This window comes from Gekko japonicus, unplaced genomic scaffold (genome assembly GCF_001447785.1).
Source record: "Gekko japonicus isolate JY-2015 unplaced genomic scaffold, Gekko_japonicus_V1.1 scaffold113, whole genome shotgun sequence".
In the NCBI taxonomy this organism is placed as follows: domain Eukaryota; kingdom Metazoa; phylum Chordata; class Lepidosauria; order Squamata; family Gekkonidae; genus Gekko; species Gekko japonicus.
Window position 1 is genome coordinate 653,319 of NW_015160211.1, and position 113,218 is coordinate 766,536.

Sequence of the window (113,218 nt, forward strand, 5' to 3'; positions counted from 1 at the left end):
GACACACTTCCGGTGATGTCAGGGGGTGTGGCATATGCTAATGAGTTATGCTAATGAGTCCCCCTAGCTCTTTTTCTACGAAATGACCCCTGCAAACATGTTATCTTTTTCTAGGTAGACATGGGGAAGGAAACATAGGCACTCCTGGCAGATCACCCACATTCTTCACAGCTCACTAGCAGTGTTCCCTCTAAGCTGAGTTAGTGTGAGCTAGCTCACAGTTTCTTAGCCTCCGGCTCACACATTTTAGTCTCAGCTCAGGAAGGATGGCTCCAGAGCAAACTAATTTATGCAGCAGCCAAATCGCTGGCTCACAACTTTAATGCCAGTAGCTCACAAAGTAGAATTTTAGCTCACCAGACTCTGCAGCTTAGAGGGAACATTGCTCACTAGTCAGAGGCAGCACCTGCAGAAGGCCCAAGACCTTTCCTGCACAAGATTTCGGGACTCAGGGTGGGGTGGAGGGCGTAGGCACAAGGGGAACGCAAACATGTTGTTGTTGTTCAGTCGCATGGACCAGATCACGCCAGGCCTTCCGGTCTTCCGCCGTCCTCTGAAGTTTGCTCAACTTCATGTTCGTTGCATCTATGACACTGTCTAACCATCTCATCCTTTGCCGTCCCCGTCTTGATACATACATACATACAGCTGCACAATTATAGCAAGCATTCCTGTCAGCCACCCAGTAGTTCTGGGGAAGAGGAGTCAGGGAGAGAATAAAACTAATACCGTGGTAGCAGCTGCTTCTGAAACCTTATCTCAATCTGCATAGTCAGTCAGGTCTCTAACGGCCAGTCAGAAGCCCTGCTAGGCAGGAGCCCCACCTACCTCCATCCAGTTTATAAAGACACTTGGCAGACACCAAGAAAGATGTTGGTGAGCACCATGGTGACCATGGCTGTGGAGCCCTGTAGTCAGAGGCTTACGATGTCTGTCTAGTACCTCTGGATGTTACCAAAAAAAAAAAAGTGGAGGGACAGGTTTTGGTGCCAGACTCTCTAGTCCTTTCAAACATTGCCCCTTCTACATATACTTAAGGAGCGCAAAGTTAACCAAATGGAGCTATTAAAAAATATCACTACAACCATGGGAATAGTATTGATTCAACTTAGGTTTGCCAACCTCCAGGTGGGGGCTGGAGATCTCCTGGGATTGCAGCTGATCTCCAGACTGTGTAAATTGCTTGTTTGATTATTACTTATTTATTTAAAACATTTGTTCCACTTCTCCAGGAGAAAATGGCTGCTTTCGAAGGTGGACTGTGTGCCACTATACCATACTGAAGTCCCTCCTGTCCCTAAACAATACTTTCCCACACTCTACCCTCAACTCTCCAGGTATTTCTAAACCCTGGATTGGCAACCCTAATTCAACTGCTGCCATAGTCACGATCTATAACCATCCTTCACCACAGGGGCTAGGCAGGGCCGGATTTAGACTTGCTGAGGCCCTAAGCTATACAAAACCCAGGGGCCCCCTACTGGTCTCAGAAAAATTTAAAATATATACGCCTTTTAAATATTTGAAATAATTTTTTATATTGTGTTTTTATTTGAGGCCCCAGCAGATTGCGAGGCCCTAAGCTGTAGCTTATTTAGCTTATGCGTAAATCCAGCACTGGGGCTAGGCGAAAGTCTTGCTCTCCAAGTTGTTGTGAATGTTATTCCAGTCGTTCTCAAACGTCTTCCCCTCCACACACAACCTACAAAACCACAAGCTGCCACCCACTCCAACACCCGGGCAGGCAATTTCCTACTATTCAATAGGATAGATAGATGTAACCAAATGAATGTGCCTTCATAGTAGCGGTAGGGGGAGGAAAGAAGCCGATTTGCATCCCAGGAGCTACTCTCCCTTCAGCATGCATTTGCAAACCGGGAAGTGCATGGAATGTGCTGGCTAGCTATTGCTAAATCCTCCCTCTCTCACGCGTCCACCCGGAATTCAGCTGGGCGGCTACCAAGGCAGCAGTGGTGAGGTCATGTGATCTTCGCTAGTCTCACCCATTCGGCGGTCTCCCGGACAGAAAGTTATCGGGATCTTTCCCACCGACTTGACTGGGGTGTCTGTCTTGGAATCTACGTTTTGAAGTCAGCCGCAGGTAGGTCAGGGAGAAGAAAGGCGACACGTCGTGGGAGAAGACAGCAAGTAGGCACTAAGATCTCCTCTCCGCCGTAGAAAGGGGCTGAATGAGACCCGCTGTTTTACTGGAGAGTAGCGCGGAAGCCTGAAGCACCCAAGTGCCCGTGAAGGGTGGGAGGAGAACTCGCTAACATGCATTCTCCGTGCGGCGCCTGTTTTGGCTATTAGATCTGTGTCTGAACCCTTTTTTACATAACAATGATGCTGCGGCGAAGAAAGCTGGAACTAACCCATCTCTCAGTCGCGTCACTGTTTTTGTCCAAACGTCTGAAGGAAATAATGACGTTTAATTCTTATTGGCCTTCTTTTTTAAATTGTTCGGAAACGGCGCACGGAACTTAGTCTCCTGTCTAGAGAAATCATGGCTTTAAAGCTGGTCGGTTTTCACTCGAAGTAAGCTGTTAACAGATTCCTTTCTCGGTTACTGGATGCAACTTGCGTGCGGGCTGGTCACCCAAGAGCCTTGCCGCTAGTCCTGCGAGGGCCAAGAGGATTTTGATAGTAGTGTTTCTCAGACAGCAACCCCTGAAGACGCACGGCTTTGGAAGGGAAGCTTCAAGGCATGTTGTTCTTGAAAGGGGGCAAAATCCCAGGAAGTGGATGGATGCAAATTCTTGGGCATGCCACAAGCTTGAGCAATTTCACCAACTGTGTCTTTCCCCTGTGGTCTGTTGACAAGTGTGGCCCAATGTAGTCAATAATAGTTGACATGTATTTGTTTTGGAATTTTGTGGGCCAGATGGTTTACTTTGTAAGGTTCCACATTAGAAGAATGTGCTGGCAGACAAAGGCTCTAACACATATAATAATGGTGCTCTATCTTAAGTAATTTTATCCCTCTGATACTGAAGGTTCAACTTCTGGAAACTATCTATGTAACATTATGCAACCATGATGACATGCACGCTAGACTGGTTTGGGGGGGCGGCTCATAGCATGTTTCTACCATTGTATTCATCCAGGGTGCTTGTGAGGACTTGTGGCTAATGTTGCATATAGCTATTTGAAAGATTTCTAATGACTAATATGTCTTTTCTTGACAGGTACCGGGTTATGTTCATTTTCTACCTATTGTTGCTTCAGCTGCTGCAAACATTACTTGCATTTCCACATTACCAAAGAAAACTAAAGGTATCAAAGTATGCAATGAAAGAAGGTAATTTTCACTTAAAAAAAAAGAAACTGTACTTTGTAAAACTGACTAGATCAGCTAATACTGAAATTGTGTTCCCATTATGAAGCACAAGGTTAGCCACACAATGCAAAATAATGATTTGTATATCAAAGCTTTAACTTTCCTTCATTATATAGAGAAACAAGTGTGGTGAAGACTTGTCCAGGTCCTATATCATAAGACAGGTCAAGAAATAATTCATTTATGTGCACAAGAGATCCCAAGAATGTATGATGATAGCCATCACAGTATGAGCTAAAACACATAGTTCTGGATTTAAACAGCATGTTCAGTCAGTTTCCCTATACTAAACATGTATGGCAGAAGACTGCAGGTCACAATAGATCTAGGATGGCTTCACACAACCATCAGTGTTGGCATACTATGTAAATTTATCATTTCGCTGTTGTATTATTTAAGCATCATCTGAAATTATCCATAATTCATCCACATGCCAGTCCCCATTAGAGGTGTGTATTATATGCAGCCCTCTAAGCTTTAGCTAAATATGCAATCTCTGCTTAATTGGCACCATCAGATTCATAGAGAGGTTATGCAGGGTTGTTTTTTTTTTACCAGGGAAATGTCTCCATCAGACTTCCTTGAAAGATTAACAGGGAAATGATATCTTGTTGAGGTGTGTGCCTACTAAAATCACTACATTATCTTGCTATAAGGTTGATCTCCGCTTCAAACTGCCTTCAGTTTAACCACGATGTGCTCCAAGCGACACCCAGTTCTGTTTCTCCTTAACAGAACGCAGTGAACTCCTTGATATCGAGAAAAAAAGTGTTTGGTGGTGGCAATGAAATGGATGATGGCCAATAAACTGAAGCTCAGTCCAAATGAGACATGGACCCTCAAATGATTAGAGCACCGCCTGTTCTAGATTATTTAGTGTTCTTTCTAGCAGGTTTGTAGCTTGTGGGTATTTTAAGTCCATGCTTTCAGAAGAAGGCATAAGTCTCCCCTTTTAGCATCTTTGATTAGAGTGGCAGCTATAGGCTGTAATTCTAAGGACACTTTATTGCTAGTAAATCCCATTGGGTAACAAGCTACTTTATTTTATTTATTTATTTATTTTATTACATTTATACCCCGCCCTCCCCGCGAACAGGCTACTTCTGAGCAGACATCATTCAGATTGCTCCCATAACCTTTCCCTAAAAATGAGATTTTCCCACAGTTGTTTGTATTATTGTTGCCCATTGCAAAGATCAAAGTGCTGAGCCTTACCTTTAAAGCTTTAAACAGCATGGGACAAGGGTACCTGAAGGATTACCTACTCCCATACTGCTCTGCTTGTCAGCTTAGTTCCCAAGCCTTGCTCTGAGTACTCCTACCTTATGAAGCAAGGCAGATGATATTCAGAGACAGGGCTATTCCAGGGGTTCTTGTTATGGACTGCCTTCTACAGGGGTTCACCTGGTACCTAATCTGTTATTGTTCAGGTGGTAGATGAAGACATTTTTGTTTGGTGAGGCCTTTTAATATGCTGTTATTAGATGACCTTTAGAGGTGTTTTTGATATCTGGACAGTTTTACAGATCTTACTTTATATTTTACTGATGGAACTGTTTTATTTGGGATACTGTTTTATTGTGGCTTTACTGTACTCTTATCTGACTGCTTTTATGGATATATAATTTGCTGCTTGTCTGCTTCACAGCTATTATCTCACGATTATAAGATCAATACCATTCTTTTACTAGTATATTATTATTTTGTTTTTAATGTTGATTTTTTATTGTTCTGTTGTAATCTGACTCAGGCATCCTCAGGAGCAACAGGGTATAAATACCCTCCAATATGATTTAAAGTAAGGATAGTCATTACCATTGGTTTTCCAGATCACACAGTTTCTTGCTAATATGTACAAAAGTTTGGGGTCAGTCATAGTGCTGGTTATGTTTTTATTTTTCTTGGCCAACCAGCCACACTTTTCTATCTAGAAATTCAGGTTACTATTACTAAGGTTAACTATCACATATTGCTGCCCTGTCATATATCTTAAGATTTTAGAAAAATTCTCAGTTCACTTGAAGTTCTGAACCTTAGAGTTGAGCTAAAAAATCAAAATAAAGAACATTTCCTACTAATCTTGTCACTGTGGATGACACAGTCCACATTAGATTCCATTTTTCTTAAGCAGTCCCGCTGGCTCTTCAGTGACTTTACAAATTGATGGGGACACACAGTTCCTTTCTTACAGATAGGATGATAAGAACAAATAGGCTAAGCTGTGTGGAGAGGCGACTAATATCAAACATGCAAATAGTTTCAGAGGGTAATCATGTTGGTATGCAGTACAACAGTTAGATTTGAGTCCAGTAGCACCTTAGAGACCAAAAAGAGTTCAAACACACACACACCCTCCAGTCCAGTAATTTTTAGATAGTGAATCTGATCTGGCTCTTCGGCATGCAGAAATCAGTCAGAACTTCAGATTTTTGTTCCTGACACCTGCTCTTCTCGTTACCAATAATCTTTTTTCCTCCTTGGGGATATTTCCTTCTTTGTGATATGTAAAAAGAAAGTAAAATGTCTAATGTGATTCTTCTCTTGTTGTTGTTTAAAGGTAACTGCCCCTTAATGTTATATGAAGAGTAATAAAAGCAGCAAATGTGTGACTTTCTTGTAACTAACGAATAGCTTTCTGAAATGTCCCAGAATAAGAAGAAAAATTCCTAAGGGATGTACAGCGCAATTCCTGGGAGTAATCCCCACTGAATAGACCTAAACAGAATTCTGAGAAGATCTCTTTCGGACTGAAGTTATCACAGTAGTATCAGATTTGCAATGGGTGCATACTGCTATGACCCCTGACCAACTACAGGCTTTCCTACTGAACAGCATAGCTTCATGGCCATATTAACCCCCCCCACACACCTTTCTGATATTGCCGAAGCGTGATTTTTTTTAGACTTAAGAAAGTGCCATATTCATACAAGAAGAATATGCATTTCAAGCCTTCAGAACTGCACCAGAGCCTGGTGTCCCGTCATTATTTAGAACTGCTCAACTGTACCTTTCAAAAGTAGCTTATGTGTTTAATTTGAAAAAATAAATAAAAGCTCTGTCAGAAATGAACCATAATAAGACAATTTTAGGCAAAATGGAAGGCAGCTTGGGAGAGAGAGCTAATTAAATTAAATTAAAGGCGGCTTGTGCCTGTGGTGCTCCCCCCTCCCTGTTTGGTGTAGTGGTTAAGAGTACCAGACTCTAATCTGGAGAACCGGGTTTGATTCCCCACTCCTCCACACGCAGCCAGCTGGGTGACCTTAGGTCAGTCACAGTTCTCTCAGACCTGTTCTCTCAAGAGAAGTTCTCTTAGAACACTCTCAGCCCCATCTACCTCACAGAGTGTCTGTTGTGGAGAGAGGAAGAGAAGGCGTTTGTAAGCCACTCTGAGACTCCAAGCGAAGGGCAGGGTATAAATCCAACTCTTCCTCTTCTCCCTGCCAAAGCGTCCCCATCTTCAGCATCACATCATGTATGAAGGTAGTTCATACACATTTAATGCTGTAGAGCCAGTTTGGTGTAGTGGTTAAGTGCGCGGACTCTAATCTGGGAGAACCGGGTTTGATTCCCCACTCCTCCACTTGCATCTCTGCTGATGTGACCTTGGGTCAGTCACAAGCTCTGGCACAGCTGTCCTTGAAAAAGAGCAGTTTGTGTCAGAGTTCTCTCAGCCCCACCCACCTCACAGGGTGTCTGTTGTGGGGAGGGGAAGGGAGAGGAGTTTGTAAGCCGCTCTGAGACTCCAAGTGAAGGGCGGGGTATAAATCCAATCTCTTCTCTTCTTCTTCTTCTTCTTAGAATGCTGAGGGGTCTTTCACTTAGGCAATTATTCCGGAGTGAATGCATTGAGATATTTTGAAATGCCAAAACTATGTTTCTGATTTAGATTTTTAAGCTTGCTAGTTGTTCTAAGGCTGTGGTCACACGCGCCAGTTGAAGCGGAGGGGAAGCAAGGCTATCTCCTCCGGGGGAATTTGACACACAGTTGCAAGATCACACCTCCCTTTGTAGCTGTGGGCTCAGCCCGTCACTGTGTGATCAGATGCAACTGCGGGTGAGTCAGGTTTTTTTGCCGTTCGTTTCCCGTGCGCATAAATGAGAAATTGCACCTCTGCACTGAGGGCCCCCTATGGAGTATGCAATGATGCGCGTACTGCAAAAAGGGGAGGAAAAACTGACACCAAGCTGGGATGGAGTGATCAGACCATCCCGACAGCATGAGAGGGTTGCTTGCACGGTCAGACAGAGGAAAGTCTGTCCATGGCCCATCAGAACCCGACTTTTCCTGGTGTCTTTTAATTCCGTTTCTGCGGCGGTGCAGCACGGGTTGCCGACGACGGCAGGATGCTTCCCAGATGTTGCTGTCTGATCGCACCCTTTAGATCCGCCAGGCATTCGCACCTGTGTCAGATCTAAAGGCGCGTGTGATCGCAGCCTAAGTACAACAATTCAGTGGTAAGCTGTGAACGATGCGTTACAGCCTTTGAAAAAGACCCGTACTTTTAAAGTGATGAAACCAGAAAGGGTAGCTTTTTAATTTTACTACCAGTTATGAACAGACCCGTATCTATGGCGCTCATGTAGCCATGTCCCCTCTCTGCTTTCCTGTTTTCATTTTAAAAATTCAGCCTCTAGCACCTTTCCTTGCTGACATAAAAGGAAAAACGTGCAATAGGTTTTCTGCTAGATTGCCTGGAAAGCACTGGGAGTGAGGAAGCTGTGAGAGGACTCTGGAAGTGAGTCAATTAACCAGTTTACTGACTTTCTTCTCATCTGATTATAGCCTGTTCTTCTTGGGACCTGTGAGAGCATTGGACCCAGCACTGGAATGTATTTTGGGACCCTCCTGTCAATTACACCTCACAATAGCCTCCCTCCTTCAGAAATTAGAGCTTCATTGGCTCTAAATTCAATTGCTGCCAGTTTAGGGAATGGCTCCAGCAAGCTCATTCCAGGATTCAGAAGTGGGGATGAAGCACAACAAGACTGAACCAAAGATGATCTTTTAGGATGAGACTCAAGATTTTTAAAAAATTGTGATGAAGCAGGGCATGAGTCAAGTGACCAGGAATTCAGGGCAAGTAGACGACTTGCAGAAAGGTTCATAAAATACACAAGGTGAAGCAGAAGTGCATGAGAAACCTGTTGCCTATTTGCAATCTTTGTGGTGGGGCTGCAGTGTTGTTAACCCTAACCCTAAGTCTAGGACAACAAACATAGTCCCAGTTGTCACCAGGAGACTCGCAAGACAGAGGTTGCCATTTTGGAGAATGTGAGTGCCAGTCCCATTAGATATAGATTGCTGCAGAGATTCTTTGAAAAAATCCTAATGGAATAGGAGACCTCATTGAAATACCAGAGGCGGGAGGTTGGGGCAAGCTTAATTTAGCCACCTCTCTGAATAACTTCCAGGCCCCAAGTAGGGGTCAGTCACCAGAGGTCGCCATGATTTCCATGTGCACACACACACTTACACACATACGCACACATGAAAATACAAAAAAAATCCCATATACCCCAAAACCAAAAAAGAAGAATCCTAATGGAGTTCTGATTTAAGTATTTTTTACTATTTTTTTCCAGTATTCGCCTCAGCAGAGCAAGCCAATTCATTCATTGGACGGCATCTTCTAAACAATATACTTGAGCTTGAAATATTTAACACAGATAACCTTGAAAGAGAATGCCATGAAGAACTCTGTAATTACGAGGAAGCAAGAGAAATTTTTGATGACCCAGAAAAAATGGTAATTACTTTACTTTGGTGGCCTGTATAGGAGACATTTCAAAGGTCAATGTGGAAGACCATTTTAAATGTTCAATAACTAGTTCACAACCCATTCTGCTTAGGAGTCAACCACTGATGTTGTCGTTTGATTCGTTCTGGTTTAGTGCAGTTGGTTCTTAGTGGAACAAGAATTACTGCTCATAGAGATCAAGGGATCTGGAACATGCGCTGGGACAAGGAATTCCCTTAAAGCTCTTCCATATCTATGTGATTCACTTTAACATTTATTGGATGAATGTCCAAGTACTGCAGTTGCTTACTGGGTACAGGTAGATCTTGTGGTGGTTCACTAAGAGGACTATAGCTCATTACCATTCAGTACCACTAAAGAGGGAAGGTGTTTGGTGCCTTCACTGGAGGGCATCAGGATGCAGTGACAGAACAACTGAGATATTGCTACAGCACAGCTAGTAAGGGGATAGAAGAAGCCACTGCCAGCAAGCAATATCCCTGTTTGACTACCCCTTTTCATTCCATTTGTATAATTCACAAGGACAGCAGGTGATCTCTTATCTGTACAATGTGTTCTGCTACTGGCGAAGAACCAGAAATTTCACTTAGGGGTGCGCTGTGACCAGAAGATCTATGTGTTTGGGCCTGAGGGGGCCTGTGAGCATTGTGGGCACACTTCCCTTCCTTGTGGTGTCTGGTTAGGGCTTGCTTGTACAGGCGGATGTTTGTTGAGGTAGATGTTGGTTCATGAGGTAGGTGTTTTGTTATGAGGTAGATGGACTGTTTCTCCCTGTATGTCCCTGTGTACAAGCTATGGTCTGCAACTTACCAAGTTCTGGTTGTTCCCTCATTAAAGGTGGCTTGCCTGACACTGGCAAAGGCCTGTGCTTTCTCTGCAATTGCTCTGACTTTATAGAATGGGCTCCCCAAGGAAGTCAAGAGTGCTATATGAAACTTTCAGGAGGCACTGCAAGGCTGTTTTATTCACCAGCTTTTTTAATGGAGTATAAGTTGCAGGCATTTTATTACGTTTTATTAGGTTGGAGGGAGAATTTGGAGTTCTATTGTTTGATGTTTTAATTATGTATTGTAAGCCACCTTGACTTATGGGTAAAGGTGGATATAATTTTTTTTTAATAAGTAAATAAACATACATACAAACTACATCAAATGCTGAGCCTGGGGAGCTCACTGTTACATGACATTAAGGCTTTGGTCTGAAACACATGCATATGGAAGAGTGCGCTATCAAGACTAGTGTAGCATAAGGCTGATTCATGACTCAGCATATCCGAGCCCCATAAAAGTCAGCCTTTGCCAGCAGTAGCTCGTGTTCTACTGTTCTGGGAATGGGAGGCCAATTATTTCCAGCATGCGTGCTTTTTAAAAAAATCTGATTTTTAAAGCCCATATTCTGGTAAGAACATGGAAAATGTTAACTTTTACACTAATACAAGCAATATCTCCAGAAGTCACAATACAAGCAAATACTACTGTGGTTAAGGAATCCTTTCCTACTGTCTTGCATCAGGTGTTGGGTCTTCTCACCCAAATTATTACTACTTGTGGAAATAGCTTCATTAATATTATCATTAAGGCAAATCTTTAACATTCTGAACCAATTCCATCCAGAGTTTATCAGGAGCAGCTCTCAGGGAGAGACACATTCTTAACAGAAATTTTTCTTAACCTTAGAAGTATGTATTTTCCTTCCATGTTCCTGTAGATTTACTCTCAAGCATATTGTTTTATTTTTCTAGAAGACTTTTTGGAGTGAATATGTCTCTAGAAATTCTGGCAAAAAGCCAGGTAAGACGAAAACACTCATGTCTTGGTCAGCTTTGCTTTTTATGTCACAAATACGAATGTAGCTTATTTTCAATAGTTTAATCAGAATTTACTTGTCTTTGCATACTTATTGTCATGTTTTCCTAAAGTACTATGCAGTCCTATTGGACAATGAAACCTCACTTTTACCTTTGAACCAAAGCAATTTTTGCAATGGTCTTGGAGTTGCCAGATGTTGTATGATACTTGTGTATAGTGCAATATGCTGCTTGTCTCAGTGGAGGAGGGTACCTAGAGTGTGGACTGTATGGCATTATACCCTGTTAAATCCCTCCCCTCTCCAAACTCCACCCTCCCCAGGTTGCACCCCCAAATCTCTAGGAATTTGCCAATCCAGAGCTGGCAACCCAACTCATAGACAATGCCAGTGCAGTGCTTCAATTCATACTGGGAAAAGAAGTGTGAAACATTGTATAAAGCATTTATTTTCCCTTTGGGTCAAAACATCCCGAGTACAGGAAAGAGTACCTTGGGTGGATGCTCTTTTTTTGTATTCTAGAAAGTGTGGTTTGTTTCACTCACATATTTTGTTTTACCTGGAAGCAGCCACTCTGTGAACATGTTGGCCTGCTGCACTCCGCTCATCCAGGTTTTATGCTGCAACTTGTGGCAGGCACCAAGTCTGGTTGCAGGAATGGACTGGGAAATCAAAATATGCCCTAGAGCAAACAAAGCTTGCTGGTGCAAGAATCAGCAACTGGCAGCATTCACACATATCATTATTGCCACTGAAGGATGCAAACCAAACAGCCCCTGCAGAGCTACTGGGGCTTGGAGCTGCTTGCTCCTGGCTGCCAGTGGCTTGCCATGGCGGCAGTCCGCTGTGAACTTTCCTAGTAAGTTAAATAGCCAGCTTGCCCTGGCTTTGAGTCGGTGTGTTGTATAATGATAGGCCAAAAGTTTTTCTCCAGTAGATCTTGGGCTTCCATGAGACAGGTGTTGTGGGTCATCAAGATACTCCCGGTATAGCAGGAGACTCCCCTCCAGCGACACCCCAACTCCACTTGGTAGGCAGATAAACAAAAAATGCCATTGTATTGGTTGATGGCATGACACAATTTCTGGGGCAAACCCAGAAGGAAAGTCACACAGCTCTAGGACTCAGTGAAAATTATATGGTAAAATCATAGTTTCTGCTGATTGCTAGAGTGATGTGATGTCACTTCTGAGTTTGCCCCCCCCCCATTTTTTGCCCCCCAAGGACGACAGCACCCCTGATGTCCTTGCCCCTCCAGTCTCCTGCTGAGTGCCAGCCACCCTCTATATGGGTGATGCTCAGTGTGGAACAATTATTACAAAATAACTTGTATTTATGTAAAGTTGCATTTGTAATTTTTTTCAGAATAAACCAGGAACAGTTTTAGGACGTTTGAAAAACTAACACATCAGTGTTTTGAGATAGTAGCAGATGAAGGATGTAAAATTAAGATCTAGAATCAGAGCAGGCTTCTGATATACTTTATTCTTTTGACCTGTTTAGATGGCAAAGAAGCACAGGAGATTGATGTTATACTGCTTCTGACTGGTCTAATTGCAATTGGAGTGCTATTGGTTATAACTGGCTTACTAATTTATTATCTCTGCAAAAGAAAATGCCCACGAAGACAACCACGACGGTAAGGCACTGAATGGTGGAACTATTTAATATGGTTAGAGTTGGCATTAAATCTCTGCATCCTAAATACATTTCTGGATTAGGCCTGTATAGATGCAAGCAAACATGTAACAAATGCAGTAAACTAAATCCAAAACATATCATGAGTGCAATTTCCCCAAAGAATTCATAGACTTATAGACTGAACAGCTGACAGTTATTGTTTGGTATTGATGTGCATTTTAGTAGTTCTTGCTTTTTTGGTAACAGCTTCAAGAAAGTTCTGTTGCTTTATTTCTACAAAAAATAAATAAATAGTGGGATCCTCTTGGGACCTTCGTACAGTTTGGCCACCCTGTCTAATACTGTAGTTAAATTTGTACACAAAGATATACAAAATGATTGAAAACAGAGGAAAATTCCAATGTAAATATCAATATTAGAACTCTTCAAAAGCAACCACTGATGTTTGTTGATACCACAGTGGTAAAATCAGAGGTGGGTGGGGAATAACAGAACGATCTCCTGATGGGGATTTCAAAGTTTAAAGTGAAGACTCTTTATGGGAGTGAAAACTTCACATGAAAGCACCCTTCTACTGACGTACGTGTTTTGATCTTCAGATAACTAATGCAATATGTGCTGATAATTAAACCAGTTCTTGTGAGAACTGACAGGAAACTATCTTTGTCAGTGACAGATATCCTGATTGAGCAACAAGAGATCAACGCATGGAAGCAACCTTCTATGTGTGTAATTTATGTAAATCCAGATGAGTGCCCGCTTGAGATACATCTTTTCAAGCACATGGAAAAGTCCATCCAAGGCCCCCCAGTGTTAAGCATTACCAGAACTGGGGTGGGATTGTAATGTTGATGTTCCTATTGTCCCTTAAACAAGTTGCTGATTTCATGGCTACTTTCCAATTACACAATTTTAAATTTGCTTCTGTGACAACAAAGCTTTTTATATTTTCTTAAGCATTTGCTGTTTAGTATACCTGATAAGTTAGAGAAGCATGAAATACTTTCTATGTTTAAAGCAATTTAACAGAACATCATTCTAGGGTTATTTCACATTTAGGAAAAATGGGGGTTGTTTCACTGTGATGAACTTTGTGTGAAGTGACTCAAGGAAACCACAGGAAGCAGTTAAAACTATGTTATATAGTACCCATATAGCTTCTTTAAACTAATTCTGGACAACTTCTACAGCTCTCTTCTGTGGTACCACTACAGGAGCCTCTAATGACCATATCTGCACTGTAGCATGGGGTTAGAACCAGATAATCTTGGCACTCTTCCTACAGAGAAATATCCATTTAACAGCAACCATACTTCCTTCCGGAACTGACACCAAATGCAATTATTATAGATCACTTTAGCATGGGAAGGCATCAGTGCCAGGGTCATGGGGACTTGTAAGATTATTCCACAGATATCACTGTACAGTCCTAGCTTTTATAGGCTGCGGTCACACGGAACAGTAGCCACGCTAGAGAGACGGAAGATAGGCAGATTTTCCGGGCGCGATCTCACCACCACATCTGGGAAGCGTAGAGCTACCGTGGCTCAACCGAGGCTTCCCTCCGAAGATGCGCGGCAAAAAACTAGTACCTCGGAGGTACTAGTTTCCGGAAACCGCGGGGCAAGGGCGGGCGTCTGATCGCGTTTCCGGTGGCATCCGGCGCCCACCCATGTCCCCTCGCAAACAGGTCATTTCCCCCCCCCAAGACTCCATGGATGCGCACAAGCACCCAACGGAGCATGTGCACACTTCAGTTTAAAAAAGTAAAAAAGAAAAACAACCCCGTTTGCCGCACCGCCCCACTTCTTTGCCTGTGGTGTGATCGGCACCTCCTCCCTGGCCACCGCCAATATTGCGCGGTGTTAGCCCACTGAAGACAGAACACGGGTGCAAGGTGATCCAATAAAGACTGGAGTCTTTCAGGCTTATGTACAAGTAATTTACAGTTTATTATACAAAGCCTCCACCAAATCTTTACACTGAGTGACGTAATGCTCCGCTGACGATCACATTCCAAGAAGGAATGAACAGTACAGTACATCACTGAATATATACAACCATTGACCAATCAGGGCCAATGCTGAGTCACTCTTACACAGTGTTAATTAGCTCTGGCTAGAGCCAGCCAGAACTGGTCAGAGCCAGCTCTTATGTCACTTAGAGCTGTCAGCTCCTGTCAGTTAGATGCCTGTGATCTACAGCATGACTTAACATTAACATGGAATACTGACAGACGGGACCTCAACCGGACGTCTGATCTCGCAGTTGCGCGTATGTTTGCCACGCTTCCCCCCCCCCCCCCCCTTTCCAGCCCGTGTGTCCGGGGCCATAGTTAATTTTCTTGAGAGGCTATATGCTTTTTCTATCCTGTCTTGGTGCACATGTCTCAGTAAGCTTTAGGCAATCCCAGAACAAGTGATAGGTGTCACAAGGCCAACCCAACCTTATTTTCTGTCCTGCTGGACTAAAAGGCCCTGGGTGGCTCAAAGAAAGAAACCTTAGCCTGCTGTACTTATAGCCCAACACCACCACTATGAAATGCTATATAATTCTTGTTTTATGCTGCCATTCTTCAAAGTTCTTTTTTGTTTTTAAAGACACACAGGTTGTCGGCTGCATAATTCTTCCATCTTTAGGCGACATGAAGAATTTTCCTTAAATCCTCTCTCCCCATGCCCTGAACACACAGGACTGCCAAGCTATGAACAAGCAGTGGCACAAAGGGGAGATTATGATGCTCCACCTCCACCCTATCCAGGACTTTCAGGAAGATTTAAAGCATTCAAGAAGTCTCTCTCACTTCCTGGCCCTTGATTAATAAATATGACTTCTCAAAAGGATGAGACTGAATCTTGACTAAAAGAAATGTGCAGCTGAAATGCTGCAATATTGTGGTTGCTTCAGGATGGCCTTTCACAATGTGAAAAGGATGTGGCTCTTCAGCACACCTGAGAGGAAGTGAAGTGTGTCAGGTGAACAAGGAAGCCATCCTTCTGTAATGCTCTGGTGCCCTATTGTGAAATAATCCTTTTTCATACTTCTTCCCTAAGAACTGTTGTGAACTTGGCTTCTGTGCCTTTTGAGCCAATTGATATGCCATTTTTCTTGTATGTTACGAACTGAAAAGTTTAATGGTGATTTTTAAAAACCGTGTGTATTTTTTTAACTGTTAATCAGAATGAATGATAACAATGTAAATGTAACAAGGCAGTGTTATTTCTAAATACTTCTAGTAATATTTTAGATGAACTGGTAGTCTGTTAATATTTCATGGGTGATAGTGAACAAAGTTGGAACTCACGTACCTAACTTAAAAGGCCTCACTACCAAAGGGATATGACTGAAATTCTCTTCTCACTTTTCCTCCTTGCTTTATGCCCTCATCTTCAGGATGTGGCCTGTTTATTGCCTATCACATCTGTGATAAGAACTTAACATGACTGCTGTGCAAACTTGGAAAATTTGTTAATGAAATTTGTACATGAAGATAATTTATAGAGAATTGCTGCAATTTTAAAACACTTTATGTTTGTGGCAAATGTTATCACTAAATTAAAACTACAAGCTTTCCAGGCTTGCTGTCTCCTTCACACACAAAAAATGCGCACACAATGTCTACAAATGCCTGGTATAGAGATGTACTTAGGATGATTTTGCTTTTGCGGAGACAATTATAAAATGGAGCAGAAGAGTGCTTTTTGGGTCCCCACTGGAGAGTGTGAAGAAATTCCCTCCATCCCGATTTCAATTATTGTTAACTGCTTTGTCCATGCACAAGAACAGCACAGCTGCAGACTCGTAGCTGACAGAAGGGAGGTGGCTAGAGAGAGGAGCCCTCAGACTCCCAGCACAGAACACTCCAGCTCTCAAGAACCACCTATACTGTTAAGTCTGTGTGTTTTCACCTTTTCTTTGTTCCCTTACTCAGCCCAAAAACTTGAACAGATCATGTGTATTATTTTATTATTTTAACTTCCTTGTATTTTGAACTTTGTCTGATGTCTGGAAACTCACCATGCCTATTCAGTCTTGCTATCTGAAGTCTGGAGAGAAGCTTGTCATCCCTGGAACATGATACATGCACTTGCCTGTAAAAGCATAGGGGGACAGAGAGATTGGATTTATACCCCACCCTTCACTACCCGAATGAGTTTTAGAGTGGCTTACAATCTCCTTTCCCTTCCCCTCCCCACAACAGACACCTTGTGAGATAGGTGGGGCTGAGAGAGCTCTTTCAAGGACTGCTCGTGAGAGAACAGCTCTGAAAGAACTTGTGACTGACCCAAGGTCACACCAGCAGCTGCATGTGGAGAAGTGGGGAGTCAAACCCGGTTCTTCCAGATTAGAGTTCATGCTCCTAAATGGCAACACAGGTACAGAGTGTAAAACATATGACTCCATCTGGCAGAAGATACTCTCAGACTTATTGGTGGCAGTTGATGGTTGCCCAGCTTGTAATGTTCCTAGTTTCCACCTACCTTTTTCCTGTTTACCAGCCTAGCCAGGAGATGGTTTTGTATGTGTGGACAAAACTGCAAGATACACGGGTGAGGCTCTATGAACACAGACTGAGTTCTTAAAAGAGAAAGATCTTTATTCATTTTGACACAGCTTTAGAGCACATGTACATGGGGAAAAGGTGTATCGAAGCACTAAGGACTGCTGCAGAATTAAGAAAGGAAATAAAAATACTTGAAGCTATTCTAAGCTCTAGAGACACAAATGTTACCTTGGCATCCCCTCCATGGGATGAACACAAGCTCACAGGAACTTATGAAACAGAGGCAGACATCCCTCTATTCCCTCCCTTGTTCCTGGTCTGGCTTGAGCACTGCTAACCGGGTGTCCAGATCTCTTAAACACTTCCTGCCCTAGTTGGATGGGTTTCCCTTCACCCAAACCTGAGTTTGGAAACTGATGCTCCTCGTGGGTCACTCAGTACTCTTTTCCTGCAATCAGATCGGAGGACGTCTTCCTCCATTATTGCCTCACTCAGGTCATCCAAATAGCCATCCTTCCCATTTGCCCAACTGCCATGAAGGGGCATCTCCACTCAGCTGGCAATTACGTGGGTTATTATTCCCTTCCTTGGGAAAGAGTGTTCTTCCCTGAGGTTTGGGTCCCGTGGATGTAATTCAAAAGCATCTTACACTCACCTGTCACAACACTACCCACCTGAATATATTTGTGTATATATTTTACAGAACCCACAATTATCTATTTTACACTGGTGAATAAATTACTACATGATGTGATGCAGGACTAGCCCCGGACAGCAGAACTGAAAAGTTAGCATGGAAACTATTCCACAAAGCCGGTCACCAGGCCATGACTGTACTGGGAGCACAGTGACTCAGGTGTCTTATGTGTTAACTTTCTAATGCAGAGCAGGGGTCGTTTCGTAGAAAAAGAGCTAGGGGAACTCATTAGTATAACTCATTAGCATATGCCACACCCCTTGACATCACCGGAAGTGTGTCATAAGGCCACACACCCTGACATCACCGGAAGTGTGTCATAAGGCCACACACCCCGCCCCCAAAGGTCCCGGCCGCCGGTGCCGGCCTTGCAGCTCCACTGCCGAGCCCCATGAGGGGCCGGCGGTGGACCTGCAAGGCCGGCGGGAGTGCAAGGAAGTCCCGCGAAGGCCCTCCCTGGCCCCAGGCAGGCAGGGGTGGGGAGAGGCAGGGAGGAAGCAACTTACCCTCCCTCTTCTCCTGCCTCCTCCTGGCTGAATGAGGGCCGGAAGCGGGGCGGCCGGAAGCAGGGGGCGGGGCTTCGTCATGTGCCCCCCGCCCCCTGTACCTCACCCGGGGGAACTGCGATCCCCCGCGATCCCCCCCGAAATGACCTCTGATGCAGAGCATCATCTTTCCGCAAGAGTCACGGTGCAATGAAAAGTTACCATATGAGGTATTTTAGTCATGGTGTGGTGAGGAACCATATGGAACACTTTCCACATCACCTGTGTCTACCCTTCAACTTTCTTCCTATTAAATAAATACAACAGCAATGCTTGGGTTTTAAGGCATATTGCTCAGGATTGTAACCACTGCAGTTATGCATAACTGCATTGGTTAACACCCTAAACTACATACCGTAATTCACTATTTCATATGTTACCTAGGCCAACAGTGGCAAGCGTTTACCATTGTATTCTTGTAAATTTGCATAAGGTGCACCTGTAGAAATCCATTCTTCTACTCAGTGTTAAAAGAAAACATGAGCCTGGCTGAGTCCCAAGAATCTACTGATTCAGTCAGCACCCCTCTATTTCCTCCCTCACCAAAAATAATTTTCTTACTCAGGCAAATATGATCTATAGCATTCACACAGTATTTTTCTTATAAAAATTAAAAATTAGGCCAGAGACTGAGTAGATTCTTGAGCCCAATCAAGACTACTACCTCCAGCTCCATAACCTTTTAAGGGAACAATTTTACAGGCAGATATTGAGCTGCAGGTTTTTGTTAGTTTCATCTTTTGTCATCAAGTCTCAACCAACTTACGGTGACCCCTGGTGGGTTTTGAAGGCAAGAGACATTCAGAGGTGGTTCACCATTGCCTGACTCCGTGTAGCAATCCTGGGGACTTCCTTGGTGGTCTCCCATCCAGGGCTTTTTTTGTAGAAAAAGCCCAGCAGGAACTCATTAGCATATTAGGCCATACCCCTGACAGCACAGCTCGTTAGCATATTAGGCCACAACCCCATGCCTTCCCTTGGCTTGCCCGGGCAAGTCGGCCCTTGGAGAGAAGGGGAGGCCGTTTAAACTGCCTTCCCTTGGCTTGCCTGGGCGCCCCGCAGCTGCATCCCCGATCCTTCCAGGCCCCCCCCCCCCCGGCCCCCCCGCCTCTGCACCGGGGGGGGTCACCGCTCTCCAGGCCTTCCCTCTGTAGCCACGCACACAGAGGTTTTGGCCGTAGTGGGCATGGCCAACTCTGAAGCTAGCCGGAACTCCGTTCCTGATTCCTGCCCAAAAATAGCCCTGCCCAAATACTAACCGGGGCTGACCCTGCTAGCTTCCAGGATCCAATAAGATTGGGATATCCAGGTCAGGGCTGTGGTAGCAGCTTTTTTTAAAAAAAGCAACTCAGCCTTAAAATAGAGCAAGCCCCAGAACCTATTATCTGATCATTCTGCACTACCTCCCTACACCTTTGAGAATAAAACTGAGTAGAGCGCTCAAGGGCAAGTATTTATTTTTATGACTTATAAAAATGCTTTCTCCCCAATGGGGACCCGAAGCAGCATCATATACTTTTCTCCATTTTCTCTTCACCATAATCCTGTAAGGTAGCTTAGGCTGAGAGAGTGTAACTGACCCAAGATCACCCTGCAAGCTTCCACAGAGGAGTGGGGATCTGAACCATGGTCTCCCAGACCCTACTCCAGAGGTCTCCAACCTTTTGAGTCTGTGGGCCCCTCTGGATTTCCGACATCGTGTGGTACACACAACGACAAAATGGCTGCCATAGGAGGCAGAGCCATGCTCACACACACAGGAAATCCAAGTGTGGGGAAGAAGGGAGATAATTTAAAAGTATTTTAAATTTAAATAAAAGCTATGCCCACCCCCGCGCAGGTTTGGAATCCAATCCAAAGCAAACTCGTAAACTAAAACCAAAAGCAGTGTACTAGTACATTTTAAATACACACACACACATGTGGGGACCCTGCAAGAGCAGCTATCTCATTCTCCCCAACTTTTGCTTCCTCTCCTCTCCCCCTACTCCTCTGTCCCTCTATCTTTCTCCCTCCAACCACCTGTTCTCTTACTCCTCCATCCCTGTCACTTCCTCTCTTTCTGCCCCCCACCCCATCACTCTCCCACACTCACACCCATTCAACCCACAGCAACATTAGCAGCAATGCCTCTCCAGGAATCACAATGGATCTCCAAACTACAGAGATCAGCTTCCCTTAGGGTTCCCAGCTCCAGGTTAGGAAATTCCTGGAGATTTGGGGGTGAAGCCTTGGGAGGGAAGCAACTTCAGCAGGGTATAATGGCATAGGCATACAATGGCGTAGTTCCACCCTCCAAAGCAGCCACCTTCTTCAGGGGAGCTGATCTCTGTCATCTGGAGAGCAGCTGTAATTCTGGGTGATTGCCAGCCATTAATTGGAGGTTGGCAGCGCTATTTTCCCTTGAAGAGATGGCTGCTTTAGATGATGGAATCTTTGCCATTATACCTGTCTGAGGTCCTATCCTCCTCAAATCCCACCCCCTCCAGGCTCCACCCCTCAAATCTCTAGGAATTTCCCAACCTCCAATCTACCCTTACCTGCCCCAATTCAGCTTTCCACCACCTGCCTCCCTGCACACTCTACCTAGGAAAACTATGGTCTTTCTCCACAGTGGGGACCAAAGCAGCTTATATTATTCTCCTCTCCGCCTTTTTATCCGCACAACAACCCTGCGAGGAAGGTTAAGCTGAAAGTATGTGACTGGTCCAAAATCACCCAGTGAACTTCCACAGCAAGATGGGGACCTGAACCTTGGTCTTGCAGATGTAGCACTAGCTGCTACATCACACTGCCTTTCATAGGCTGGCTACTGTTGAACAGTAGTAAGCAGCTAGGACTACTTGAGTCATGCAAGTTGGGTAGTATTAAATCACCCAGATGTTGCTGCCAGGCCTAGGGTGTCCAACCTCAAGGTAGAATCTGGATATCCCCCCCCAATTACAACTGAACTCCAGACATCTGTCCCCCTGGAGGAAATGGCTGCTTTGGAGGGTGGAGCCTGTGTCATTATACAATGCTGAGGCCCCTCCCCTCCCCAAACCCTGCACTCCTCAGACTTCATCACAAAATCTCCATAAATTTCCTAGCCTGAAGCTGGCAACCTTAGGCCTGGTCCCAATGAATCCTCCCTCAAAGGCCAAAATAGGCCCAAAAAGGGCCTTGTCCCCATCCCCACCCCCTGCCTTTTTACTCATAGAAACTGAAGCCTGGAATACTGTGGTTACCATTGAGAGAATCCATTGCTTAAAGCCATAGGTGCTCTTTTTATTATTTTCAGATTTTTTTAAACCACCCAATCACATTTTTGTTGTTGTTGCAAACCTGGAGCCCTTTTCAGGTTTGTAGAAAGACATGTCTTCCTTGTTCACAACTCCAGTCACTGGATTTATGTATCCAAAGACATGACTGATTTCACTATAAGAATATAGGATACTATTAATTGTGGCTTTTGAATGAATAATCAGTCTCTTTTACTTTCTGTGTCGCCGAACAGGAGGAGAAAGACAGGCTATCACTATTGGCAGACAAGAGAGACTGTTGGTCTCTGATTGGCTGTAGCTACCATCACTGGTTTCAACAATCTTTCCTATGTAAGAGCCATGCAGAAAAGGAGGCAACAGCCTCTGATGAAAAGATTGATTTGTTCCCCACCAATGAAAACCAAAATAGTGCAATACACACACTTACCAGAAAACAAAACAAAATGATATTTAGATCCTTTGCATTGAATTTTTAAGCTTATCACTGACCATACCAGCTGCCTGAGACAGTAACTGAACAAGAACAAAAGCAGAGCCTTGGCTCCACCCTAACAGGAGGAAGGAAGGAGAAGGAAAGCTTTGCCTTGAAGCTTTGCTAACCTAAACTCAAGAAGATACTAGGCTTAAACGGGTAAAAGGGTTATCAATCAGTGTGGAGTGTTTAGATTTTGTTTCCTGCCAGATGGGAGGAGTGCCTTTACACGTGGAAGTTCACTGATTTGATAAAGCTAAGCTTAAAAAAAAAGTGATGAAAGAGCTAAAATTCTCTGCCCGGCACCTGAAACCTGACTGATCCCAAGCACTTAGCCAGCCTACAAACCAGCTGCTTCTGCCACAAAGCCTAGCAATTGCACACCTAATCACAATTTTGCTCCCAAGGGCAATCACTGTCATGTGCAAATAGCAGCCAGCAGCAATGTCCCCAAGGATGTTAAGCAAACTGTTCCTCATCTTCTTCATCCCTTGCATCTGCATGGTGCAAATTTAATAGTGCTTTGGTTTGTGTTCCAAATACCACAAAGGTAGATGGGAAAATCGGTTGTGCCTGCAAATCAGTGGTTCAAATCCCCTGCTTGTCTATTCCAAGAAAGGGCACCATCCCCTTTTCCAGGAATATACAAGCATGGGAGCAATTACATTTTACCCATACCACACAAACCCTTCAAGCAGAATCTCAGTTCTTGGAGATCAATACAGTGCTTCCATTTACACAGTGAGATAATATAAACTCGCCAGATTAGGCAGCAAGTGCCTGCAAGCAAGGGGCTGAATCCCACTGGTGGACCCCATCAGAAAAACAGAGTCTTTTGCTAAACAAAAACCAAAACAAAACCCAGGGACATAGAAGTAGTTTTTTAAAAAATCATTTCTGATCACAGGAATCATCCAGGTTCACACCCCTATGAGAAGCTGCATGTGAAAAATTATTTTCAGGACAAGGGTTCAAGCCTCACTGTATGGGCATGCTGATGGGAAACAACCTTTTTTCAGGCAGAGGGATAGTCACTGGAAAACTTAGCAAAAAACTCATACTGGGGCTTTGGCTTGAGGTCTAGGAACTAGGACATGACACAAATCTTTCCTTCACCCAGCCAGTGACCAAAATGAGATGAGCCCAGTTACAGAACCAGTACTGAGGGCTTACCAGAGTGGAAGTATTATTGGTTAAGCACACAAAAAGCTACAGGCTTAGTCCCTCCCTATTTTGGCCAGCTACATCTACCCCCTGCTCATTTGCTTGACTGGTTACAGCTGCTGCTCATCATCCCAGCAGATCACATATCCATCTCCTCCCCTTCAACCAGGTCAGCTGCATTATTTATCTCACTGGCAGTCAGTGTTCCCTCTAAGCTGAGTTAGTGTGAGCTAACTCACAGTTTTTTAGCCTCTGGCTCACACATTTTTGTCTTTGCTCAGGGATGATGGCTCCAGAGCAAACTAATTTATGCAGCAGCCAAATTGCTCGCTCACAACTTTAATGCCAGTAGCTCACAAAGTAGAATTTTTGCTCACAAGGCTCCACAGCTTAGAGGGAGCATTGCTGGCAGTCGCCACAGGGCTTTCAGAGCTGGTAGGAATCTTCCTTATTCTCTGGTAAGCTGGTCTTGAAGAGGCCAGAGCCTGAAGAAGCTGTAGGTGTAGCTAATATGTAAGTGGAAGAAAAACCCTAACTGCTAACTGATAGAGCACTGAGAGATTGTATGTTCTGCTAAACAGGCACAACTTTTATTCAACAGCAGCTGTGGAGGATGGGCTGCAAAAAATAAAAAGGAAGAGTGTTGCAATTTTTATGCTTAAGCCAGACTCCTGTGCGCTTGAAAGCTGCATAACAGAGCAGCAAGTGTTCCTATCAATACTGCCCCATGCTAGAAAACAGTATCTGTAAAGAATGTTTCAAAGGTCGAGAATGCCACAGTGGCAGAACTGGATGTATGCTGATCATTTCCGCTGGGGGTCCTGTCCACCTCCTCATCCCCTTCAAGTGCAATGCAGAATTAGGAGAGACAAGTGGGAACCTGCAAGGATTTGCAGGAGGCATCTCAATTCCCCCTCCCCCACTACTTCCTCTTCCTTTCCTGAAAGTCCCCATAGCCTTTCCCCTTTTCCAGCTTCCTCTTCTCCTTTCTAGGGTTGTCAACCTGGAGATCTCTTGGAATCACAATGGATCTCCAAACTACAGAGACGGACCGTGGCTCAGTAGAGCATCTGCTTGGCATGCAGAAGGTCCCAGGTTCAATCCTGGGTATCTCCAGTTAAAAGATCTGGCAGTAGGTGATGTGAAAGACCTCTGCCTAAGACCTTGGAGAGCTGCTGCCAGTCTGAGTAGACAATACTGACTATGATGGACCAAGAGTCTGACAGTCTCATGTGTTCATTAGATCAGTCCCCCTTCAGGTTGCCAGCTTCAAGTTGGGAAATTCGTGGAGATGGGGGGGGGGAGCCTTGGGAGGGTGAGGTTTGGCAAGGGAGCAGCCATTTTCTCCAGGGGAACAGATTTCTCTCATGTGGAAAGCAGTTGTAATTCTGGGTCGTCTCCAGCCCTCACCGGGAGGTTGGCAAGCCTAGTTCCCATCAAGAACATGGCTGCTTTGGAGGATAGTGTCCATGGCATTATAGCCCTATGAGGTCCCTCCTTTCCTCGAACCCCACCCTCCCCAGGCTTTACCCCATATACTCTAGGAATTTCCTAACCTGGAGTTGGCAACTGTTATCTTCTTGCCACCCAACAGCCAACTTGACTTTATCTGCACCTCTGTCTTAAGCTTCCTCCCTCCAGCAGCCAGTACCTAGAAAAACTAGGATGCAGTTGTGTGGTGCCAGCCACTGGGCCAAGCCCACTAACTTGATAAGTAACCCTCAAGGACTTATGGGGTGGCATTTCACTTTCCCCTGTATTCACCTCTCCACACTATTTCCCCTTTCCGTCCACCTGGCAACCCCCATATCATCTCCCCTTTACCTGCCTCCTTCACAGCCATTCATCAACCTCCTTCGCAGCCATTCATCAACCATTTATTTACCTCCCATCTTCAGCTATATTTATGATTTATTTCATTTATACCCCACCATTTTCCACAGTGGGGACCAAAGCAGCTAACATTATTCCCCTCTCCCCCTTTTTACCTGCACAACAACCCAGTGAGGTAGGTTAGGCTGAAAGTATGTGACTGGTCCAAAATCCCCCAGTGAGCTTCCACAGCAAGATAGGATTCGAACCTGGGTCTCAAAGACCCTACTCTGAAGCTCGAATTGCTACATCACACTGACTTTCATAAAGTGGCTGCTGTTGAAGAGTAGCATGCCAAAGACAATAGGGAACCCTTAGCGTACAAGTATAGCCACAAATAACACCCACCAAGGTAAGACCACCCACAATTCACAACTATATATGCTCAAAACTGTATATTGCATTCATTAAAATACAAAGAAGGGTTAATGGTCATAACCCAATAGAATGTATAGGCACTTATCCAACAGATTGCTCATAACAATTAAGCATTTATATTTACATTTTATTAATAAAAAATAAAAATAACAATCATGTCTTACAAAAAGAACGTGTTCAAAACCAACAGTAGGCTCCTCTGTAATTCCATAGACCTCCAAACAGAAATTAACTGCAGAAGAAGACGCCCACTGTGGAAAGAATAACAGCCGTATGTCTCTCCCAGGTATAAATCAGATGTTTCAATGATCTTCAACAGTGACTGGTAAAACGGAACTGTGAAGCAATCATAAATATACATAGAAAGACAGGATTGACTGTATAATGCATATCTCAATTCAAAACCACAGAAAAAATGTATCTCATCCCGCTCAATAGCTTCAATGGTATCCTAGGGTTCTCTACAAGGCGACCTGCCATGCAGCATTTAGCCATATACAAATCAATTGCAATACAGTTTCTTAAACTGGACCCATCCCATTTTTCACAAACATGCCTGAGTTTCAAATATACCACATATACTCATATTCTATTCAATTGTAATCATCCTCAAATAAAGGCAGCAAAATCAAGCGTCTGAGGGCAAGACCTTCCCCTGAAGTTGCCTCCTGGCACTGGGATTTAGAGGTTGGAGGAACCTGGGGCACTGTGCATAAAGTTTGCAGGAGGCAGCCACATGCACAAAATGAACTGAATTAGACAGATGTGCTGTGATTGGCTGTAAAGTTAGTAGGGATTCAATGCTTTGATGGAAATCTGTGGATATGGCAGGAGTGTATGTGGGAAGAGCAATTTTTGCCTCTCTTCACTGACTTTAAGGTCAGTATTGTTTACTCTATTAGCAGCAGCTCTCCAAGATCTTGGGCAGAGGTCTTTCACATCACCTAAAACCTGACTGTTTTAACTGGAGATGGCAGCAATTGAACCTGGGACCATCTACATGTAAAGCAGATGTTGCATCTCCAATACAAACCTTCCTAATTTACACAGGAGTAGTTAGTACTGACTTAGTAAGCAAATCCCTTAGATTGTGATCCTGGCGTGATCTGGTCCATGGGGTTGCGAAGAGTCGGACTCGACTGTGCAACTGAACAACAAAAAAGCTCTATTGAACAAAGGACTTCTAAGCAAACATATTTAGGATTTCACTAGAGTTACACGCATATAAGTAGGAGCTACTCCAATCTACAAATAAGAAAGAGTTCTAATCATACCCTAGTCTGGCCAAGTACAAAGGAGGATAGGACTGTACAGCACTCTTAGAGCTGGTGCAGATAATCCTTGTTGGGGTTACCTGCACAAAACTATTTGAATGTGATATTATATTTGTGTAGCCAAGCTGCTCATGAACAACTGCAGTTGCTCCTTCAATGGAAAAAAAGCTGGGCACATTCTACTTATGGTAGAAGCTACTGGAATATCCTGTGAGCAGATACTCTAACTATGCTGCTTATACATGTGAGTTCCCTACCTGCAATCTAAGTTAGTACAATCAAGGAAACTGTATCCCTCTATAAGAGTTTGGACCATTTCCTACTGATAGCCAGTGTGGTTTGGGCTTATACTAGGAAGAACATGGTTCAAATACATGCTTAGTAAGATACTTACTTTATGAGCCTCACCCAGTTACTAGCCTGCCTCATGATGGCGTAAATGTCTATCACCACGAACTCTTTAGAAGGGTAGGAATAAAATGTAATAAACCAGAAATTAAACCCGGATTTTCCTCTGCATGCATTCAACAGAGATTCGTTGATCAGTACACTTGTACAGCAAGCACCATGTCCACTCTTCCAAAAGCTGAGATATCAGTCACACCTAAAATAATATAACATACAGAACAGGATTGAGGAGGGGGAAAAAGCTGCTCATCTTCTACGTGAACATAAATGACATATTCATACGTTATATCTTAGCGAGTTCCCGTAAAACATTCCAACTGCATACACAAAGGTGGAAGGTGTGCACGGGAAGACTCCATGCCTACACGCCGCATCAAGAAAACGTTACGATTGGTAAATTCTCTTCGGACTGGAAAGACAAACTATGGGAACACCTGGTCATGGCAAAAATTGCTGATTCGCTCAGGTGTGCACAATCAGATACCCCACACCACTCCACATTTGTGTCAGCTTGGTTCCCTGTAGTCTCCTATTTACAGATTCTAGATATTCTCCCCCCTAACTCTCTGTATCTGAAGTGGTTAACCTTGTAGGTTTAGACCCCTTCCATTTAGATGACATTCTTGTAGACGGATGCACTGTATTATGATTAAATTTAAAATTAATAAAGATTATTTAAAAAAGAAAGAAAGAAAACGTTACGGAATCCCGCCCAAACATTTCACTCACAAAGTATTTTATAGTATGCATCATGAAAGTTGCAGAGGCAAAACACAAACGCGCAGGTTTAATTCCCATCCCCACCGATCCTTGAGTTCAGGCAATCTCTCTTTCCTGGAGACCGCAATTCTGGCGCGCGGTCTTCCCCAGCTGTGCCCTGTAGGTCAGGTTTTGGTTGCTCCTTCCGCCTCCTGCCCCCGATCGCCGCCAGCGGCAAGGGCAGCCGCTTCCCCACCCCAGAAGCCCATCAGCCCCAGTCAGCGGCGGAGAGGTGGGAGGGGCATCCTGGAAAGCAGTGGCTGCCCGACATGGGTCTCCGCCTGGGCTGCTTGCAGCCCCTGCCGCGGCCGCCTCCGTCGCTGCGCGCCGCAACTCCCCAGATTCCAAGCCGCTCTCCCGCCCCTCGCAGCGGAAATTGAGGGGAGGACCGGGGGGGGGGGTGTGTGGTGGCCGCTTGCCGTTGCCTTCCTCATGTGAGAGAAAAGGGGGAGTCGCTCCCACCCTGCTCGGTTTCGGCAACCGCCCCCCGCCTCCTTCTCCTCGCACGCCCAGGCCCGAAGCGGAGCCGCGGCGTGTCCCTTTCCTCCCCCGGCTCCGATGATGGATAGGAACTACCCGCTAGCTCCCGCTTTCCCTGACCCGCTGGCTTCGGTCGCAGCCGTCGCGTCTTCGCAGCCCGCCACCGCTTGGGCCTACGAGCGGGGCGCCAGCAGCATTAAGCCCAGGTAAGGAGGGCCCCACCGGCCAGGAAAGGCCGGGGATTGAGACGAGGCCTTCGTTCGCCCTCGTAGACGCGGGGCGTGTTCGGGGGTGCCTCCGCTTTCCTCTGGGTTGGGGCGGCTCCCCTTGTCCCTGCGGGAGGCGCAGAGGTGGCTCTCCGAAGGTGGGGGGACCACAGGAACGCGTGTCCCGGCATTGGGCCCGCCAGGAGGGGAGCACTTGGGCCCCAAGCGAGCCTTACTTCACTCTTGAGGTGTACGCTGCAGTTTGGGGTGAAGGTATGTACCGAAGGTTATAAAGGGGTGTGTGACAATTGCAAGGGGGGCAGGCGGTGGGGAGGCGAGGAAAGGGGACCGTGCTGGTCAGTGGGAGACGGCAAGAGTCGTATTCGGCGCTGGAATGCAATTGTAAGTCGCGCTTTCCACCGTCAGGGCATTTTCTTTCTTTACCCCTGCATAGAGATGAGGGTTTAGCATGGCAAGTGGTAACCGTATCTCCCCCCCTGCCCCTTCCCCACCCCATATCTACTTTGGGGGTGCCTTAGCCGCTAAGAATGTCGTCTTGAGTGGTGGAAGTTGCCTACTGTCTTCCCTTTTCCAAGGTGTGTGTTCACCAGGCAGGGTTCAAGAGTTCATGTTTACCTTTTGTGTGGCCTAGGGGAAGCCCGGTTTTCTGCATCGACTTTTCCGACGTCTTGCGGGGTGGGGGTGGGGAGTCCAGCCCCATAAGTATCAGGTAATGTGGGGAAACGTGTTAAAAGTGAGGCACCAGAAGGCGTGGCCAAATTTGCGAACGCACGATCTGATGCGGGCAAGGAGTGTAAAGAGAACAATACCCTGTGTTCCTCGGAGGTTGCGTGCATAAAATTGCTGAACGACAGCCGCTGCCTTTCGGGGATGAGCATTGGGAGCGCTTGGTGATCTCGTGGTGCAACCACCATGGAAGTGCTTTGAGCTCATGGACATCGTATTTTTTTCCATCGTTTAGATTTCATTATGCCATCCTGTTGTTTTACTATGGATAAAGATTTCTTAGCCTTTTGAGTATAAATACTTTTGTTCAACAACTTAAAAAACGCATTTCCTGCCGAAACTTGTCCAACGGTTCTCAGACCATGGGGGCTGGGAGAGTAAAATATAGTAAGTGAATAGGATGCTTCATATGTTCTGTGAGGCGTTGTTCAGATATACAAGACAAGCATTTCTTCTCCCCCAGAAGTGGTACACTGTAACCTGTCCTGGTATATATCAGATTTTTCTTGAAGTGTGCGTAGAGATGTCTTCTAAAAAAAATTTAGTAAAAAAGGTTCAGCTTCCTCCTAAAACAATTATGGCACTCCATGGATTTCTGTCAAAGTCTCACATTAAACCTGGAATCTTCTTGGGAGTTGGTACAAAATGTGAAGACACTAATGTAACTTAGATGCTAAGCCTGCCTGGTAGGCAATCTGTTTGGGGTTAGAAAAAAGCATTTTATTTTTAATTGAATTGTTCAGGCACTCTGATACAATGTTAGAGCAGTTCACTTTTCTGTTCCTAATCCAAGTGACAGCTGTGCACATTATGGTAAAAAGCAGCTTGTATCTGAGGTAGGGCAAAATGAGGAAAGAGGTGCTTGTTAACGCAGAGGAGGCTGCAGTTTATCCAGGATATACCAAAATGTCTGAAATGAGTAATGGCCTTAGGCAATTCAGTAGGCTTCTGAAAAGTGTGTATGGTGCTATAGCCAAATCTTATGCATTTTTAGTGTATATAAAACTGGGTTTAAGAGTCCCAGCACAAGGTCTGGTTATAATTTGATCCTTGTGCTGATATTTGAACCCAGTACCTAAGCTGGTACAGCAGCAACCATAGGCATTTATGTCTTCCTTTCAGGTTGGCAAATAAAGTGCTAAAAAGAGTTACTTGTGCAGTGCTTGCCATGGGTAGAAAAGAACTGATTCAGCCCTTAAAGAGCAGGGTATGTTGAGGAACCTCTTGGCCTCCAGTGGGGGGATTGTTTGCGGGTACCTTTTAGCAGCACGTATGTTTTGGGACACAGTTCACTTTGCTCTGGCTAGAAAGTAGACAAGATGTGGGGCAACCAGAGACTGTGTTGGCGTCTCAATTGAGGACTGCTCAGTGTTTTTATTGGTGCCTGGTCTGCTGAGCTCTGTGTCAAGTGAAAACCATTTTTATTTGCCCAAACATTCTGTTAGTTATTTTGTAACTTTTTGTCTTTATTTTCATGGTCAAGTTTTATCACCTGCCTTTATTATTTTGTCATTGAGGCTCTGTGTTTTAATCCTCAGGCCCCGGTCACACGTAAGGGTTTGGGCTGGGAGAGGGACGGATCGGGGGCGCAGCAAACAGGCGCGATCTCACCGCAACATCTGGGAAGTGGCGCGCACCCGTCCCCGATCCGGCCCTTCAGGCCGAAAACCCACTGCAAAAAAGAACCACCCCTAGAGGTGGACTTACCAGAAAGGCCGCAGCAAGCGCGGCCGTGGGATCGCCAGCGTGTTCTTCTGCCGGCGCATCTGAGGCTCCTGGCCGAACTGCGCATGCTCACACATGCGCAGAGTTCGGCAGCCTCCCTCTCTGTGTCATGGCTTTCTCCCCTATCTCCCCGGCATCTGATCGTGCCGGGGAGCAAGTGCGCGGCAGCTCATGGGATCTGTGTGATCCCGCCGCCGAGTGCCTATTTTGGTGCGGTTTTCAAAAGCTGCAACTTTGCCCGTGCATTCCCCCCCTCGTGTGGCATGAACCTTAGATAGTTTTATGGGCCTCTTAGTGCTGAATAGATCAAGTTTGGCAGCCGTGCATCTCTTCTCATGCTGTTTCATCCTGCTGCTTTATGAATTCATTTAGCAATCTTAAATTTCTGCTCTTGTTAACTGCTTGTAGTTGAGCATTTTGGGAGAGTGTGTTTAATCCATAGATTTAAATTAAAAAAAAAACCCAAACCAATCCATTTATGTATACCAAACAGTTTTTTGTGAAGGAATTTTATAGTGAAATCACTTTTGGCTTTGCAGAACAAAATTTTGGACTCTAGTAACCAAAGGCAGAACAAGGCTAAGATTTGTGGGAATTTGTGACACATCTTGAGTATGATGAAATCACTTGGACGCTCTTCTTCTTCATTTGTTTGTATGAACAGATCAGTAATAAAGAGCCAAGTGAATTCCCATCCCAAATACTTTCAAGGGGTTGCTAGGATGGTCTGCAACAGCTAGATTCTTAAGTATTTCTTCTCTGCTCTAGCTGATTACAATGTGCAATTGTACCTTTGCACCCCGAGTCCCTTCTTTGCAACATCCCTTCTACCTTCTGACTGGTTGTTTCTAACTAAGGGAGCTTGGAGTCGTGAAAACTTATAGCCTGAAAATCATTTTGGTCTCTAAGGTGCTACTGAACTCAGATCTAGCAGTTCATCACTAATACTGTTTCTGGACAAGCAAACACATCTGTTGCTGTTATAAATATAACATATTTATGTTTCTGGATGTAGAGCTTCTACATTTTGCTTCTTAGGGACTGTGAATAATTTTACAACCCATATATGGAGAAGAAGCTAAAAGTGTTGTCTGCTTGATAACACTTAGATGGGGAATCTATCTATATGAATGTTTCTTTTATGAAGACTGTCCTTGTCTCTGATCTCAGGATCAGAAATCTTTTCTACTGATACTGTCTGAAGTCAGTTTCTATTCAAACAGTACACTTCATTCAAACACTACTCTTCATTCAAACAGTACACTTCCTTTTGTTTAGTACAACATTTGTGTTTTTACTTTTTCTTACATATCACACAGCAGAAACATATGCGCAAAAGTAGCATGGGGTGCAGCAGTTTGCAGCTCTTACTTTCTAGGTAAAGGTAAAGGTTCCCTTGATCGAAAGCCAGTCGAATCCGACTCTAGGGTTGCGGTGCTCATCTCCGTTTCAAAGCCGAAGAGCCAGCGCTGTCCGAAGACATTTCCGTGGTCATGTGGCCGGCATGACTAAACAACAAGGCGCACGGAACGCTGTTACCTTCCCACCAAAGTGGTCCCTATTTATCTACTTGCAATTCCTTGCTTTCGAACTGCTAGGTTGGCAGGAGCTGGAACTAGAGACGGGAGCTCACTCCGTCTTGTGGCACCCGGGTCTCGAACTGCTGAACTACTGAGCTTCCACAGCCTGCAGTTCAGCGTCTTAACCACTTGAGCCACCGCAGCTCCTTTTACTTTCTAGTAATGGGTATAGTCATAATTTTCCTTGTAGAAAACCAAGGCATATATACGTTTATGTTTTATAAATGGCAAATAGTACAGTATTACATGCTGTTTTATAAATTATGTATTTTATGTTGTAAAAGCAGTAAAGTAAGTTTATGTTTTATAACATGGAATAGATTGCATCTGTTTTAATTTTCTCCTCCCTCCCACTGGTAAAGAAACCCTGTTGGGTTTTTTTTAATGACTTTTAGCGTTTTTCAGAATGTTACCATTCTGACAGTCACTGTCTTTCAGACGAATCTATCTAATAGGACTGTTGTAAGAATGCATTGGTATATCTCCTATGTGTGCTGCACTGAGTTATCGTAGAAGAAGTATCATAGGAATGTGGTACATGAATCATAAAATGAATCAACTTTCTACCTACCCATTGTAGCCGGTTAATATTCGCTATCTCAGAAGAAAATATTTCTCAACCTGAGGTTTCTTCCAAACTGTAGACCTAATCTGGAACTTCCCTGGGTGGGTGTGTGCCACACTGGGTGCGTTCAGACGGGGCCATTCTGCCGGCATAAACTGTACCGGTTGGAACCGGTGCAGTTTATGCCGGCAGAAACGCGATCACACTTACCTCCATCTTGTGGATCCCTTGGGAGAGGTTCAGCGTGTTGCTGGCGCTCCGGCAAAGAAGAGGCGACTGGTACCGTAATCATTCTAAGAACTGGGCAGAGGGTCGTGTTAGAGACTATTTGGCTATGTGGATGAGCACAGATATTAGAAGATTTACGGCTGGATTAGAGGACTATCGATAGACTGGGCTAGAGCGGAGAGGAGTGGATGAGCGCAGACTGGACTTGCATATAGTGGACTGACAGCTACAGACAGTAAAGTGAACTAATTTTGGATGCCGTGACGGAGGTTAGAGAAGGAAGATACGAACCTGAAGTGATCTGCTGGACTTAATTTTTGAAGACAGGAAGGTTGAACGTTCAGAAGAGTGCTCAACGCCCCCCCCCATTACATTTAAACTTTAAAGGTAAGGACTTACCTTTAAAGTTTAAATCCCAACCTGGCCTCCCTTAAGTCCCGGACTCCTCCGGGAAGGTAAACGGAAGCCTCAGGCTTCCGACGGAAATGGCTAGGCACCGGTGGAGAGCGATCAGACGCCGGGGTGCGCCGTTTACCACCGTTGCACTCAATATACCACCACTTGGGACCTAGTGGCAGAGTGCAACGGTGTAAAGGGCTTTACACCGGTTAGGGACAGGAAGCAGATGTGCCCCGTCTGAACGCACCCACTGTGTGTGCAAACTGTTCAAGTTTTGGTGGTAGTGGTAGGGTTCAGTTCTTTGCACTTGTGCTGGAGCAATGGGGCAATTTAATGGCCCCTTTGGCTTATGCTCTTACCGCTCCCAAAGCCTACCAGCAAATTGTACCTTGCTTACCTGTCTGCTGTTTTGATTGGCTAGCCACCTTCCCACACTAGACTAGTTGTTTTGATTGGCTGTTCTGCCCTCCCTTCCCTTTTTGAATTATGGACAATAGCTAAAGAATTCAGCATTGCTATGATGATAGCTTTGGAAGGTTATTGTTGAAGGTCTTCAAAGCACCCTTACACTGGTTTTCTTTTCATCAGTAAATAATTTTGCTGTGTTAATGCTCCATTCATTATTACTGTGCAGTGTTTTTGTTCACAGAAAGTATTGGGGGGAACCATACACTGTACCAGGCACCTTTTTGGCCAGCGGAAATTTGGACTGCTACTTTGGCTCGCCCACCTTCAAAGGGCTCATCAGGCTGCCGGCTCCCTCATCATCCCAGTTCACCTGTCCACACCATACACAAAATTTGACAGTGGTGCCCAGGCACCATGCTTAAGTGTGCTCTAGGAAAAGTACCATGAGGTAGCAATACAATGATTGCCTGCTTGTTTCTGGCCTGTTGTTCGACCATGATGGTTCATTTGCATGTGCAGTCTTATGGAATTTTAGCGAGGGGGGGGGAGAGAACTGGGAAATGGCACAGGCACTTCAGATTGCCAAAAAATTGAAGTCAAGCCATTTTCAGGGGGAAAGATGGGGGGGAGGTTTCAGAAACAGCGTCGGGAAGGCACAGAAAAACTGGGACAGCAAGGGATTGCTAATGAAGTTGTGTGGAAATGAAGAAGGCTGAGACCACAAATATGGGCAGTTTCAAACAATAAGGAACCATTCATACAGCCACCTTCCCCCATTTAGGATATACACATTATAGTATATTAACTGTGAACAAAACCAGTCACATTTAAACACATTAATAGTTGAAAATGTTACATATTTCTATGTTATAGAAAGGAATTAGTGTTGTTGTAAGGGATTAGCATTATTGTCCTACATACAAAAGTTCACACTATATATTTTGATTGAGTAAACCATGTGTTAAAAAGCATTTTGTAAATTACAAACAAGAGTATTTCATAGAAATGTTTTGCAGTACTCCCCTAAATTTCCATTTTTTTAATTAGAAAAAGGATAATATGATTTTTTTCTCCCCCCCCCCATCCCCTTTTCTTGGGCCCTTACTATTCTAGTGACTGTACTGACCTGAGGTAAGTAAGTGTCATGGCTGAGCAAAGTTTGCAAACTCAGGCCTTCTGTCCAAGTCTGATACTCTCTCCACTGCATTAGTTCTTCCTTTAAAAAAGGTTTTGGGTTTTCCCTGGAGAGCTGCATGAACTGAAAGTGGTGTGTGCCAGGAATAAACTGATTGGACATGAAGGTGAATATGCAAAAATGAAAGCTTTATGACCATGTTGTAAATGTGTGGTACACTGCCAGTTTTCTTCTTCTGTGCCAGTTTGCAGTGGTTTGCAAGTATATTTAATTTCAACTGGGCAGGTTTGCCTTTTTTAGAGCATTTGTTCAGACTGACGTTGTTCAGTGGATTTTGTAAACATTTTGTTTCTGAGCTTATAGAAAGCAGAAGACAATAGTATATCGTGAAATTAGTTCAGAGGTATCATTTTTTCTGTTGTACAATAGTTCACAATGATAGGCAGTCACCCAAAATTATCACTTTGGGCTGATGTTAATGCCAAGAACTAAGTGAAAATGGACATTTGCCTATTTCAGGGAGATCGCATGTTGTATATTTTTTTCAGGGAATCCATTATATTACCTCTGGATTCGCATACTAAAAATAGTCTTCAGAGTTTTCCTGTTAGCAGAGAAGCTCATAAATCCTTTTAGAGATCTAATGAATATTAAGAAACTTAATAAGTGTTTAATTACAGTAAGAACAGATATCGATACCATGTAGCATGAGTCGATAGTTAAGTGTTATTTTCAAGGTATGGGGTTACCCTGGTTAACTTGCAAGTCTGTGCTAATTTGGCAGAAGTTTAGGAATTCAAATAATTACCTATTTACTTTCATCTTTCCAACAGAAGATGATTGCACATTCTGAACCTTCCAGGCATGTATGTCTGTGATACCATATAATACATGTTTCTTTTGCTCTGTTATCAAAGCAAAAAGTAAAACTTCTCAGTTGATGCTGCTTTGTCATGGTGAAATTAGTCAGTTTCTTAGGATAGGCAATTGTAGAAAGATGGTATTAGTGGAAAATATGATTCAGGAAATATGAATTCAGAAATTTTTCCAGGGCCAATAGGTGTGATTTCATTCACCATTTTTATTTTGATTCATATTTAGTAAACAAAAAAATTAAAGTGCCCCATGTCCTCCTACCCAACAAACATTTGAACTGAAAATTTTGAGTAAAAAAATCAAGTGTTGTTTAAATGTTATATTCAAATGAATTTAGAACTCCATGTGGAAACTATTTTTATTGAAACAATGCTTGTAAAAATTTCAAGACAATATAGTGTATATTTCCTTCACACTGATTAAGAAAAGACACTGAAAACTGTTGACATCCGGATTAGGACACACAGAGAACTGTGCAAGATATGCTGTGAGTGTTTGTGTATGCATCCATTTCAACGAAGTTTAACTCTCTTCATAGGAGGTCACAGGAGTACCTCAGTTTCACTGTTGCTCTCCATGGCATTACTTGCACATTCCATATCAGATTGACGATTACAATATTACTTTCACTGTGTGAGAGTAAACATGTAAATAAGATTTTTAACTTTAGTTTGATCTGTTTTGCACAGTCAGATTGTGTTGTTTGGATTATTATGTGTTTTTGTGGCTTTATTTTTTCCTGCCTCCATTTACGATGTGTAAAACATACCTGTCACCTCACACAATAATTAGAATAATAGAATCATAGAGTTGGAAAGGACCTCCAGGGTCTTCTAGTCCAACCTCCTGCACAATGCAGGAAATTCACTAATACCTCCCCCCCACACTCCCAGTGACCCCTGTTCCATGTGCAGAAGATTAGAAAAACCCTCCAGTATCCCCGGCCAAACTGGCCTGGAGAAATGTTGCTTCCTGACGCCAAAGCGGTGATAGGCATTTCCCTGGGCGTGTAAGAAAGGGCCACAAGAACTAAGCTCTGATGCAACCCTTCCTGCCCTCCCTTAATGATCTGCCTAGGTTCACAGAACCAGCATTGCTGTCAGATTGCCATCTAGCCTCTGTTTAAAAACCTCCAAAGAAGGAGAGCCCACCACCTCCCGAGGAAGCCTGTTCCATTGAGGAACTGCTCTAACTGTCAGGAAATTCTTCCTAATGTTTAGCTGCAAACTCTTTTGATTTAATTCCAACCCATTGGTTCTGGTCCAATCTTCTAGGGCAATAGAAAACAACTCTGCACCATCCTCTATATGATAGTCCTTCGAATACTTGAAGATGGTTATCATATCACCTCTCAGTTGTCTCCTCTCCTGGCTAAACATACCCAATTCCTTCAGCCTTTCCTCATAGGACTTGGTCTTCAGACCCCTCACCATCTTCATTGCCCTCCTCTGGACATGTTCCAACTTGTCTATATCCTTCTTAAATTATTGTGCCCCAAACTGAACACAGTACTCTAGGTGAGGTCTAACCAGAGCAGAGTAAAGCGATACCATAATTTCACATGAGCTGAACACTAGACTTCTGTTGATACAGCCCAAAATTGCATTTGCCTTTTTAGCTACCGTATCACACTGCTGACACATATGTATGGTCTACTAAGACTCCTAGATACTTTTCACACATTCTGCTGCCAAGACAAGTCTTCCTCATCCTGTAATTATGCATTTGATTTTTACTACCTAAATGCAGAACAGATTCTTGAGGCACTCCAATTGTCACTCCTCTCCCAAGAGGATGAGGAACCATTTACAAGCACTCTTTGGGTGCTATTTGTCAACCAGTTGGAGATCCACCTTATAGGATCCAAACTTCTTTTTACCAACTTGTCATCAAGAATTTGAGCAAACTTCAGAGGACGGCGGAAGACAGGAAGGCCTGGCATGATCTGGTCCATGGGGTCGCGACTGAACAACAACATAAAGAATATTATGTGGAATCTTATCAAAAGACTTACCGAAATCAAGATAATGTTATGTGATAGATGGTGCATTCCTTCAGAGAGGAATATGTGTGAATAACATTCATAATGTGTTTCCATTGCTTTTGAAGGAAAGGTCTTTGAATAACAGTGGTCTGGAATCTAGTTTATTGCTCATAGATCTTTGCTGTGAAATCCCTAGGAAGTTCAGATTTCCTGCAAATTCCAGTAGTAATATTTTAACCTATAGTCTCCTATGGAAGTATGTGGAGGGAAAACATTACATCAAGTGTTAGACAAGCCACAAATATAAATTGCTATGTATGTATTGTTACCACCAGATCAAATCTAGAGTCTGAAGTAGATGGTATTGTTTTCTTTCTTTTAATTAAATTTTTATTTCAAATCTTACAAATTAGTTACAAGCTTTTTTACAACAAGAAGGAATAAATTTAACATTCTTTAATAATGGTCTACTATGTTGCCAACTCTGTTCTGCTTCTACCTCATTTGTATATAATAATCATTAATTGAGTCTGATAGAGATTGGTGCGCCTGAATAAATATTTCTGCCTCTCAAATTTACTCCAGTACCAATGCTTTATTTATAAATCTTATTTCTTATTATTTTCCCTATAACTATTTGAGTAATGTTTTGTTAGATCTCCTTATGCTTATATTCTGTACATATTTAGTTTAGTTTCCAAATTTATATTATAAGATAAAATGAAAGAAAATAGAAAGAAAAAATATATTACACCATTTTATTACTCTATCTTAGTATCTTTTTCTATCATTGTGTTCTTCTTCCTTAACTGGAGCTCTTCTAATCGGTGTTCCCTCCCACCGGGACTCCAGAACAGTTCCGAAGAAGACTCAAAATGTGGGTCTTGCCCATTGGGGAGGTGAGGGGGTGTCCCATTAGCCCTTCTTGTGTGCTCCTCTGCACTTTATATTCCAGGCTACTTTTCTTGGGGAAAAGATAAAGGGAAAAAGAATCTATGATTACAATCTCCTCCAGTGTAGTTCTTTACAGTCTTATGGTACCTTCCTCTTCTTCCGGTTACCGATTCTTAGCTTCTTAGCCCAAGTCCAATTCCAACACCGTCAGAAGCTCCTCACCAGATGTTAAATCATGAGCTGTGTATATGCGTTCTCAGTGTGTGGCCGATATATGGCCAAGCAGAAGCCAACGGTACCTATAGTTCCTCTCTGCGAGCTTTTGTACAATTGGGTGCATATTTTTCCTGGCATTTAATTTTTCAAAAGGAATATCTGGATACAGCTGAACCAAGGTGTCTTCGAGCTTCAGACCTCTATTCTTCCTAGCAGTTTCCAAAAGGTGCCGCTTAATCTTTGTATCCTTAAGTTCTGCCGCTATATCTGGTATCAATGCTGGTGAACCCGCCAGTTTGGTGTAGTGGTTAAGTGCATGGACTCTGATCTGGAAGAACTGGGTTTGATTCCCCGCTTCTCCACTTGCAGCTGCTGGATGACCTTGGGCAAGCTGTAGTTCTGTCAGAGGTGTTCTCTCAAGGACAGGTCTGGAAAGAGCTCTCTCAGCCCTGCCTACCTCACAGGGTGTCTGTTGGGGGGAGGGGAAGGGAAAAGAGTTTGTAAGCCATTCTGAGACTCCGAGTGAAGGTTGGGGTATAAATCCAATCTCCTCCTCCTCCTCCTCCTCTTCTTTCCTTCTAGCCACTTGTTTAACGTGGCAGTAAGGTCCTTGTTTAAATCGAAGTTCAGGGAAATTCCACAAAATTTTACTTTAGTTTCCCGTGATTTAATTTGTAACAGCATTAGCTTGCTTTTTGCCCATCCTTCAAAAGTTTTCAATTCAACTATTTCTTTAGACTTCTTTTGCGTATCAGTAACCGCTGTCTCTGCCTTTGCCTGTGCATCCAATAACTTTTTGTTAACTTCATCCAATTTATTCATAATAGGAGAGATGCTGTCTCTTATCTCTTCTTTTAAATCTTGTTTTAAGTCTGTAAGCATCTCCTGTAAATGCTTTTTAGTTAAGGAGTTTTCTCTTTTCCTTTTACTTGCCCGGGCTTCTTCTTCCTCCATTTCCAATGGGAAGGGGGAGAGTCTCGGTTAAAAGAGTCTTGGTTTTCTTGCGGTGCTTTAGGTATCTGTTTGGAGGGGTTCTTGCCTCCTTTTGGTCCCTTGGTTTTCCCCATAGTTTTGGTAGGGCTATAATATTTGAATTGTAGTCCTTTTTAAATTTTAATTCTTTTGTAGGAGGAGCTTGACGCGGAGGCAGTGTCGGATGTGACTGCGCAGCTCCACTGTCACTCCGCGCGCCCCCCCCCCAGATGGCATTGTTTTCTATCATATGTGTCATTACTGTAGTGAATATAACATGGCTGTGAGTGGGAGGGGGGACTAAGGGTAGTATTGCCACAATAGTATAGGAACATAAAAATAAAAGTTGTCAAAAGTTACTGAAAAATCAGTGGAAGAAAACTTTTAATATAGTTGACATTAAAAAAAAAAACAACTCTGAAAGTGCTGCAACAGTCACCAGACTGTCTTTTGCGTGCAAAATTGTTTTTCTTTCTGTGCTGCCACTGCTTTACTTGTTGCTAAATGTGTTCTCGTGTAGGAATACCAGCAGCAGAAGAAAGCAGAGGTCCACAAATTTCACAAGATTTCCATTTAGGAGCTCTTTGAATTTATCCATGCAATTATTGTCTTTTCTAAATTATTTTTAAGAGGAGGATTGGAAGGGTGAGGGAAACTGATGTAATACCCAAATCCCAAACCTCTTCTTAGCGCTCCTTAGAATGTTTGTGAAATCCTGGCAGCTTAGCCGAGGAGGAGGACTTACATTCAGATGTTTCCTTCTTTTCGTTTATTCGCTTCATTGACCAGAGGTCTTAAGCCAAACGTGCAAACAGACATTCAGATGTTTTAGGAAACAGTCTGCTCTATTAGTCTGTCAAGTATGCTGTATATTCGACTTATGGTGGGCAGTATTTCGTTTCTCCCACAGATGTTAATGACCTCCATTAACACTGTAGGACAATACTGAGGGACTGCAGTCTGAGTTCACAGTGAGGCAGGGCAAAGGCTTGCTTTTGTCTCAAATGCTGGCACTAAGATCAGGCTTTGCCCCCACCCTCAATGTTGTCCCCAAGTTTAGCTTATCACAGAAAAAGCACCAGCATCTTTTTTTTTTTAATCCCCTGAAGCAGGGTAGCTTTATTACTTTTTTGTTACACCTATACACTACAGAAAAGAAAAAAGGGAGGGAAAAGTTACCCCAGGAAAAAAGGACAGCAAATAAAAACCCACACTATAACTAAAACCCCAAGAGAGAGGGTTCTAAACAGTTAGTATTCTGTTAGTATTTAAAACAAAAAACTTTTCGTTTGAGTCAGTGTATTCGGAAATTAGTGAGTTCATATTAGTATTAATAGTCTCCTCTTCTTCTTCTACGTGCGCTCAGAGTTCCTTCATCATCATCGCTGTTTGCAGAATTTCTGATGTTTTAAAGAGTTACTTTGGTTTTCTCAGTCGTAAGTCATATGCTTCCTTGGCCTCAGCACCCGTTGCACCTGGGTCTCCGTCTCTCTCTTCTATGGTTTCTGCGCCTCCCCCTCCTTCTTGCTGTTCTTCTTCCTTCGATCAGAAAAACCGCTTCAACCATTCTTCAAAGCACCAGCATCTTGATAAATGGTTCTTTTGTACCAAATTTGTTGCTCGCTTCTTAAGATTCCTCCTGTATTCTCACCTTATGTCAAAGAATTTTCTAATTAAACCTGGTACTCCTTAGTTTTTGAGCTATCAATTCTTAGATGCAATATTTACATGGCGAATGCCTACTCACATTCATTATTCTGTGTTTGTCTGATATAGCTGTATTTCATTGATATGTGAGGTTTGGTACCAAAAAGTTGTGGGCTTTCTCAGGTGGCAATATGGGTTGCCTTCAGGTAGAATAGGATTGAATATTTGTAGAGGCACAATATCCAGTGCTAGTGGATCCCTGATACTGTAGTCGGAGCCTGTCACTCAAAGCAGAGTTTTCTTCCCTCAGTTTATTGAAAGGCAGATCTGTTTAACAATGGACTGTGAAGCGATTGCAGCTATATAAGATACATACCCTGTCTCCAGTATCAAACTGGGGCTCAGTCCAGATAGACATCACAAATAAACCCGAGCTTGGTCATGTATGTTGTGTAGAAATGTAAATACTTGTAAGGTGATGCACATTGAAAGAAAAAAACTCCAACTTCAAGTATAGGCCAATGGGGTCTGAACTGGCTGAGACTGAGAGGAGAAAAGATCTTGGGGTCGTAGTGGATAGCTCAACGAAAGTGTCAACCTGGTGTACTGCAGCAGTGAAAAAGGCAAACTCTATGTTATGGATTATTAGGAAAGGGATTGAGCATAAACTGGCTGATACTGTAATGTAATATTGTAAAAATCTATGGTGTGGCCTCATTTGGAATACTGTATACAGTTCTTGTCACCATAACTCCAAAAGGACATTACAGAGCTGGAAAAAGTGCAGAGGAGGGAAACCAAGATGATTAGGGGGTTGGAGCACCTTCCCTATGAGGAAAGGCTGAAGAGTCTGGGATTTTTCAGTTTAGAAAAGAGATGGCTTAGGGGAGGCCATGATAGTGGTTTATAAAATTATGCATGGGGTGGAGTAAGGTTGGCTCCGCATATTTCTCCACTGTCATCTTTTTAGGTCAGCGTTGTTTAGGGCCGGGATTACAGTCTAGTGAATATAAAGTATGAAGGCAGGCAAAACTGACTAAGCTATGCAATATCGGTAGGTGGGGAGTCATATTACCCAAAATAAACCTGGAACAATCCACAGAATGTATTTTGCCTTGGTATCAGTATCTGCAATTGCAGCATTTGTTTGGTATGCCTATTGTGTGAGGCCTCTTACACTTTTTGAAGGCTTACTGAGAGAGGGTCAGTCTTCCTTTGAAGGACTGATAATGCTCCTATATGACTTCTTGTTGCAGTTGGAGAAACCTAAGACCTTTTCTTATCAAGACCAATGGCAGATTGATTGCAGTTGCAATCTTGTGGAACAGCAAAGGCAAAAAGTATAGAATTCTTATGTTTACAAAAGTAAAGTGAGCAGTATATGCACCCAACTCAATCCACTGGAAAAGGAAATGGCAACCCACTCCAATATCTTTGCCAAGAAAACTCCATGGACAGTAACAAAAGGCTAAAAGATATGGCGCCGGAAGATGAGCCCCTCAGGTTGGAAGGTGTTGAATATGCTACTGGGGAAGAGCAGAGGGCAAGTACAAGTAACCCCAGAAAGAATGAAGCTGCTGGGCCAAAGCCAAAAGGACGTTCAGCTGTGGATGAATCTGACGGTGAAAGGAAAGTCCAATGCTGCAAAGAACAATACTGCATAGGAACCTGGAATGTAAGATCTATGAATCAAGGTAAGCTTGACGTGGTTAAAAATGAGATGGCAAGACTGAACATCGACATCATGGGAATCAGTGAATTAAAGTGGATGGGTATGGGCAAATTTAACTTAGAGGACCATTCTATCTACTACTGTGGCCAAGAATGGGAAGGACTAAAGATCTCTTCAAGAAAATTGGAGGAATCAAGGGAACGTTCTGTGCAAAGCTGGCCATGATAAAGGACAAAAATGATGGGGACCTGGGCTTCCGGTTTGATCTCTGTGAATGGTGGTCACTTCTTCGGAAGCTCCCGAAGGTGACTCGCCCACGCACGGTAAAGAGAGGGAATCCACCCAAGTGGAGACCCTGAGGAGCCTCAGGGAGAGGCTCCAATCCGGGGCGCACAGGGGTTGTGCCTCTTTACCGGCCGGATGGTCGGAAATTGAGGCTCACCCCATGCCCCAATGGCTCTTGCCGTGGCAGTGCCCCGCATGGGGACTAGCAGAGGCACCGGGTGTCACTGAGTGATGAAGCGAAGAAGTTAAAGCATGAAGAAAGTCATAAGCGGCTAACCGTGAGTTGGAGATTGAATTTAAAGTTAACGGCATATAAGCACTCCGTCCCCCGGGAAAGCGAAAGGGAGAAGGGAGGATTCCCCCCAAGCTGCGTAGCACGAACTTTTAAAAAGTAAACAAAAGCTGAAAATGGCGGTGCCGAAAAAGTTTCTGGAGAAGCAGACAAAGAAGGTAGGAGCTGCTTCCAGTCTTAGCCCCTCCCCTGCAGGGGCTGCTGCAAGCCAGCAGGAAAGTGAGATACTGCTCCCTCTGCTGGCTGAATTGCAGAAGATCAACCAGAAGCTGGATAGCATGGAAAGTGCTTATAATATTCAACAAAAAAAAAAATGACTGAGACAGCCAAGACGGTGGATGAAATTGCAAAGAAATGTATGGTATCAACGGAAGAAATACAGAAAGTCAAGAAGAAGGTCAGTAAAGTGGAGAAACACCAAGAGAAGCAAGACAAGAAAATATTGATGCTGCAAATGGAAAAATCAAACTTGACGCTCCACTTTCAAGGGCTGAAAGAATGTGAGAAGGAAGACCTCAGAGACATTTTGGCGAATGCTTTGGCATCACTGACTGGCAGTGAAGCGGAAAAAATAAAAGAAGAGATGGACTTGGCTTATAGAGCCTACTCCAACTATACAAAGAAAAATAATCTGCCAGCAGAAGTGGTCGTGAAATTTACCAAACAACGTCTCAGAGATCAAATCTTAAAAGCAACGTCATCATCGCCTCTGAAAATTGGAGACTAGACTATTCGGATTTTAAAGGATGTTCCATTTGAAATTAGAATGAAAAGGAAGGAATATAAAGGGTTGACCATGTTCTTGAGAAATCATCAAATTAATTACAAATGGTTGGCGCCAGAAGGACTTGTCTTTAAGTTTAAAGACAGAAGAGAGAAGATTGATTCCATCTTCAAGGCTCATGACTTTTTGAAGAAGCACGCCAGTGCAGAGGACGAGGCAAAACTTGCTAAATGGATGGCAGGAACAAGCGAGGATAGCAGCAGTTCAGAGGGAGAAGTGAAAGACGAGGAAGACAAAGGAGCAGCTGGAGGTCCAAAGTATTTCCTGAGAGACAAAAAAGGGAAGCACCCCAATGCTTGAAGATTGGTTCGGAAAGCGCACTAAAAGATAATACTAACTCCAAAGGGACACTACTAATACATTAACTGACTGATTTTGAAAGGTACAGAAGAAACGAAATCATCCAACTGATGAAGAAAACTTTGACTTTGACTTTATTTCTAACATCACTCAACACTTTTCTTAGTCCCACTATATACCTTCCCTATTTTTCTGTAATGTAAAAGCGAAAAAATTCTCTCCTTTTTAGGAGAGGGAATTTAAAAAAAATAAAAAATGATGGGGACCTAATAGAAGCAGAAGAGATTAGGGTGGCAAGAATACACAGAAGAACTGTACAAGAAGGATCTCAATGTCCTTTACGTGGAGGGAAGTCTCTGCATCTACGTCTCTGCACATGTGACAGCAGCACATGTGAAAGGGATCTGGGTGTTTTGGTTGATCACAAGCTAATCATGAGCCTGCAGTGCGATGTGGCTGTGAAGAAAGCTAATGCAATCCTGGGATGCATTAACAGAAGCATTGTGTCCAGATCACGGGAGGTGGTAGTTCCACTCTATTCTGTTATGGTCAGGCGTCACCTGGAGTACTGTGTCCAGTTTTGGGCACCACATTTCAGGAAGGATGTTGACAAGCTCGAGCGTGTCCAGAAGAGGGCAACCAGGATGGTGAGAGGGTTGGAATCCAAGTCTTATGAGGAAAGGCTAAAAGAGTTCGGTATATTTAGCCTGGGAAAGAGAAGGCTTAGAGGGGACATGATTGCAGTCTTCAAGTATTTGAAGGGCTGTCATGTAGAAGATGGAGCTGATCTATTCTCTCTTGCTCCAGATTGCAAGACTAGATCGAATGGGTGGAAATAACAAGGGAGTCGTTACCGGCTAAATATCAGGAGAAACTTCCTAACTGTAAGAGTGGTTGAGCAGTGGAACAGACTGCCTCGGAAGGTGGTGGATGCTCAGTCACTGGATGTTTTCAAGCGGAGGCTGGACGATCATCTTTCATGTATGTTGTAGGGCTATCTTTCGGCTATGCTCATGCAGAGTGCAGGGGGTTGGACTAGATGACCTGCAAGGTCCCTTCCAACTCTAACGTTCTATGATTCTGTGATTCCTCAACAACCACGACGGTGTGATTGCTGACCTCGAGCCAGACATCCTGGAGTGCAAAGTCAAATGGGCCTTAGAAAGCATTACTAACAATAAAGCTAGCGGAGATGACGGTATCTCTGCTGAGCTATTCAAAGTCCTAAAAGATGATGCTGTTAAAGTGTTGCACTCAATATACCAGCAAATTTGGAAAACGCAACAGTGGCCACAGTATTGGAAACGTCAGTTTATATTCCAATCCCAAAGAAGGGCAATGCCAAGGAATGTTCAAGCTATTGAACAATTGCACTCATTTCACACACTAACAAGGACATGCTCAAGATCCTACAAGCTAGACTTCAGCAGTACGTGGATAGAGAACTGCCAGAACTACAAGCTGGGTTTCGAAAAGGTAGAGGAACGAGAGATCAAATTGCTAACATTCACTGGATTATGGAGAAAGCAAGGGAGTACCAGAAGAATATCTATTCTTCTTCATTGACTACACTAAAGCCTTTGATTGTGTGGACCACAACAAACTGTGGCAAGTCGTTAAACGATGGGAGTACCAAACCACCACACATGTATCCTGAGAAACCTGTATAAAGGTAAAGAAGCGACAGTTAGAACCAGACATGGAACAACTTGATTGGTTTAGAATAGGAAAAGGAGTATGGCAAGGATGTATATTGCCACCTTGCATATTTAATTTATATGCAGGGTACATCGTGCGAAATACCGGCTTGGATGAATCACAAGCTGGAATTTGCCAGGAAAACATCAACAACCTTAGATATGCAGATTAAAATGTGGAATTTGCTGTCAGAAAATGTAGTGATGGCCACAAGAATAAACAACTTTAAAGGGGGATTAGACGGATTCATGAACAATAGGTTTATCGTGGCTACTAGCCATGGTGACTGAGGGGACTCCCCACATTCAGAGACATCAGGGGAAGGTCTCAGCCTCAGTGCTGTGTTCTGGCTCTCCAGAGGAACTGGTTGGCCACTATGTGAGACAGGATGCTGGACTAGATGGACCACTGGTCTGTTCCAGCAGGGCTGTTCTTATGTTCTTAAGCTTTGCGTGTTCCATCCTTGTTCCCTCTCCCTCCTCCCATTTTGCAGTATGTAAAACAGAACACAGTGAAGTCTACGGTTTAATTCCGGTTAGTTGTAATGTCTGTATTAAACCAAAGTCATTATGATTAATTGGAGTTAGATTAAATCTTGGCGTGAGAGGAGGAGGGAGGCAAGCCAAGCAATTAACCAGTTTAGTGCCTATCATGAACAAATGCCAGTTGAATTGAATTGAGCTTATGAGTGACATACAATGCAAGCTGGAAGTACTGTATTTCCTCTCTTGTGTGGACCCCTGTTCATGCTTACTTAGAAGTAAACCCTACTGAGTACATTGGGACTTCTTGTCTAATAAGTGTACTTGGGATTGAAATAAAAGGTTAAATAGAACTGAATTCATATTTAATTTGGCTATAAAAACGTTTATTCCCTGAAGTGCTTCTATCCTCCTGATCATGCTTGTTTGTTAGATGAGTGTATAGGTTCAGGTAACTGGTCTTGCAATTAAAAAAAAAAAGTATCCTCAAATTCATGCCACTCCCAGGCCAGCTGTTTTCTGTAATTTCCCTCTCTAAAAACCCAAATAATTAACATAACACCTTTTACTTATAAAAGTGAATAGCTTCCTTTGAAGAGGAAGCTAAGGAGCTATAGTCAGTAATTAAATTGGGGGCGCTTCAGCTGACTCTCTGGGCTGATGTTGACAGGATCCTGGGTGCTGTTAGGCCGGCCACATGCCTCTTGGACCTGTGTCCATCACGGCTAGTGAAGGCCAGGGGTGATGGAATATGAGGCCCCCTGGTGTACATTATCAACCTGTCCCTTAATTCTGGGGTCTGTCCGGGGGGATTGAAAGAAGCCATGGTAAATACTGCTCTTGCAAAAGCCATCTTTAGATTTGTCAGATATGGCCAATTACCACCCAGTTTTGAATTTATCATTTCTGGGCAAGGTAATTGAGAGAGTGGGGCCGAGCAGCGCCAGAGTTTTCTGGAGGACATATCTGCCCTAGGCCCATTCTAGTCCGGCTTCTGATCTGGCCTTGAGATGGAGATGGTGCTGGTTGCCCCCACAGATGATCTCTGCAGACAGCTGGAGTGAGGCGGGTCAGCGCTGCTGTTGCTGTTAGACATGACGGCAGCGTTCAACATGGTTGACCATTCTCTATTGGACCACTGCCTTGCTGATGTAGGAATCCATGGAGTAGCCTTGAAGTGGCTTACTTCATTCCTCCAGGGTTGGGGACAGGGTGGCACTGGGAGAGTGAATGGTGTCCCTCCACCCTTTGGTATGCAGAGTTCTCAAAGGGGCAATCCTCTCTCCTATGTTGTTCAACATCTATATGTGCCCTCGTGTCCAGCTGGTGTGGAGTTTCGGTCTGGGCTGTCACCAATACACCGATGACACCCAGCTGTATCTGTTGATGGACAGCTGGTTGGCTGCTGCCCCATCTAATTTGGCTGCAGAATTGGAGGCCGTGGTCAGATGGTTGAAGTGGAGCCGGCTGAGACTGAATCTATCAAAGACAGAGGTCCTGTGGCTGGGGGGGGAGGGTGACCAGAGGCTGGGGTGCTCGATGGCGCACCGCTAACATTGGTATTGACAGTCAAGAGCTTAGGCATGCTCCTGGATTGTCAAGTTCATTGATTCATGTCAAGAAGAAAAAATTGGTGGGCAGTAGGGACAGATGCGCTCAATTGTGACTGGCCAAAGGGTCTGTTATAGGCCTTCCCACTGATACAGTTACTCCACAAGGTGATACAAAAAGTGAGGGAACAAAAGGCAGAGGTAATCCTGATTGCCCTGTTTTGGCCAAGGAGGGCCTGGTTCCAGGACTTGAAGAGTCTCTCCATAAGAGAACCATGGCATCTGCACAACCAGGGGGATCTTTGAACACAGGGGACGACAGATCCCCCTCAACCGGGACTGCTCAGCTACTCACAGCCTGGAGGTTGAGTGGAAACTGTTAGCAGGAATGGGCTTCTCGGGTAGAGTTATAGACACTATGTTAGCTTCTAGAAAGGGGTCCACCAATAAGGTGTACAATGCAACTTGGCGGGTTTTCTGTTCATGGTGTACTGATCACAACCTGGACCCATTAAAAGCCCCTGTCAAAGACATCTTGCTTTTCCTACAGGATGGAATTGACAAAGGGCTTAGCTCAAGTACCTTGAAGAGACAAGTTTCGGCCATTTCGGCTGTCCGGGGGCTTAAGAAAGGGAAGTCATTATTACAGCACCCTCATGTTAAATGTTTTTAAGGGGGATGACAGTATTGAGACCACCACAGGTGCACTGTTTTCCAACATGGAATCTGAATACAGCTCTAAAGGCCCTGTGTAGACCTCCATTTGAACCCATGGCATCTTGCCCATTAAAAGAGCGAACCTTCAAAACATTATTTTTGGTGGGAGTGACATCAGCCAGATGGGTCTCAGAGCTGAGGGCATTATCAGTTCATAGGGAACTTTGCATTTTCCACAGTGATAGAGTGGTCCTTCTTACACATCCATCTTTCATTCTAAAAGTAAACTGTATGTTCCATGGGACGGAAGAGATCAATTTGCTTCCTTCTGTCCAAACCCTAAGCATGAGAAAGAGAGGGAATGGCATTGCTTAGACATACGGAGCTTTTACATTGATAGGACCAAACCATGGAGTAAGTCAGAGACACTGTTTGTGTCGTTCTAAAAATCGTCTCTGGGTGGGCAGGTTCCTACCTCTACCTTAAGCAAATGGATTAGAGGGTTATCATAGTGGCCTACAAAGCCATGGGTCTAGATTCTCCAGAGGGGATCACAGCACACTCCTTGAGGATGGTGGCTACCTCAGTGGTTTATTGTTCATTTCCATCACTGAAGATAATTTGCAAAGTGGCCATCTGGAAGTCTGTGCATTCCTTCACTAGATACTTGAAGATAGATAAGTTGGCCTCGGCTGAGGCAGCTTTTGGTCGCAGAGTTTTACAACATACCCTATAAGTAGAGAAGCCAAATACTTCCTCCCGTGGGGCACACTGCTTTTTTGTGTCCCAGGAGTAAAGGACTGTCCCATTCACCGAGCTAACAGAGAATGGAAGGTTATCTTCACTTACCATGAATCTTCCTTTTTCAGTGGATCAGGAGTGGGACAGTCCTACCCGCCCATCCGGGTACGGCTTCGTGTTTAACAGAGGAGTTAGTTCAGGTCTACAAAGGAGGAGGAGGAGGAAGGAAAGACTGAAACTGACAGAGAAAATGAACGATTATTTTCCTAGGTGGGTACAGACATGTATATGTGGATGCTTAAGATTGCACACACATAGAATTGAGGGGGTGGTGGGACTGGGAGACAGTTGCTAGTGGATTAGACTTCCCCGGGAGAGGGATGCAGTTGGATTGTTATGTTGTTTTGGAGAGTACTCATTCTGGTGGGTGGAAGTGTGTTTTTCCCTCTAATAGCTTCCATGGGGGGGGCACAGCTCAGAGACGACTGGAAGAGTCACAGGGGACAAGCCCCTCCCCTACCTGGATCAAAGCTTCAAGACTGACCCTGCTTGAGGAAGAGGAGCTTATCCCAGGAGCAAAGAACTGTCCCACTCCTGATCCACCAAGAAAGGAAGATTCATGGTAAATGAAGATAAACCTTCCATTCTCAGTGGTTGAGGATAGCAATGGCCTCTTATCATGGCCTTTATCATGGCCTTCTCCAAGCCCGGTCTACAATCTGCCCTATGGAGGGAGGGAGCAAAATCTTATGTATGCTATTGACTATCTGGAAGGTATGTGCTATTAATTATCTACTGTGCTTTGCGGGGAGGGCGGGGTATAAATCTGACAATAAATAAATAAATAATCTATTATTTATTGTATTTTAACCTGCTGTATGTTCTGTTATAGTGTACACTGCCCTGAGCCCTTCCAGGAGGGTGGTTTATGATGGAGGATTATTATTATTATCATTATTATTATTATTAACAACTTGTGCCCATTTATCCTTTGGCATAGGGCAGTGGTGGCGAACCTATGGCACGCGTGCCAGAGGTGGCACTCAGAGCCCTCTCAGTGGGCACGCGTGCCATCGCTCCAGCCAGGCCCAGACCATCATTAGTGTCGAATTCTTTGCCAAATAATTTTAAGTAAATGAAAGCATTTGGGATTGCTTTCCTTACTTTGTTTAGATCATCTTAAGTTAATGTATGAGTTGTTTTTTCTAAAGTAAAACCTCAGTATTCAGGTTAAATTGCCGTGTTGGCACTTTGTGATAAATAACTGGGTTTGGGTCGCAGTTTGGGCACTCTGTCTCTAAAAGGTTCGCCATCACTGGCATAGGGTTTTACCTATTTATCCTGTGTAGAGAACAGAAGGGCATTGTAGGCATTTAATGGCAGATACAATGTTAGAAGGTGAGCAAGTGAATGAGCCTGAGATAGTGTAGTTGATGTTTACTGTAAGCTTTGGTACCAGTGTTAGATGTTGTATTATTGTGGGTGAGAAGTTGTTTAAGATTGAGGGGCTGTCTGTGTGTAAGAAAAGGCAAACCCTCAGGCTTGTTCACTTGCTCATCTTGCCAACAATGCCCTTCCATTCTATACATATGGCAAACAAGTCAAACCCTATGCCAAAGGATAAATGAACACAAATCTGACATCAAGAATCACAAGACTGAGAAACTTGTAGGGGAACACTTCAGCCTCCCAGAACAGTCAATGGGTGACCTCAGAATACCTTGTTTTATTGCAAAGGAACTTCAGGAACAGACTGGAAAATGAAACTGCTGAATTACAAGTTATTACAACACTCAGAACAATAACACACACACACCCAGGATTTAACAGGAATATTGCTTTCTTATCTCACTACATATGCTAATCTCATTCACTACTGACACCTGTATTCTCACCAAGAAGGGCTATACGTTTTCTTTATTTCTTATTTGGAATAGTAATTGTAATGAGTAGTAGAATGTAATGTAATTTGGAATGATAGTTTGGAATGTATTTCTCTGTTCTGGTGACAGAGACATAACACTGCAGGACCAGTCACCCCACCTTGAAGAAGAAGAGGAAGAAGAGATTGTATTTATACCCTGTCCTTCACTACCTGAAGGAGTCTCAGAGTGGCTTACAATCTTCTTTCCCTTCCCCTTCCCACAACAGACACCCTGTGAGGTAGGTGGGGCTGAGAGAGCTCTTTCGTGAACTGCTTGTTAGAGAACAGCTCTGAAAGAACTTGTAACTGGCCCAAGGTCACAACAGCAGCTGCATGTGGAGGAGTGGGGAATCAAACCCGGTTCTCCCAGATTAGAGTCCACACTCCTTCATGCTTGAGAGGAGATGGATGGAGTGTAACAACAGGATCTCAGTTAATTATTCTCAACATTCCACAGTTGTTCAGTCGCACACATCACTCCAGGCCCTCCTGTCTTCCGTCATGCTCTGGAGTTCGCTTAATTCCATGTTCCTTGATTCCACAGTTAAGAAGGGTATATTAGCCCTGACCTGGATAGCCCAGGCAAGCCTGATCTCATCAGATCTCGGAAGCTAAGCAGGGCCGGTCCTGGCAAGTACTTGGAAGGGCTCCAGGGAATACCAGGGCTGAGATGTAGAGGCAGGCAATAGTAAGCCACCTGTCTGAAACGTCTAAGCCCCACTAGGGGTTGTCAGAAATCAACCATGACTTCCAGGCGTGCGCACACATACATAAATGAGGGATACATTTACACAGCAATCTCCAATTTTGATATATTTATTTGCTTCACTATGTCCCCCCCTCCCCCGGAATTAAATTCAAACAAATGGTGACCATATGAACGAAAGCTTATTATTACTGTTTGGTCCTTGCATCTGTTAGACATCTTCATAATGTTGGATGCTAATTGGTTGCTCTTCCTCTATCTATATATATGGACTGGTAACTTCTATTTCACTGTATCTGAAGAAGAGTGCACACAAAAGGTCATGCCTTGAATAAAACTTTGTTGGTCTTAAAGGTGCCACTGGACTCAAATTTTAAAGGATAATTAGTTATTTATTAAATTTCTACCCCGCCCTCCCGCCGAAGCGGCTCAGGGCGGCTTACAAGCAATTTAAAACCAACATACAATTTAAAACCAGCAAATACAAGATATAATAAATACAATGTATTAAAGTGCTAGTGCGACCCAACTGGTGCAGTCAGTTCTTATTGGAACGCTTGGCGGATAGACCAGAAGGTCAGACCAGGTCAGACCAGAACCAATGGGTTGAAATAAAATCAGGAGTTTTCGGCTAAACATTAGGAAGAACTTCCTGACAGAGCGGTTCCTCAGTGGAACAGGCTTCCTCCGGAACTGGTAGGTTCTCCTTTGGGGTTTTTAAAGCAGAAGCGAAATGGCCATCTGACAGTGATGTCTTATTCTATGACTCTATGAATTTAGGCAGATTGTGAGAGGGAGGGCAGGATGAGCCATCTCTTGGCTCTTCCGGCCCCTTTTTATATGTCTAGGGTAATGCCACTTTAGGGATCATGAAGGTTTTTTGCCTTCCTCTGGGCATAGAACATGGGTTACCAGGGGAGTGATGGGGTAGCTGTGAATTTCCTGCATAGTGCAGAGGGTTGGAGTAGAAGAACCATGGTGTCCCTTCCTACTGTATGTTTCTTGTCTTTCCAGTCTGCAGACTTATCCCCTAAAGGACAGGGGAGCCACCAGCTTCTGTATGAAAATGGGATGGCAGAAAACTGTGAGGAACCCTGGTTTGGGGGTGGGGGGTTAGAATATGCAGATCCAGAACTGTTGTTTGTTTTTGCTTTTTAAAAACTTGGTAGGTATTTAATGAATTTAAGACAAGTCAGTACTTGCTTACTCATATTAAAATGCTTAAAAATAATATTTGTTTTCATTCCAGACTCAGCAGTTTTAAGTTGTCGTTGTTTAAATTGAGGATCTAACCCAAAAAATCAGGCAAATAAAATTGTAATATAGTGGAGAATTTAAGTTCTTCCAAATATATCTGGTCTTTATATACATCAGTGCTCATTTTAAAAAAAAACCTGTGACAAAAGTAAGAAAAAATCTGTGAAAGCTATCTTAAAGTCATGTAGATGCAAAGTGTATTCTTGATATGTTCATAGTCTAATTGACATTGGAACGGGAGCTTGAGAACCTTTGGGTTTAGTTCCTGCTGTTGAAAGGACCTTGACAAGTCCTTTAGAAGATGTGTTTGTGTACTAAAATTCATAACCCTGCTGGATTACAAAAAATAATGGATCAATTTGTGGCATCCTCAGAGATCATTGATATGCAGTTTCCATGCCCTCAAGAGATGCATATCTTCCAAACTTAGTCTGTTGTCAGAGACTACTCATAGTGACGACAGACTAAGAAAGGAAGTTGAAACTCAATACAGTAAGGAAACAACAAATGATTGGCCATCTGTATAGCTTTAGCTAAGGAGTTTGTCTGAGCCAGGCAAAAAAAAGTAAGAGGTGAGAGACCACTCCTGAATCAAATCAAATAATGGGGAATGAGCACAGAATAATAGGTAAGCATGAACTGGGAGGAGGCTTTTAGCAGGAAAAAGCTCAGGTGCAAGATAGTGTAGTGAAGGAAGAGTAAAGAATATAGGGAATAAAGATACATTTAAGTGATTTGCTGTTTCTGAAGCAGATATTCTGTTGACATGAACAATTGCAACTGCCTCACAAAAATATTTTCATTTGGGAGGAAAAAGTTGAATTGAAAACTAATCGGTTTGGATAATGGATTCCATGGAGAATTTTTGTGATTGGAAGGCAGGGGGACAATTTTCAACAGTTTCTCCCCTCTCCTGGAGATTTCCAGTTCCCCTTTGATGCTGTTTCTGGGGACCCCATGAGCCAAGGGGGGCTTCTGGGCTGCAGCAGAAGGGCAAAAAGCAAGAACATCATGCTTTGTGGACTGAAAGCTTCTGTGGGATCCAGCCATTTGTAAATAAATAATATTGGATTGGATTCTGCTGACAGTAGAGCCTTCCACTAACACAGTAGACATGTTCCACTGGCAGAAGGCTTCCACCATTCCTGGAACAGAACCTTTTGATTACAACTGTTATTTTTGTGGATAAATGGCTATTGTTGTACTGCATGGGTTCTGCTGTTTGTTTGATCCTGCTTGGTGTCTGTTGGAAAGAAGCCTGTTACAGGCTTAGAATTAATGTATATCCCAAATCAAATGAGAAATTAAGGGAGGCGGATGATAGAGAATTACCAACACCTGAGCCACAAGTTTCATATGAGTAGACAGCATTTATTGCGTAATAAAATTTGATGCCCTGATAAAACCAATGTATAGCAGTTTCAAAATAAACGAATACACTTTTTTAGAAACAATACACGGTTGAGTGAAAATCCCTGCTACCAAAAACAGTAATAGGCTAGCACTGTAACAGCAGCAGAAGAAAGACTAGAATTCATAAGTAAGCTTTTTGAAGTGTGTGTCAGCAAGCGGGGGGGGGGGACACCAAAAGAAGCCACAGAGGTGGCTCCATGGGTGGGGAAGCAGTGACAGCTGCAATGGCTTCTGTTTTTCAGAGAAGCAGTGGCTCCTGCATCCGTCTTATAGTCCAAACATGAAGGTGGATGCAGGAGGCTGCCAGCTACATGCTTGCAGAGTAACTGGCTGTTAGGGAGAGACTACAGGGACTCGCTGGGAGCAGAGCCAGGAGCTCCAGTTGATAATATTACCATGTCCAAAAAAAAGTACAGGAGCAAAATGGCACACATGCTGTAGGATGTCTATCCCTGGGCTAGGAAAAAATACAGAGTTAGTTTATCAGTAAGCATTGGGGAAGATCTGGGCAGTTTTGTTCAGCCTTTTTGCAGATATATGGGATAAGCTGCCTTTCTTCAGTTTAGGAGATTTCAAATGGGGTCAGAGATAAGAAGTCTTTAGTAAATCTAGCTGCTAATACTACATCCACTCAAAAATTCCAGTTCTCCTCTACCTAATATCTACTAGGGATGTAAAAGACATTAAACAAGATGTGGGTGGTACTGATGGCACCCGCTTAAAGTTTGCCTTTTTCACTTTTTTGTGTAAGATAGCTTATGGAGCATTGTGGGGCCCATTCAGGGCTCTTTTTGTAGAAACCCCCCAGCAGGAACTCATTAGCATAATAGGCCACACCCAACACCAGAAACTCATTAGCATATTAGGCCACACCCCTGCCAGCACAGCTCATTAGCACATTAGGCCGCACCCCCATGTTACCAGAAGTGTGGTTATCTAGCCACACCCACCTTTTGCTTGTTATTCTGTTTACCTTGTTTGTTGTCAAAACCCAGGGCTTTTTTTGTAGCAGGAACTCCTTTGCATGTTAGGCCGCACACCCCTAATGAAGCCAATCCTAATGGATTTCTGCTGTTGGGTGTGGCCTATTATGCTAATGAGTTCCTGCTGGGCGTGGCCAGCTTGGGAGCCAGCCGGAACTCCGTTCCTGTGCGTTCCTGCCCAAAAATAGCCCTGTATAGAATCATAGAATGTAAGAGTTGGAAGGAACCTTGCAGGTCATCTAGTCCAACCCCCTGCACTCTGCAGGAGCATAGCTGAACGATAGCCCTACATAGCTACAACATACCCGAAAGATGGTTGTCCAGCCTCTGCTTGAAAACGTCCAGCGAAGGAGTATCCACCACCTCCCCAATTTAAATGTACGGTTTCAGTGGTGTAACCTGTAAAATGCCCTGACCTGGATGGCTGAGTCCGCCTGGGTTTGTATTTGGATGGGAAACCACCAAGGAAGTTCAGGGTTGCCATGCAGAGGCAGGCAGGGGCAAAACACTGCTGAACCCCTCTTCTCTTGAAAACCCTTTGTGGTCACTATTTTCATGACTTAGCTGTCCTATGTAGCAGCATACTTGTTGGCTTATAGATGCATACAGATAGACACAGTTATGTGGAGAGAGGGAGTTTATATTAATTGACTTAACTGAACTTGGGATGGTGTTGTACCTTGGGGTGAATTGTGCCAGTTATCACTGAAAGAGGGTTTTCAGGAGATGGATTGCTCGATTCTTGTTGGGGGGTTTTAAACTGAAGACATGCATTCTGTATCTTCACATGCCCACCAATGACTTGTGAGTTTTGAAGGTCAGTGGGTTGGATCATACCTGTTGCAACTTCATGGAGCTTCCTTGCTTTCTCCTTCTCCAGCTGCTCTATGTGATCCCTGAAAAGCCGATACTAAGGGTTGGGGACCTTTCTGGACAAGATGCCACATGGCATAGAGAGCCCTAAGGGGAGGGAATTGGTGAAATTGCGCTAGTGGAGTGCTTGTTCCATTACTCCTTTGACATAGTTTGTGCAGTGCTGCTTGGTTTCAGGAGCTGTACCTGAAGAAAATTAAATGGTACAGCGTGTTGCCTTTATTATCTTCTGATATTTGGGGTTCATCGAATTAGCAGAGTCCTGGTGGCTGTGGTTTTAGTGCATGTGCCACCATGAATTTCTTTTCTTTCTGACAGAGACCAGAATCTATACAGTAAAATGGTTCATATCAATGTTGTATGAAGCTTAGCTTAGATATTTTAAGATCAACTAGTATGAATGGCCATTGCACTTCTACACATTTGAGTTTTACATTAAAATGTCCCGATCTGCATTTCAAGCCCCCCCCCACCGCCGCCTATATGCATTCTGTTGCCTGAGAATCCATTTTATACATCTGATGAAGTGGACTTAACCCCCCCCCCAAAAAAAAAAGTTCATGGTTCAATAAATCTGTTAGTCTTGATGGATAGGATTCCTTTTCTGTTTGTTTGTTTTTTATTTGTTTTTGCTGCAGCAGTTAGCATAGTTAACCTCACTTGGATTTTAAATTTCTGTTTTCTTCTAACTCCAAAGGTCAAAGCAGGAGCAAAAGTTCTGGTATGGATCACTGTAGTCTGCAGAGCAGTAAATTGTTGCCAGACCTGTAGCGCCACTCTTTAAAATGTGTTAAGGAAACAAATCACTGCTTTTTGTAGTGTTAACGTTTCAAAGGCTGCTTTGTTTTGTAAACTAAATTATCCTGCTCAACCAGTTGTTCCATACAAAAGCAATCTTAAGTTAAAGTATTTGCCATTGTCACAGGTCAGTCATTGCTCAACAACCACACTTTTTAAACACTTTTGCTGTAACAGTTCTCATGTTCTTGACCCCCCCCCCCCCCGGTACATTTTACCACTTTTAATTTTCTTTTTAGTTTAAGCTATGGAGGAGGACATCCATCACATTCGGAAGCAGATCTTCACAGACAAATGTATACAACTTCTCAGCTTCCTGCATACGCTACCACACCCCACCCAACTGGTAAAAATACTCTGAAGTTTCCGTTTAAATTTCAGAATAAAGAATTTGTCAGTTAGATATAAATTCAGTAATATCGTGGAATAAAATTAATCTCTTGCCTTGAAAGAAGACTGTATGGTTCATTATGTTGATTGGTAATAACTTGCCCAGGATCAGCCAGCATGTGTCATAGCTGGCTGCATAGCAAATTAAATATTTTGTTGACTATTTTTAAATATCCAGGCATAGCTCCCTACTAATTCTTTTGTACTTTGTGGTGTTGGAGAGTGCATTCATATGTGATATGGTATAAATAAAAATAAAATGTTTGTCTTTGCCTTCCTGTAGGTCTTTCTGGAATTTTTGATAACACTATGCACAGTGGCAGTAGCAACACTAAAGAAACATCGGTAATGAATTTTCTCACGGCAATTGATTCCCAAAATGCTCCGGCTGTTTCTTCAGGAACTACTCTATTACCACAGTTCAGAGCTCCAACATGGCAGCCAGGTGACATTTTTTCTATCTTTGGAAGTCATGTCAGTCGCTTCCCCGTAAAAATATTGATGAAACATAATGTTATGTTTATTTATTATTATTATTTATTTATTAATTTCTAGCTTGGGCGGTGTCCAAAGTTGTTCTGAATGCCAGTAGCATGGGGGCCATAATAGTCCAGTTGTTAATAGCTTATTCATCAGCGGTGGCTCCTAATTGAAGGCCTGGTGGAAGAGCTCTGTTTTACAGACCCTGAGGAACTGTAACAGATCCCACAGGTCCCTGATATCTTTCGGGAGCTCATTCCACCAGTGTGGAGCTGCCACTAAGAAGGCCCTCGCTCTGGTGATGGCCAACCTGGTGTCTTTAGGGCGAGGGAAAGTCAGGCGATTTTGTGACCCTGACCTCAGTGCTCTCTGGGGAAAGGTGATCCCTCAGGTAGACAGGCCCCCAGCCATGTAGGGCTTTAAAGGTCAAAACCAGCACCTTGAAATGAACCCAGTATGCTATGGCTCTAGCAATGCCTTCAGCACAGGCCGTATGTGCTTTTGTGTGGAGAGGCCCATCAACAGCCTGGCTGCTGCATTTTGCACCAGCTGCAGCTTCCAGATTTGGGACAAGGGCAGCCCTATGTAGAGAGCGTTACAGTAGTCTAATCTCGAGGTGACCGTCGCATGGATTGTTGTAACCAGGTAATTATATTCGAGGAAGGGAACCAACTGCCTAATCATCCGTAGATGGTAAAAGGCTGCCTTGGCAGTGGCTGCTACCTGGGCCTCCATTGTTAAGGCGGCATCCAGGAGCACTCTTGACCCTCGGCGCTGGCATCAACGGTGCCCCATCGAAGGTCGGTAATGGGATCCCTACCCCCAACTCGCTTCAACTCAGGCACAGGACCTCCGTCTTCGTCGGATTCAATTTCAGTCGGCTCAGTCTAAGCCAGCCCACCACGTCCTGAAGCGCCTGGTCCAGGTCATCTGGGGTAGAGTCAGACTGACCACCCAACAACAGATATAGCTGGGTGTCATCTGCGTATCGGTGACACCCTAGTCTATGCCTTCGGGCAATCTGGGCAAGGGGGCGCATGTAGATGTTAAATAACATTGAGGATAGCACAGCCTCTTAGGGAATCCTGCACACCAGTGGGTACCTCTGGGACATCTGCTCCCCAAGCACCACCCTCTGTCCCTGATCTTGTAGGAAGGAGACAAGCCATTGCAAGGCAAGCCCCTGAATCCCAGTGCTGGTGAGACGGTGGATCAGTAACTGATGGTCGACCGTGTCGAATGCCGCTGACAGGTCCGACAACAACATTACTGCCGTGGCGCCCCGATCCAGATGCCTCCGGAGGCCATCTGTGAGGGTGACCAGAGCCGTCTCCGTCCTATGGCCCGGATGGAAGCCGGACTGGAAAGGGTCTAGCATGGAAGTGTCATCCATCCATAAAGCTCTGCAACTGAATCGCCACCGCTCTCTCAAGTAATTTGCCCAAATAGGGCAAATTTGAAACCGACTGATAATTAGCCAATTCGGCCAGGTCCAAGGATGGTTTTTTCAAGAGAGGGCGGACCAATGCTTCCTTCTTCTTTTTTTATGCCCCCCGGAGTGGATTTTTAATTGCATTTTTATTAACATTTTTATTAACACTACAAACTATAACAGAAAATAGGGAAGGGGACTACATATAAGGATAAAGGAAAGGTACCCACTACTGACTAAAAACCCAAGAGAGGAGGTCATCAAAGCAGCTTAAACATACGTTAGCACTTAATCACGCTAGTCCCATTATGAACTAAGTCAAGTATAGTATTATCTTTTTCAATTCTTAATTTTAACTGTTACAAGAGAGATCCCTAAGCATCTAATTTTCAGTAATTTCAAAAGCACAGTTCAAAGTCCTTCAGTCTTCATTTCCCTTGCCCAGTCTCTTTCGCAGTTTGTAAGGACTTTGGGGGGCTGCTGCCCCTTTCTCTGATAGAGAATCTCTCCGGAAGACCTCTAGTCCAGCTCGCCACTGGACCTGCTGTCCATACCTTTTTTTTCTTCCTCCCCTGTCTCTCCCAGCTGGACTTTTAAAAATTCCTTCAAGAGAGGGCGGACCAATGCTTCCTTCTTCTTTTTTTATGCCCCCCGGAGTGGATTTTTAATTGCATTTTTATTAACATTTTTATTAACACTACAAACTATAACAGAAAATAGGGAAGGGGACTACATATAAGGATAAAGGAAAGGTACCCACTACTGACTAAAAACCCAAGAGAGGAGGTCATCAAAGCAGCTTAAACATACGTTAGCACTTAATCACGCTAGTCCCATTATGAACTAAGTCAAGTATAGTATTATCTTTTTCAATTCTTAATTTTAACTGTTACAAGAGAGATCCCTAAGCATCTAATTTTCAGTAATTTCAAAAGCACAGTTCAAAGTCCTTCAGTCTTCATTTCCCTTGCCCAGTCTCTTTCGCAGTTTGTAAGGACTTTGGGGGGCTGCTGCCCCTTTCTCTGATAGAGAATCTCTCCGGAAGACCTCTAGTCCAGCTCGCCACTGGACCTGCTGTCCATACCTTTTTTTTCTTCCTCCCCTGTCTCTCCCAGCTGGACTTTTAAAAATTCCCGTGCTTTCTGAACAGAGTCAATCTTTTCCTTTTTATCCTTAATTTTGAAGGTTACGCCCTCTGGAGTTAGCCATCTGTATCCGATTGCATTTGTCTGGAGAAAAAGAATTAAATCTTTGTACTTCTTTCTCCTTTGTCTTATTTCAAATGGAATGTCTTTTAAAATTCTGATAGTGTTTTCTCCAACTTTCACGGGTGTGCCAGATGCCGCTTTCAGGATTGCATCCCTCACATGCCTCTTTGAGAATCTTATCACTATTTCCCCAGGCAGATTATTTTTCTTTATATATTCGGAATATGACCTGTAGGCCACATCCATATCACTCGACCAATGCTTCCTTGAGTGCCCCCAGGAACAGTCCCTCAACGAGGGACTTGTTGATAATATCCCTGAGGGCACCTCGAAATGCCTCAGGACCAACTTTTATAAGCCATGAAGGGCACGGATCAAGGCTGCACGTGGTTGGGCGTACCATTGAGAGCAGTCTATCAACTTCCTCAAGGCTGAGTGGATTGAAATAATCCAGAATGGGACCAGAAAACATGCATGGAGCCTCGAGTTCTCTCACTGTCTCAACTGTGGTGGGGAGGTCACAACGGAGCGACAAGACTATCTGCAAAATAGCTCACAAAAGCCTCACAGCCGATATCCAATTCCCTAGCATTTGGTCTGCCGTATGACAGATCTGTTAATGACCGAATAGTTCTGAACAGTTGGGCCGGGCGTGAGCTTGCAGACGCAATCATAGACGCGTAGAACTCTCTTCGCGGCTTTGACTGCCATCTCATAGGATCTCATAAACACCCTGTAAGATGTTCTTGTTGCTTTGTCGCGGGCGCATCACCACCGTCTCTCTAGTCATCTGAGCCCTCGTTTCATTAGCCACAGCTCCTGGGTAAACCAAGGAGCCCACTGCAAGGACGCAGAGGGTGTCGGGGAGCAATCTCATCAATGGCTGCCGAGAGTCGGCCATGCCAATCCTCAACTAGCTCATCCAGCGAGCTGCCAGGGGGCATAGGTTCCTGCAGAGCCATCTGAAGCCACTCAGAGTCCATTTGGTTCCGCGGGCAAGCTAAAATATGCTCACTGCCCAAACTGGGTCGGGGTGGCATGTTCACATGGGCCTTCAGAACATGGTGGTCCGACCATGGTATGGCCATAGCCGTAAACCAGTCGACTGTAACCCCCACCGCAAAGATGGAATCAAGCGTGTGCCCTGCTCGGTGAGTGGGGGCCGTGACATATTGTGAGAGTCCCAGTGCCGCCATGGACGACAGCAGGTCCATTGCCTGCGTGGAGGTTGCATCATTGGCATGGACATTGAAGTCACCCAAGACTAACAGTCTAAGGTACTCCAGTGCCCAGCCTGATTTGGCCTCCCAGCAGGGATGGCAGGCTACTTGCCGGTGCGTTGGGCGGACGGTACACCAGCCAGATAGCCAAACTCACTTCCCATGCAAACCCAGCACACTCTATGCCCATGAGCTTTGGCGGTGGAAGTGCTCTGAAGGTGTAAGCCTCCCGAATGAACAAAGCCACTCCTCCCCCCCGCCCCGTAGTCCAAGACTGGTGAAGGACTGAGAACCTGGGAGGAGCTAACTGGGAGAGAGCTACAGTCTCCCCATCTCGCACCCAGGTCTCAGTCACATATGCCAGGTCCATGTCCTGTTCTGACAGTAAGTCATGAAGGATCATAGTCTCATTATTTATGGACCTGGCATTGCACAGCACCAGTGTCGGAGAGAGGTCAGAAATCCTAGCCTTCTACCTTCAGGATGGGACGTAGGCTGGAAGGGGACCCTCTACGTCTCTGTTCCCTTCCCATTCTTCCTAGTCCCACCGCAATACTTTCCCATCCCCAGGAGCACTGGTATCCCTTGGCCGATCATTGCCTGCTAGTGGCCTTCACTCGTTAGCCTCGGCCACTGCTGGGCTCCTGTCGCACCGTTGTTACGTCACCCGTCTCCTGAGCTTCCCACGCACTGCCCAGGAGATGGCAACCAACTACTCAATTCAATCAAATCAGACCAAATTTCCCAGTTACAATAGATAAGTCTCTAAGTATTATACAATAAACAAATCCTAACCCACCCTGACCTCCCTTCTTGCTATTCCTTCCACCTGCAAGGTTGAACTACTCTACACTAACCAACTAACAGTGAAGGGTAGGAACCACAGCCAGTGGAAAAAACAGCACTTGGTCATTCCTCAGTCATTGTAATCTTTGAACCAGGGGTCGTTTCGTAGAAAAAGAGCTAGGGGGACTCATTAGCATAACTCATTAGCATATGCCACACCCCCTGACATCGCTGGAAGTGTGTCATAAGGCCACACCCCCTGACATCACCTGAAGTGTGTCATAAGGCCACAGACCCCGCCCCCAACGGTCCCGGCCGCTGCCGCCGGCCTTGCAGCTCCACTGCTGAGCCCCATGAGGGGCCCGGCGGTGGACCTGCAAGGCCGGCGGGAGTGCAAGGAAGCCCCGCGAAGGCCCTCCCTGGCCCCAGGCAGGCAGGGGTGGGGAGAGGCAGGGAGGAAGCAACTTAAACTTCCTCTTCTCCTGCCTCCTCCTGGCTGAGCGGGGGGCGGGGCTTCGTCATGTGCCCTGCCCCCCATACCTCACCCGGGGGAACTGCGATCCCCCGCGATCCCCCCGAAATGACCTCTGCTTTGAACTATATTTCTTCGGCATATATTGATTACTGCAATATTTGCAGAAGAATATACAGTTTCTTCTGCAAATATCGCAGTAATCAATATATGCCGTTTGCTGCAGCACCATATATTTTTATTTGCCATAATACCTATAATATTGTTTGAAAATGAACAGAGAAAATTGGGTCTCAATTAGAGAAACTTCTGCACTCACCGTAAATAGTTGTATTGATTGGAATGCTGTTATCTATGCATGTGTTTAAGTGCATGATCTAAATATCTTAGTGGCAAGGAGGTGCAATAAAGAAAGTTATCCCAGAACTGCTGCTTGGAATACAACAATCTCACCTCTTGTTTTTATATTAGCAAACTGTAAAATGTATGATTTCCATTTTCCTTTCTATAAAGGCATCATTATATCCCCCCACTTTGTCTTTCATTAGGTATACACTCTTCAACAGCAGCTGAGCTTTTTGTCACAGGAACCTTGCCAGCCTCTGGAACATTTCCACCAGCATCAGTTTATCAGCATCCCACTGCTTATAGCAGTAGAAACTTTGCTACAACTCCCTCTCTGTCTCTTCAAGATGCAACTTTTAGTGCATCATCCAATGGACTTCTGACTACTAATGACCCTTTATTGCAAATCAAAACATCCCAAGGCGCAGTTCCTACTGCACTGACATTTGAGCGCTTGGGCAGTTCTGTGTTAAGTACCAGCATACCACCTCAGTCTTCAACATACCGCTCTGCTCAAGAGTCTGCAGCGCATCTCTTGCAGCCACAGTTTAGTTTGTTGCCTTCATCACTTGGAGGAGCTCAGCAAGCTCCACAGGTGTATAGCTCATCTCTGTTTACTGGTTCCACTGCCTCCATTGAAAGAGCACTGCAGCGAGAATGTAGTGTTATTAAACACCATCAGCGGCCTTCAAGCACACAGTCTGCTCAGGCGCAACTGACTGGTTCACAGCATTCCTTACACAACTATTTATCAGGCGCAAGTGGAACTGATTTCCCAGATACGTCCCAGCAGTCATCCATTTCTTGTAGTCCAGTTGGTGATGCTACTCAGGTGAGCAATGGTGGACCACAGCAGAAGACCTCTCAAGTTTCAGTGGAACTTGCTCAGTCATACACATCTGCAATTCCATCACCTGGCTTCCCGTCTGTTTCCACTGCTACGACAAAACAATGTTCTACAAAGCAGCCACCAAGAGTAACAAAGACCCCCAAGCCTCAAAGCATAGCCCCTACTGTGCAGACACAGAGCTATTCCAAAACGGCACAGACGCAGAGTTCTGTGATAGCAGGGCAAGCACAAATCTATTCTACAGCACAGCTCCCAAGTCTCTTGTCAGTAAGCCAATCACAAAACTATATTTCAGCTCAGTCACAAAATATGCCACCTGTCAGTCACGCACAGGTATTCCCAGCCCTTAAAGTTGAGAAGCTGCCTTCACTGTACAAAACTCTTTCTTTTTCTGGGCAATCACAGGCTATTACTTCTGACAGCCAGACACTAAGTTATTCTGATCAACAGGTATTAAGTTCAGTCCCAGATGAGAACTACTCTGGGCAAACAAGGGATCTTTCTTCAGGCAGTCAGTCTCAGAATTATTCTTCCAGTCATTCTCAGGGTTTGACAACGGTCAGCCAATCACAAGTTAGCTATTCATCTCAATCACAGGATTTGTCGGTGGTCAGTCCTTCAGAAACCTATACTACCGGGCAGTCTTTAACATTAACATCGCAATCTCTTCCGTTTTCATCCTCAGCTCATGTTCAAAATTTATCAGTTTCTAGTCCTCTCCAGAGCTATATTTCTCTACATTCTCAAGCGCAAGAGTCATCATCTTCACAGCCTCAAAAGTTTTTGGCCGTTGTCCAGACAACTCCTTTTGCAATGCCAACTCAGTCACAAGCACTGCAAAACAGATCTCCCTCAGGTACAGAATCATACATGAAAAGGAAATCTGATCCTAATTTATATCAAGCCTCAAAGCAAGATGATCATTTCCCAGTGCAAGATTTGCAGGTATTGCAGCAGCAAACAACTCTTGAGTCTTCCAATCAAAGAATAACTGGTGGTGAAGCTGATGCTCAGGGTGCCACTTACAAAGTTTCCAAAACAGATAATCCTTATTCTCAAAGTGTAATCAGGAGTAACTCTCGTCTTGAAGATCAAGTTGTTGGGCTTACTCTTCAGGGGTCAAAAAAAGATGAGAGAATGATCAGCTCTGTGGCTCAGCTTACCCAACAAATTGGCCATACTACAAATGTAGTAACCCATGATGTTAAAAAGGGAGCTAATTTAATGCAGGCAACTCAAGTAAATTTGGATGCTAAAGAACTAAACCAGCAACATTCTCTTCTGCATAAGGTACACGAAGTTAAAGCCTCAGAGCAACAAGGCCAAATCATTAGCACACCACCCCAACTTCATACACAGGCCATAAGGCATGGCCATCACATCTGTTTGCCTGGTGCACAAGTTCTTCTAGAATCTGCCTGTGACTTACAAATGCTTCAGCCATCAATATTGCAATCTGGTTTAGGTCCCACAAAAATATCTCCACAAATGCAGCGCATTCAGAGTCCTCAGCAGGTGACTCATCAGTTTCTTCAGGTGGATAGTCACATGGTTCAGAGTAATGGAGGACATTCTCAGCAGCAGCTTCATCCTCAAACGGCTGAAGTTGTCTCTGAACCCACAAAACCACTACAGCAGCACTTGACATCGAAAGATAATTTTGTGCAGCCAAATCATGAACCTAAGAATCAGTTTGTTTCCCTTAGTACTGTATGTTTTCCAGAGTCTATGCTTCTCAATGATGAGAGGAATATTCTCTCTAATGTAGATGATATCTTGGCAGCAACAGCTGCTGCTTGTGGTGTAACTACAGCTGAATTTGCCAAAGTATCATCTAATGAAGAAGAAATCCAGTCAATTGAAAATGGAGACAATTCTAAGTTCCAGGCAGTAGATGTCAGGCATGTGACACCTACCTTCAGCTCCGCGCCAACAGTTGTTGGAAAGCCCCTGAGCATAAATAATATTCCTTTAAATGGAGGCCAGGTTACCCTAAGCCTCACAGCAGTGTCTGCAGTGCAGCCAAAAAATCTGAGCCTCAACCAGCAACACATAGAAACTCCTGATCAAAGCCTTCCCACAAGACTTGCCACATCAGAGCTTGAGCAGAGGCAAGAACAGGTCTCTGGCCTAGCAAAACAGCAATCTAGCACCATTAATGACTCTGGGGGGGGGAATCTTGATGGTACTTTAAATATAAAAGATGCAGACCTTGTTTCAAGTGGTAGGACTTTGAACAAAGAAAGTGTCATATCAAACCATAATTTTAACATGGAAAGTGACAACCCCATGATAGGAAACAATGCTAAAATTCCTTTGCAACCAATACTATCTATGCAACAACCAGGAGATGAAAATGGTAGCAAAACAGAAGAGGCGAGACAAGATACATTGCAAGAGGACCTTCAGAGGCAAAAAGACAAGGGACAAAGTAAAACTAAAAGTGTCAGTGAAGATGACACAAATCAGAAGCAACTGAAGCAAACTGGGCAATGCCGACGTCAGAACTCAAGAGGAGCTGAGGCCAACTTGCTAAATTCATCTCCTGTCGCTGAAAGTGGCTATGAAACCTACCAACATCAAGAGAAAATGAGGCAGAAAATCAAAGAAGTGGAAGAAAAACAACCAGAGGTCAAAACAGGATTCATTGGCTCTTTTTTAGATTTCCTGAAATCGGGGGCCAGGCAACAGTTTTCAGCTCCTGTAATACGTGTGCCTAATCGTGTGAGGAGGCCCATTGCCCCAGTCATTAGAGCACCTTGCATGCATCCCCTGTCAAAGCCTTGGGTGGCAGCACCACCTGCATCTCTTGAGGACGGTTGTGAAAGTTCAAACAAAAAGGGCAGCGAGGAACCTAAAAGAAATTCTGAAGCATTACCTTCATTTTCTTCTGATGAAGATTCTGTAGGAGCTAACCAGGATCTTCAAAAGAGCATCACATCTGCATTATCAACTTTGGATGATACTTCCGATAAAAAGAAAAAAGCAGGTAAAGGTTATGGCGTTCATAATTGGATACTCGACTAGTTTATTTTTAAGGAAGATAAACACTGATCATTTCTGTTTGATCAAAAAGTTGTAAACAGATATTTTGCTCACTCACCTTCAAGGAACCAAGTTTCAGCCAGGCAAAAGAAGTAAATTTTGTTCTATTGAAAGGGGTGAGTGAGCTTTTACATTCACCCACTTTTATTCTCAAACACGTTCTAATTCGCTATGGTTTAATTTCTTGCTGAAAGCCTTTTTGTCACTGCTAAGTTGCATTAGTTTAATTGATCTATTTTTAAATGGATTTTCCTAGTAGCTTGTCTGAACTAAGCCTACAATTGCCTATTGAAATAGACAAGTTTGACAATGAAAAATTAACCTTGCATTTCCCTCTAACAGAGGAATCTCATTCACACGCTGACAGTTGGTCAGTTTACCAGATAAGATCTGCATCACAAGCCGTACTCTCTGTGCCTCTGCCTTCAGACATGAAAGGCAGGTCGCAACCAGAGACTGGGCTTTTCCAGTAGTGGTGCCTCGCTTGTGGAATGTGCTTTGCCTTAAGGCTTGTCTGGCACCTATGTTAATTTCTTTAGGTGCCAGGCCAAAATGCTTTTGTTCACATGGGATTTTAATTACGGGATTGTTTTTTTTTTAAACACTATTTTATTTATTTATTTATTTTACATTTTTACCCCACAGGGCGGCTTTTATTCTGGAAACTGTTTTAAGCTGTCTGATCTGTTTTTACAATCTGTTTTTATGCTGCCTTTTAATATCTTAAATGTTTTTATTTTATTTTTTTAATCCACCTTAGGCAAGTTCCTGGAGACTTGTAACTTCTTCCATGTGTTGTTTAGCTGAAAGAGTCCTAATTCTTAGGCAACCGCCATCAGATCTAGAGATGCCTGGTGTTTTGCTTTGTTGGAAGCCTCATTATTTCTATATGCGGCACTATTTTTATTGAAAAGCCAATCTGAATTGGACAAAAAAAAATGAAAATTGAAAGCACATCAAGTCTGTTTCCTTTGGGGTTTTAGGCTATATTAAGTTTGAAAATGCTGAACAGGTGGCAATTCTAAGTGTATCAAAACATAGTTTTGCTTTGTGCTGCATGTTATCACATTCAGTTCTGAGGTCCCCATCATTATGGGGGTTTTCTGTGGCAGTCTTCATTCAGCAGCTGGATGAGCGCTTGTCAGAGATGCTTTAGGCTGATCTTGCACTGAGCCAGGGGTTGGACTAGGTAGCCTGTATGGCTCCTTCCAGCTCTTTGATTCTATAGGTAAAGGTAAAGGTTCCCTTGCTCGAAAGCCAGTCGAATCCGACTCTAGGGTTGCGGTGCTCATCTCCGTTTCAAAGCCGAAGAGCCAGCGCTGTCCGAAGACGTTTCCGTGGTCATGTGGCCGGCATGACTAAACACCAAGGCGCACGGAACGCTGTTACCTTCCCACCGGAGTGGTCCCTATTTATCTACTTGCAATTTCTTGCTTTCGAACTGCTAGGTTGGCAGGAGCTGGAACTGGAGACGGGAGCTCACTCCGTCATGTGGCATGCTCGGGTCTCGAACCACTGAACTATTGACCTTCCACAGCCTGCAGTTCAGCGTCTTAACCACTTGAGCCACCGCAGCTCCTATACTATACACACACGTATATTTGATTCTATATATACATATATGCTGTACGTACATGCACTCTAGGTTAGACCTAGGGCGAAGTGGGACTTGGTCTGCCAAATTAAATTTTACTAATGCCAGGGAGTTCTGCTAGTACTACAGGTAGAAACCTTTGCATCATAATTTTCTGTTGGTTTAGCAACAGTTAATGGTATTTTCAATATGAAAATAAATTGAAATTCTTATTAAATTTAGTACTTGTTTTGTACTTCAGAAATGGAAACAACTGTGTCCAGTGCCATGACCAACACTGTTATAAAGAAAGAATCTTCTCAGATCGCTCCTTCTGTGGCCGATGCTCAGGTGAAAACCTGTTTCCCACAACCTGAAGAGGATGGTGCTGATTCAGACCCGCTAGCAAAGCCACAGGCAACTGCTGCAATAGAAGGATGTACTGAGGAAGAGAATGGGGACAGCGGAGGCGAGGGCATGTACAGAGAACGTGATGAATTTGTAGTGAAGATTGAAGATATAGATGCACTAAAGGTAGGCCAGAAGTTTGCTTTGAGAAATTTAATGGTACCTTTCCTATATTTGATTAGTGTACCTTTCCTATATTTTCTCGGTGTATTAGAGGTAAAGTGAAGCTCTAATTTCAAAAAAATCAGATACTGTTAATATGTACAATTCTATTCAAGTGACTTGTTAGGATCTATAATATTTTAAGACTTAGGGGCTTGATATTGTCATACAATTCAAACATCCTGCCAAAACTTGAGGAAGCTTCAGGTATAGTTTTGCATGATGTCTATAACTGTGGTGTGTCACCAAGGACATCTCCCCACCTCCAGAGTCCACTGCTGTATGGAAACAGAAGTGACCGTGAATTTCTAAAGATCTCTGTTGAGACAATAGGAAATGAAAGCTGGCAAGGAGTTCAAAATTATGGCAGACCATTGCCTGATGCACCTCAGTTGAGCCAGAGAGTATCAAACCTCTTCAGAAATGTTTGTGCATTCTATATGAGTGTGTATATAATGCTTTAATTCTAAAACCTTGAATATTCAAAAGAAAAAGTAACAATTCCCCCGTAACAGATGTCCATGACTTGCTACTACTTGCTTATTGACAATGTAATGAGATTCTCTAGTTTTTTAAAAATATTTTTGCACGATTTGCAAAGTACATCATTAAAATTTTCCAGCATTAAATCAGAAGTATTTTACAGATTAATACTGTGGACTTCCAGTCTCTCTCTAGTGTTGTCTCTTCCAGATCATCAAGGGGAGAGGTGCTGAATTTGCACATGGGGAATCCCACATCAAAATCCTCATTCATTTATGAGCTTGCTGGGTTGCCTTGGCTGAGCTACTGAGTTGCAGCTTAACCTACATCAGAGGGGGAAGGGGTAGCATTTTAAAACTGTGTTTAAAAAGTGCTGTGGAAGTGATAAATCATGATTTAAAATATATAATGATAATTAATATTAAAGGTGGTGACAATTGGAGCTAATTACTAAAGCCGCATAAGTACAAAAAGTGAACGGGTGCTTTTCATGTTAACAATTTTGGTTTTATAGGTTGCTTTAAAAACAGGAAGAGAGCCTCCAGCCATCTGGAAAGTCCAAAAAGCATTGCTGCAAAAATTTGTTCCGGAAGTAAGAGATGGACAGAGAGAATTTACAGCTACTAACAGTGTAAGTGTGCTCAGTGGTAAAGCGTGTGCTTAGCAACCAGAAGGTTCCAGGCTAAATCCCTGATTATGTCTGGTTAAAAGGACCTGGTAGTGGGTGGTATGAAAAGACCTATGCTTAAGATCCTGTAGAACATTGACAGTACTGATCTTAATGGACCCAGGGTCTGATAAGGCAGCTGACAGGCCCCCAGTCAGCTCACTCTTGACACAAGTTCAGTTGAAGAAACTTTATTGAAGAGATTTGAGATGCATTGAAGATGAGAGTCTTTGTTAGGACTAAGGGGCAAAGCAACAGGTCCCAAGGTATAGTCAAAAGCTACATTCCATTCTTACGTCACACACACAAAGATAAACTAATACCCCTGACAGATATATGGGTACAAACTGGCAATTCAAAGTCTCTTCTTCTTCAAGAACGAGAGTCTGTGAGATCTCATGCCTTGAGGTACTTGTTTTGGGAAGAGTTACAAAGCGGTGCATCTTCTACCCCTATGTTCAAACAGACTCACACACATTCACACTCCCTGCCCCTCAGGAATGTCATGTCAGCGAGGGCAATAGATGAGGGACTGGGAAAGAGGAACCAAATGGGCAAAGAACAAGAGGTAGTAAATAATGAAACAGATGCAGAGACAGCCCGAGTCTGAAAGCAGCTTCACATGTTTAAATACAAATATTCTGTGTTACTTTCATACCAGAGAAGTTCTACGTAGCTGTGGCAGGCTTTTTCTGTCAACGGAGGGAACTCCCACAGCCTCCTAAGATTTTGGGGTATCAGGTTTGTTTTCATTCATAAACCTCCAAAAACGCCCCCCCCCCCCCCCAGTTACCAGGTGTTTTTAAGGTAGCAAGTGTATAGGAATGGGTTCACTCCTGTGAGGTAAGTTTTGTGGTGCACAAGTGAAATATGGAGATCATTGAGGCTGGATTACAACAACAAAGAAGATTTATTTACAGGTGAGTTTCAAAGAACAGATCAGCAGCACAAGTCTCCAGGTAGAAAAACCTGGCTGACACCAGTGTTCCCTCTAAGCTGAGTTAGTGTGAGCTAGCTCATCGTTTTTTAGCTTCCAGCTCACACTTTTTTGTCTGAGCTCAGGAAGGATGGCTCCAGAGAGAACTGATTTATGCAGCAGCCAAATCGCTCGCTCACAACTTTCACGCCGGTCGCTCACAAAGTAGAATTTTTGCTCACAAGACCCCCCAGCTTAGAGGGAACATTGGCTGACACACTTCAATTTAAGCTAGTTATGGCTTCAGAAAGTAGTTTTTGATGCTTTCAAGCACAAATAGGCTTTTACTGACTAGCCACTAGGTTGGATCCTCGCTCACACACAGGATTCCACCCACACCAGCCTGCCCTTCCGATACCAGCTCGTCCTTTCCCAAGAGTCAGACTAAATGATACAAGGTCTGCTCATTATGGGTGACAGGCCTAACAATTGGGTACTCTCTTCTCTCTCAGAAGTAGAGCTAAACCACTCTGCCACACAACCAAGCAGAACTATCTTTCACTCTTGTCTGCTCTTTTTCTGAGCCAGACCTGAGCTCTCTCTGCACTCTCCCTGAGGCAGGCCTGAACTGAACTCCCTCCTCCAATGCTTCTCTCCAATATTCCATCCCTCTTCTCAGAGGTGATTGGATGCTGGAGCATCACTCCTTTAGGCTCGGCTGAATGGCTGTTTTTCCCTTCAGGGGTAGGACAGCCTCCTGTCTGTCACAGTGGTTAAAAAATAAAGTCAAAATATAACATTGTAACTTCAAGATTCTTGTGGCATAAGCGTTTGTGGAGCTTTTAACTATTATAGTTAGAGGTCTGAAATGCGTATATCCTCCTTTCTTTCTCATTTTCTGATTTATATATACTTTCAGTCAAAAGCAGCATAGTATGGTGGATGAAAACTTTAGTCACTACAGAAATGGAAGGACCTTTCACTGGCCATTGACTATTGGGAATGTGCTGCCTCTTCCGTACCCTTCTGTACTTCTTGGTTTACAGTAATTATACTTTGCTGTAGTCTGTAATTAGTGAAAACTTGGGTTACTGCTAGCCTTTCATACCAGAACTGGAAACCCACTTCAGACTAGGGAGAAAGCAAAGGAAAGACCCTTACTCTTTCATTCACCTGCAACTTGTTCAGTATGATACAAGAATGGCAACTTCTGATGCTCCCAGCTATAAATCACTACCTAATCGAACATTGCTTTCTTCAGTACATTAGCGTAAATAAAGTTAATTGTACCAAAACCTTCACTCTAAAAGGTATGATTCTAATTATTATTTTTTATTTTTGCTTGTTGTAGTATCTTGGGTATTTTGGGGATGCAAAATCCAAGTATAAACGGGTATATGTGAAGATCTTAGAAAATACCAACAAGAAAGAATTTGTCAGAGTATGTTCCAAGAGACCAAGAAATAAACCTTTGCAGTGTCCAAGGTATTTGATTTGTTTAACTCTTTTTCTGTAACTTGATGCTGACCATCAATGGTATTTGATGTGCAGGCATATCAGATGGGATCCAGAATTTCACTCACGGAATGGAAATTGCCCACCTACCCTCCTGCTGCAGCTCACTGTGTTCTGAAACACTGCTCCTGGGATTCAAGGTCCCACCCATGGGCAGTTCTGGCCACAACGGGGGATCTGCAGTGGTGGCTGGAAATCAGCAGAAGCCTCACCCTTCCATCTGTGGGCAGGGATACGTCATATTTTAACACTAGTAGATTTTAAGGCAATTGTTTTATAACTTGTGCTTAAAAGTGATCTGCATATGCATAAGACTTGTTAGTCATCATATCAAATAGTCTGCTGTAGAATAGCCTGAAAACCCAATTTGTCTTTTCCCTACTAGGAATTAATTTTATCCAACATCTTCCAGCAGAAGTTAAATAATAATGCTGGTTATTAACTTCTTCTCCACCTAATAAACCTACAGGACAGACATTACTCATGCTTATGTTTGTACGAATCTTCCTAATTTGTTAACAAACAAAACTCTACCACCGACATCATTTAGCTTTAACAATCTTGTTGTTGGATGGGAGGATCTATTAGTATATATGTCTGAACATGAAGAATGCATTGAGAACAGCATCTTAACTAAATAACCAGATTACAGTTGTTTAATTGTTTTATTGTGTCTGTCTGGTGAAAAAGAAATCAGGGTGTTTGTAAAAATAGTTATGGGATTAATGATCAAGAATAGGAAGGCTTAATGATTATTTTTACATCCTGTCCTTTTTTTTCTCTTTCTGTATCTCTCCCCTTAATTTTATAACAAAATACAATTTAAAAAAAGAATAAGAAGGCTTAAAATGATACACCTAAACAAATGAATTCACAGAGATCAATCACAGTCTGTTTCAATCATTTTTTAAAAATTGGCAGGACTGTTCATTATAAGCCAAGTACTAGCATCAGCAAAGTTCCTGATACTCCAGCACCAAAAACAGCAACAGTAACAACAAAAGTTTCTTCACTGAAACCCAAAGCTAAACAGCTAAAGACAAAGGCTGAACCACCACCAAAGAAACGGAAAATATGGAAAGAAGAATTCCCTACTTCTCCTCAGCGCAAGACTGATGAGGATGGTGAGTGTTACTGAGTCAAAAAAAACTGTATTCCAGTATGCATAGTAAGAGAACACAGTGTTGTTTTCAGATACCAGGCTAGGAGTTCAAAGCTAAGACTATCCACTACATTTACTTAGTAAAAGTAAAAACCATTTTTAAGCTAGAATGCGTTCACAGTGTAATTGTGAAAACTGCATAAAATCCACATACACTTCTCAGTTTAGAGTCAATCCACTGTCAGAGTCTGACTTTGACATTTCATAGCTTCTTGTTTGTTACGGAAAAGGAAACTTTTTCATTATGAATAAAACACCTCAGTAGGGATGGGCATGGACCGGAAAAATGGAGGTTCATGGAGGTTCGTGGTTCATGAGTTTCACGAACCACGAACTTCCACAGACTTACCCAGTTTACGAACCAGTTCATGGTCTCTGAGGTCCATGATGCGGGGCAACCCAGAAGTAGGCTCAGAAGGCATTTAAATGTCTTCTGAGCCCATTTCCAGGTCGTGACGCCACTGAGGCATGGTGACAGTGAGCTCAGGAGGCATTTAAATGCCTTCTGAGCCTACTTCTGTATTGTTCCACCGCTGTGGCATGATCCAGAAGTGAGCTCAGAAGGCATTTAAATGCCTCCTGAGCTCACTGGCATCATGCCACAGTGGCCACACAGCTTCAAAGAATTCCCTGGGGCCCAGCGTGTCTGGCCCATGGACAACTCCAATGAACCAAATGGACCACCTTAAAAAACCCAGGGTCCATGGGCATTCTATCAAAATTGCAAATGCTCAGATTAGGCAAATGGAACGTGAACCGGCCCCCAGTCCATGACAAAATTAAGTCCATGGACAACTATGTGCCCATCCCTACACCTCCCTCCTAACTAGGAGCAATGCATCTTGGCATGTCTCATTCCTTCCAATAGTCACTAGAGGTCACCAGAGTTACAGTGAAAAAATGAAATGTTTGTGTTTCAGATGTTTCAGACGCTGCCCCTCCAACTCCCTTTGTTGCTCGCTTCTTGAACACCAGAGCTATGAAGGAAACATTTAGGAGTTATATGGAACTGCTTGTTAGCATCGCTCTGGACCCAGATACAATGCAAGCACTGGAGAAGAGTAATGGTAGTTTGTTCACCCTTTTGTTTATGATAACTTACTGTTTACGTATTATGTGTGTATTCAAAAGCTATATATTGGCAATATCAAAACAGGCACATGCCCATATTGTTTCTAGATAGGCTTGGAGCTTGCCAGCCTTGTAACAATAGCTCTTTATATCTCTTGGAAGCAAGCATGGACTGGGAAATCATAATGGCTGGGAGCAAGCCAGGCTGAGTGGCCCTTGTAATGCTAAGCATTGCTAACTTCTTGCAGGTTGGACATATTTGCTTCTGGCTGCCAGTAGCCGTCCAGGGCAAGTGGCCTACCAGGAACTTACCCTGTAAGTTAAATGGCCAGTCCTCCCCTACTTGGAAGTCATTTTGGAAGAGTATCCTGCCCTCTGGAGACTTTTTGTAGCAGAGGGGACAACAAAAAGCATAGCCCTTTGGGTCCTGGCTGTTAATTTTGATATATTTTGCTTCTACAGTAGAATTCTACAGTATTAATAAGTACAGTCGAAGCTTTGTTATCCAGCATTTGATTACCCAGAATGCTCAGTTAACTGGCATTGCCCTAAGGGGAAGCTTCTCCCCCACAGCCACCCTACCCTCATGTCTTTGGAAGTGTGCCCCACTCCTGTCTCTTCTCCTGGGTGGTTGCTGCTGCCAGTTGATGTCATCCTTGGTTCACCTCTCATCTCCCTCAGACTGTCAGGAGCCAGCTCTGCCAGAGGGTTCCTGGGCAGCTGACCCACATGTCTCTCTGCTGCATAGGACAGCTTTGTAGCTCGGGGGATGGGGAAGGTTCCTACCAGGCTTGGAGGCTGTGGTATTTGGTTGCTGCAGATTCTGGGTAGGAAGAAGAGCACGGCAGCACTCTGGCCCATTCGTTTTAACTGTAATAGCTGGTTTTTACTGCCACCACTCACAGTATATTGTATTATATACTTATGCAAACCAAATTGGAGGAACACTACATACTGTGGACTATTCAGAATAAATGTTGTTTCAGGTAAATCAAAGTTACGTTTAGGTATAAAAATGAATTTGCATTTTTAATAAGCTTATCAGTTTGGGCTCAGTATTCTTACAGGGTTTGATATAAACTTCATGGGAGAACTTAAAAAAAAATCTTATATTTGGTGAAACGTAAGCTAAAAGTAAGTGGGGAACCGTGAGATATGGTGGCGCAGGAATCTCATCCTCTCCCCTTGCCCAGTGGGCTACCCAGTTGCCAGTTCCCACTCACCTGCCTGCAAGGCTGCCATTTCTGTGGCTCCTGGGGGGGGGGTCCTGCTTCTCCTCCTCCCATCATTTCCTGTCTGCAGCACTTCCAGCTCATGCAGCGCCGTGGAGGCAGCAGTTCCCATGCTGCCTCCCATCAGGAGCACCACCTCAGCCCCCGGCTATCCCTTCTGGGAGACCGTGAGACTCACAGAGGGGAAATCCCACCCTCCCTCTTCTCAGTCACTGAACCACCCACTCACCAGCTCTTGCTGTTCTCTGTTCAAATGAACAGTTGTTGCCTCTGCAGCTTTGGGGGGGGGTAGCAGTTCCTGTTTCTCCTCTCCTGTCCACCTGGCACACAGACACTGCCTCAGCCCCCCAACTCTTCCTCCCTTTCTTTCCTTCTCCCACCTATAGCACCTGTACCTGCCTGGCTCAAGCAGTGGTGGTGGTAGCAACATCTCCCACTCCTCTTCTTGCTGGGTACAACCAGCTCTCCCTTTGCTGCCTCCACCACAAGGAGGGTGGATGAGGCCAGTCAACAGAGACATGTGGTCTGGGCAAGTGCAGACAATCTTCCTCTGTTTTGGGGGAACTTAATCCTCCTTTTTAAATTTTCAGATTTTTCTGAAGTCTGGGTTGATCCTCTTTCCTATTAGGACCAGTGATACACAATTGGCACAAGACTCATTTTTTTATTATTTGTATGTGATATCTATTATTTTTGTAATCATTGCTGTCCCTTAAACCGAAAAGATATATTTGAAAATCTGTGTCAAAACAAGTTAGGGTTGAACAATTGATCTCTACATATCTGTTATCCCAGATACATATTTTTTTCGCAGCAAAAAGATCTACATTCCTTTTTTTCTAAGCTATAGCTCAGAGTTGCTTTCAGTTCGACAATCTCCAGCCATTCTTGCCTGAAATCATATTGTGCATGTGCATCTGTTCCCTGAGGATGATGGCTCACAATTCTTTTCCAGGCAGTGGCTCACAATCCCTTTCCAGGCAGCACATGGCCCAAAGTCCCATCCTGACGAGACAGATGTGCACATTGGCAAAGGCAAGAAAGCCTGCTGCATCCTGGCTGAAATCTGTCAGAATGACAAAGAGAGATCACATGCCTATGTGTGTCTAAGACGAGGAACATGAGGGTTGGGGGCAATAGCAACATGTGATTACTGAGCCTCAGACCACAAAGACAAAGCAGTGTTTCTCAAGGTGCCGGTCATCCCATTAGGTGAGAGGAAAACTAGCAGAGTCATGCAGAACATTGTTCAGAATAGAGCCAAGATTTTGTTTCCTGTTGCAGGTCCCTGACTCAGTTAAATCAGAGTGGATGTGAAAGACTTTTTCCTCATCATTCTAGCTGCTCTGTCTCATTCAGCTTCCTTGGTGTCTTGCCTTACTTCCGTGGTATTTTTTGAATTAGATACAGAACAAAGTTTGAGTCCAGTGGCACCTTTAAGACCAACAAAGTTTAACTCTGGGTATAAGCTTTTGTGTGCATGCACACTTCATCAGACACCACATGCGCACAAAAGCTTATACCCGGAACTAAACTTTGTTGGTCTTAGAGGTGCCACTGGACTCAAACTGTGTTCTGTTGCTTCTGACCAACACAGCTACCCACCTGAATTAGATAGTTATTTTTTTTAATGATAAACATTAAGTGGTCTGCCAGTAAAATGCAGCATATTTGAAGCATGCAGAAGAAAACATAGATCACCTGATTTACATAATGCTACATAAACCTGTTCCATTAGTTCACAAAAAAAGCTGTTTACAATCTGAGATTTAAAAAAAAATATATCTAAATTAGCCGGTTCAAAAGAAGTAATGTTAGTTACAGCCCCCTTATCTTGTAGAGAGAGATGGATAAGTGCTGTACCGTAACCCTTTACAGTGAGTTGGATTCTACAAAATGCCAAGTTTAGAAGCGGATTGTTCTTTTCTCCAGCAGCCCCTGTGACCCTAGAAAAGCTGTTGCTGAGGATCAAGTAACCCATCTAGACATGTATGATGGGCCCCTGCTGCTTCTTCACTCTGAGGCAGATTTTTCCCACCGAAATTCTTAGTTCAGGTACTGAGCTATCCCCCAGTAGCGTGATAATATTTGCACTTTTATAAATCTAAATCTCCCACCCTAGGACAGAATCTAATTTGGCTTTTGCCCAGCCCAGGAACTTGTCAGGAGAAAACAAGAGCCCTCTTTTTGGATCCCTTGAAATGGCACTGGAGACTGTGTGCAATAAACAGCAATAAAATATTTTATTTAATAGGCAGGGTTGGAATGGAGTAGTCAGGAATTGGAAAAGCTAAGGTAAATGTTGTTGGTAAAACAGTATATATTTCAGTTGACAGACAAGATGGTGTTGAAGCAGCTTATTTTCACAAATTCTTGGTTTTTATCAATGAGAGATGGTTGACTAAGTCCTTTGGTTTCAGTTACTATGTTTCTGCATATAGTTTCCTAATAACTGTTCAGGTTTTCTGGAAAGGTCACTCTTTTAGTGTATCAGATTCTTTCCTCTTTTCTGAAATCGGAATGTGTCTTCTTTCCCCTGAGTTCCTTTCACAAACAGTCCAGGGACTACCTCAGTGCCAGTTCCCTGTATAACTGGATAGGACTTATATTTCTTCCCTGAAAATATAATCCTGTTCCTTTTGACCTGATTGGAAGCTTCATCCTGCTACCCAGTCACTCTTTGCCAAAATCTCAAACCCCAGTTCTTGGCGTCTGTGTGAAAATGTACTTCAGCTTTAGCTGACAGTAGACTCTGAATTCTTAGATGGAATTCTTAGGTTGTGTTTAACACAGCTAAGATGAGGAGTCTCTCCCTTTATTCAAAAGATGAACCTTTCTGACAGACTTTTAGTCAGACTCTTCAGACACCCACTCCTTTAGCTGAGCTTTTACGGTACTGAACAGCAGGGGTAATTTCCTGCAGGAGCGCACAGGAGCGGAGCTCCGGCAGTAAAGCGTCCAGGGGGTGGGCACATGCAACAAGCCCCACCCCCTGCTCCCAGCAGCCCTCAGTCAGAGCAGGAAGCAGCCAGGTAAGTTGCAGAGCCCCCCCAGTCCAAAACAGTCCAGTGGCACCTTTAAGACCAAGTTTTATTCAGGTACAAGCTCTCCTTCCTCTGCAAGGACAGATCTGCACCTCCTCCCCCCCCCCATAGCTAGGAATCCAAAACAGTCCAGTGGAGCCTGAGCAGTGGGTGTTGCCTTCAGACACACTTTCAGGTGATATCAGGAAAGATGAACCTGTCTGACAGACTTTTAGTCAGACTCTTCAGACACCCACTCCTTTAGCTGAGCTTTTACGGTACTGAACAGTAACCACTGCTAAACACAAAACAAACTCACTCTGGCGTCAGCACACAGTGGATCTTATATTTTCCTCAGCTGGTGCTGGCCAATCAGAGAAAAAGAGCAGCCTGTCACTCAAGCTCAACATTCTTGAGCAGAGTTAACTGTTCACCTCCCTTCTCTGGTTTTGCAGCATTAGGAAAACAGTGTTTCAAATATAGTCCATCACAACATGACTTATTGGGGGGGGGGTACAGTAAGGAAGGGAAATCAACCTCCCCTCCCTTATGCTGGTGGAAAGTTTGGCCTGTCATCTCAGATCTGTGAGTGCAAAGGGTTGGGGTGCTTTCATCCACTTCACCTTCTTTCTGTGGCCTCCTGTGCCACATGGCATTTTTTTCCAGAAGTGTTCCCAGTCTTCAGCATTGGTTTTTCTGGGGTCACTGGATGGCTAAGGGAAGGGGAATGTCGGGAATATCTGCTTCTTGCATTGCTGGTTGTTAGGATCCCATCTGTGTAGTACTTGAAAGGCTGAATACAGCAGATAAGCAGCTGGTTTCATGGGCTTAGTGCCTGCTTTTTATATGTTGGTTTGCAGAACTTTGTTTTGAGCTATAACAAATAATCTCTGTGGAGTGGCAGATATTGGCCCAAAATGCACTGCTGTTAAGTGGTGATGAGGTACATTCTTTGTAAAATCTCACAGGACTTGGGTTGTGAATCAGTATATTTGGGACTAGGGAGGAGAACTGGAATACAGTAAAAACTGTGCTAACCGGCATCCTTGAGGAACCACGGTTGCTGGTCAACCAGGCATGCCAGTTAACCAAATGGGGGACCCACTGTCTGCTCTTCCACACCCCGAGCAGAGGCAGAGGAGGAGCAGGCAGCAAGTCCCAGTGGATTCCTGGTTATATGCATCACTGACCATGGCCAGAACAAGTGGGGGGGGGGCTCGCTGCTGATGAGCTATGTGGCAAGGCAGGGATGTGAAGTTTAAAAAGCACCTCATTTCAGTTCTTTAAATCCCTGCCCACTGAACAGCTGATTGGCAACATAGAGGCAGGAAGCAGTGGCTCCTGGCAGTGGGAATCCTGGCCATAAGTCCTGACTGTGAGCTAATGGCATACTTGGAGTCCTCTCTACAAGTGCTTGTCAGTTTGGTGTAGTGGTTGAGAACGGCAGACTCTAGTCTGGAGGACCCAGTTTGATTCCCCGCTCCTCCGCATGCAGCCAGCTGGGTGACCTTGGGTCAGTCACAGTTCTCACAGAGCTCTCTCAGCCCCACCTACCCCACGTGGTGTCTTTTGTGGGGAGAGGAAGGGAAGGAGATTGTGAGCCGCTCTGAGACTCCGAGTGAAGGACGGGGTATGAATCCAATCTCTTCTTCTTCTACCACTGTAAGAGCAGCCAGCATACCAGTTAACTGAGTGCCTACAACAGTTCTTACTGTATATTGTATGCTTCGCTCCATCTGATTATTTTACTGATTCTGTTTCTTGTCTTTATAAGATGGCTCTATGATGCACCTCACTTTAAACTCTTCTGTGCTTGAAGTATGATTATAATCTAGTTGGTACTATACCAATTATGCTACAGATGAACAAAGAATTGTCCTTTTTTTCAAAGCATAGAGTTATATAATATTTGGGTCTGTTCCACCTGTGCGGCTAAAGAAAAGTGTTCGTCATAACCTATTCTAACCATGCTTTCCATGTGCACTACTGCGGTGGACTAACTGGCCTGATGGCGTGATGCAGGTGTCTCATTTCAAAGTTTTCTCATTTTAGCACATTAATCAAACCTTTCCTACAAGCATGAAAACAAAATATGTCATCGCTTGCTATCTTTTTGAGTCCATCGCCATAGCAGTGTGCTCTGCTTGCTTTCCACTTGTTTTGAAGTATCGTATATTGCCTTTTTTCCTAGATGAGCTGCTTTTGCCTCACATGAGGAAAATCGATGGTATGCTGAATGAAAATAGAAAAAGGCTGCTCTCCAAATTACATTTAGAGCGCTCTTTCAAGGTACAGGTTGTTTGTTGTTTATACTCTTTACATTACTGGAAACCTTTATGTAAAGTGTTGTCTAATTTAGGTAAGGCAAATAAATAACTGACAACAGTTACTGCTAGATTTCTATTTCATTTTACTGTCTTATGATCCTGTATTATCAAATGAAAGGAGGCTTTGCCATATAATGTTATTCTGTATCTTCACTTAAATGAAGTAGCGCCTCTGGACTGGATTGCCTCTAGAGATTTTTAAATTATATGTAACTGTGATTTCTGTCTAGTCCATTCATTGTTTGCATTATAGAAGGATCTTGTTAAACTTCTAGCACACTTCATCTGACAGATTTTCTACAGCAAAATCCTTTACAATCTGTCCATTTACTGCTTTTATACTGTTTTAAGGCTGCTTTGGAAAGCTTTCCTGAGCTAACAGTAATCAATCGTGATTCTAAAACAAAAAGTGGGATGAGTGGAGTTTCAAAAATCAAGATGAATGGGAAAGCTTACAACAAGAAAACACTGAAGATTTCTAAAGCAACCACTAAATTAGCACAGGTGAGTGTGTTTCTGCTGCCATGTTTCTCAAAATACACTGATACAATGCAGAATTGTTTCTTGATTGCTGGTTTACATAGATATTTGAACTTTCGTGCTAAATGCGATACTTAGATTTTTTTAAGCAGTTGGCATATTACAATATCTTAAATAAAATGAGTTTTCATTTTCTCCCCTAAAATAAATGTGGGTAGCTGCTGTGGGAGATAAGTAGTAACCTACCTCCACCATTCACTGTGTTGATTAATTCTGAAAAAGAATCAGTAGGCCTCTCCACACATACACATATTTTGGCAGTTAATAATTCTTAAAAACCTGAATATATCTACCATAATCTCTTGAATGATTGAGAAAACCTATGTGAAATTACATTGTACTGGAAGTAAAGCAGAGCAGTTACACTCAGTCTGATGTTAGTACACTCCACTCTGTATTTTCCAGCAGATATTCCCAGCTACACTTTACTTACGAAAGGATGGGATAAATATTTACAGGCAGAAACCTGCTGTCTGAAGTTGCCTTCACACCTAACAACCGTTTGTTTCTGCAGGAGTTTGCTGTAGATCCAGAAAAAATACCATTGTGTTCTTTGTATCACTCACTCCATCACTACAAATATCACATGTTTCTGAGGTGCAAAGTAGAGGTGAGTGTTCCTCTATTTTATGTAGTCCAGTTGATGCAACAATCAGATCACTACAAGGGGGGAACCCTCAAGGACTGTACCCCTTCCCACCCCCCAGACAACGTCCCCTTTTCCATCCCCCATCTTCAGCTTTCCCTCCTTCCCTTCCCCGGCAACCTCTCCCAGGGAAAATTCTGGCCAAGTTGCACAGTACCAGCTCCCAGTCCCAGACCCAGGTGCATGGTAGGGAACCCAAATGACTTGTGGGGGTGCCTACGTTTCCCCTGTATTCCTACACTGTTCCCTTTTTCTTTCTTCCTAGGAATCTTGCATCTTCTCCCTTTCCCCCGTTCCCTTCTCACCTTACCCACCTATCATTTTACTTTTTATCTGGGCCTCCGTCTTTGCCTATATTTACTATTTATTCACTTCCTTTATACCTCACCTCTGTCCACAATGGGGACCGGATGCAGGTTGTATTAGTCTCCCCTCCTCCATTTTTCCTCGCAGCTACCCTGTGGGTTAGGCTGAGAACGTGTGACTGGCCTAAGGTCGCCCAGTGACCTTCTGTGGCAGGGTGGGGGAACCAAACCTGGGTCTCCCAGATCAGTCTGAAATTCTCGCCACTATTCCATACTAGATTTCGTGCAGTGGCTGCTGTTGGACAGTAGTGAGAAGCTAGGCCTGGGTGAGTCATGGAAGTCACATGGTTGCTGCAGGCCCTGACCCTGATGAAACCTCCTTTAAGGCCAAAATAGCCCTGGAAAGGGCCCTGCCCCCTTCCTCCTGCTGGTTACTGAGAAGAAACCAAGGCACGAACACTGGCAATACAGTGGCAGCAGCCACTGAAGCATTGGTTTCTTAAAGCGACAGGCACTGCTTCTGTCATCTTGAGGAATTTTATCCCCCCCCAATATTTTTATGTTTCCCCCCCTTTATTTTATAGTTCAGATTCTTCCACCAACTTGGGGCTTTTCTCAGGTTTGTAGGAAGATCTGTCTGGTTTACTCAGGGCTTCAGTCTCCTGATTTAAGTATCCACAGATGAGGCTATGTTAAGAATTAAATGTTTTAAATATACAGTTAATATCATAGAATCTTGGGGGATTCTGTGGTCGGTAGTAAATGTGTTTAAATGCCGAGCTTTTAAAAATGTGAAAAGCTATTGCTGATAACTAGTGTAGGTTCTTCAAGTGCTTTGTAAGTAGGTCCATATATGGCAAAATATGTTAAATGTTGTAGTAGTTCCATAAGTATTAAAGCTGGTTTCCATGGTGCCAGTCCATCAGCAGTTCTTTATGGATTGATATTAATGCAAATAGGTTGCATTCATTGATCCATTGGCAATAAGCATCACAGATCTTTCCCCTGTTTCCTTCTCACATAAAAGTTTATTTGTGGAGTTGTGTGACCATAAAATCACCCTCCTACCTCTTGATCATAGCAACTCTGCTGGCAGAAGGTAAGAGGGCTGATTTTTACCCCCCTTTTTCCTCCTTTGTGCAGTCCCCTTGATCTGCATGGTTATTGGTCTGCAGGATCCTATGACACTGAGGATCAACTTTTCTGGGGCTGGAAAGGGAGATGAACAAGGGAAAGATCCACATCCTCCCATAGATAGATTATTGGATCCCACCCAATATGTATACAGCTCAGGCAGAATACTTTCCAGTACCTCAGGCAAAGTATTTTCCAGTTTTCCAGTGTGCAGTTACTTAGTTCCCATGCATTAAGGATGTGATGTATATTTAAAGAACCTAACTTACCACTATTTTAGAAAAGTGCTACTGATGTATCAGTGTATGGCCACTTAATTTCTCTATGTGTTTATTTTTCCAGTAGAGTTTCAGGACTGTAGGGCTTTCCTGGACTACATATTTTATGAAATAACTGTAAAAGTTTTGCACAGGATCCATGTGTCTTTCTGCAGCAGTTACTACACTTCTTCCAGGTTTTCAAGAAAACTTTTTTACTTAGGAAATGCAATTCACCCCTCTTGCTAGTACTTTCCAATAAAGTGTGTAAAATATTGTGTGTGTGTCCCCCTTTGGATAGTGCCTGTGATCTCAACTGATATGTCTCCTGCCTTCCTTATGCTGACATATAGCTGTGTTTATCAAACTTTTTGAACTCAGAGCCAGTTTGGTGTAGTGGTTAAGTGCGCGGACTCTAATCTGGGAGAACTGGGTTTGATTCCCCACTCCTCCACTTCCACCTGCTGGATGACCTTGGGCAAGCCGTAGTTCTGATAAGAGCTGTCCTTGAAAAAAGAGCAGTTTCTGTCAAGAGCTCTCTCAGCCCCACCTACCTCACAGGGTGTCTGTTGTGGGGAGAGGAAGGGAAAGGAGTTTGTAAGCCGCTCTGAGACACCTTTGGGTAGTGAAGGGCAGGGTATAAATCCAATCTCTTCTTCTCTTCTTCTTCTTCTAAACTTAAGCTAGCTCTCTCCCCCAACCCCAACCAAGTATAGTATAAGTTTAGCACTTAAAGGGAATTTTGTATAAAAATGCTGTTTCAGTCAAGAAAATACTTTGCTAAAAGCACTCTCAAGTGACACTGCACTTAGTTTTGTTTTATGCTGAAGTTACACATCTGTCACAAAATAAATATTGGTGGTAAGTGGATGCATAGATTAAAAGTCACAGCTCTTACTGAGGGTAAATACTGGCAAACTAATCATGTCCTGCTTGTTTTGTCTTTTCTCAACAGATTTCTTCTGTTCAAAAAAAGAATGCAGATCTAGGCCAGGAGGAGATTGTACAGCACTGCATGAAAAATATGAAATGGGTAGAAGACCTCTTTGAGAAGTTTGGTGAACTTTTGAATCATGTACAACAGAAATGTTCATAAGAAACTTTGTCCCAAATATCATGTTTTTCTACAACATTCATAACAATAAACTTGAAAGCTCAAAGAAGCTCTGGTTAGCCTAATCATGCCAGACTCTATTCTAGGTCAGTGGAATTTGTGGTGTTCTTGGTTCCTTGGCTTATAAGGAAAAATTATGCTGCCACGTAAATGGAACTACAAACAAACCTCACGGCATTTTTAACCTGAAGAATGATTTTTGTATTTTGTAAACTCTTGTATTGAAATAACGTAGGTTTATTTTTGACAAGATGATCAAAGCATGCACTATATATATATATATATTTTTGGCTGTGATGAAAGTAACACTTAAAATATCATGGCTTTTTCTGACTCTGAATATTAGAAAGAGTCTGGGTTGGTAAACTAATATTTACATTTGGCTGACTTATTAAGTAGATCTTGTACATTTTGTAAACAGAGCTAGTGTGACAGAAAATTCTGTATATGAAAAATCACCATCAGAAATGAAATTCTTGCTCTATGGACTCCTTTTACTGCTGTTATGTTCAGGAGGCTGAACATGGAGTTGGTGCAATCCTGGGACTGGTATTTTGTGTCAAATTATATTGTAATGAAAACAATGACCTATTTCCCCTTTTTTTGTTTTTTGAAGAAAAACATTTTCCTTTATGATGTGCTTTTTTCCTTTGGAAAGAAATTAATTGTACATTTTATCTCACTAATAGTTGTATTTTTCACAGAGAGAATATTGTGACTTATAATTGTTTCATGTATCTTTGTAATACTTTCTATTGTTTTAAGTAAATCCTGTTCATTTTTTATGTTAATTTCATATTGTAAACTATATATCTTGAGAAACATTTTGTTTATACAGGTTTCCTTCAGTGTTAACCAGGAATAAGATGTGCTAGACTTTATAAGTTTGCTCTGTAAGTGTAGTTGTGTTTAGACACTGCATTTATTTTTCTGATACATAAGAATAAATTTCTTAGTAAAATTGGATGATTGAGAGTTTAAGTGAAAAGCTACTACACCTGTCTTCTGGAAAACAAAGATTGATGCAGTGTTAAAACACAGCAGGCATAGTTTTGTTTTAGAACTGGTAATGGCAGAACTGTTTGCTTCTTGGTGCCTTTGAACTCCTCAAACATATTTTGTACTTTTCTCCTTTGAGTTATTTTTAATCAGTTGGGCTAGAAGGTCCCACTTAGATGACATGTATTAATCTGTAATCAGTAGGAATTCTTCATTTGCCAACAGAATGCCTTACCTCAGCCACTAAGTCCCGTGCTTGGATTTGTGAAAAGACTGAACATATCGTCATCAGATAATTTATAAAAAAATAATTGATTTGTCCTTTCACTGCCACTTAGTGCCTTAATTTCAGCCAAGAAAGCAGGATTCCTTGTTCACTAGCCAACCAGGATATTCTTATAATGTAGCATGGTGTATTTTCCTTAGTTGTAAATATGTTCATTGCACCTTAGATTTGTAAAGTATAATGAAGGGCTGTGATAATGAGCAATTAAACTAGAATTTCAAAATATTGAAGGACAACATTTTGATCTTGATATCTTTGTTTATGTTGGACAACTTCTGTCCTTTCAGTTGTTTTTTTGTGGCTACAATACTGTTTTCTTCCGTTTTGGGGGGGCAGGGGAGATGCAAGAATTGAAAATTTGGTAAATTACTTGATTGGTTTTTGGGAAATGACCATGTGTCTTGAAGGTTCCTTATACTGCACTTGCCTTGGATAAGCCAGATTCTATTACTGTGACTGTAGGTATGTTGTACTTCAGGTGGTCCTATACAAGAATTTAATTGTCTATAGGTTTACAGTGTTAAGGCTGCATTTCGATCCTCTACCTGAAATTATCTTATCTCTTTTCACATTTTATTGGTGAGATACAAGATTGCCTGCAAGGAAGAAGCCATTACTGCTGAATCATATCTAAAACCTAAGCATACACGTGTTCCCAAGAAAGGGGGTATAGAAGAGATGCTGAGTTGTCATTCTTATTTCTGCCTTTAGAATTCAGAATTTGCAGATGAATCAATCACTTGATGGTTCACAAGTGTTAACAGAAAAGAGTTCTACAATCAATTATACACTGAAAGGCAGTGTAACATATAATGATGTACTCTAGTGGAACAAATGAGGGCTCGATGTGTGCCTGGCTCATGAATTATAAAATAAGGTAGAATTTTCTCACCATGGACCCTTCAGGAGAGGGTAGTCAAACAACACAAATTCTCTTAAATGTTTAGCATGTTCTGTATTTGTAACTAACTTTTATAGGTGTCTCATCTCAAGCAAAGGGATAGCACTGTGCCATACCTAAAATACAGCTTCGGCTTTCTGTTTCGTCCTCTTGGTGGGAATATTAAGAGAATGATACATAAGTGATGTCTCAGGACTGCAGAAGAAAATACTCTGTTGTCTTTTGCTAAAAGCCACCATGTTTTTAAACGTCTTACATTCAGGAGCCTTCTTCCATGTTTGCCATAGAAATTCTTCATGTCTGATATGGAGCCAAGTCTGAAAAAGGATTCTGGCATCTCTTCTGGGATGTACATCAGTTCATACAGAACCTGTTTGGCCTCATCATTTCCCCATGTGAAGTGAGATTGCATCCTAAGTCATACCCAACATTTCTTTGTAGCTGAGCATTACATGGCAAGATCTAAGGTGGGAGGAAAGCTCTGTTTCATGAACAGTTGTTCACGAACATTGATTTCTTTGCTGAGTAATCCCTAAGAAGCTGCGAGGGATGTCACTGCGCTAGGCATTCAGCCCTCATGTGTTGTTTGTCGAAATACAGTATTTTTCAGGGAAATTAAATTACACATAAACCAAAACATAAATGAAGATTAAGCTACTCATACTAAAATTACAGGAAGTTCAATCTTAGAATTAAATTAACAGGGTTACCAAGGAGATAAGAGTAACAGCAATGTTACCTGAAAAATAGTTAATTACTGACTAACGAAAAACATTCTGTACAGTGTAGAAGTACCAAATAAGTTGGGCAATAAATATACAGTTTTAGGTCAGTGTTTTCTATTTTCTTCTTTCCAAGAAGGTGTGAATGTGTGCTGAAGAGCTTTTGAAGAATAATCAGCATCCTCAAATGATTAGAGTTACATAGGATTTCTGGAGTACATATAAGATCTGAAAACACTGTGATTTGATTCCACTTTAATGTATGTTTGATTGGAGTGTAACTGATAAAGATATTACCCTTCAGCAGGCATTGCACATGCAAGATTTGCTCATATGCCTATCATTTTGAGATGACTCAACTGGCTGTGCCTACAGAGGTGTACTCTAATGTATTTGGAATGTGTCAAGTTGAAATTATTTACATTTTTTTAAAATTGGCATTCCCACAAATGTGTTTGTGTTCTATAAAATAGATTTCTCAAGTCATGTACTTTCATCCTTTCCCTTCAAGCTTCATGTGTCATCAGTGATACAACTGGATTGTACAGCTTTTCTTTGTCTGGATGTTTCATCATTTTCCTCTACTGCTTTAAGTAATATATGTTAAAAAGGAAACTCAACCAGTCTTCCAATAAACAGTCTTCATAGAGGAAATATATTTTAAATATTTAAATTTTAGTACTATTTAAAATAATTTAAAAATGAACAGGCCAAAACTTTACAAAATTGAAAATATCAGTGTATAGTTCAGATTTTGTTCATCACATTTTATGTTTGGCTTTATACGCTAACAACTTTTACATGTTACACAATGCACATCCTTCTATATTATCTTACTATTTAAGTTAATGTTCACGTCATTCACAAATGCATGGTTATACTTATCTATGTATCACAAAACTTTAGGCTAGGACTAATAAGATTCTTTTTGCTTTTTAGTCCAATTTTCAGGTGGTCCATAATGTATAGAGTTACAGAAAAGGTCATGATTTTTGTAATGTTGATTTGATGTTACTAAACATATTAAAGTGAAACATTTTTATAAAAGATTGTTCCGTGGCTTATTAACTCAGAAGTTTTAAAAAACTGGGTAGCTGAGACAAAAGTTTCAATCACTTCCGAAATGTGTGCAGCTTTCCACTGTATTACGGTAGTGTGGTCTGTAAGTTCTTACCTTGTTTGGGAGACTTTCTGGTCTTAAAAACATCTTTAAACTCATTAAACCACGTGTGGCTGATCATCACAATCTGTACATTAACTCAAGGGTTTGGGGGTGGGGTTACTGTGTGTGTCACTATAGCTGTGCACATGACATTGAAAGTTGTCTTTGACTCTCAGGTGTAGGAGGAAGGTGGTGTACTGAGAAGAAAAAACACACATGATCAAGTCATTCAAGCTTGATACCATTCCTACTTGGCAGAAATTGCAGCCATGGCCATTTTTTACCAGCTGCAAGCTTCTCTGACAAACCAATTCAATATCTTGCTGCTAGCTAACATGTTCCTTTGAGTAACCACTATCTGTAAGGCAACTTTTCTTTAGCCTTTTCACTAAGTCTCAAATTTCTGTTGTTCCCTACAAGAAAAAATGTAAGTTTCCAGAGGAAGTGAGGTTGATTGTTTTTAAGTTCATAATTCCGTAAACTGGTAAATCCATTGGGTTCTTTTTTCTTTCTTTTTTGCGCTAAGTCAAGTCACAGGTGACATATAGCAACCCCTTAGGGTTTTCAAGGCGACATTCAGAGGTTGCCTGCCTCTACGTCACATGCATTGGTGATTAGGGGGGAAAATACAGACAAGGATGTCATGGGAGTGTCGTTTCAGGCTTTAAAAACATATAGCTAATAAAGTGGCTTATGTTTCGCTTTTCTATACTGTGTCACACAACAACATATACTACTTAGTTTTACAATTTCCATTGGTCCATTATAATACGCCAAGAAAGGTTACTGTCGTTACCTACTTCACAATCCTGTCTGTCATTAATTACTGATACAACACAGTTGCTTCACTGTGGTCCTTAAACTGTTGGCTCAGCTCCAAAGGCCATGTGTCAGCAATATCTGGTTCTTTGTCCCTTACCTAAGTTCTGCTTTCTCCCTACCGATTCATTTTTGTACATGAGTGCTGGCTACGATGTCTTATGAACACTTCAACATGCTCTGAACACAAGCTGGCTGAAGATCTAATTGAGTGTAGAATGGAATACGAGCAAGGAATGCTGTATACTGACTTGTCACACATTAAGGCCAGATGTGCCAAGCTGAGCTCATCTTTTACTGCCTTGACTATTATCAGGCCTCGGTTCCTGCCGGAGCACCGCTCTGCCAGTCAGGAGCCCAGGGGGTGGGCACATAAGCCCCGCCCCCTGCTCCCACCAGCCATCAGTTGGGCAACCATGGGGGGACGAAGCGTTCCCCCACCTCCCTAAGCCCCGGGGTGGTGGCCTTGGACTCGTAGGGGCAAATTCCACCTCACGTGTGATGTCCGAGCAGCTGTGGCCATAACTTTTTAAAGAGCCCCTTAGGAGAGCTGGGGGGAGCCAGAATGACCTCGCGTGTGATGTCCAAGCGGCAATGCCTTGGACTCGCAGTGGCAAATTCCACCTCTCGCCCACTCCCCCAGCTCTCCTAAGGGGCTCTTTAAAAAGTTATGGCCTCCGCCGCTGTTCTCAGCAACAGCTGCGACACCCACAGGGGGGCCGGGCCAAACGTTCTCCTGCCTCCCTGAGCCCCGCGGTTGTGGCCTTGGACTCCTAGGGGCAAATTCCACCTCTCGCATGTGACACGCGAGAGGTGATTCTGGCTCCCCCAGCTCTCCTAAGGGGCTCTTTAAAAATTTATGGCAGCTGCTGCTGTTCTCAGCGGCAGCTGTGATGCCTGCGGGGGGGGGACACTCTCCTGCCTCCCTGAGCCCCGGGGTTGTGGCCTTGGACTCGTAGGGGCAAATTCCACCTCTCGCATGCGATGTCCAAGCGGCGTTGCTCGGACATGACACACGAGAGATCATTCTGGCTCCCCCAGCTCTCCTTAGGGGCTCTTTAAAAAGTTATGGCTGCTGCCGTGGTTCTTTTTTCCCCACCACAGAGAACAATGGAGGGGATGGGGGCAACCTGTTTGGGGGCCCGCAGAATTGGACGCCCTGGTTCAATGTTCCTGAAACTTGGCAGGTATCTTGGGGAGATGCTCTAGCAGCTACCCTGCGATTTTGCAGCCTCTCCCTCAAACCCTCTCCCCTCCAGTCCCCAGAATATACTGTATGTTTTCGCCATTGACTTCAATGGCCCATAGGATATAATGGGGCCAAACTGCGGGAAGCCGATTCAGATCAGAGAATCTGATTCGGCGGGAAAGCCGATTCAGATCAGAGAATCTGATTCGGCCCGCAGCAGCCTGAAAGGGGCCCGAATGGGCCAATTTTGGGGGTGCATTCAGTTCAGACGAACCGAATGCACATCCCTCCAGCATCCGGCTTGCTCGGGCTCTCCGCAGCCGCGGGGATCCTGAGCAAGGGAAGGGAAGGTGGTTTAAACCGCCTCTCCTTCCCTCCAGCAGCCGGCTTGCTCGGGCTCCCCGAGCAAACCAAGGGAAGGGAAGGTGACGGAGCACCTGGAGACATTGAGCCTCAGCTCCACAAGTAAGGAGCGCCTGGAGCCGGCGTTGGAGGCGGAATTGCAAAAAGCAAAACCAAAAGTGCAGGAACTCAAGAGAACTCCAGGAATGGAGCTGGTTCCTCTTCCACAGCCCAAAATGCGACCCACGAACCCTGAGCTTGCTTTTTCTTGTTTGCGAGTCTGGCCTCCGCACTCCTTTAACGAGGCAGCCCTGAAGCTTGGGGCGGCGGGAGTTTCTTTGCACGCAGCCTGTGCGGCTGGCTGAGTGCCTCTTCTGCTTGCCCACCTCTTGCCTCTGCACCTCATCTTCCGCCAGGCATGGAGGAGCCCAGCTCGCCCAGGCTTTTTGCCTCCTGCTGCCTTGGCCTTCTGGTGCACGGGTGAGTCCCCAAAGTTTGACTCTTCCTCTACAAGTCTCTGGCGCTGGAGGTATTCGCCTCCTTCCTGCCTGCCTGCTATGGCTGCATAATTGTGAGAGATTTCTTAACATAGTGTTCCTGCCATAGAAGCTGGGGACCCTGCCCATGAGTCTCCATTTCATCCTCACAACAACCCTGTGGGGTAGGTTAGGTAGAGAAGGGGAGATTTGGCCTGGGGTCACTCAGCCAGCAGAGTGAGAATACAAACCTGGGTCTCCCCACATCAATCTGCAACTCTGACCACTGTGCAGTGCTGCCTCTACTGATCTGTAATGTTCCAGAGGTGTTGTAATGGAATACTCAGTTTCTCAAACGAGTGTATGCCTGTCTGTTGGTCCACTTAGGAGTCTTGATCCTGGTTGTGTGGTGGGCTAGTTGTGGCAAATGGTAGGGAAGCTCAGTATTTCTGTATACAGTTGTAGGGGGGTTATTGCAATGTGGTATGGCCTGATATTATGTACTTATTCCAGTGTGTGGGGCAATGGAGGCTGAGTGATAGGGTCTCTCCAAGTGATTGCCAGAAGTGAGATGCGTCTTGGTCTTGTGTCTTACAGATAATCTTACAAATAGTCCTTTGCATTTATATCATGCTTTCAACTTTAAAAGGATCATAATGCTGATTGTGTGAACTTAGGCAAATCACGAGAGGTAGAGCAGGAAGGGTTGCACCAGTGCTTAGTTCTTGTGGCCTGTTCTTACACGCCCAGGGAAATGCTGATCGCCACTTTGGGTCCAGGAACCAATTTTTCTCCAGGCCAGTTTGGCCCCCAGTGATCCTGGAGGGTTTTTTTTTTTTTTCATATTCTGGGCGTGGAACAGGGGTCACTGGGGTGTGTGTGGGGTATTGGTGAGTTTCCTGCATTGTGCAGGGGGTTAGACTAGATGACTCTGGAGGTCCCTTCCCACTCTATGAGTCTATGATTCTATAATTTACCCAGGCTGGCTGTGGGCACGCCAGCACCTCTGTCAGGCAGAAGCGCCTGAGATCCTCCTCCTTCCCTTTTCCTTCACCCGACTTGGAGGTGAAGGGAAGGGGGGGGAAAGAATGGATCCCAGGTGCTTCTGCCTGTCAGAGGGGCTGGTGCACACTTCCGGTGATGTCAGGGTGTGTGGCATATGCTAATAAGTTATGCTAATGAGCTCCTGCAGCTCTTTTTCTACGAAATGACCCCTGACTTTTATAGTTTCCGTTGGGGAAAATGAAGCAATATTAACTATTTAATATTACCAACATGGCCCACAAGGATTATTCTGTATTTTTATCCTACCTTGATTCCCAGTGCAACTTATAAAAGTACATTTAAATATGCTGTTTCTCCAGTCTAAGCCCACTGAAATCAGTGGGCTTAGACCGGAGTACCTTTGCACAACATTCTACTGTTAGTGTCTCAAGCTGCAAGCTATGGGTTTTAGAGACTGGAACCTGCAAATGCAGAATGAACAGCTCAGCCAAAAGCCCCTTCAATTGTCATGAAGTTGTTAATCACCATTCTTCCCTGTGTACCAATTTATGTCTCTTCAGTTATATGAGAGTAACAACCTATGCCAAAGGTTCAGGAATTGCTTCCATTATGATTTTTGTCATGTAAACAGTAGAACAATTTTCTTAACAGCAGTCACTCTTAAGGCGATGGAATTTAGGAATTCTATAATCAGAGCTCATTCCCAGCATTATCTCGGAAAAAACCCTCTAACATCACTGCTTGGACAGCTGCTTTAAAAATAAGTTCAGAACATTTAAAAGTAATTTCTAATTCTGTTTACTGATAAACTCCATCTTGGGGGGGGGTCAACAGTGGGAGGGCTTCTAATGTCCTGGCTCCACTGGTGGACCTCCTGATGGCACTGGTATTTCTGGCCACTGTGTGATACAGAGTGTTGGGCTGGATGGGCCTTTGGCCTGATCCAACATTGGCGTCTCTTATGTTCTTATGGCTTGGTTTGGAATCGGGTATTCAGAAGAAGCATCAGTTTTCTGTTCCAGCTTTGTTATTCATATAGCATCATTGCAGAGATATGAGGAAATTCACCAACTGCTTTCCCCCTTATATGGCAGCAACAAAAAGGGATAGAGCCTCACTTCTATTAAGAAATTAAAATTGGAAATTCAGATTGTGGCAATAAAATGTGTTTCATGAAGAAGTGAAGAGATTGGATCTCTACCCTGCCCTTTACTACCCAAAGGAGTCTCAGTGAGGCTCACAAACTCCTTTCCTTTCCCCTCCCCACAACAGACACCCTGTGAAACGAAAGAAACGAAAGCTAGGGATTCAGATTATGGCAGTAAATTAGATTGTGGCAATACATTATTACAATGCTTCTTATTTTAAAATCAAAAGACTCCCTCGGGTCGTGGGTGGAAAGGTGGCTGCAGGGGCCTGAGATAGGGAAAATAGTGCTGACAAGAAGGGACCCGCGATACTCACGGGGAGGGGAGAAGAGCTCCATGCAGAGCAGGAGGAGGAGGCAGCAGCACCAGGTAAGTCCTCTCCCCCCCCGTCCCCGGACACCAGCGGCGTGGCCTGAGCGGCTTCCAACTACCGGGCCCCGCCAATTTCTCTCCCCCCCCCGGCTCCTTCAACCTCCGCCGGTCTCCTCCCCCCTGCCTCGGCTCCAGCGGCGCGGCCTGAGTGGCCTCCAGCTACCGTGCCCCACCAATCTCTCTCCCCCCCGCTTCTTCCCCCTCTGCCAATCTCCTTCCCTCCCCCTCTGGCTTCGGCGGCCGATTTCCTCCTCTCCCCCCACCTCGGCTCCGGCAATGAGGCCTAAGCGGCTTCCAGCCACCGGCCCACTGCAGAGTTCCCGGAGCGTTCCCTACGCATGCGCAGGAAACACTCTTTTGGGGGGGATTTAAATATCCCCCTATATTTTTTCAACTTTTTAGATTTTTGTGCACACCTGGGGACTGCCCCAAGTGTGCAGGAAAATCTCCCTGCCCCCCAGGTGCCCCCGATGTGCGGATTTAGATATCTTCACGCTGGGGGCGCCTTTGCTATTAGATATATAGATGTAAACAGGACCTGCAACAGCCTGCACCTTCCCCTTCACATAGCATGCAGATACACTTCAATTGTGATACAAACCAGGTTTGGGGAGAAGTCCAACAAATCAGGAAGAACACCAAAACAAGCCAAAAATTGGACATTGTCATGTAGATGCTCCAAAGCAAACAACAACAAAACACCCAACACCCTATGGACATAAAACCATATCAAAGCATCTGCCTAGAAGCAGCCACAGAAATCCGCAGAGGTTTCATTGAGATGAAGTGTTTAACATTAAAGAACATCTTCATGTGCCCACAAAACTGACCACACAAGCAGAATCAAATTAGAATCAAGCATTATATATGGGAGAAGAGCTTGTGATGGAAATGGCATTTAATTTCTAGTTCTAACAAGCTTTACAATATGGACAAATATGTATATCAAATCAGGCAGTTACAAATTTTTCATCACTACTTGAAAGTAAGCTTAATTGAATCCAATGAGCATTAAGTGTTCTAAGGATTTCAGCCTAACTGCAGCTCTATGTACACTTACTTAGGAGTAAATCTCAAGCCACACTGAGGAACTAATTAAACCACTTTTAAAAAGCTAGCTTTTTTTCAAGGTTGGCAAGGTAGACATTTCTCTATAGTTATATTCCTAACCCCTTACCTTTTGTGATATCTCAAATTCACTGTATGAGATCACCATTCCCAATGTAGACATGCTTCCTTATATTTACATATCTAACAAAGTATAATCAGAACTATCTTCAGTTCTTCTATTAACTCTACTTTAAAAGTAGCAATTTGATAGTCTCAAAAATGCAGTTTATATAAGCGATGAGTATTTAATTCAAGGAGGTTGAATATCTATTTTTTTTAGTTACTTTAAAAAAATAATTCCCTTTCCCATTTTTGGATGGTTATGCTATATAGGTTCAGAGATGGAAACTCATCTAATTCTCATGTGCAAGAGGAGGAGGAGGAGATTGGATTTACACCCCACCGTTCACTACCCAAAGGAGCCTCAGAGCATCTCACAATCTCCTTTCCCTCCCCCTCCCCACAACAGACACCCTGTGAGGTAGGTGGGGCTGAGAGAGCTCTTTTGAGAACTGTTCCTGAGAGAACACCTCCGAAAGAACTTGTAACTGACCAAGGCCCGCCTACCCAGCGGCTCGAAAGCAATTAATATAAACGAGTAGATGAATGGGTACCTGCCCTTAGGTGGCAGGGGGCACCCTCCCCGTATGGGTGTGTGTGGCAGGAGCAGTAGAAGCGACAGCAGCGGCGGCGGTGACGGTGGAAATGGAGTGGCGTGTTGGAGCGGCGGAGCGAAGGCAAGCGAAGCGATGGAGGTGGAGACAGAGGCGGAGCCACAGAAGGACATGGTGACATGACGCAAGCGCAGCGGAGCCGTACGGACGTTAGCTGGCCCTTAAGTCGATATGACCCACATACCAGACGGGCCCGCCGAAAGAAAGAGGAAGCCGCCGGACCGGACGACCACACCAGGAACCGAGCACTGACACCCGAAAGACCGCCCGGGAAGAACAACGAAGAAGAAGAAAAAAACAGCGAGCCCTGCCACCTGGGTGCCGGTAGGCAGCCCCAACCCCTATAGACATGTGGCCTTAGCTAGGGATAAATTCGGAACTTGTAAGCTGCTCAGAGACCCTTTGGGGTTGGAGTGGGGTAGAAATCGAAGATATAAATAAATATAAACAAATAAATCAGCAGCTGCATGTGGAGGAGTGGGGAATCAAACCTGGTTCTCCCAGATTATAGTCCATGCTCCTAACCACTACACCAAAAGGAATTGTGTGTGTGTGTGTGTGTGTGTGTGTGTGATATGCCATCAAGTTGCTTCCAATTTATGGTGACCCTATGAATTAATGACTTCCAAAATGTCCTATAATTTATAACCTTGCTCAGGTCTTGCAAAGTGAAGGCCATGGCTTCCCTTACTGAGTCAATCCATCTCATGTTGGGTATTTCTCCTTTTCTCCTGCCTTCAACTTTTCCTAGCATTATTGTCTTTTCCAGTCAATCTTGTCTTCCCGTGATATGACCATGAGATCTAACCTCAGTTTAGTCATTTTAGCTTCTAGGGAAAATTAATTCTTGATTTGATCTAGAAGCCACTTCTTTGTCGTTTTGGTGGTCCATAGTATCTGTAAAACTATCCTCCAACACCGCATTTCAAGTGAATCAATGTTCTTCATGTCAGCTTTCTCCATTGTCCAACTTTCACACTAAATATGAAATGGTGAATCCATAGGATGAATTCCCTTGATCTCAGTCTTGAACTACACTTCAACACACTTAAGAATCTTTCCTAGTTCTTTCATAGCTTCTCTTCCAAATTATGGAATTAGTAAGATTTTATTTAGTTAGTTACGTTCTCACTGGGACTTATCAACTTTAGTATTCTCATCAATAGGGGAGGACCAGTGGCTCAGTGATAGAGCATCTGCTTTACATGGAGAAGGTTTCAGTTTCAGTCCCTGATGACTCCAGTTAAAAGGATGACATATCTCTGCTTGAGACCCTGGAGAGCCTCCACAAGTCACAGTAGACACTTCTGACTTTGTAGGCCAGTAGTCTGATCCTCAGGATATGTCAGCTTCATGGCAGTAGCCATATTTTCACAGGCTGCTTTTCATTCTCATATTTCCCACCACACCTGAATGGATGTGCAACTTAAGGAAGCTTAGCAATAAAATTAATTGGTTTTCTACATCTTGTGTGGATGAAAACTATATGCAGAAAATGTATTTTTCTCATCCAAAGGATATTGAATACAGAAGCATGTTTTCATGAGCAACTGTTTAAAAATGTGTTCCTTGTGCTGGTCTCTTCAGAGTGGCTTCATTTGGTCTGAATGCAACTATTGTTCATAGGTTGAAATAAGATGCAGAAGAGGGCTGGTTAAAAATTACTGAAATATTTATGAAATAGTTATGGTAAATACCAGTTGATATACTTCAATAGAACTGTAGACATAGACACAAATTATTCATTCTGTTTATTATAATATTTTTATCAGTATTAAAAAGTTAAAGCTTTGTTCACATGCAGAAAGTTAAAACTTTGTAAAATAAAGGCTACATTCAAAGTGTGGTTTGGAGCAGAGATGTTGCTCTAGTTTTTGGGCAAACTCTGTGTTTTTGAGGGCAAAAAACCATAGAATTTTGCCCAAAAACTAGAGCGTCACCCCCTCCCTGACATCGGCAACACAATGAGTCATTTCCGGATGATGTCATTGCAGCACATGCAAAGTGATCCTAAACAGCAACCTGGAGCCCCCGCTGACAGCCAGGTAGGGCCCGGCAACCCTAGGAGGATGGGAGAATAATGTACACCATCCTGATATCCTTGGAAGAAGGGCAGGATAAAGAATGTACTGATAAATAAACATTACATCCTTCTGGCCACCTATGTTGGCTGGAGGCTAGTGATACTACTCAACTGAGATGAATATAACTAACCAAATCCAACCCAAATGACCCCCTTTATTATTATTATTGAAAGAATAACTAATGAATTAAATGGATTCTACCATTTAGAAGCATTGGGTGAGTTTAGAAACCCTTGGCATTTTGGCACTTGGCCCATAATACTGCTCCACCATTACAAGGCAGTGACCAGTGTGAGGGGCAACCAGCAGATATGTGGCTGACAGACAGGTTGTGCTTTCCACTGGAAGACTCATCTGATGTTCCTCCCAGACAGCAGCATCTTGATTGACATTTCTGCACACAGTATTACATAGAGGGAGGTTTTTATTTTTTACATATGCAAGAGACAGCCAGTCTGTATTTGCTTTCACTCTTACAGTTTGGAATACCGGGTTTCAAACCTATCTAAAACACACACACACACACCCTGAAGCCTTTCTTTTATTGTGAGATCTATAGAGGTATGGCTCCCTGAAAAAGGCAAGGCACTCTTTATAACCAGGTGACCAGTCCTAATGTTGAAAAAAGACTTCAAGCATGAGATCTGGTTTAACTTAAACTCTACAGTATAGCTACAATGCAGAGTTAAGCTTGTTCAACAGTCATTCCTTTTCCATGTAATCTCTGGCAACCGTAGGGAATTGTAAGGGGGAGTTCAAACTATAATTTCCATGCTTCTTTGGAGGCGGCCAGAACAATTAAGTGGTATAATACTGACGCAAGGTTGTAATATAGATGTGCTCTAGGTTATATACATCTAAGCTTAAAGGTAAAAACTAACAGACATCCTTCCTTCAATGGACTTAGAAGGGTTTAACTCTGCTTAGAACAGCATTGTCATTTTTGCCTAGCCTTCTGACAGCCCCATTCTCTGCACAGCTGATTTCAGTGGGATCAGAAGTGCCTGGCACTGCATCCAGGGCTCTTTTTGGGCAGGAACGCACAGGAACGGTGTTCCGGCTGGCTCCCACGTTGGCCACACCCAGCAGGAACTCATTAGCATAATAGGCCACGCCCAACAGCAGAAACTCATTAGGATTGGCTACATTAGGGGTGTGTGGCCTAACATGCAAAGGAGTTCCTGCTACAAAAAAAATCCCTGGGTTTTGACAACAAACAAGGTAAACAGAATAAGAAGGGAAAGGTGGGTGTGGCTGGATGACCACACTTCTGGTAACATGGGGGTGTGGCCTAATGTGTTAATGAGCAGTGCTGTCAGGGGTGTGGCCTAATATGCTACTGAGTTCCTGCTGTTGGGTATGGCCTATTATGCTAATTAGTTCCTGCTGGGGGTTTTCTACAAAAAGAGCCCTGATTCACGATGTTACACACAGCTACATCTTACCACAGGCTGCAGGAACTTCCTCCAGCTAAGGATTCTTGTACTGAAGGAGGAGCCACAAGTTGAAGGAAGGTTCCTTCAGCAGGGAAAAGCTGCAGGCTTTGCTCAGTCGAGTGGTAGAATCCAGGCCATTGAATATGTAGGCCTATTCATAAGTAAGCGTGCTTGGAAACCAGATCTGTGAACCTGGAAATTTAGGAATACACAATTCTGGCTAACGACATTGTGTTAATGCCCTATACACAATTAGTAGCAGAAAAAAATTATGCGTCAGTAACCACTGTCCTACTGCAGGTCGCACATGTACAAAAACTAAAACTAAATCCACATTTCCTATTGGTGAAAGCACAAACATCAGTAAGTTCATAGTCCAGGACTGCAGATTTCACAATGCAAATTGGACTTGAAACGACTGAGAATTTCATTTCAAATGATCTATATAAACATAAACTGATCTATACAAACAAGTAGGATTACAGCTGAACACCAAGAAGACAAAAGTAATGACTACTAAGGAATTACACAGTGCTAAGGATGAGGATGAAGAAGATGAAATCGTTAAAGATTTTCTGTTCCTTGGCTCCATCATCAACCAAAAGGGAGACTGCAACCAAGAAATCAGAAGGAGATAGAGACTGGGAAGGACAGCCATGAAGGAACTAGAAAAGATCCTTAAGGATGAGGGACAGGATGAGTCACCGGCAACCAAGATCAGGATAATTTATTTACTAATAGCAAAGTTGGCCAAATGTTTGGATGCTTAAATCTGGTGAATGGAGCTGTGAATCGGCAAGACCAATCTTTCTACAAACCTGAAAAAATATGAAATCTAAAAAAAATGCATTGAGTTTTTTTTAAAAAAAACTGAAAATGATAAAAGGAGTGCCTGTAGCTTTAATAAACAGATGCCGTCAGTGGCTGTTGCTAGGCAGCCACAGTTTTCCAGGCTGTAAAAGGCAGAGGGAGGGGTTGGGGTTCCAGGTTTATTTTGGCCTTTGAGGGAAGACTCCCTGGGACCAGGCCTGACTAGGGTCACCAGCTCCAGGTTAGGAAATTCCTGGAGATTTTGTGGTAGAGTCTGAGGAGGGCAGGGTTTGGGAAGGGGAGAGATCTCAGCTGAATATAATGCCATAGAGCCCACCCTCCAAAGCAGTCATTTTCTTCAGGGGGACAGATCTCTGTCATCTGGAGTTCACCTGTACTTGTGGGAGACCCATGTTTGAATCCCCATCTTTCTACGGAAGCTCAGCGAGTGATTTTGGACCAGTCACACACTTCTTGACTCACCTACCCCACTGCATTGTGCAGATAAAAAGGAGGAGTGGAGAATAATATAAGCTGCTTTCGTCCCCACTGTGGAGAAAGGTGGGGTATAAATGAAGTAAATAATAAATATAGCTGAAAATGGAAGGTGTTTAAAAGGCACATTGCTGAGTGGCTGAGAAGGAGAGGATGAGCAGGGCCGGCCCGCACACTAGGCAAGCTAGACTCTCGCCTAGAGCGTGGGGCCATCATGGGGGCACCAAAAGCCTCCCGCCAAAAGCGCCATGCGCCCTGGCCACCGCCGCCTCTCCCCCTCCCCTGCATGACTTTCTGGGCGCATGCTGCTTCAGCGCACCCCTTCGCTGTTCTTTCTGCCGGGAAATAGGAGCCCAGGGTGGCCATGGGGAGCCGACCAGCCATAAGGTCGCCGCTCTGGGCTGGTCTTTCCCTGCTAGGAGGCAAGTCCCACCACCAAGTGGAGCGGAATGCCTGCCCTTCCAGCGCATCCCCCTGGGAGGGTGGCAGCTGGTCCAGTCCCTCAAGCAGTCAGGGGTGCGGGGGAGGCAGAGGAGGCTGGGGGGTCAGTTTCCAGTCCTTCTGCCCCAGAAGGTGGTGGCGACGATGTCTTCTGGCCGGACCCCCACCCCAGAGTCCTGCATCCGCCGCGCAGCCGGGCCCACCGCCAACCCTCCCCAAAGCCTGCACGTCTGGCCGGCGCTTCCTGGGACTGCCCCGCAGCCTTCCCCCCTCCAGTCCAACTGCGCAAGCAGCCTGAGGCAGCCATGGGAGGGTGGCTAAACTGACAGCCCATCGAGGGCCAACAAAGTTTGCCACTCCACTTTCCTGGCTCACCTCGGTGTCTCCCCGCCGCCGCCGCCACGCCATCTGCCCACAATGCCCCCACCACCACTGAAGCGCCCGGCCCCGCACCGGCCTGGGGCAATGCGGAGGGGGAGGCACAGGATGGCTGACTCTGAAACAAACTCTGTGTGTGTGTGGCGTGCGCTCAGCGGCTGGACTTCCTTCTCTCCAGGCCCTGCCTGGAGGTTGGCAACCCCATAATTTGTGGGCACGCACAGGGGGGGCGCCAGAAGGTAGCCCAGCACAGGGGGGCGCCAGAAGGTAGCCCAGCCTAAGGCACAAAAAATCCTCGGGCTGGCCCTGAGAATGAGGCAGGGAAAAGGGAGAAGATATGTGAGTTGCCAGGAGGAGGAAAAGAGGGAATAGTGTGGGGAGGGGAATAGAAGGGAAAATGAGGTGCCACCCCACAAGTTCTTGAGGGTTCCCTACCATGTAAGTAGGCCTGGCCCAGCAGCCAGCACAACACAACTGGGCCAGTTTTCCTAGGCAGAGGCTGTTGTGGGGAAACTTAAGACAGATGGACAGATAAAGGTAGGTTGGGTGGGAAGGAGATAACATTGCCAACTCCAGGTTAGGAAAGTCCTGGAGATTTAGGAAGTGGAGCCTGAGGAGGGTGGGGTTTGTGGAGGAGAGGGACCTCAGAGGGATATAATACCGTATTCCACCCTCCAAAGCAGCCATTTCCTCCACAGAAACTAGGGTGGCCAACTTCCAGATGGAGGCTGGAAATCACTCAGAATTACAGCTGCTTTCCAGAAGACATAGATCAGTTCCCCTAGGGAAAACAGCTGCTTTATAGGATAGACTCTATGGCACTGTACCTTGATGAAGTTGCTTCCCTCCCCAAACCTCACCTTCCTACAACTCCACCCCCATATGTCCAGCAATCAGTTCCCCCACTAGGGTTGCCAGCTCCTGGTTGGGAAATTGCTGGAGATATGGAAGTAGAGATTCCAGGAGAATTCCAGGCTGTGCCTGGAGGTTGGCAACCCTAGAATGAGAGTATATGCAGGGGGGGAAAGGGGAGAGGTTAGGGGGTTTTCAGTAAAGAGAAAGAAGAAATAGTGGGGAGGGGGAAATGAGATGCCTTCTCAGTTGTACTATAATATTCCCCATGATGACTGTGTATGGATCTGAAAGTTGGACTATGAAGAAAGCTAACAGGAAGAAAGTTGATTCATTTGAAAAGTAAATTGGAAGTATCCTACTTTGGTCAAATTATGAGAAGCCAAGAGTCACTGGAAGAGAAAATAATGCTAGAAAAATAGGAAAAAACCCAACATGAGATGGATTGACCGAGTTAATGATAGGAGGCGAATTGACACCGCTTAACACAGATGACATTATACAAATCATACTGAGTGGATGTGTGTTCTTGAGTTCAAGAATATTCTGGGTCCAGGTGATATTTTTAAACATTTTATGTGAGCTTTCCGGCTGAAGGCGCTTTCCCGACACAGCCTCAGGTAGCTTTGGGCTCTGCCGTTCCCTTTTCAGATTAATGACTCTTCTCGGCCACCTACCGACGCTCTGCCAGCTCTGGGATACACAGGACAAGATTCCTGTACCTGATAAGAGCTGTTCTTGAAAAAGAGCAGCTTCTGTCAAGAGCTCTCTCAGCCCCACCTACCTCAGAGGGTGCCTGTTGTGGGGATGGGAAGGGGAAGGAATTTGTAAACCGCTCTGAGACACCTTCGGGTAGTGAAGGGCGGGGTATAAAGCCAATCTCTTCTTCTTCTTCTTTGACAAGCATGCTGGAGAGAAATTTCACTAGGAGCCGCTTAATATATCACTGAAGCATTACGGCTGAGAATAAGCTGTATCTCTGAAGGTTCTTTCTCCCCCCTGTATGCAGAGATCGTCTGTTTGCAGTCTTTACGGTCTCACGAGACTCTCTCGTCCGTCCTCGTTCTTGGATGAGCTCGAAAGGAATGCGTGCAATTTTATTTCATTGGCAGCGAAAAGGGGTTTTGCACGCTCACCGGCGCTAGCTGCAAAGCAGGAATCACAAGCCACCGCCCCTAACATTCCTATCGGGAACGTTAAGTGGTCTATAGATGCGGCCTCCAGAGAGAGAGAGAGAGTCGGCCAATAAAGGTAGCGTATTTGGTCGGCACCGCCCTTTTCTCTTGCAAGAGAGCTGCTAGGCGGCAGCGGCGCTTTAGTAGTTTCCCCGGACCTGTTCGCGGAGAGCAGCTGGTTGCTATGGCCACTGTGAAGGAGAGAGCGGCAGCTTTGAATCTCTGCCCTATCTATAGTCCAGCCAACAAGCCTCCAGGTAACGTTTTCGGTCGGGGGAAGAAGGTTAGGTGTTGCTTTTTATAAGGGTGAGAAGAACCTGTCCTGGCTTGTGGAGGAGAAAGGGGGTATGGAGGCGGCGGGAGACACTTTTACCCCTTTATTCACCTGCCTATTTCTCAGTCCACAGACAAAAGAAATTACATCCCTCTTGTTTTCCACAAGGTCATTGTTAAGGCGCGCTGTGTGATCGTCTGTTCTCCAATTTGTGGATGGGACTTTTTTCCCTAGTTAGTCTTTCTCTCTTACAAGTTTATTTTACTCAAGGTAGCATAGATGGCCCTTCCCGGCCACCTTCCCTAGCTATGAGGTAGTCGTCGCTGAGAGATTGCAGTTGGCTTGCCTGGTGTTTTGTGTCATTTTAGTTTGGTCTTAATAAAAGGGTATTATGCAGATTTTGTGCTCGAGTTTTTCTTTAGTCCGCCATAACTATATGGAGCCTCTAACCTACCGGCCCAAGGTTACCCAGAGAGCTTGGGTACAGGTAGGGAGGTTTTGAACCCCAAGTTTCTGCTGTCTTGTAACTGCTGCACGATGCTGCCTCTGCACTCGAAAAAGAATTTGGCTGGCCGTGGCTGGAAGCAGAGTGCTGAGCGGGAGGGGCCTTTGGTCTGATCCTGCAGGACTTCCCCATATCTCTCCTATCCTGTTTCTGGATGATGAGTTAGCTGTAGTCCTTTTGGAAGGTCAGGCATGTGCTATGTTAAGAGAACTGGCTTTGATCGGGTATGGCTAGGAGTAGCTTTTCTGCCTCCCTTAACTTGGTACTAGTTGTGTAAGTGTTCAGGCAAGGGTACTGTTTGCTTCTGAGTCTACTCTAGCCAAGGTGCTGTGCCCTCTCTTAGTATGCCCCCCTCCTCTGAGTTCTGGTATGTTTGATGTTTCCTGACACTGGGCACGTTAACCTCTGACTTAACTTATAGCGCCAGTTGGCTGCATCTCGTATTGACTTTCTTTCAAAGTTTGGCTGGAAGCTCCTTTTTGGTATTGTTATTCCAGGAAACCAGCCCCTTTCACTTTCCCCTGCTGGATGCCCTACCTCTTTATGGCATTCTGGCACTTGTTCTCTGAGAAGCCTTCATTTCTTTTTGGCTGTTCTCCATTGAACTTACACAGGTCACCACAATTTCCCTGTGAGCGGAGGTTTTATTACCTTGCTTTATTAGATGTAAGGTAAAACAATTAATCCATTGCTGTTTATGTGAAATTATGACGCTTCTCTTCTACACGATCCCTTTGGGAAGTCAATATGTATAAATGTGCAGGAATGGGTCTCTTGTGAACCCTTTTTCCTGAGGGTGATATACTGTCTTCCCAGTTTGGGTTACCTATTGGGAGTCTGCCTGAATGGGGAGGCTGCTTATAAACATATCTGTCCTTGGCGCTTATTGGCATTGACAGTAAGAACAGCTGTATTACTGCTGGTTACTCTTCTGTAATGCATGCATATGGGAATAACAGAACAGCTTCACTACAGAATGTCTGTGTGCTTTTGAATCAGATGGCAAGGTGGAATGCTGTCACTGGTAAAAGAGAGCCTCCAAACCCACGGAGCTACAACCTGTGTTTTTAACTGTTTATGATTATTCCTTGGGAGCAGTCTTATTTCTGGTCAGTTCTGTACCCCCCACCCTTATTATAAGCAGTTCAGTGGGTTTATGTGCTAGGTAGGCATTCCAGAAGCATGAACCCATTGACTAAAAAAATATAAATCAAAGAAACAAATAATAGTAAAAATAGCCATAATGTGTGGATGGTTTTGCTATAGATATTATAAGGTACAAATAGTAGCCACAACAAATGATTTTGGAATATGTTGCTTTTTCTACTTTTGGAATATGTCTGAGAAAAGATGTCACAAATCTCATACCTCTATCAGTTTCATAGCTCTATCAAGGAGCTCAGGGCAGTGTGCATTACTCCCAACTTCTTCATTTTATCTTCACAACAACCCTGCAAGGTAGACAGGGCTTTGAGAGTATGGCTGGCCAAAAGTTACCCAGTCAGTTTTGTGGCTGAATAGGAATAAGAACCTGGGTCTCCTCAGTACTAGCCAAAAGTTCTGACCACCACATTTGTTCTCTCATCCTTTCCTTGCGTCCTCCCAATTAATTTGCTGGGCTGCCCTTGTGGTTGATTCAGAAGCTCCAATAGGTTCAAAATGTAGCGGTGTCTGTCTTTACCAGGGCACCTCTTAGAGCTCACATACAATCAGTCCTTCGCCAGCTACACTGGCTTCCAGTGGAGTACCGAATCCAGTACAAATTATGATGTTAACCTTTAAAGCCCTGTGCGGTCTGGACCTACATATCTGCAGGACCACCTCTCCCGCTATGTCCCCTGAAGAGCTTTACACTCATCAGATCAACAGCTGCTGGTGGTCCCCAGTCCAAAGGACATCTGTTTAACCTCAGCCTGAGCCTTTTTGACTGTGGCTTCAGCCTGGGGAACATTCTCCTGAGTGAGATCAGGGCCCTGCGGGATCTGTTTCAGTTCCACAGGGCCTGTAAAACGGAGATGTTCCACTGGACTTTTGGTTAAGGCCATGGGTGTCCCGTTCTGCTGACCTCCCTTGCTTCACCCCACCCAACCTAGTACGATCAGATACTGTCAGCGTTGTTTGCCCACTGCCCAGCTTGTTGACCTTGGGCACATCTGTACAGACCCCATATAAGCCCTAAAGCACTTATGTCTATGTGCCATCTTGTATTTTGAATTTATCTGTGTTTTAATGATTGTAAACCGTCCTGAGTGCAGGGGAGGGTGAGATAAAAGTCCAGATAAATAAATAAATAAAATACTAAGCAGAGACATCATTTCAGAAGCATCTATACAACCCTGTGTAATATTTCTCAGTGTTTTCCCCTGCTCTCTTACAGCAGATCTCACCTGACCTCCTTTTAAACCTGGAGAGCTTGGAGATTGAACTTGGTACATCTGCATGCAATTAATGTGCTACCTCCAGGGCTATTTTTGGGCAGGAACGCACAGGAACGGAGTTCCGGCTGGCTTCCAAGTTGGCCACACCCAGCAGGAACTCATTACCATAATAGGCCACACCCAACAGCAGAAACTCATTAAGATTGGCTACATTAGGGGTGTGTGGCCTAACATGCAAAGGAGTTCCTGCTACAAAAAAGCCCTGGGTTTGGACAAACAAACAAGGTAAACAGAATAAGAAGCAAAAGGTGGGTGTGGCTGGATGAGCACACTTCTGGTAACATGGGTGTGTGTCCTAATATGCCAATGAGTTGTGCTGTCAGGGGTGTGGCCTAATATGCTAATGGTTTCTGCTGTTGGGTGTGGCCTATTATGCTAATGAGTTCTTGCTGGGCTTTTTCTACAAAAAAAGCCCTGGCTACCTCCTTATAACAGGTGGTTGTTCCCCCCCCCCCAAAAAACCGCCTAAATGGACTTCTTGCTGTACATAGGATGAAAGATGGATATGAAAAAGCTAAATGAAATAAGGCATTTTAATCTATTTCACAGGGTATTTTATTGATCCCCCAAGTTTATACAGTTTGTTAATGGCTTAGCCTTAATTTATGGTAATATACATGTATGTAATAAAAATGGCTAGTGATATGGAATATTTATGGGCGAAGGTTAGCTGTTTGATTTGAAAATACTGAACAGCAGAACAGCTTTTAACTATCTGGGGTAACATCAAAGGGCTTTTCTTTCTTTGGGGTTGATGGACATACACAAACTTACCTGGATAAAGTATTAGGAACTGTGGTCTATACTGTATACAGCTTGCTGAAACTAGGATCCTGCTATGTAATTTTGCATCATTTCATATGTCATGTAAATACTTACGCTTTGCTTCAGTTTGTTTTTTTAGATTTCTGGTTGGTTCTACAACCCTAATCCCATTGCATTGCTCATTGAATATCACATCCTCTTGATTGTATTGACACATTCTATGTAATCCACCTTGAGTCCGGGTGAGAAGGGTGGACGATAAATAACGTTCATAACTATTGTAATCCCCTGCAACAGCTGGTAGAGGGAGAGGTTTTAACGATGAGGTAGTATGTTGTTACAGAAAAGCTTCTACCTCCTTGGTAAACTATGCACTCTAGAAAGATTATCAAAGCTTAGGTTTTAGGGTTGTTGTTTTTTTTTTTAAAGGAAAGTCCTCTAGAACTTTTTTAGAACTGTCATCAAGATGCATCTAGTAATTCTTCTGCATTGCTTGTTAGGTTTCAGTTTGGCACAAAGGCCATTTGGCGCCACGTATGTCTGGAGCAGCATTATCAATGCACTTCATACCCAAGTTGAAGTGAAAAAGCGGCGTCAAAACCTGAAATGTTATGATGACTGCTTCATTGGCTCCAATGCTGTGGATGTTGTTTATGCCCACCTTCTCCAGAAGAAATACTTTGGTGTGGTGGATATTTCCCGGACTAAAGTTGTGAGGCTCTGCCAGGCATTGATGGACTACAAGGTTTTTGAAGCAGTTTCTACCAGAGTTTTTGGGAAAGATAAACAGTCTGTGTTTGAAGATAGTAGCTGCAGCCTCTATCGGTTTTCAGATGCTTCAAGCCAAGCAAATATCCCCTCTGAGAGTGTGTGTGGCCATTTTATACATCAAAGGTAAGTATCCATGGATGTGTTGAAGACCAAGAAGGTGTATTTTCAGGGGTCATTTCCTGCAGGAGCGCACAGGAGCGGAGCTCCGGCAGTAAAGAGCCCAGGGGGTGGGCATATGCAACAAGCCCCACCCCCTGCTCCCAGCAGCCCTCAGTCAGAGCAAGAAGCAGCCAGGTAAGCTGCAGAGGGCCCCCCACCAGCCCCCCCGGTCCAAAATAGTCCCGTGGCACCTTTAAGACCAAGTTTTATTCAGGTACAAGCTCTCCCTCCTCTGCGAGGACAGATCTGCACATCCTCCCCCCCAGTAGCTAGCAATCCAAGTCCAGTGGAGCCTGAGCGGTGGGTGCTGCCTTCTGACACACTTCCAGTGATGTCAGGGGGTGTGGCACATGCAAATAAGTTAAGCTAATGAGTTATGCTAATGTGCTCCTGCACCTCTTTTTCTACGAGATGACCCCTGTGTGTTTTTCTTGTTGCCCTGGCTTACATACAATCTGATTGTGTTGATTCAAACTCCACTTTACCTAATAAGTGTGCCTAGGACTGTAGCCTGATCCTTGCATGTTTATTCAAAATGAGTCCTACTTATTACTATAGTGAAGTAAATGGGTCTGTTCTTCTCTAAATTCCATGTGCTGGCGACGGTCCACCAAACAGTGTATTCAGCCTCTAAAAGAGCCGCCAGTCGCTCCTGTCCAGCAATTCAGGGGTCTGTATCCATGGGCTGCTTTGTGCAGGTGATCGGATAAGCTACTTGTCTACCAGATCTGTCACAGGTGGATAGTGATAGTGTCTGTCTGTGACACAAAGAAGGACAACTCCTCATTCTTTCTCAAAAGGTGAATGGGTACTCTGGTTGACTTCCTGGCTGGAGTGTACGAGCACAGCCCTGAATCTGATTGGCATTTCCCTGCCCTCGTAATCATGCATGCAGCACCTGTTTACATGGGAAGTTCTAATCCAACAAAACAGATACATAGACGGAAAATGCCTTCTGGTTACCTTGTCTGGATTGGGAGCCTAGCGGACCTAGCCATCCAGTCATCTGGAGCACCAGCTTCCACTGCAGCTATGGAGGTACCAACCCAGCCCTCCACACTGCAAACTCAAATGTGGCTCATCATGGCTGGGGGCTGACCTACTGCCCAGCAGAGTAAGGAGGGTGCCTGGTGAGTGCTGCTGCCATCATGGTGCCACCACTGCATCTTCTTGAGGCAGCCAGTCTAGGAGTACATGGCAGGCTGAATTGGCCGGCTGGCTCTTCCTCCTGTCCCTCCATCCTCTGGGGTATGCAGGGCTGGCTCGATAGGCTGACTTGCTTGCTTGTTCTCCCTTCGTCCTTTGGGGGAGGCAGGGCCTGTGGCAGCCTGGCTTGATGGGCAGGCCAGTTCGCTCACTTTCCATTTCTCTGGAGAGGTGGGGCCCATGCTCGCCCAAGCCACTTGATCCGATGAAGATACAACCAGGTGCCCTATTCAGCTGCAGAGTCTGCCCTGCACCGCCTCAGGGACCCCGACAGCTTCCTGCCACAGCCGCTCCTGCTCTTGGCTGAAGCCAAGCTGGACCTTTTGTAGGATAGCCCTCCAATGCCAGCTACTACTGCTCCGCAGTCTCGCCCACACTACCCTGGCAGGGTTGGGAGCCTCCCAGACTTGGAGCTGCTGAGCCCCACCCAGAATGTTGCCCAGGTTAGCAGCTGGCCAAGGGTGCTGAAAGCCCTTGAGTGGGCACTGATTGGGCGAAGTGTTATTCAGTACCACTCGGTCCCAGGCAAATTGCTATCTTTCAGCTGCATTTCCTCACCCATGAATAAATTGGAAATAACTAAAACCTTGTGAGGTATGGAAAGGGAATGATGAATGTGATGAATTTTAGAAACTGCTGCATATTGAAAGTGCAGTAGAAATTATTACTGGTAAATTTGGGGCTGCTCGGGTTGCTGTACAACCGTTTCATCAGCAATTGACTGGAGGATTAATTTAATTGCCTTAAGAAAGACACAGTTAATTAACTCATATGTGGTTAAGACCATTAATATCAGTGGGACTAGCAATTCATGATTAGGTGCAGGACTGCATTTATAAGGCACTCACTCACTTTATTACAACAGACAATGACCAGCAGTACAGTTTGATTAAGAAAAGTATATAAAGAAACCTACTTTGAATGCAAGATGCTACTGTAATAAGCTGTATATAATTCCTTTGCACTTTGTTGGATGTAATTTAGAGGAGCTATGTATTTGATAATGCCAAGTAGAATCCTGTTTAATTAAAATAGGCCCTTGTTTCTTTTGGTAAATGGAAACATTGAAGGGCACATACACTGAAACTGCTTTCTGGACATGCTT

General features: G+C 44.0%; 3 protein-coding genes across 3 annotated transcripts in view; all 3 read left to right on the forward strand.

Annotated features, from left to right (window-relative positions):
• Positions 1–2,023: 2,023 nt before the first annotated feature.
• PRRG4 (proline rich Gla (G-carboxyglutamic acid) 4 (transmembrane)) lies at positions 2,024–16,114 on the forward strand. Its single transcript, XM_015409738.1, has 6 exons — positions 2,024–2,101; positions 3,186–3,298; positions 8,921–9,084; positions 10,838–10,886; positions 12,406–12,541; positions 15,144–16,114. The coding sequence occupies exons 2-6, from the start codon at positions 3,196–3,198 to the stop codon at positions 15,358–15,360; spliced, it is 669 nt and encodes a 222-aa protein (XP_015265224.1). The 5' UTR covers positions 2,024–2,101; positions 3,186–3,195; the 3' UTR covers positions 15,361–16,114.
• A 12,161-nt stretch (positions 16,115–28,275) lies between these two features.
• On the forward strand, positions 28,276–87,290 carry QSER1 (glutamine and serine rich 1). The gene is made up of 13 exons (XM_015409786.1): positions 28,276–28,565; positions 58,596–58,702; positions 59,030–59,191; positions 64,893–68,528; positions 70,420–70,691; positions 71,725–71,841; positions 74,145–74,278; positions 75,230–75,432; positions 76,391–76,537; positions 82,988–83,085; positions 83,475–83,627; positions 84,178–84,273; positions 86,961–87,290. The coding sequence occupies exons 1-13, from the start codon at positions 28,438–28,440 to the stop codon at positions 87,099–87,101; spliced, it is 5,394 nt and encodes a 1,797-aa protein (XP_015265272.1). The 5' UTR covers positions 28,276–28,437; the 3' UTR covers positions 87,102–87,290.
• Positions 87,291–106,179: 18,889 nt separating this feature from the next.
• DEPDC7 (DEP domain containing 7) overlaps positions 106,180–113,218 on the forward strand; it is a 17,785-nt gene continuing 10,746 nt past the window's right edge. The window contains exons 1-2 of the mRNA XM_015409645.1: positions 106,180–106,252; positions 110,478–110,871. Coding sequence (XP_015265131.1) covers positions 106,180–106,252; positions 110,478–110,871 — 467 coding nt within the window. The remainder of the gene's footprint in view (positions 106,253–110,477; positions 110,872–113,218) is intronic.

What these genes read in the sequence shown, in the direction of transcription:
- PRRG4 (XM_015409738.1), top strand. Translation starts at nt 3,196, where the DNA reads ATGTTCATTTTCTACCTATTGTTGCTTCAGCTGCTGCAAACATTACTT. An exon ending in TTGATGACCCAGAAAAAATG is followed by an intron (nt 9,085 to 10,837) that starts GTAATTACTTTA and finishes TTATTTTTCTAG; the next exon opens with AAGACTTTTTGGAGTGAATA. An exon ending in AAATTCTGGCAAAAAGCCAG is followed by an intron (nt 10,887 to 12,405) that starts GTAAGACGAAAA and finishes TGACCTGTTTAG; the next exon opens with ATGGCAAAGAAGCACAGGAG.
- QSER1 (XM_015409786.1), top strand. Translation starts at nt 28,438, where the DNA reads ATGATGGATAGGAACTACCCGCTAGCTCCCGCTTTCCCTGACCCGCTG. An exon ending in AAACCTTTGCAGTGTCCAAG is followed by an intron (nt 74,279 to 75,229) that starts GTATTTGATTTG and finishes AAAAATTGGCAG; the next exon opens with GACTGTTCATTATAAGCCAA. An exon ending in TTCTGAGGTGCAAAGTAGAG is followed by an intron (nt 84,274 to 86,960) that starts GTGAGTGTTCCT and finishes TTTTCTCAACAG; the next exon opens with ATTTCTTCTGTTCAAAAAAA.